The 144,179-nt window shown below is 40.7% G+C and overlaps 2 protein-coding genes across 3 annotated transcripts; both read left to right on the forward strand.

The window, feature by feature from the left end:
- Positions 1–1,344: 1,344 nt before the first annotated feature.
- DNAJC6 (DnaJ heat shock protein family (Hsp40) member C6) lies at positions 1,345–95,849 on the forward strand. Its single transcript, XM_060084356.1, has 19 exons — positions 1,345–1,540; positions 49,333–49,483; positions 50,469–50,518; positions 50,629–50,777; positions 59,909–60,031; positions 64,287–64,420; positions 64,931–65,125; positions 66,028–66,145; positions 70,302–70,381; positions 71,244–71,437; positions 71,538–71,618; positions 73,869–74,303; positions 77,966–78,100; positions 82,127–82,195; positions 83,214–83,333; positions 89,498–89,761; positions 91,894–92,036; positions 94,032–94,208; positions 95,727–95,849. The coding sequence occupies exons 1-19, from the start codon at positions 1,345–1,347 to the stop codon at positions 95,826–95,828; spliced, it is 2,916 nt and encodes a 971-aa protein (XP_059940339.1). The 3' UTR covers positions 95,829–95,849.
- Positions 95,850–107,208: 11,359 nt separating this feature from the next.
- On the forward strand, positions 107,209–119,513 carry LEPROT (leptin receptor overlapping transcript). 2 transcript variants are annotated; one of them, XM_060089920.1, is made up of 4 exons: positions 107,209–107,310; positions 110,379–110,454; positions 111,506–111,692; positions 115,250–119,513. In XM_060089920.1, the coding sequence occupies exons 1-4, from the start codon at positions 107,295–107,297 to the stop codon at positions 115,364–115,366; spliced, it is 396 nt and encodes a 131-aa protein (XP_059945903.1). In that variant the 5' UTR covers positions 107,209–107,294; the 3' UTR covers positions 115,367–119,513. The 2 variants fall into 2 exon arrangements, with proteins under 2 accessions (XP_059945903.1, XP_059945902.1); XM_060089919.1 differs by having other exon boundaries at positions 107,280–107,400.
- Positions 119,514–144,179: the final 24,666 nt, after the last annotated feature.

Consider the following 144,179-nt stretch of genomic DNA (forward strand, 5'->3'; position numbering starts at 1 on the left):
GGGCACTTGGTAATTGCATTTTGAAACTTAACAGTTAAATCCAGGTTTCATAAGGCTTGAAACATACAATGTTGAGGTCCTCTTTAAGAATACAAAATCACAGATATAAAATGAGGTGCACAGCCTTGAAAGGGACTTCTCCAGAAAAAGGGCGCTGACTCTTAAGGTTCATTAACTTCTCAAATTCTCCTCTGATTAATTAGTGTCGGCTCTCTGTGCCCAGAATTATGAAAAAGGGGGGGAGGGCCCTAGAAAGAAAATCCTCGTCTAGCTTGCTTCCCACGCATCCTCCCCAAGCCAGCTGAGTGGTATAGACCTTTCCCCAGGTCCCAAGGTAAATGATGTCAGAACTGAAATTGCACCTGATTCGACCCCCCTGGCCCCCCGCCCCCCGCCAATTTTGTCCTTCAACAGATGGTTACTAGTCACATCTACTCACTAGGTGGAATGGGCTCTAACTGCCTGCTAGCGTTAGGATAACCAGATCTTTGATATCTCACTTAGGGATTTTACCCATTCTGGGAGATGTGCGCAGTGCTGCTGTTTCTTTCTGTCCTGGCACACATATAGCCTGGCGTAACATGCGGTCTTGTTCTGTTCAGTTGAGTTACAAGTCAGTCCTCCAGGAGGGCAACTGTAGGGGTGGCTTTGACTCGCCGAATCTTCCAGCAAGTATAGGCTAAGTTATACAAAATGGGCGTGTCTGGAGCTTACCAAGAGACCCTCCCCCCTCGTCCCCAAAGCTTACCAGGCAGAGACACCATCCCCTTTCTTCTTTACCTCACGTGCGCAAACACCCTCTACCCTAGCGGTAGTAGTCCCCTCCCCCTCCCACCCCGCCCCATTTTCCGCCTTCAGCCCCCCCTCCCCGAGGGTCTCCCCTCCCTTACTCCCTCTTTCTTTCCCTCCCCGCGGGCCAGCCGCGCTTGGAGCTGCCCTGCCGCGCGGCGGGGCGACGCGGCGACACCTATAGGATTGCTTCCGGGCACTCCCCAGCCATAGGGGGGCTGGCCCGGGTCCGGAGCTCTGCAGGGCCGGCGGCTCCACGGCGGCTGCACCGGGGACGCGCGCACCCGCCCGCCCGCGTCCTCCCTCTCTCCCTCCCGCCCTCGCGCCCGGCGCCCAGAGACGCGCTGTGCCCAGGGCGGTGGCTTCGCCGCGCCCCGCAAAGCTCCTCTCCGGTGGCCGCTCCCTCTTTCCCTCCTCTTTGCGTCATGTGGGGCACTTGATGGTTTTTGTTTTTGTTTTTCCTTTATAAAAAATCCTCCTTTAGCCCTTTCCACCTTCCACCTCCCCCTTCATCTCCCCAGGTTGATATTTTTTTCCTCTTCTGTGAGCTTGCCCATGAGCCTGCTCGGAAGCTACCGGAAAAAGACCAGCAACGATGGTTATGAATCCTTGCAGCTGGTGGACAGTAACGGGGACCTAAGTGCGGGGAGCGGCGGGGGAGGCGGCAAGCTGAGAGTGAACGCCGGGGCGGCAGCGGCGCGGAGTCCCGCCCGGCAGCCTCAGGACCGCGCCAGCACCATGGACAGCTCAGGTAGCGCAGCGGGCGGGCAGCGCCCCGCTTAACTCTGCAGGGCCCTCCAGTTGCGGCCCAGTCCACTGGCTCCCAACCCAGTCCGGCTTCGGAGAGGACAGGATGAAGGCGAAGGCACCTAATACCACCAGGGTGTCGCGTCTCTAATTTCTGTAGTCCAGGGAGCTAGGAAACGTTAGATCAGTCCGGAGGCCCAGTGACCGTACCGAGCGCCTCTTAATCTCTCTAGGCTGCTAAATACACCAGCTGGGGGCGGGGAGAGGAGGGGAAAGGGGAGGGGAGGGGTGGACAGGATAGGGGAGGGGGTGGCGCGAGGAGCGGTTGGGAAGGGGGCGGGGAGAGGCAGCTGCTTTCACTACCCAGCTGGATGAGGGGAAGAGGTGAAGGACGAAGTGTGCTGATTATTTTTGCAGCCTGCTGACGGTATTTATTCCAATTATTATTCTCGTAATGCTGATGTTATTTGCAATTCGGTAAAGCTCTGCCTCTTCTCTACTCTGCTGTCTGCTAGGTTTAATGCTGTTACCTTTCTTGAGCAAATTTTACCTGGGATCTAGAGCCCTTTTACACAGCTTTTATGATTTGCACAATGAAATTTTATTTCATCTGTTATTGGCTTTGATCTTGCTTATCTTTATACTTTTGCACTGAGTGTATTAATATTTCATAAACCTCTATATGTAAGGAAAATGGAAATGCCTCTAAACTTTACATCTGGGCTTGCGACCGTCTTTTAGAAAGCGTTTTAGCAAGTTGGATTTTCTCTTGGAAATGCTCTTTTAGCGATTTCCATAGCATAACAGTTATTTTATATATCCGTGTTGGACCAGGAATGTCATTATAGCTGTTTGCTTACCTTTTCAAGGAACCAAGATAGGAGGATTGTTTACGTAAAGATAACTTATAATTGAGGTGCTCAATGGTTTGTTCTATATTGGTAACTTTAATACTGGACAACTGAGAACTCCAGAGGAAAGATTTGTGTTGAGTTGTTTGGGCAGTCATGAAACGAAACTGAATTTAATTCCTGCACTTTGCAAACAAATGCTTGTTTCTTTAAATCGTGTAACGGCTCTTCTTGGGCTACCATTTTCTATTTTCCTCATCCTATAAGTGGGATGAAATATTGTCCACAGATGTTCAAGTGTCCAGGCTGAAAACTAATTTTATCCATGTAAGCTCCTATTGAAGTTAAATAAGTTGGTGGTGTGTTTTCTCAGTACTATTTTAAATTAAAGCTAAAATTATCCCTAAGGGACTGATGGTTTCAAGGGCTTTGGTACTGGGGTTGTACATGGTTATTTGATTTATGTTTTTCCAAATCTTTGATATATCAAAGTACAAACCATCTTTTGACTGGATGTGATCTCCTTTAACTCTTACAAAAAAGATTCATGTACTCTAAATGATGCTACTATAATCCTTTTGGAACATAGTGTGCATATAAACAAATAACTGAAATAAAAATGAACATTTCCAGATGAGTATAGAGGAGCCTCGCTTCAGGGAAATGAAATATGAAATTCTGAACATTTCAATTTTTCATAGAGATTTTCATTTTAAAAATTGGATTTTTTTTAAAGTATGTTAACACTGTAGAATAAATTCTACATATATTTTCTGAGCCTGGTTATATGCCAGGCACTGTGCTAAGCACTGTAGGGAAGACAGTCGTAAATGAGACAATTCTGACCTCTACGGGGCCATCGTACGATAAGGGCGGTAACTTGAACGCAGAGCAGCTTATGCTAAGTTCTGGAGTTTTGGGTTTTTTTCCCTATCTTCACGAAATCAGACTTTTTCAATAGGTTTAGAGAAAAAGAATGAATTGCCTTGATAAATTGTTGTAATGAAAAAGCATTTTTATTAATAATACTGTTATCTCTAAAGTGCTTTTGCTAGGAGTTGATTCTTCAGCTTGATCAAACTAGCACTATATGAAGAGGTTGCAGGGATCACCATCCACCCCCTTTAGGCTAAGAGAATATTGTGGCTTTGTTTCAACACGCATTTCGGGAGAATGCTGTTTGGATGAGGGATTGGTTCTTGAGAGTGGGCTTTCTTGTAGTGGGTAGCAAGTTTCATTTACTAGAGCAACTATATCTGTCCTGTCTAATTATAGTTCCTTCTTCTAAGATTTTCAAAGAGTGGCCTTGTGCAGTGTAAATATATCCATTTGTTTAAGATATTTAATTAAACTCACGGATCACTTCTAAATGAGCAGTAATCTGCCCGTTTATTCAACTGATTGTACTGTGACATGCTGGATAGGACAGGTGGTTCACGGGGCTTTTGCTCTAACGAAAATGTTTAAGAATGAAAAAAATATGTCAAGATCCCTTAGAGAATTTAAAGCTTAGTCTTAACAATACCTTACATCTGTATAGCTATTTATAATAGATAGTACACTTATCTTATTTCATTTCCCCAGAATTCTATTACATAGGGTAAGCAGCATGTGTCTGTGCCTAGAGACTTGGGATCAAACCTCTGCACTATTGTTACTAGCTGGAAAGCCTAGAAATGTTTAAGCCAGTTCCCTTTTTATAAAACTAAGAACATCATAGTTGTTCTCACCATAGAGCTTAAGTTTGAGGCTTGAAACAACATGAGAATACATTTGCAGTTTTTCTTCTTTTTGCTGTCTGTGCCCTTCCAATTTACGAGATGAGGAAAGTTATTCTTACAGATGGCAGGAGACTTGTTCAAAGTAAAATAGCAAGTTAATGACAGCCAGATTCGAGTCTTCTGACTCTAAGGTCTAAGTTTTTCCCCATTGAACTAAGCTATCTTTCTGTGTAGGCATAATATCATTGTTGAAATGGGAACAATATTATCTACTTTGATTTTCCCTGAGATGTTCAGAGAAGTTAATGACTTTATAAGTCAACAGATTCCAGATAGATTCCAGAGCAGCCCCTTTGCTGGATTTCTCTTGCAGAGCTCTCTGCCTGTCTGTGGCTCACTTTCTCCTCATTTTAAAAAATAATCAATTAATTAATTTTTGGCTGCGTTTGGTCTTCATTGCTGTGTGCGGGCTTTCTCTAGTTGCGGTGAGCAGGGGCTACTCTTTGTTGCGGTGCGTGGGCTTCTCATTGTGGAGCACGGGCTCTAGGTGCGCAGGCTTCAGTGGTTGTGGCACATGGGCTCTGTAGTTGTGGCTCGCGGGCTCTAGAGCGCAGACTCAGTAGTTGTGGAGCACGGGCTTAGTTGCTCCGGGACATGTGGGATCTTCCCGGACCAGGGCTCGAATCCATGTCCCCTGCATTGGCAGGTGGATTCTTAACCACTGTGCTACCAGGGAAGTCCCACTTTCTCTTCATTTAAATTATTTTCTAGAAGAGTGTCATTCAAAGGTCATCCTCTCATATCCCACATGGCATTGCAGCTATACCAATTCATTAGCTCAGAAACTTCATACTTCTGTGTGCATTTCACCTTCCACGGAAAGTAGAATCCACAGAAGTAGAATGCCCAATCTTGAGTCACTAAAGTGTTCCAACATTAGGCTTTACTTACAAAGTTCATAATGACAAGTCATAAGACAGTAGACCAACTAAAATCCAGATTTTAATGGGATTTAAAGGTGTAAGGATGATGAAGAATGCTATAATGTTTTCTTGCCTTGTATGAATCTGACTGAAAACAAAAATTATCTTTAACAAATACTATTCCAGGTAGTGTTTAAACACAGCACCCACATTTTGAATCTGGCTTTAACTTTATGAAACATTTACTTGGATAACTTCATAATTCATTGAAATATCATCAGCATATACGTACTAATATTACTTACTTAGGAATACCTGCCCATTTAAGGGTCTTGAAGGTTGAAGGCAAAGTTGATTCATCCAACTTATTTAGTTGTGGCTAAAGTTTGAATGACTCTGGATAACCATTTAAGGATGCACCTGTGTCAAATTTCAAATGCTTGGAGACTGCCATGTTTCATAGACTTAGGAGAATCCATGTAGCCTATGATATACACCTTCTGTGAGGAAGCTTTCACTGCCTTCTGAGGCAGTACCTTTGGACTGCTCTCATTGGTACAGAGTCCTTTCTTTTATCTAGGCAAAATTCAGCCTTTCTGCCCTCTACGTTTCAAAATAAATCTAACCCCCTTCCAAAGGTTTTTCATCAACTTTTATTATAAAAGTTTGCCATGCTCTTGTCTAAAAAAGAATAAAAGATTTCATAAAGGAATAAAATGAAAAATGTAGAAATGTACCTTCTCCCTTCCCTGATTTTTTAGGTCCTTGCCCCAGAGATAACCCCTATTGAAAGTTTATGTAAACAAACATAGGGCTTCCCTGGTGGCACAGTGGTTAAGAATCCGCCTACCAATGCAGGGGACACGGGTTTGAGCCCTGGTCCGGGAAGATCCCACATGCTGTGGAGCAACTAAGCCCATGCGCCACAACTTCTTAGCCTGTGCTCTAGAGCCCGTGAGCCACAACTACTGAGCCCACGCACCACCACTGCTGAAGCACGCGCACTTAGCCCGTGCTCCTGCAACAAGAGAAGCCACCACAATGAGAAGCCCATGCACCGCAACGAAAAATAGTCCCCAATTGCCGCAACTAGAGAAAGCCCGTGTGTAGCAATGAAGACCCAACGCAGCCAAAAATAAATAAATTTATATAAAAAACCCCCACCAAAAATATATTGTGTATATATATGTGTGCTTATATAAGATTAAAACCATAATAAAATACAGATTCAAAGTTGTAACCATGTACCTTTATATACAGTTGTTCAATAATGTTTAATGAAAAAAACAGCTACAATTTAACTACTACAATCCAGACATTGTGCTAAGCATTGTACATATGGTATCTTATTTAACCCTCATAAGAATTCTTTAAGGTGGGTGATAGTTACTTTCCTCTTACAGTTGAATAAACTGAGGCACAGAGAGGTTCAGCAAGTTGCCTGAGGTTACACAGGCTCTACTCATTCTATATTGAGTAAAATTCCATAGAGAAATGCCTATAAGACTGCAAATGAAAAATTTAGTAGTAAATGTTTCTATCTGCTTCTTTGCCTGAGGTAAGAAGAAATAAGAGTGTCTGAGGGAGCTGAAATAAATGTAGTTGTTTTTCACGTTGAATCTCGTGAAACAGGTATCTCCTCTTGTATTAAATATAACATAAAGAATTTTAAAATGCTGGAAACTAAGGAAATAGAGCAAAAACAGTATTGGATAAGGCTTATTAAATCCTGATATAATGCTGAGAAAAGAGTATAATTGGTGCAGCTTCATAAATTTATGGAACAATATCTTGCCAATGAAAATGAGTCCCTGCTGCTCTGGGAATTAGGTCCAGAGTATTCTTAACTGGACGTCAGAAGTCCCCTGTAGTACCTCTGAAAGCCAGCCCAATAGAATTTCACGTTCTTTCTTTACTGGTAGGTCCCTTGCCTCCCACCTGTATCTCTATGCTTCTGCATACACTGTTCCCTCAGCTTAGGCCAGCTTATCCCATAGCCATCTAGATGTCCACTTTTCCAGGTTATCTCCTACTCATTCTTCAGGATGTGGTTTCCATAATCTTAAACCCTATAAGCTGCATGAGATGGAGCATTTTCCATGCTCCTTCAGTGGCTTGCACATCCCTGTCATAGCTCTCATCACATTGAGTTGTGATATGTTGCCTAGCATGTCTCTCCATCTAGACAGTACGTAAAGTTCAGAGCAAGCCTGTGTCTTATTTACCTTTGTATTCTTGTCACTGCTTGGCATTTATTAGGAGCCTGATAAATACTCTTCGAATGAATGAAAGCATGAACGGATTTGAATTTTTAAAAAGGGCATTTATAATGAAATATGCCCATCCAAACCTAAAAATAAGCATACCGCTAGATTTTCACAGAAATGAGGCCAGACTTGAAAGAAATGAAACTGTTGGCAAAAAGCTAGACCAGTTCAATAATGAGCATTTTTCATATGCAGGGATACCAGAGGGGAGAGAAGGATGATTAATACATAGTCCCAGACTCCCAAGAATTTTCTAATGTGTAAATAATTAGCTTAACGAAAGACTGCTTTCTTGATCAAAAAAATGCAATCTAGTTGCATCAAGGCAACTTTTTCAGCAGAAAAACAGAAACACTAAATATATACGACTAAAAAAATAGACTAACAATAGATGACTTTTCTCTGTAGACCTGTGTGTTTCATCAGTATCACAAGGTTTGAATCTTAGCCACTTTCAGGTTTAGTGTTAAACATTTTGTTTGTATCACCTTTGGCCATGTGTCGTTATATACAAGCTTTATGGTGACTTACTGCTTTTTATCACCTGTACTCATCTTGAACTCCTTTTGGAAAGGATCTATAATTTTGAGGTGGATTGAAGAATCCTGCAGTTTAGATTGTACATTTCCTTGTTGCCAAAACTTGTAACTCAGGAAAAAAAAATTACAGTTAGTATATATTAAACAGTTTCTCTTGAAATCTACTTGGAAGCTTTCTACAGAGCAGCTCAGTGTATGAGAATTAGTCCTTCACGGTCAGAGGAATTAGGAAATTTCATGACATGTGTTAAGAGATCTGGCGGTTTCTGTTACCTTTAATTGCTTTACCTGACATGTCACAGGCTATAGTCTAGATCCAAAATACCTTCTTATTTCAATAATGCATCAAAGCATAATTTTAACTGGGGATAGAAATTAAAATTCAGCTGTGTGTGGTGTTACCAATGCAAATAGCCTCACCACAGAAGCAATCAGATGACCCAGTAGCTTCTGTGCAGTGTTGGGTTTGCATGTGCAAAAAATTCCTGTTGGCACGTTGTAACTAGTACGCTACCTGGTGGCTGGCCAGTTTGTTTGGCATATGTTGTAAGCCATTTCCTGATTTTAGAAATATTATGCTGTGAAAGATGTGCACGCTGGAATTGGGCGTATAAGTGGTATATTAAGAGACAGAGAAAGTGTGAAGGGGGTGCAGAAGAAGAAGCCATAATTTGAACCAGGAGGACTAGGGAAGGCCACAGTGGAAAGTGATGTTTGAGCCAGATGTCAGTAGGTGGAGAAGGAAAGGAAAATTGTTTGGGGCTGAGGGCTAAGACACAGTGGCATCATCATGCACGGTGTGTTGAGAGACCTGCATTTAGACCTGGAAGCTGAAACCCTGATGGGTGGGAAGTGCTCTAGTGGATGGCACTGGAAGATAGGTCTGGGTGAGCTTGCTGAGGAGCTTGAACTTTATTCTGTAGGCTGGGGGAGGTCGCTGAAGGTTTGGGAGTGGGGCTGAGGCAAGCCCGACTTATCCGACAGGCATAGTGCCTAGGGACCACAATAATTTTAAGGTCCACCAAAATGTTTTAATTTCAATTTCTTTTAAAAACCGGAATAAATAAGTAACAGTAAGGAATTCGTCTTTATATCAATGCAGTAAAAAAATACGTAAACTTTTTTAAAAATGGGGGAATGGGCACAGGAAGGCAGAAGTGCCCAGGGCCCACAGAGTCTCTTGCAGCTCCAGAGAGAAGAATGTGATGTGTGGATCCTGAGGATAATTTGCATCTGTGTAAGGGATGGAGTCCATCTGTGGTTCCTACCTGTGTCCTGGCTGCATCATATTTTCTTGAAGTGCTGGTTGAAAACACTGATTCCTAGGCTCCAGGAATTTCTGATTTTCTAAAGAGGGAGGGGGTGTACTGAAAGAGAGAGTGTATATGCCTGGAGGACAGGGAGAACAGTTACGTGGCAGTTTAGTTGATGCCCTGAGAAGTAACTAAGGCCCAAGCCAGGGCAGTGCCAGTGAGACTGAAAGGAAGAGGCCACTCCTGAAAGCATTATGCAGAAGAGTGGACAGGCTGACAGCTGACCGGATGTGGGGTGGGAGGCCTAGAGAAAGCTAGAGATGATTAGCCTGGATGGCAGCAGGAGAGGAGGTAGTATTTCCAGTCTTTGCTAGAAGTGGAAAATGTGACCAACTGGTTTTCTCCACTGCGGATGCACCACGGGCACGCGTGTGGCAGGGCTGAATATGCTGTCAGCTTGGCACAAGATTTCACCAGGCTTTCGGCTCTTTGGTAAGCTGCCCATCAGGCTGTGCAGATCTCCAGGGCAGTGCTGTGGAGGGGCAGGAGGCAGGAGCAGAGCCTGTGTTTGCCCGGAGGGAGGAGTAAGGTAATCGGTGGAAATGCTGGAACCGAAGCTGTGGCACTGGGCTGAGTCCAGGACCGAGGCTGGAGGCCAGGACCGTGTAGGGTAGCCGGCCTGCCCGTACTCCCGTTCTCACTGGATGAGCCCTCGGCTCTGGTTCCTTGCCTGGTGATGGAGGCACAGGAAGAAAGCTCAAACACCAAAGAAACTTGGAAGATGATTGCTGCAGCAGGAATTCTTGGTCTCTATGGAAACAGACAAGTGCCTGAAAAAAACCCTGACCCTAGGAATTCTCCAGGTCTGCTTGTACCAGCATTGGACCACTTGAGCATTGCAGCACAAGTCCTAGCAGGACAGAAGCCCTCGTTTCTCCTTTCTCTCTCCTCCTCTGCAGCCCTTCTTCCCTCTTTGCTTCTTTCTTTCTCTTTCTCCTTCACGTCCGTCTTCAACTTCCTCGTCTGCCTCTTTCCTCCTTTGCCTCTGCTACTCTTCTGCTCGGTTGTTCTCTCTCTTTTCCCCTTTCCTGTCTGGATCTCCTCCCTTCTCCCCAGTCAGTGAGTCAGCATGTTTTGGGAGACTTGGAGCCCCATACCATAAGAAGTATGTGGATGACTGTAGTTTTGGGGTGTGTGTGTGTGTGTGTGTGTGTGTGTGTGTGTGTGTGTGTGTGTGTGTGAAACTTAGATCCCAGCCTGCTGCATGTGGTCCAATAGGTGTGAACAGTGGTGTCACTTTCCAGTTTGGGTAATTGCATCTGACCTACCTAAAATTTCACTTGCTGTTTCAATTAGCAAAGTATTCCATGCTGTGACTTGGTGATGAGAGGTTTCATAAGCCTCCATCCCAGAGGTAACTAACTGCATTTCATTCAGATGAAGGAAAGAATTTTTCTTCCTAATTTGCAACTAGGGAGTGCTGCAAGATCATAGCTCGCCATTTCCGCCTCCCTGTCTCTCCTACCTCACCCCTGCAGGAACGCAGATCTTTCTCTTCCCTTCTGCTACTGCTGAAGCCTAGATAAATTGCTGTGTTTTCAGCCTTTACAGTTCCGTTTGTTGGTGCTCTTGCGTGGTGGGGGTATTAGGGAATCATGAGTCGGAAACCCCAGATATAAACTCTGGCTCTGTCATTTGCAGGCTGTGACCTTGGGCAGGTAATTCAAGTGAGAACAATCATACTGACCCTGCCTGTTTCACAGGCAAGGTGAAATGTAGCTGATAGCACCGTGCAGTGAATAACCCTTCATGTATTCACTTCACAGTGTCTGTGGTCTGCCTACTATGTGCTGGTATTGTTCTAGGCACAGAGATACAATGCAGGATGAGACACAATCCAGTAAGCAAAGATAAAGGATTATATGGAGTGTTAAATGCCACGGAGGGGACCAGAGTGAGAAAGAATAACTCAGGGTGGTGGAGGCCTGTTTTATAGAGCATGATCAGGAATGCCTTTCTGAGGAGATAATATTTGAGGTGACACCTGAAGAAACAGAAGCAAACAGAAAGAAAAATAAGAAGAGCTGGATGTAGAACGTACAGCAAATGCAAAGACCTGGAAGAGGGAAAAAGCTTTGCAGAGAGGAGTAGTGGTGTAACTGGCACTTAGGGAGCCAGGAGGGAGTGACAAAAAAAGAAGTCTAAGTTGTGTTTTAAGAGACCATTTGATTGCTTATGTTGAGAAAGAATTTGAGGTGGCTTCATAGTTATTCTAGATTGTAGGCAGGACTTATACACCATGGGTGAGGTCAGCAACTATGCTGTTCAACATTAATGGCCACCTTTTTTTCTTTTCCAAGTTCAAATGACATTTTCACAGCATCCTAGTGTTGGCAACGTGTTTTTGGTTTTTTTTTTTAATACCCTGTCATATTTAGTTCTTACGATGATCCATTGGAGTAGGTGGCGTTTACAAAATGTTTTAGGGATAAGGAGTTCTGCTAAGTTCAGTGAGCTGATACACAACCAAGCCAGCAGCAGGGCCCAGGTCTTCTGACGTATCGGAGTGTGACAGAGATTGCAAAGGAGGAGGCCTGAGATCTTGGGCACCCAGTGACCAAGATGTATCAGCTACTTTAGGAGAAGACAAGCTGGAGGGATAGAAGAGGAAAAATTGGCTTTTAGCTGTTAGGGAAATTGGCTTATTAGGTGCCTCAAAAAAGTATAGCAGGATTTTGCTTTAATTATTCGTCTTAACACCGAGCCGTTAAACCCCCTCCCAGGGTAGGAGGCTGGCTTTGTTTCTCGATGTGCCAGGAGACAAGTGTCTCCATTATGCCTCTCACTGGTACACACAGCCTGGCAGTCTTTCATGCTGTCTTATTTTGTGAGCATTTGCAGTCCTAACAGAATACATTTCTATTTCATATGTTGCTTTGTTTTCAAGCCTTTGCGTGAGAGCCGGGCTTCTTGTCTCAAAAACCAAAACCAAACCAAAACAAAAGCCCGTTTTTGTTTATAGCAGTGGTACCTGTTTATGAAAAGAAAATTTAAAACGATTCAGAGAGTGGTATAAAAATGAAAATAAAAGTCCACTTCTTTCCTCTCAGCTTTTAGTCTTACTCTCCAGATAAAATTAATATTAATGATTTCTTGTATACACTTAGAGAATATGCAAGCATATGCAAGCTTATATACAACCGCATAGACACATGCAGATTCCTGCACACCCATATACACATACACGCATTCATATATAATGTATACTTGCATATTCTGGAATCTTATACATGCTGTTATATAACTTGATCTTTACTTAACACTATGTCTTGGATAACTTTCTACATTAGTACCTAGAGATGTAACTCATTTTCTCTAATGACTGCTTTGAATTACACTGTCCAAGTTCCTCTATTGATAGGCAGTAAGTATCTTTGAACATAAATTTTTGTATATTGCATATGTGGTATACCTCTGGAATAAATTCTTAGAAATGGCATTGCTAGGAGAAAGAACCTATTCATTTCACTTTATGATAGATCTTGCTGCATTGCTTTCTAAGAACCTTGTACCAACTTAGATTTCTACTAACAGTGTATGGGATTACTTTTTTCCCCCATATCCTTGTCAAGGCTGAGTATTATCAAACTTCTTAATTTTTGGCAGTCTCATAAGTGAGAAATAGTGATAATGCTTTGTTTAAAACTGGCATTACATGTTGATACTTCCATGAGTTATTTTTGTTTTTGGAAATGGGGTTTGATTACTTTTTATTACATAGGCAATATATATCTAGGGAAAAACAATTTAGAAAATGCAGAAAAGCACACACACACAGGCACACACAATAACTGATAAACTTGTTTTTCATGGATGACCATTATTAACATTTTGGAATTGATCCTTTTGTCTCTTATCTATGTGTAAAAATATGAATGAAAAGATTTTCTGTTACCTTATTGGCTCTCCATTAATTGTGGCTACTAATCTTCTTGTAGAATGCTGCAGTACATTAGTGGAGAGAGCACTGGAGTTGGAGCTAGTGATTGTTCTAGATTCAAGTTTTGAAATCACTGATTAGCTTTGTGACCTTGGGCAGTGCCTTTCTCATCAGATTGTTAGGAAAATCAAATGGGATAAGGCATAGAAAAGTGCCTAGTGCATTCCCTGCCCTAGAGTAGATGCTTGATAAGTGTTGGCTGTACCAAGTGGTTGAAGCTAAGTGAGCCCATGTTGGGAATATTTTATTATCCTGAGTTTTCTTCAAAGTGGATTATTTTACTTTTTCATTTTACAAGGTTCTGAGCATTTTCTTTGTTATATTCATTCTGGGATTGTTCATAAGCTTTAAGACAATGTGTGGTTACCATGTAGTCCTCATAAATGTGTAGGGTTGTTATCAGCAGAACTCTTGGACAAGGCGGTCAACAGGCTTGATACATTATAAGGTCCTCAGGACAGCCCAGTTGAAGGAGAATTTTCAGGGTGGAGGATGAAACCCAGGAACTTTCCAAGGATGAAAGGAATCTACTGTTTATGTGCTAAGCATGATTAGTCATTGCTTATATATATATTTTTTATTTTTTCCCAGTATTGCTACAGAAGCTAGTTCATGTAAAGCAGTGGCTCTCAAAAATGTCTGGAGACATTTTTGGTTGTCACAATGTGAGGGAAGGGTTGTTCCTGGCATCTAGTGGATAGAGGCCAGGGTACTGCTAAACATCCTACAGTGCACCAGACAGCTCCACACCGTAAAGAATTATCTGGCCCAAAATGTCAATAGTTTTAAGGTTAAGAAACTCTGAGGTTAATGGAATGAATATACTGATTATGAGTTAAAGATAGTGAACGTGGTGAAGTAGGCATTCATGGACCCATCAAACTAATGGTACTGGTCAGTGCTAGGCTACAAATTAAACCATACCTGAAAGGAATTTCTTCCTGGCTGCAAGAAGGTCCTTTGCTTTTCAGAAAGATGGTGTGGGAAAGGCCTAAGTTATAAAATGGTTCTGTTTGGCTAGGATTATTACCTGGAGGCAGCCGAAGTCCTAGAAAGTTCAAGTTTGTGTCTCAGTCTCTGTGGAATCCAAGATGACTTCCTTTGTTCATTCAAGCATTTATTCATTCAGCAAAGACTATTAAATGACTACCAGCCAAATAACTGTGCTGTGAAATCAAAAAGAGAAAGAAACAAAAGTCACAGTATCTGCCCTAGAGGAGCATAGCAGACAGTCTTGTGGTTAAGAACTCAGACCTGGATCTGGATTATATCCTGGGTTCAAATCCTGCCTCTGCCACTTGTAATTTATGTGATTCAGGTTGTCATTTTAGGATGAGGTTAAGAACATCTACCTCACATGATTGTTGTAATGATCAAAATATTGACAAACATAGGATGTTTAGAACAGTGTCTAATCTCAATAAAATTTTCTTGTTATTTTTAGTTCACTCCTGCTACTGGAATCTTGGAGCCCTATGGATTATCTAGTTTAGGGTTTTCATTTTGATTAACACTAGATTCCTTTTTCAATAAAGCCTTACCCAGACTCTTACTGTATGCAATACATGAAGACAGAGCAACTCTGGTTAAAATAAGGATGGGAGGCTGGGATACTGCTTTCTTGGGACCACTTGCCTCTTCTGCCCCAGCAGTGGTTTCTTGTGTGTAATTGCAGAACCTGGGGTTGAGTAGCATCCAGCTTGACAACCACTGAGCTCACCTGGTCTACTCATTTTGAGAGTGAGGGAACTGAGGCCTGGAGAGAGAAAGTGACTTAAAGGGGGATAAGGCAAGTACACAAATCACTCTGCTGTGCATGTGCCAAGCACAGCAACATGGTGCTGGGAGGGAGTTGAGAGAAGACAGAGACAGACTTCTCCATGCTTAGGTTTATTTAGGGCTGGTCTTGAAGGATGAGTAGAATTTGAACATTTCAGATAAAGTAGATAAGAATATTTTCAGAGGAAGAAAAAGGTGATAAAGGGGTGGAGGAAAACTCATTTAGAGTCTTTAGTGAAGGCTCCATGTCTTAGTAAATTATCTTTGGTTGCAAGTAATAAAAGCCATTTCAAAACATGTTAATGGAAAACCAAAGGAAAGGAGTTGTTATAAAGTCACAGGCTACCTTCTGAGTCTCAGGGTCAGAGAGTGGAGCCCTGCCTCATTTGTGCTGGAACTCCAGAGCTAAGAGCCTCCCAGCAGCCCCCCTCTCTAGTGCTTCATGGTTCTTGTTTTGCTTCTTCCCATGCATTTGCTTTATCCTTCATTCTCTCTCTGCAGACCAGCTTTCTGGTCTTCTCTTTGTAGATAGCTTCCCCAAAGTTCCCAGTTTACATGTCACTAATTCAAGCATTCAGTCTTCACTGATCATCTGTCTCTGAATCCCAAATTCTCAATTTCAGGAGACAATCCAATTGGCTTAATAGGTGTTACATGTGTACCTCTCATCCAATAGCTGCAGCCAGGGTAGGAGATGTGAGGAGCCTGTCTTGTCGTGTTAACATTGCTGGCAAAGCCCTACTCAAACTTGAAAATGAAACAGTATGACCTGCAAGTTGCTCCTTTACCATCAGTGGAGACAGGCATCTGTGTATCTATAACAAAGTATGAGGTAAAGAATCTGGGCAAGAAGTAATTTAGTGGGTTGATGAAGGCTTCTCTGAGGATGGACAGTAGTGCTGGCTCTGAAGTGTCGGCCAGAAGGAGCTGAGGGAGACGTTACACACAGGAGCTGACTGGAAAGGTGGAAGAACATGGAATGTTTGGGTTATAGTGAGCATTGAGTACCTATGAGTACCTATATGTGTCAGAAAGTTCAGTCATTCACTCAGACAACAAATATTTATTGAAGACTTCCTAGAAGGAGGGTATGTTAATGGATGAAGAAACAAAATTAAAATAGTTAAATTGCTTCTCCAGTGTCAAAGAGAATGAGAATATGAACCATATCTAGAACGTTTTAGTCTTAAAATTTTTTTCTCTATAGTTTCTTCATTTATGCTTTTTCTTTTTTTTAACATCTTTATTGGAGTATAATTGCTTTACAATGTTGTGTTAGTTTCTGCTGTATAGCAGAGTGAATCAACTATATGTATACATATATCCCCATATCCCCTCCCTCTTGTGTCTGCCTCCCACCCTCCCTCTCCCACCCCTCTAGGTGGTCACTAAGCCCCGAGCTGGTCTCCCTGTGTTATACAGCTGCTTCCCACTAGCTATCTAGTTTACATTTGGTCGTGTGTATATGTCAGTGCTCCTCTCTCACTTCGTCCCAGCTTACCCTTCCCCCTCCCCATGTCCTCAAGTCCATTCTCTACGTCTGCGTCTTTACTCCTGTCCTGCCCCTAGGTTTGTCAGAACCATTTTTTTTAGATTCCATATATGTGTGTTAGCATACGGTATTTGTTTTTCTCTTTCCGACTTACTTCACTCTGTATGACAGACTCTAGTCCATCCACCTCACTACAAATAACTCAATTTCATTTCTTTTTATGGCTGAGTAATATTCCATTGTATATATGTGCCACATCTTCTTCTTTTTTTCTTTTTTTTGCGGCACACAGGCCTCCCACTGTTGCGGCCTCCCCCGCCGTGGAGCACAGGCCCCAGACACGCAGGCCCAGCGGCCACGGCCCACGGGCCCATCCGCTCCGCAGCACGCGGGATCCTCCCAGACCGGGGCACGAACCCGGGCCCCCCGCATCGGCAGGCGGACTCCCAACCACCGTGCCGCCAGGGAAGCCCCTATGCCACATCTTCTTTATCCATTCATCTGTCAGTGGACACCACAGTGAGATATCACCTCACACCAGTCAGAATGGCCATCATCAAAAAATCTACAAACAGTAAATGCTGGAGAGGGTGTGGAGAAAAGGGAACACTCTTGCACTGTTGGTGGGAGTGTAAATTGATACAGCTACTATGGAGAAGAGTATGGAGCTTCCTTAAAAAGCTAAAAATAGAACTACCATATGACCCAGCAATCCCACTACTAGGCATATACACTGAGAAGACCATAATTCAAAAAGAGACACATACCAGAGTGTTCATTGCAGCACTATTTACAATAGCCAGGACATGGAAGCAACCTAGGTGTCCATCGACATTTCTCCTTTTTCTACTTGATTCTACAAGGTCAAAAATGACGTAGAGCAAGGGTGGTGGTTCATGCTTTTTATTTTTTTTAAATAGCTGTTGAAATTGTGCGTTGTCCTAACTTCCTAAAGTGGGAATACATACATAATTTCCATAACTATGAAATGATTTTTGTGTGGGTGTATGTTTGTTTTAGGGGGATTGTTTGGGCAGGTGATTTCTAAGATCTCTTCTAACATTTCAGTATTCAGGGACTTGGCTGTCTTTCATCTCAGTAATGTTAGCAACCGGTTAGGTTTAATTTATTGTATAATTGTTTATAATAGAAAAAAATTTAAAGCTACCTAAAATGTTCCAAAATAGGAGATTGGTTCAGATAATTATAATATGCCTACATGGTATTACTAAATAGCCATTAAAAAATAATTGTTCAGATGGATAAACAACAAGGTCCTACTGTATCGCACAGGGACCTATATTCAATATCCTATGATAAACCATAATGGAAAAGAATGTGTGTGTGTGTGTGTGTGTGTGTGTGTGTATACATATATATATCTGAATCACTTTGCTGTACAGCAGAAATTAACACATTGTGAATTAACTATACTTCAATAAAATTTTTAAAATTGTTCAAGGAATTTTTAATATGATGGGAAGAGCCTTAAAATATAAAATTCATGAAATAAGGTAAACTACATGCTAAATTAACCTATGTAAAGACACACACATATATTTATATATACACCCAAGAAAATCATTTTAAGGATGTGTAATAGTCTAAAAATGAGGGAACTAGATCAAAATATTATAAAAGGATATTTGGATCATAGGGTACCAGTAACTTTAACATGCTAGTTTTATGTGTTTTGCTACAGTTTCAACAATGAATTTACATTTCATAACTATAATTGTATATAACTGTATTCTTTTTCTGTATCTACTTTTGTACCTAAACTTTTTATTTAAATAGTTAAAGGTTCACATGCAGTTGTAAGAAACAATAGAGAGAGATCCTTGTAAAATTTGCCTGTTTTTCTCAGTGGTAATATTTTGCAAAACTATAGTGTATTATCACAGCTAACATATTGACATATCTCCCTGGTTTTATTTGTATTAGTGTGTGTGTGTGTGTGTGTATGTAAGTTCCATACTGTTTGCCACTTGTGTGGGTTCTGAATCAACCACCACCGTCAAGATACTGAACAGTCACAGCATACCACCAGGAGTCCTCATATTGCCCTTTTATAACCATATGTACACCCACCACTATTCTTTTAAAAATGCAGTCAACTCTAATGTGTAGTGCATTTAATTAATTTTGCTTTTTCATCCAAAGCATAATTGTAGAACCTTGGAGTTGGAACGGACTTAGCCGTCTGATTGGTCACTCAGAATACGGGAATTTTAGAGGGGTAGTGAAGAGGTTTACGATTCTCTGGTCTCCTTCAAACAGATTATCAGCTTGAGCTCTCTCCCTACCCTTCACTTTAAACACCTTTGCCTCAGTAATGCAGGTCTTAAGTTAACTATCATTTTCTCTGGAAACCCTCATCTGACCTTCTAACTCTGGGTCGGATGCTTCTCCTCTGTGCCCTGATTATACTCTGTATTTTCCTCATTGTGGTATTTTCTCATCTTATTGCTCATAGATAATCAATAAATGTTGTATGGGTGGATAATGTCTGGATAAGAGTTCTTCCTCAGTTTCTGATGAGACTCCAACTTCCAGCTCTTCTTCTTCTCCTACTCTTTGAGAGGCTTTTGATGCTGCCTGCACTTCACAGCATTTATACGGCAAGCCCTAAGTTTATTTTGGCTGTGCAACTACTTGCCCAGTCCACAAATTCCAGCCTTCTACCTGCCGATGCTGCCACCAGGATGAACAACTCGTCTTCTGAGCTCCTCACGTTTTTCTCTTTTCCTTCTCCGTTTCTAAAGTTAATATGATGTTGATGACCTTATAAGCAGCTGTGAGCCTAGCACTGTGCTACCTGCTTGATATGTATTATCCCCTTTCAACACAATGGACTTCAAATTATATTTTACTTCCCCCATTTTTTTTTTTTTTTTTTTTTTTTGCGGTACGCGGGCCTCTCACTGTTGTGGCCTCTCCCGTTGCGGAGCACAGGTTCCGGACGTGCAGGCTCAGTGGCCATGGCTCACGGGCCCAGCCGCTCCGTGGCATGTGGGATCTTCCCGGACCGGGGCACAAACCTATGTCCCCTGCATCGGCAGGAGGACTCTCAACCACTGTGCCACCAGGGAAACCCACTTCCCCCATTTTTAAAATGAGGAAACTGAGGCTGAAAAAAAGGTGAATCACTTGTTCAGGATCATGTAGCCAAGTAAGTGGCAGAACTGGATTGATATCCAGGACTGTCTACTATAAAGCCCACTTTTCTGAACAGTCTGTAGGAAGAAGCTGTTTTAATTCCATGCTCCTCCAAATCTCAGCACTTCCTCTAGGAGCCTGTCTAGCCCCTGACTGAACTCTTCCCATCAGATAATTACACACTGTGGAAGGCAGCTATTCTCCTGCTGGACAGGAATCATCACCTGGAATTTGTCTTTTGTCATTTTCAGTGGAAATCCATCCATCACTCTCTCAGTGCTATATCTAGGCGGGTTGTGGTTCTTTCCTTTTGTGCAACATAAATTCCTCTAAATCTATAGATTCCTCATGGTATAGCTAGAAGGATTTTAATAATTTTCTGGTCTTATCTGTTACAGATGAGGACACTGGAGTACAAAGAGGAGCCCTGTTCAACTTACTACCCTTGAGTTACTTGAAGCCTAATCCTGATGCTTTGGTTTACCTTTCTCCTTCTAGCTCTTATAGTCTTTCCTCACGAGATGGGTTTTTTCAAGCTTCCATTGTCCTAGTCATTCTGCTATGAACACTCCAGCTGGCCACTGTCCCTCTTGTTTTTGGAGCTGACCTCAATATTCCAAATTTGGTTTGATTGCCTGGAGTTCCAGAGAGGATGTTTAATTCTGCAAGTAAATATGAGAACCTACTATGTGTCAGGGACATGTTGTAACCCTCCATCACATTCTGCCTTTCTTCTGCTTTTCTCCACATCCTCTACAATATATGTGAGATTATAGCCTTGGCTGCAGGTAACAAAGGCCATGATATCTATGGCTTAAATAGATGGAAGCTTACTTCTTGCTCATATAAAAGCCTGATCTGCAATGGCAGCTTTACCCTATGAAATAACTAGGGTCCCAGGCTCCTTCTGTCTGGTTGCTTTATGCTCCTTAGGGTGTTACCCTCTTCCTCGTTGTCTGAGATGGCCAAGTAACACTTTTGTTTTCCAGCATACCTCATCTCTCTCAGAAACACTCTGGAAGTTGCACTCTGCCACTCACATCTCACTGGTCAGAACTTAATCACATGGTCACATATCACTGAAGGGAAGCCTGGGAAATGTAGTCTTTTATTCTGGGAGGCCATGTTACCAGATAAAAAATATTCCCAGAGAAAAAGAAAGGGATAATGGATATTAGTGTGACAAATAGCAGTATCTGCCACATCCCTCCTTGTGTTTCAACTCCAAGAAAATAGGCCCACGGTTGGTACTCTATAGCCATTGGCCTTCCAGGCTAATGAAATTCCATTTCTAGGAAAGATGGCAAAGCAGGACCCCCTAGAGTAGTCAAGAGAAATTCCAGAATTTCATGAAAGACTGAAATTCAGAATCTTTGATGAGGAAGTCACACTGGTAAAAAATAGCTGTCATTTGTTTAGGGCTTACTATTTATCTGCCATGCATGTGTTAAATATTTAACATTAATCATCTTATTTAATTCTGAGAAGATTCCTAGGAGGCAAGTGCTATTATTAATCCCCAAATTACAGATCAAATTTTCCAGAGAGATGAAGTAACTTCCCCAAGGTCACATAGCAAATAACATAATAAAACTGCCGCCTGTTTATCTTAGTGCGCTGGTGGCCTGTGGTCATTGTCGTCTTCACTCTGATGCCAGACAAATTAAGGATGCTCATTAACACTTCATAAAGCTGTATCATGCTCCTCATAATAGTCAGATACTCCTAATTATAACCTGAGCAGGAAGTGTTGTTTTAAGTAGGTTATGAGCCCCGAGTTGAAAGGACGGGTTTTACACCTTGTTGGCTGAGTGTGAGCTCAGGTCAGAAAGAAATATTTGGTCACCGCATTGGCAAAAGCCATTGTCCTTGTGTTCCATCTTGCCATCAGCAGTGTTCCTTGGGGTATTTTCGTTTGCCTGAGGAAACAGGTGCACAGAGATATCGTAGGGCTGGTGACATGTGGTGGAGTTGGGATGTGGCTCCGTGTGGATCTGATGCCAAGCTGGAGATCTTAACTCGCCCGCTGCCTCATTACTTTGATGGTCCTGAACCCTGCTTCCTCATGTTCTGGAGTCTCTCAGTGTACCCTAGCACCTGTGCCAAGCCTTAGGTTGCTAGCTTTGCTGTGCTTGGTTAGAGATTATAGGTCCTGATTTACCACAGACATTTCTAGGTCCTCATTTGTGGATAGCCATGCTTTTTATCATTTCCTTGTTTTTTTTCTCTTATGGGTATGGCAAATGAGTTATCCATACCAATATTAACAATGGGGCACTCTATGAGGAAATCAAGTCTCTTTTCCTACCCCAAATCAGCATATATAGACAACAAGAGGGGCACTTGAAACCTGGATATTTCGGAATAACAAATATTTGGTGAATTACGGGGTAGTGATGGGGGCTACTTTAGAGCTGGTGATAGAGGACACCTTTCGGAATGGGTAGCATTTATAGTAGGATCTCCTGGAGAATGAGAGGAATCAATCATGCAAAGATCCAGGAAGAGCTTCCTAGTGGAAGGAATAGCAAAGACAAACGCCTTGAGTGGGGAAATGGAAAAGAGGCAAGAAATAAACTAACACGTTTGAGCCTTATATATTTTAGAGTTTGTTGTAGGAGGGGAGTCGGAAGCTCATCGTCAGCATTGTCCATCCCACCCCATCATGGAGAATCAATGGCTATTTCTGGACAAGCTTCAGTGATGCTGGGGCAGATGCCTTCATGCTTCTCAAATCCTGTTTTGCCTAGGTATCTTTGGCAGAGTGATCAACAACTTCCTTGATGAAGTGTTGTCCTTTGGCTTCATTAAACTCACCTTTAGAAGCGGTTACATTGACAGCGTTCCTTCAGAAATCTTTTGAGATCTCCCAGGGGCTTTGAATATAAGAAAGGAGTGATGTTTTTGATATTAGCAATGATTTATAAAAATATTGAGATCACCCTTTTCTCTTAAAATCCATTCAAGCACTTAAACGGTTAGAAATCAGATGATTGCATTAGAATCTCAAACCTGGAATTTATAGAAAATTGGAGGGTACTCAGAGGGTGTTCTGTTGGCAGAGGGGGTGAGCTGCTCTGAAAACAGTGGCAGACTCTTTTTTTACCGTGACTAGAGCCTCACAGATGTGCATCCACTAGCAGCAGTCCATCCATCACTAGCAGATTTGCACATGGTTCCAGTTTGGGCACTTGGGTTCTTCATCTAATGCTAATTCAGCTATTCATATTAAGCTTTGTAACATACTAAGAGGTTATTTAAAAAAAGCAAAAAGAACACAAGCCTAGTAATTAATTGTGGGAACTTAATAGTACATTCTGGACTTGTTTGGTATCTGCCCAGGATCAGCAGAGATCCTTCTGATGTACTTCCAATAACAATAACAGCTTGGAGAAATAAGCAGACTTAGGTGGGGAACTGAGGTTCTGGGAATAGCTTTATCTTTCATCACATTGCTCTTTGGCATTGGCCATAAGTACACAACGTCAGTGCCTTGTTTTTAGTTTACAAAGCACTTCCACGGACATCATTTTACTCCATTTTACAACTGCCTTTGAGCTGAGTATAATTATCTTCATTTTATGGCTGAGGAGCCAGAGGCTCAAAAGGGGTAAGTGACTTGCCCAAGGTCACCACATAGCTGGCAGGTGACAGAATCAGGACTGCAACCCAGATGTTGCACTTATAGTCATAATTTCTGAAAAACGTTATAGCTTTAAAATCTTGAAAAGCATCAGTGCCATCATTAGGATAATGACTTAGGGATTTTTTTCCTCCGTGAATATTATTTTAAACATTTTAAGCAAATAACTGCAAATTCTGTTCTATACTAACCCTAATAATGCATTCTATAACATCCCTGAGTCCAGAATTCCTCAGGACTATTTGATTTTTCCCCAGCTTCAGTCTTTAATATCACCTTCTGTTTAATTATATCATGTTGAAAGCAGAGCCTGGAGAATCATGATTAAGGATTTGTAGGTTGTTTAAATGACCATTTTTTTTAAAAAAAAAGAAGCATAGATATGAATAGAAATAAAATTATTTTGCAACGTAACCAACACTCTAGTCATGTTCATATCTGATTCACTCATTATAAGAAATTCTTTTGAAGATATATTTTGAGTCCCTTGGACTAGATAGAAGAGAGAGAGAAAGGTAGCAATTTTGTTAGGTTAGTTTAACTATCCCTGCTTTGGGAGAGGGCAATAACAAAACTTAATAGCAAAAGAAAAAGAGGACTCCCAGATGAGATTATACTTGCAAAATTTTCTAGGCTGACAGGAAAGCTGCAAGTATAAGATGTAATCATGTTTGACACAAGAATTAGGAGGACATAGACTACAAAACCCTTAAGGCTTACAGCCTCTGGCAAGGTGGTAAATAAAATGAGGTTTTTAAGAGTAGCTTTTCTCGGGATAGAGCACAAAATGTAATACATATAACACATGCAGGATTGTTCCTGGAGAGGAGACAGCAAAAATACTCTCGAGACAGCAAAGGATACCTAGGAAAGCACGTACAAAGTTCCAGAAAGTGAGAGCATGGGCTGTTGGAAGAGCTGCAGGTGGTTCCCTGGGCCTGGAACAAAGAGCCGGAGGATCCGGGAGGAATTCGGGAGGTGAGACTGTAGAGGCAAGCAACTCCCCATCATTAGAGGCTTGTAAACCCTGTTACTTGGAGCACCTAAATGTTTCTTAGAAGAGAGTGATAAGATCAACTTTGCATTTTAACAATGTGCCTTTGGAGAGGATCGAAGAGGTCCAAGGCTGGTGGTAGGAAGATCAGCTAGCTGGACAATCAGGAGAGATTGTCCTGATTGAGATGAAAGTGGCCTGAACTAAGGTACTAGCTAGTAGTGGGTTCCTAGAAAGGAGGGATAGATTTGGTGCTTGCCTATGGGAACCGGAATGGGGGGAGAGGAGGAGACAAGTTATTCTCAGATTTCTTTGTATCCACCCATTCTTCCCCCATAACTTTCTATGCCATAAAATCATTGTGGGTATCAGTGCTTTTGCGGCCAATAAATAAGAGAGATTTGTTGATTCTTGAACGGATTCTTTCCTAATAACCACTCTCACCCCAAGTTGCTAATGTCCTTGGGGCTTTTTTATTCAGAGAATCTTACAGGCAAATGATTACCTTTTTTGTATATGCCCATATCTCTTTACTCAGGGACCTTTAATTTGAATTCAGGAGGAAACAATTGTTTTAAGTGGCTAACCAGAAGTATGGTGATTCAGCTTCTTTAGTTAGAAGCTGATAAACCTTGTAGTGTATATACCATGTAAACACCAAAACACATGTGTTTCCTTTAATATAATAATGACAGTGGTAAGAATGAGTGTAACTAAAAGTTGAAGGCCTGTTGTATATAGTTTGAGACTCCCTATCACCTACAAGATAAAATTCAGTGTCTTTAAGGGGCACACAGCCTTCCATACTGCGGTTCCTACCTACTCTACCACCCCTTGCTCAGCACTCCCTGTGCAGTATTGCTGGCTAGTTTATAGCTCAGAATTTAAGGTCAAAATCAACAGTATGTATTGAACCAGGCACTTTGGGAAATAACAGTGCCCAACACAAAAAATATGTATTCTTTTATAGAACTTCTTTTCTAGTAGGAAAAAAATCAAGATAAAAAGTACCATGAGGGGGCTTCCCTGGTGGCGCAGTGGTTGAGCATCTGCCTGCCAATGCAGGGGACACGGGTTCGAGCCCTGGTCTGGGAAGATCCCGCATGCCGCGGAGCGACTGGGCCCGTGAGCCACAATTACTGAGCCTGCGCATCTGGAGCCTGTGCTCCGCAACAAGAGAGGCCACGATAGTGGGAGGCCTGCACACCATGATGAAGAGTGGCCCCCGCTTGCCACAACTAGAGAAAGCCCATGCACAGAAACGAAGACCCAACACAGCCATAAATAAGTAAATAAATACATTTAAAAAAATTACATTTCCTTGTCAAGATCAAAACACAGTATGATTCTTAACTTAAAAAAAAAAAGTACCATGAAGAAAAACAAACTAAAATAAGAAGATTGGGGGTGCTACTTTATATAGGGTGATCTGGAAAACTCTGAAAAAGAAGCATTTAAGCAGAGACCTGTAGGAAGTGAAGAAGCAAGCCATGTGGATATCAGGGGAACAGTAGGATAGTAAATGCCAAGGCGGTGAAGCAGGTGTATGTTAAGTAGAGGAATAGTTTGGCTACAACAAAGAGACAGGGAAAGAGAGGTATGAAATAAGGCTGGAGAGGTATGCAGAGGTCAACTCCTATAGAGCCTTTAGGCCATAGTGAGGACTTTGCTTTTTACTCTAAGTGGGATGGGAACCCACTGGAAGATTTTAAGCAGAAGGGTAACATGACTTGCCTTATTTCTTGAAGGAACACTTTTGTTGCTCTTTATTTACCAGAGTGCAGGGAGGCAAGGGTGGAAGCAAAGACACCAGTTAAGAGGCTGTAGCGATAATTCAGGTGAGACATGATGATGACTTAGATCTGTGGTTGATAGCACTATAGGTAATGAGAAAAGGTGGATTATATCTATATGTGTGTATATAAAAATATATACATTATTATGGCATATAATGTGTATAATATATAAATATATGTACAATTTTCTAATTTCTTTTAAAAAATTATTTATTTTTATTATTTATTTTATTTTTGGCTGCCTTGGGTCTTCATTGCTGTGTGCGGGCTTTCTCTAGTTACGGCGAGTGGGGGCTACTCTTCGTTGCAATGCACGGGCTTATTGCAGAGCACAGGCTCTAGGCAGGCAGGCTTCAGTAGTTGTGGCACACAGGCTCAGTAGTTGTGGCTCGCGGGCTCTAAAGCGCAGGCTCAGTAGGTGTGGCGCACGGGCTTAGTTGCTCCGCTGCGTGTGGGATCTTCCCAGACCAGGGGGCTCAAACCCATGTCCCCTGCACTGGCAGGCGGATTCTTAACCACTGCGCCACCAGGGAAGCCCCATCTAATTTCAAATATATATAAAAGTAGGGACGGGAAACAACATAAGTAGAAAGTGGAAACCCATATCCCTATTACCTAGCGTCAACAATTATCTACCCGTGACCAATCTCATTTCTTCTATATCTGTACCTGCCCCTCTGGATTATTGTGAAGTAAATCTCAGCCATAATAATCAACTCATCCAATGTGTCTCTAAATAGAAGGGCGTCTTTTAAAACATTATCACAATACCTCATTTTATCTAGAATATTAATAGTAATTCCTTAATATCATCAAATATCCAGTCTGTTCAAAATTTCCCAGTTTTTAAAGTGAGAGTCTTATTTTTTCCTTTCTACAATTTGTTTGAACAAGTATCCAAATAATGTTCACGCATTGAGGTCGGTTGACATGTCTCATAATTCTCTTTATTTTCCAAAATTTTCTTTCCTTTTTTTTTTGTCCCCCTGCATATCTTTGTTGACATAAATCAGGTAATTTGCATTGTAGGTTTTCCCCAAAGTCTGGATTTTTCTGACTGCATCCCTGTAGTGGCACTTAGTCTATTCCTCTGTCCCCTGTGTTCCCTGGCAGTTAGCTCTAGAGGCTTGATAAGATTTAGATTCAGATTAGATTTTTGTAAAACTGTCTCATTGATTGTGTTTTGTATTTCCACTGGGAGTACATAATGCATGGTTGTTTCTGTTTTTGTGATCACTGCCTAGTTCCATTATTTTATCAGGAGTTGCAAATGCTGAATTTTATCGTTCTCTCTTTGTTAGCTGGAAGTTCTTCCATGAAGAAAAAAACTCCCTTATCAAATATTTAGTTACCCTGAAGTACAGTTCATATAACAAAGGCAGGAAAAGGCTTGATTCTTTCCTTTCATCTATTAGTTTTCAAAAATAAAAGATTGGTTCCCCAGCCTTCTCTCCAAAGGTGTCTAATGAAGTTTCTCTCTCTCTTTTCCTCATTATCTTATTATTATGAACTCATGTTTGTAAATATATATTTATGTTTCAATCCATTGCAGTTATTATTCTTACTGATGTTCAAATGGACCCATCTTTGGCTGGTGGAAGCCTTTTAATTTGGCATCTGAGTCCTTTTCACACACTGCAATAGTCATTTCCTTTTTCCTTGGTTTCTGGTATCACAAACCAGGCTCATCTTGTACATTTTCTGCCCCAATCTTAGAATCGGCCATTTTTCAAAGGGCCCTAGTTGTTTTTAGAGGGCAGTGTTGTTTCAAGACCATAATCTTGGTGTGACAGGTGCTTTCTGCTACTGGGTTGGTCTCTGTGTCTAGCCCTTTTCAGTGGGCAGAGCTAGAAACAATTTTTTAAAAATAAAATATATCATGGATTCATAATGATAATTTCAACTCAGATTCAGGAACATGGGGTTTTCACTTAACTTCATTAATTTTTTTATATCAATACCTCTTACATTTGTATCTCCTTTTCTCCCATGCCCAAAACCCTGGTTCTCAACTACACCAATATAATTTCTTATTTGCTTTATGCCATAATAAATAATCACAGAATAATAATGCCAACACTACCACCAAAACAGTATAAGGTTGTAAAATTGTTGGGTTTTTAAAACTTTGGGGAGTGGGGAAGGGTTTGGATAGATTTCACTTTAAGACAATTTGTGTTTTAAGGTCACTTGAGATAATTTCTCACTATATGTTTATATGATCAGTTTGGTGCTTAGTTGGGTTAATTTGCTTCATTTTGCTTTCACTTTTTATGGGTTACTTTTATGTTTCTAATTATGTAGAATATTTACATAGTTCCAAATTCAAATCTATAAAACAAGTTGTATTCAAAGAATTTCGGCTTCTATCCCTGTCCCCTATACCCTGTTTCCTGCCTCATAGGCAGTTTTGGGTTTATCTTTTCACTTTGTAAATATAAGTGTGTGAGTGGTGTGTATATAAAAATATATCCCCCCCCCCCACATCTCCTCCATTTTCTCTTAAAAAAAAAAGAAGTGGAAGCTCTACACACATTTTGGATTCTGGACAAAATTTGAAGGCAGCACAGACAGTGCTTTTCTGAGAGGTTGAATGTGAGGTATGAGAACAGGGTCATGGTCAGTACCCTGGGGTATCGCCTCATCGGCTGGGAATGGAATCATCTGTCCAAGTGGGCCTGGCTAGCCTCACTCATCCTCGCAGACTCTCTTCAGCTATCCTTGCCCTCGGGTGCTCTCCGCTGGGTTCCCATGATACCCAGTGCATAAATAACATTGTCCTTTCCTCATGGTATATAGTTTTTTGTGTATGTTTGCCTGAGCAGCTTGAGGGCAGGGACATGGTTTCTTCTGTTTTCCCACCACCTGCCACAGAACCTTTTACACAGTAGGAGCTTAGTAAATACATGAATAAAAGACTAGGCCGGGACCACACTAGGTTCTTTTACAGGCATTTATCTCTGATCTTCAGAATAACCCCATAAGGTAGATACTGTTATCCCATTTTACAGATGAAGAAACTGAGCTTCAGAAAGGTTTAGGTGGCTTTATCTAAAGAAATAGCTAGTAAATTGCTAAGCTAGAGTTTGGACCCAGGTCTCTCCAATGCCAAAAGAACACAGTCCCAACTGTTGTCTAGGTAATTTCATTCAACAAATGGTTGTGAGAGACCGTCCACATTTTGCCTTTATTAACTGTGTGACCTCAGCAAGGAAGATAGCCTCTCTATATCTGTTTCCACACCTACAAAATATAAGATAGCAGTAATACGTACCTCATAGAGTTGTAAAGCATTTAGAACAATGACTGGTACAGAGGAGGCTCTCAAACATGAGCCTGTTTTAGTTACTGTTTGTCATTTTTAGTAGCGGAATACTAGAGTACTCTTACTACCACTGTGTACACAGCTCTGTGCTCTGCACTGTGTGTGCAGTCTTGTCTAACCCACCCAGCTTGCCTTCTAGGAGCTTACAGTTATAAAGGTAAGATGCAGATGTTTAAAGGTTACAAAAAAGGGCAGCCAGGGAGAGATCAGCCCCTTTGAGATTAATGCCAAGTACAGAGAAAGAGGACAGAAGGAGCTTGCAGCTGGCCAGCCTATTACATAGCAGCCCTCACCAGGTCTTCCTGGACAGAAATAGAAAACACAAGCCATGATGGAGATTGGGATGCTTTTTGTTGGACCAATGCCACCCTTTAGTGGCAGTTAAAACTTCAGCTCCATGTCCAATGTGGTGGGGTTCCTACCAGTGCCTTGCCCTGTAGCACAAATCACAATTTAATAATCATGTTTTAGAGAGTCTGTGAATCATGGAGCCTCCAGTGTTATGGGACCTTAGGGAGCAGCTAATTCTACCTCCTCATTTTACAGAGGAAGAGGCTTTGCCCAGAGGGGGAAAGCCATCTGCTTCAGGGTACACTGGTATTTGGAACTGAACTCCTTTGGTTATTCTCGTGAGTCAGATAATACAGATTCCCAAATGCCTGGACTCATGCCTGGGAGGGAGTGGACTCAAGTGTGTAGGTGTGTGGGGAGAAGAGACGTTGGCTCTACTCATGTGCTGCCCCCCACCATCCGGGGCGAGTCCAGGCTTCTATACCTGTGAGAACCACAGTGACAGTGGCTGCTGAGGGAAGAATTGTGTGTCTTGGACGTAGGCATTTCTTTTTCTTTTTTTTTTGCTGTACGCGGGCCTCTCACTGTTGTGGCCTCTCCCGTTGCGGAGCACAGGCTCCGGACGCGCAGGCTCAGTGGCCATGGCTCACGGGCCCAGCCGCTCCGTGGCATGTGGGATCTTCCCGGACCGGGGCACGAACCCGTGTTCCCTGCATCGGCAGGCGGACTGTCAACCACTGTGCCACCAGGGAAGCCCTGTAGGCATTTCTTATGTCTCATTTATATTGGGCAAAGTCATCTTGGGGCTCTTTCAGAGGTACAGCCACCCATGCACCTTGGCAATTGCACTGAGACCTCTGCTCTTCTCTCTAACGGGGAAATGAAGAATAGGATGGTGGGAGGGCATGGGATTTAGGGCCAGGCAAACCTGCTTTGTGTCTCACCCCGCTGTTCGTTAGATACGTGACCTCTCCTGCCGCCGCTGGGATGCTTGTACACATGACTGGTGAACAGGAGGATCAAAATCTGAGCAGCTGCTGACCCTAAAGAGTGCCTGTGCCTGTTGGGTGGGTGGGACGGGGCAGCAAGAAGAGACAAATTTAGGAAAGACCATCTTTTATTTATTTTTTTACTGAAATATATTTGACATATAACATTATATAAATGTAAGGTGTACAACATGTTGATTAGATACATTTATATGTTGTAATATGATTACCCTTATAGCATTACTTAGCACCTCTAACACATCACATAATTATCATTTCTTTTTTGTGGTTGAAATAATGAAGATCTAGTCTCTTAGCGTGTTTGATGGTTATAATACAGTAATGTTGTCTGTGTTCACTATAACGTGCATTAGATCACTAGGACTTATTTACCACTCATTCCAAGTTCGTACCTTTAAACCTCAGTCCTATCCCCCCACCCTCCAGACCCTGGTAATCACTATTTCACTCTCTGTTTTTACAAGTTTGGCTTTTTTAGATTCCACATATAAAGAGCCTCTGAAGGCACTGCCCCCATCCCGGTGCATGACCATCTTGTCTGCACAAGGGACCATGAGCAGAACTGGGCCTCGGCTTTCCTCTCCTGACTGCTAAAGACTCAGCATGTAGTTTTCATTCACTTGTGCCTTCCCAGCAAGTGATGTTTAGAGGTTTCCTCTTCTTAGGACCTGGTCTTAAAAATATCCTTACATCATATACAGAGCAGACATCACAGGACCTGGCTTCTCTACTCCAGCAGTGCTTGCTGGTTTGATTGTTTCCCTTTATGTTTTAAGCTTTTAACTAATATGTAAAATGTCATGAGAAGATCACAGGCTTTGGAGGGAGACAGATCTGGGGAAGAGCCCTGGCTGTGTGACTGTATCTGTGTCTTGGGTCCTCAGTTTGCTCATCTGTAAATGGGGGATGATAGAGCTTACTTGGCAACATGATTGTGAGGATCAAATGAGACAATGGATTTAAAGCCTGGAGGCCCAGTTCCCAGCAATCAGAAGGTGAGTAATGAATGATAACCACTGCCATTATTACCAGGCAGCACTTCAAAGCAATTGCAGTTGGCTTAAGAGTGAAGTGGTGCTCTTGGTTTCTTGACAGATTTAATTCCATTTGATTCAGCCTCCTATTTTGGACTGTTTATACCTTGGTAGGCAACCTGCTGGGTGCTTGGTACAGACATAAATTAAGCACCGTCTCTGTTCTCATTAAGCTTTTCTTGCACATTAATTTGTCTATTTGAAGCTTCCAACAAAAGCGTTTCCACACCCCTCCCATTAATTCTAAATAACTCTGTTCTGTTGAAGGTTAGTTTGGCCCTCAAGCCTTTTGGGATTTGAGGACGACTCACCTTCCTAATTTTGTCTCCCACCCTCTCTAACACACTCTCTACATCCTCCCAATTCCTTGAGGAAACAGCATGATATCCTGGTTCCAGTATGTTCTATAATCAATGCCTTAGACACGTTGCACACCATCCTCCCTTCTCTACAGTGAAGAGTGTGATACCCATCTCAGTGTTGGGTGAGGATTCATGCCTGTAAATCTTGGTTCTGAGAGTGGGTAGCCTCACACGGACTAGACTGAAGGAAAGAGAAGAGACATACTGGAATCTGCATCTGTCAAATGGCAAGGAGAGGCAGAAGCTGCCTTGAACGCAGGGAGGCCCTGGGTGTACAGTGATTTGTCTGCGCCGTTTGTGGTGCCATTTCTGCAGCTTGCAGAAGAAAAGCCGCACAGCTCTTTCCTGTTCCCCTCCTCCCCTCCAAGTTCCTTATAGTAGTAGATGATGGCAAATATGGGATGATGATAATGGCTACTTCTTATTGAGCACTTGTGTATGTGTGTGTGTAAATATATATATATATTTTTTAGTTAACAGTAATCTCAAAACTGAGCCTCTAAGAGGTTACATGGCACCCTTGAGCATGTAGAGGACAGGAAGGTGGCTGAAATAGTGGTGGTGGCCCCTCCAAAGCATGACTGATGGTTGGGGAGCTAGTATGCCAGGGAAACAATCAATAATCTGTCTCCTCAGCAACACCCAGTGTTTGGCTTTGTTGTCATTGGTGCGTTCCAGTTATCTTCATGTGGGTGAAGAAACAGGTCTCAGAAAATTTAATCCAGCTGGCTGTTCTATGCCCAGAATTCAGTTAAGTCCATGATTTCCAATTAATGGGCCTTCATGCCGAGATTGAGGTCATATCATTAATCTTGCTTTTATTTTAGGATTTCCACTGTCATGATTTACAGTGCAGCCCAGCCAGTCTTGTCAGGATTATTGGAGCATAATTAAGCCAGAAAGACGGCCAGACCAGCAAGTTAACATGGAGCCAGGGAGGGACCCCCTTCCTTTGCTTGGTAAGCCTGCCTCAGGCAGCATGGGGCCGCATGTGAGGATTTTCATCTGAGGACCATTTCCTGCATGTCTGATCTCTGTGCAATTCAAATCCCCATACGATAAAAAAAAACTCCAGACAGGGAAAGGATTTCAGAGTCCCAGTTGGTGATCCACTGTGAACAATGTTCTGGTTAATTCAGTGCCACCACATACACCTCCACCTCAAGTTACCATTTACTAAGTGGTAAATGTAACAGTGTGCTTTTTACAGATGGTGGATTTAATCTTTGTGATGACTCTGTGAGGAAGGTATCATAGGCTTTCTCTATGCATGAGGTTATACAGATAGTAAGTGGCCTTTCCACTGAATGGATGGAAGAATTTGGCAGTTCCTAGATGCAGACCATTCCCAAGTGCCTGTTTCCTTTCCTTTCTTGTGGTGGTTCTGCTCAGGATGATCTCCTCCACTTTCCCATAGGAGAATAAGAATATAGGCATGTATAGGAAAATACTCTTTATGATTGCCTTCCAGGTGACAGATGTTTATCTGTCATTATCTTGTTTAAACCCTACCACATACATGGAAGGAAGATACGATCTGCCCCCATTTTACAGTTGAGGAAACTGAGGCTTAGATTAATTAGCCTGCCCATTGATATGCAGGTAGTAAGGAAGGAAGGTCAGTGTCATTAATCCATGTCTGCTTATTTGCAAAGCATAGGTCCTTTCAATTACATCATGCTGGTACCAAATGCTTCTTTTCTTTTCTCTGGTTTTCCAGCAGTGCTTATTGTTGAGTTGAGACTCTTTGAGACAAGTAACACGTGGAGGGGCATTGTTTGAGTGGAGGGGGTCTGAAGAGAGGCTAGAAACCAACCTACTACCCAGCAAGTAAAGGTGTGCCCTTGAGCATTAGCTCACATCTGCTATGTGCCTAGGCCAGACCCAGGTGTCTCCATCATTGCCTTTGATTAAATTTGCTCAGTGTTTGGTTTTTCCATGTGAGAGGGTACTGGTGAGGACTTTATGAGAATGTCTCCCAGACAAGTCCATGCCAGAAGCTTCGTCCTGAGACCAGTGAAATGAGGAGTTGAAGGTTCTTTTTGCACTTTGGTAGCAGGTTTTCCTCCCATTGCTTGCTGTGGGGTTTTGTTTTGTTGTTGTTTTTTGTCTCAGGATTCACTTTCAGAGTATTTCCACATTCCATGTTTAGTTAGCATTTAGATGTATCCTCACTCTGAGTTCACTGATCCTCACTGAGCATTTTTTTTTTTTTTTTTTCGGTACGCGGGCCTCTCACTGTTGTGGCCTCTCCCGTTGCGGAGCACAGGCTCCGGACGCGCAGGCTCAGCAGCCATGGCTCACGGGCCCAGCCGCTCTGCGGCATGTGGGATCTTCCCGGACCGGGGCACAAACCCGTGTCCCCTGCATCGGCAGATGGACTGTCAACCACTGCGCCACCAGGGAAGCCCCTCACTGAGCATTTTTATGCTCGGCACGACTTCCTCCAGAGACGGCGCATCAGAGATTCCTACTAATACATTTATCTGATGATTAGATGCTGAAGGTGCGGCCTTGAAATTTCCTTCAGGTGTCCTCGGATGGAATTCTGGCTTTTGAAATATGCCCTGAAGAGAGAGAGAGAGAGAGAGTGAGTGTGTGTGTGTGTGCGCGTGCGTGCGTGCGCACGCTATCCCTGGGGAATTCCACTTGTCTGAGGCAGCATTAATCTGCTCTGTGAAGGGCTTCTTAGAAATCTGCTGATCACTGTTTTTTGTCATTTGTTATGTCAGTGTGAGGACCAAATCCCACAAGCAGTTATACAGAGAGCAGGCAAGAGTTCTTACTCTTTTGCTTGACCTTCAGACCTTCTGGGATCCGAGGACTACTCAACTTCCCAGGCTCACTTCCCCCCTTTCTCTAACACTCCCTCTACATCCTCCCAGTTCCCTGAAGGAACAGCATGATATCCTGGTTGCAGTGTGCACTATAGTTGGTCTCTTAGACAGATTATTCACCATCTCAGTGTCCTCTCCTCCCTCTCCATTTAGTGGAGACTGTAAAACCCATCTCAGTTTTCTTAGCATGGTCCCCAGAACAGTTATAACTGGTGCTCAGGTATTCTTTTCCTTCTTATGTATGTCCTTGACTTGTTGGTCTCTTGGTCTGTGCTTTCTCTCGTCCCTCAGCCTGATATGTCCTTCAGCCTATTTCTACCCAAACTGCAATTCAAATGCCACCTCTTCCATAAAGCCTTCCTCTTTACTACTTCCAGCAACCTGCATCCCTCTCCTCAAGCTGGAAATAAGCTCCTCTGAACTCCTGTTCACTTTATATGTATATAATATATACATATAATATACATATTATGTACATAATATATACATATACGTGTGTGTATATATATATATATATATAATAATGCTTGGCAAGTCTGAGCAAGAGAAAAGCAGTTAACAGTTATGGTGCAGCTCTGTGAGAGATTTAGAGAAAAAATATTCATGACTTGGAAGACTGCTTTTCACTGTTAAGTGGGAAAAATGGCAGGTCCAAACTATATATAGTATGAACTTATTTTTTTGTACCTGTGCATAGAACACATAATATATATGTGTGCATGTCCAGAAAAACACAGAACTAAAAATGCGAGGGTGTACAGTTCTCCAAAATGTTAACAGTGGTCACCCTTGTTTGTTTCTTGTTTTATTTTCTTCTCTGTTTTAATTCCATTTTCTTTGGTTTTAGTGGACCTCAGGTGCAGAGAAGTGACTTAATCATACTGCTTTGCAGTCTTTATGTTGCAGAGGCCCCTCTCTGGTTTTATCCTAGATTTTCTTTTTTTCTCCTTTCATCCCCCATCCTTTCCTCTTTTCTATTTGCTTTCTTCCTAATGTTCTTGATGGGTGTCTTTAGGTGTGCCCAGATTTTCCATATTAAATATGAATGACCTCTGCAGTATATTTATTATTCTATAATAAAATACATATTATATAAGGTTATAGAATAAAATATGTTATAAAATATATATAACACATACACATATATAATATATATATATACTGTATTTTAATCTGAACGAAAACCTTTTTTACAGTAGAAACTGGAATGTATATTTGTTTAGTACTTCCTTTCCCCCTTTCCTTCCCTCTCTCAACTTCACAGTCACACACGCACACACACACACACACACACACACAAATGAAGATATCTTGACCAGTTGTACCCTCAGATCTAAAATTCTAGAATTCTTTATTATATCTATTGGTTGGTGCCTGTCTTGAGCTCTGTGATACATGGCTACATAGCGTTTTCTCTGAATTGTCTCAAGTAATTGAGCCAGGTTCCTAGTTCTTAGCACAACACAGAGCTTTAGGAGGCAATGGGGACAGCCTTATGGGAGCATGGATGGTAATTCATGGTGAATCTTGCATTTGTCTTATCTTCTCCCACTCTGGACTCTACTGGAGAGTATGGCAAGAGGGACTCAGGCTTTGGAGTTAATGCTTTGTGTGTGTGTGTGTGTGTATGTGTACACCCATACATATATATGTGAATACTTATTGAAGGTTTACATTTTAAATATGTGTAGTTTATTATATGTCAATTTTATGTATGTCAGTAGAGCTGTTTTTTAGAAAAGTTAATCATATTGATGCTTTGTGGAGAATAATTTGGTCTTCTTAGTGTATCCATGTGAGGCATGGGAATATGTTACTAATATCCTGTTGAGTTTTGAAGTGTTATGAGTCTGGGTTGCTTCCTCTCAAGATTCAAGCAGAACTTCCACCTCTGTGGTTGAAGGTACCCGACTGTGACTGACCAAATGAAGAAAGCACGGATCTTGGCATGATATAGACATTTGTATATCCTAACTAAGAAACCTTGTGTGAATGAATCTGCCTCTTTGAGGCCCACTTGCCTTATCTGAAAAATAAGAGCAAAAATATCTGTTAGTTTTACTGTGTGGGGTATTGTATGTTCCTAGCATGATGCTTAGCATGTAGTAAGGCTCTTCTGGCGTATGTGCAGCATATGTGTGTGTGTACATAGTATACAGACATCTACTCTGAGCTTGTAAACAACAAACAATATCCGTACATGACAGTTGCTGCTCCTTTGGAGAGCAACGGTGAGATCTTTCTCTCAGAAGTCTGCTTACAGCGGCAGCTCTAGAATTTCCATCTAGGAGTTGCTAAGAGGACAATCTTATTGGAAGCAGGGAGGGTGAGAGACTCCTCTTAGAACTTCATTTGCATAACAAACAGTGCGTTCCTAAGATTCTCGAGTATCTGGGAGTTGTTTGGGAGGACTATTAGAGTTCTCAGTCACCCTTTGAAGCCTCTGTTGCCTCCCCTCTCCCCATTAAATAGAATCAAAATGGTGAAAAGAAAATTTTTGCTTGATTTTTTCATGGTAGTATTCTTTCAGCAGGCCTTCAGCTCTTTGCTCTCTCTGTCCTCTGATGGACAGGGTCAGATAACACTGAGGGCATTTTCTCTGTTCCAGGCAACAAGACTAGTCATTAGAGGGAAATGTCATAGTCCGTTTAATGCCATTTAAGCCCTGACCTTTTGGTTAAAGAAAAGAGGGAAAAAATGTGATGGTCCCTCACTTCCTGGAGTTGAGAGGCCAAGTGGTAGGCAGAAACTTTTCTGTTTCTTCAGAATTCCACTGAGTTCTGATCTCATTAGATTTGATCATTATTACTTCATAATGGGGAACCTCTTTATTTGGCCCAAGTGTTGGAGAGTAAAGATCTCCTAGACAGATCTGTTTGCCTGGCACATCATGAGGACTTAAGATATTTGTTGAATCAAAGTAAGCAATATCCATGTATTGTTTTATATGAGAATTTACTGTGTAGAATTTGGATTGACAACTGTAGCCTGACTTCAGTGATCCATGAAGGAACAAAATGTGTTCCATCCATTTATCTGGAGCTTCCCTAGCACTACCAGCCTGTTCGCGACCACTGTGCCTTGCCTTTATTCTACCATAGTCAATTTTGGTCTCAGTTTGGTCTTCACTTTGACTCTATTTCTCATTCTTTCTACCCTTATCATTCTTTTTAAATATCTTGGATCCTTTTGGAAAAGAGGAGCTAGAGATGGTTACTTAATTAGCTCCTCTTATCTGTCTTAGTATAAAAACTGTAGGCAGCAAATATAACCAGCTCTTGTTGAGTTTCATGAAATCTCCATCTCTTAGGCAAGCATGCTCAGTGGGTGCTGAATGATACAGTGCTACAATCAGAAATTCAGAGAAATATGAAGAGACAGTGAAAGCATCTGGTTATATTTGCTGCCTACAGTTAGGCCCAGACCAAGTCTCTCCCAAGGTTGATCTGTTTGGTCTTCCTTGCTGCCTCTGTCATCTTCTCTCTGATTCTCTCTGATTCTTATATTCTGCAGCAGCCCAGTTTCATGTACATTTATTGAGCGTTTACTGTGTGCCAGGTATTGTGCTAAGGTATGGCACAGTACCTTTTAGGAAGGTATGAGGAAGCATGAAACATTGTTCCTGTTATAGAAGACTCAGAGGGATTAAGGTGGATGGGTCAGACCCATTCACAAATAATTCTGTGTCGGTCAGACTGCTCCACATCCTAGGATGGAGGGGCAAAGTGAGGTGAGAGAATGGGGACAGGAGAGACAAAGTTCTTATGAAAGACTTCAGGATGGGGAGGTGAGTAAGAGCAGAGGTTTTGGATCCACAGCCAAATGTAGATTCACTCATTCTGCCATGACTGTCACTAAACTTCACCAAAGCCTCCGTTTCCTCAGTGGGACACCCAAGGGCCACTGTGCTTAGTGTGTGGGTCTAATTTAGTAGCGTGTAGAAACTACTTAGCAGAGTGCCTAGTCTAGAGTATGTGCTTAACAGATGACCTTTTTACAATGATGATACAGTCTCAAAGAATTGCTTAACAGATGACCTTTTTTTTTTTTTTTTTTTCGGTACAAGGGCCTCTTACTGTTGTGGCCTCTCCCGTTGCGGAGCACAGGCTCCGGACGCGCAGGCTCAGAGGCCATGGCTCACGGGCCCAGCCGCTCCGCGGCATGTGGGATCTTCCTGGACCGGGGCATGAACCCGTGTCCCCTGCATTGGCAGGCGGACTCTCAACCACTGCACCACCAGGGAAGCCCCAGATGACCTTTTTACAATGATGATACAGTCTCAAAGAATTTTAGAACTGGAAGGGACTTAGGGAATCATCTAAACTCATTCCCCTGTTTCTATCTTCTTTGAGACCCTGAGTCTGTGATTCTGTTATTCTGTTATGTGATTCATTGCTCAGGAAGGAGCTGGGGTTGCTCCTCCCATCAAAGTCCTAAAAGTGGGTAAAGAAATACTGTACCTACTGATTTGATGGTATCAAGAGTGGTAATAAAATATTTAAAAACTGTCCTGATAATACAATTTAATGTATAAATATATATAAAATATAAAGTGTAGTCCCTTTTATTCTCTAAACAAGCAAATACACACATGCACATATAATTGTTTACTGTGTGGTAATATTTATAGCACACATTATCATGCTAATGTCCCTCTTTTTTTGTTGAGTTGGGACATTCTCTAGAGTATCCTTGTCGCTAGCTAAATGATCCCCATTTCCAAGTGATGGTTTGATGTAGGGAATGGCATCAGATCCTTCCAGCAACATCCCTGTTAAGTTGACTCTCTCAGAGGGCCCGTCACCTTATTCCAGCTCAAGAAGGACTGAGTGTGTTACTGACTTGTCAGGGCTGTGATACACTTTGAGGGTCCTTCGTGGTTTGGACCCTCAAAGCCAGAACCATTGGCACCACCTGCTTTGTGGCCTGCACCTGCCAGTGGTGCTGAGTTCCTTTGGAGCTGCTGGTGGATGCAGCACACACCCAGGCCTCTGCCCCCAGGGTCTGTTGAGCGGCTGCCAGACTGGTCCATGTCTTGGGCCACCGCTATGCAATGTCATCAAGTGACTTGTAGTTTTTGTAGCTCATACTATGTGCCAAATAGTACAGAACTATTTCAGTATTTCAGAAGCCAGTATCCATGAATCTGTGTGAACCTGAATATTAGTCGTGCAAAGAGCACATAATCGTTCCCCATATTAGGTACCAGCTCACTTCAAGATGGGAAGAGGAAACCCCAAAGCTATAAAGAGGTTCACCTCTGTTAAACACTCGTGATTCTGAACTATCAGAAGTGAAGAATTTACATGTGCTGCAACGGAAGCTCCAGAAAGAGATCCTGTCCTTGTCGCACACGTCCCTATTGTCTGTCTTCATCAACTCTGAAACTGAACAGCATGGCCTTTTTTTTTTTTTTTTTTTTTTTGCTGAGGCTGCCTAACTCTGCTGGAGACAGCATTTTCATGGCTTTATTCTTTTCATTCCCCAGAGCCACCTTGTAGCTATCATTTATTAAGTGTGCACAACACACCAGGCACTGTGCTAAGAGGTTATAAAACTTTGACTTATATAATCCTCACTGCAATCCTATGTGAGATTCTATTGAAGCTTCCAATTTAAAGATAAGGATATCAAGACCTTGATCAGTTACTTAACTTTGCTACGCTATATATCTAGCTGGTAGCAAAAGTTGAATCTGTACCCCATATTTTGACTTAAACCCCATAATTTGACTGTGGAGGCTTTGTCCCACACCTAGCCTCTTGTTTGGCATAGGGAGTGTCAATTTTTTCACTTAAAGTTTTTTTCTGTGAAATTGTTATCTTTAATATAACACAACGACTCATTTACATGAGAGCTGAATTTCTAAGAATTAAAATAAAAATTCCTGACTGTTTTAGAAAATCTTACTACTTAAAAATCACGTTGACATACATGATCTTGTTTGATCCTTTTAACACCTTTTGACATGTAGAAAAGTTTTTTTTTCTTAACTTGTTCCAATTTATAAAGGGGGAAGCAGCCTTAAAGGAGTTAAATATCATGCTTAGGTTCACACAGATTTTAAGTGAAAAAACGAAGTCTCCAGTCTAAGACCTGTCTCCTCAAAGTCCATCCTGTTTTCTCTAAGCTTCCCTGAAATGGGATGAATTGGGAATGAGGTATAAGAAGTCTTTGATTTTAGAAGCCAAGGTAGTGGGCTTTTCCATGATATATCTAGTTGTTATCCCCATGTTATCCATTTCTTGAATTGTGGGAAGCCAAGATCTGGAAAATCTGCTAGAAACAAGGATGATGAAGCCTTCAGTGGTGATGACACTGGTTCTTCGTCCCCTGCCAAGTGTTGTGGAGAAGAAATAGTATTTTCCTAATATAGGGGCGAATGGTACATCTCTGCAAAGTCCCTTTAGTTTTGGGAATTTCTATCCTGCAATTGCCAACTTGGTAGAATCCAGGAATGGACGTTTGTAGCTTTATGACACTTAAATAACTGCAGAGGAAAATGCCTTGCTGGTGAAAAAGAACATGAATATGAGGAGATCATGATGCCAAAATTCAGATTATCAGTTATCCCCCATACAGGCTGATCCTGAACACTATGGAATAATAACTCATAATTACTAGAACTGAATGACAGAGACTTCCCAGGAATGGGAAAGCTGATGCTCTGTGGACATGTTTTTGTGGAGACCCAGAGTACTCACTGAGGTGGGCTGATGTCCCAAGAACTTTAATTGTTGCCAAGAGTCCTTTGCCCCCTTTTCCCTGTTCTTAATGTACTGGATTATTTTACCAGAGCTGAGGCAGTTACTACCACGATGAAGCAGGGGTCTCAGGTCTTAGAAAAAGTCAAGTACTGAAAAGGTGTTCCTGGCAGGTTCCCAGCCTGCTTGGAGTTAAAGATCCACATAGAGCTACTCAAGGTCTTATGGGCAACATTTGCCTACATCTCAGGCTGGGCTGAGAAACTGTTGTGGCTGTGAACTATGATGACTTATGTACAGAGAAGGGAGGTCTCTACATCTATTGAGGGAGGACAGATTGAATTTTAATGGCATATCACTTGGCTGTTGTCTTTATTTTACATAACATATTTTTAATTATAAACCTAATGAATGTAAATTACAGAAAGCTTAGAAATGACAATCCAACAACAAAAAAGCACTTATCATTCTCCCACTTACATATTATTGCTGTAATTATTTTGAAAATGTACCAGCTAAGAGCCTGGACTCTGGAGCAGCCAGCCTGCCTGGGTACAAATCCTGGCTTAGTAACTGTGGGACCTGGGGCAAGTCACTGATGTGTCTTTGCTTCAGTTTCCGCATGTGGAAAATGGAGAGAGCAATGGTATCTCCTTCACAGGGTGGCTGTGAAGATTAAATACTACCTATAAAGAATTTAGATTGGTACCTGATACATGGTAGGCATTCAGTAAGTTTGAATTGCTGTTATTTTTATTTTATTTTTATTAAATCATCTGAATTCTTTCTCTAAACTCAAATATTTTTCTTTTGCAAAAATTAGATTGTACTGTGCATGTTTGTATGCTTTTTATCTTTCATTTAGCCTTTTGTTGTGAGCATCTGTATTCTTCTACAAAGTGATTTTAATAGCTAATTTAATAGCTAATAGCTAATTACACTGTTAGAGGTAATCAATTATACATCCTTTATCATCTCTTGCCGTTGTAAGCAGTACCTCAATGAACATCTTTTTGGATAAATATTTACATACCTTCTTTTTCTTTTGATGACAGTACTTTATGGGGGAGCATCCTTTCTTAGAGGTTACCAAGTGAAATTGTATGCAGCCTAGGGTGCCATGAGCATATATATTGTATAAGCAGTGGGAGCATATGTGGGGAACGACCACGGTGCATTATGGACTTTCCAAGGCAAGGCTTTTGTCAACATCTTCCTTCTTCTTTCACAATGCTTCTCATGGTGTTTTGTTCACAGCTAACAAATCAATAAGATGTTTATGAAAAGTAGCCACATGTACTTTTCTTATATTTCTATTTACATTAAGGCAGTTAAGACCATCCTTAACATTTTGCTGGTCTTCTTAAAAATATATATTTTTAATTTCAAACAACAATCGAATCATTTCAAATATTTTTTAGACTGAAGCTTAATATAAGTAAATGAGCAAACAGCTAACTAACAGTCCAGTGGGAAACAGATTCTCTCCCAGGAGATACAAATTTTATGTGACTCTGTGAGTGAGAACAGGTCAAGTCATATCCATGGTGAGTTCCCATGACTTGGGAGAGATAAGATGCTGTTTCTAGTTTCCTAAACATTAGGCATTCCAAGAAAAACTTGTTTATTACATGCTTAGAAATGACACAGGGGGCAGAGTGCAGTTCTCTGGTGCTTATTTTTGGTGGGCTTAGATTTTAAAATGACAAGAATCACAGAACAAGCTTCTACCTGGAGCCTTAGCGTCACAGACCTGGACGCTTTCTCCTTGGGTGGCATTCTCAGGCTGTCTCAACTCTGGCCTCCCCACTCCCACCTTCCTAGAGCTTCAAATCCCCAAAGACCCTTTATAAGTACAGGGTATGTTCTTAGCACTAGGTGCCATTTTAGCCAAAGCATTTAGGAAAGTGTCAGAGGTGGCAAGATTTGGATTCCTATGAATGCGAAATCTTTCAACCATCTAGTGCAAGGATTAGAAAACTTCTGTAAAGGGCCAGATAGTAAGTACTTTAGACTCTGTCTAAAGGTCTCTGTCACAACTATTCAACTTGGCCATTGTAACGTGAAAGAAGCCATAGACAATATGTACATGAATGAGTATAGTTGTATTCTAGTAAAACTTTACTTATAGACATTGAAATTTGACCTTCATGTAGTTTTCACTTTGTTAAACATGCTTCTTTTTGTTTGTTTGTTTGTTTTTTTGTGTGGTACGCGGGCCTCTCACTGTTGTGGCCTCTCCCATTGCGGAGCACAGGCTCCGGACACGCAGGCCCAGCGGCCATGGCTCACGGGCCCAGCCGCTCCGCGGCATGTGGGATCCTCCCAGACCAGGGCACGAACCCGTGTCCCCTGCATCGGCAGGAGGACTCTCAAACACTGTGCCACCAGGGAAGCCCCATTATTCTTCTTTTGACTTTTTTCAATCATTTAAAAACATGAAAGCCATTCTTATTTCACAGACTATATAAAAATAGGCAGCAGGCTGGATTTGGCCCATGGGCTGTAGTTTGTCGACCCCTGATCTACTAGTCATTGTTTTTCTTCTGCATATCACTCTCTGCACTGTTTCCCTCTTTGTTGTGTCATTTTTTGAAGTCTTTCTGCCGTTTCTCTCAGCAAGCTGAGGCTCTAGTATCCTTTTGAGAATCTGTGCTTCTGACATTATGTAGCTCATTAAGGTGAGTCAGAACACCCACCTAAAAGAACCGTTAGGGCAAAATCAGATAGTGCCCCTCTTCTCTTTTTTGTGTCCTGGCTAGTTTGACATATAAGTTGGGTCTATGGAGGTTGCAGACTTTGTAACCCTGGCAAATGGCTCTGGTTTCTGCAGGGTTCCAAGGCTCTAATGAATAGAGCATGCAGCCTGAGTGATGGTGAGAGTCTGATTTTTAGATAATCAAGGATATTTATATCTTTAAATAGGTTGGTGCCTTGCAGTGCTGTTCCAGCATGAAATTGAGAGTCAGAGAGAGGTCTGGATAATCAGTTTGGTGTCATCTCTTAGAACAATAATGTATCAGAAGGGTGTTCAGGCTCGGGATGGAAATGAGGAGTTATAAGCATATGTTGCTCTATCCTTGCTGTATTTAAAATGAAAACACAATACAGATTTTTATATGTGGATGTGTTTAAAGGGAAATAATATGCCCTATGTCATAGGGAAACAACACAAGTGAGAACATTCTCAAATCTGTAGCTGTAGCCCTGGTCTGTGGAGCTGCTCTTCAGACAAGCTCCTGGCAATTATTTAGGGCTGCTAAGCAGTGTGGGCGACAGAGGCTTGGCTGCCTGCATAATGAGATTGGCTTGGTTGGTCTGACAGATGCAGTGATTTATGAGAGTGCTTGTTGGGAGGACACCTGCTGCTGAGAGCAGCCAGATGAATGCAATACATGTGGGAGGTGGAGGAGAGCAAGGGATAGGAGAGGGGCAGTTGTGTGTAAGGCAGGCAAGGATTGTCCTGATTACAGCTGTGAGAATTGTGGGCTAATATGGAGCTGTGAAATAGCATGAATGGAGACGCAGTGTAGGCTTGGGAATTGTACAGACCTGAGTTTGAATTCCTGGCTCTACTGCTTGTTAGCTGAGATCTTAGGTGAGTTGCTTCCCTTCTTTGAGCCTCCATTTCTTCACCTATAAAATGGGGATAATAAACACCCTCCTTATTTCCCAGAACATGAAATTGTACTAACATAAAAGTCCAAGTGGGGTTTCTGGTGCATGGGAGAGCTCAGTAAGTGGTAGACATTATCAGTGTTTGTCCATGTGTCTATTCATTTGTTTATTCACGTGCATTGATTGTTCTTTGTAATTTCTAATAGAGCCTTGTTTTCAAGTAGATGCCTAAGGGTGACTTAGGCATCAAAAGCTCTTGTGATCAGGGTGTAAGTACATAACAGTCAACATGTATTTATAGGTATATGTATGAACATCTAAACGGCTCATAGAAGTTTAGTAGATATGTGAAGTATGATTTAAAGAACAGCTGCCTGCCCAGTAAGCACAATAAAAAATACTTCACCTTACTAAGTCAGAAAGAGAAAGACAAATACCGTATGCTAACACATATATATGGAATCTAAGAAAAAAAATTGTCATGAAGAACCTAGGGGTAAGATGGGAATAAAGACACAGACCTACTAGAGAATGGACTTGAGGATATGGGGAGGGGGAAGGGTAAGCTGTGACAAAGCGAGAGAGTGGCATGGACATATATATACTACCAAACGTAAGGTAGATAGCTAGTGGGAAGCAGCCGCATAGCACGGGGAGATCAGCTGGTGCTTTGTGACCACCTAGAGGGGTGGGATAGGGAGGGTGGGAGGGAGGGAGATGCAAGAGGGAAGAGATATGGGAACATATGTATATGTATAACTGATTCACTTTGCTATAAAGCAGAAACTAACACACCATTGTAAAGCAATTATACTCCCATAAAGATGTAAAAAAAAATACTTCACCTTACTAATAATTGGGGGAAACCACAAATAAGACCAAGAGGAGATATTGTCTCATTCACCAGATTGGTAAAAATGTTAAAGTCTGACAATACCAAGTGTTAAGGAGAATGTAGAGTGACGGAGCTCATATGTACTACTAGTGGGAGTTTAAGCTGATACAGCTACTTTGGAAAATGATGTGTTAATATCTAGAAATTTGAAGATGTGTGTATCCCATCTCCAAGCAGATTTCCACTCCTAGGCGTAACCTAGCGAGATCTCTCACATGTAATCAAGCCAATGTGTTCTTGTTTGTTATAGGAAATAATCTTAGTATCCATCTATGGGGTAATGGATGCATACTTTAAGTAAGCTAAAGGTACATGTGGTATCAGCATAGAAGAATTTTAAATAATGATGCGTGGAAAAAATAAAGTTGCAAACAGAAAGCCATTTATATATAGTTTGAAAGTGTGAAAAACAATATTAATGTATTGCCTATGGATACCTACATGTGAAATAAAAGTTTAAAGAAATTATTTGGAATGATAAATATTAAATTTAAAAATATTATATAAATATTAAATTCAAGATAGTATTAGGAGAAGAAAGAGAGATATGGTTGTAAAGGTTGCATAGGGCCCAGATCCCAACTCTGCCCTTGACTTACCAGCTGTATACCCTTAGACAAGTTACTTAACCTCTGTGCCTCAGTTTTTTGATGTATAAAATGGAAAAATAATATTATCTACCTCATAGGTATGCTGTGAGGGTGAAATGAGTGAGCATAGGTAAAATGTTTAGAATAATATCTAGCAAATAGTAAGTGCTATACAAGCGTTAGCAATTCAGTTTCTAATTACATGAGTATTTTTTATTATTCTGTTTATTTTTTTAAATGTTAAACATTGCAGTTTTTTAAAATGTATAAATGTTTCAGTATTCTAAAAGATAAAGACTATATGTAACATAACTACAGTATAATTAGTACACCTAAAATTAACAATAAATCCTTAACATCAAATACCCAGTTAATTGTTCAAATTCCAATTGCCCATAAATGTCATTAACTTCTTATACTTTCTTTAGATTAAGTTCCATGCATTATACTTTATTGATTTATCTTTTAAGACATTTTAATCTACAAATTCCTCCTCCAACTTTTCTTTTTCTGCAATTAATTTTTTAGCTTTATTGAGGTATAATTGGTATATAAAAATCACACACATTTAATGTATACATCTTGATGAGTTTAGACATATGCATATACTCATCATACTATCACCACAACGTCCAAAACGTTTTTTGTGTGGCTTGTTTTTTTTTTTTTTTTTTTCTGGTTTTGTTTTGTAAGAACACTTAACATGAGATCCATCTTCATTAGTTTGTTTTTAAATTTTCTCTCCAGACTTTCCACAAGCACATTTAACCATTGTCCACATGCATGCATGTACCTGTCACTTAAAATAACTGATCCGGTTGGAACATAGATACGCACCCCCCTTGTCCTGAGGAAAGCACGGAAGGAAGCTTATTCAGCAACAGAGTCAAAGTTACAGAGGTTTGCTCTTGTAAGCTAAATAAGTTCCTGTGTTCTACTGTACCTGAGATCCAGGGATCTATCCTCCTAACATATTTTGAAGTATAGAACAAATACTGCAGTTTTCTAAAAAGAAGAGATGTCATTCTTGCCCTTTGTCATCAAAGAGTTGATAAGTGAACAAAGATTAAAAAATATCATCAACATAGGAATTTCAGGGTGTGGCATAATAATAGTAGAGCTGCAATCTATTAACCCCTAAATGTAGTAGGTACTGTGCTTAAGATACACTCATTTTATGTTTCCCTATGAAGTAGGCACTATTTTTAAACCCTGTTTCACAGTCAGGACTCTTTCTTCCTGCCAGAACCCAGGTAAGAGTGACTCACGCTCTTGACTGCTAGTCTGTACAGCCTACCTGGCTGTTGTTTACATTAGCTTCCTCTACACAGATTCCTACTTCCTTCCTGTATCAATCTTTATAAGCTAAGTTATGTTATGGTAATGAACAGTCCTAAAATGGGAATGGGGTAGCTTCTAATAATAAAGGGTTATTTCTCATTCATGGTACATATTCATCAAGGGTCAGCTGAGAGCTCTGCCACAAGCTCTTTACTCTGGGAGCCAGGAGTCCTGGATAGAGTAGCCACAATCTCAGACCTTGCGGGTTGCTATGGAGAGAGAGAGAGAGAGAGAGAGAGAGAGAAAATATATGGGAATGAGAACTATGGATAATCTCACGCTAACAGTTAAATGCTCCAGACTGAGAGAGACACACAACATTTCCACTCACATATTATAAACGAGAGTGCTGGTTTTCAAACAGGTCTAATTTTGCCAACATCTAGGGACATTCTGGCTGTCATAGCCGGAGAAGGGGGGGGATGCTACCTAGTCACCAGAGGTCACGGATGCTGCTAAACGCCCTACAATGCACAGGACAATCCACCCCCTCCCCCCCACCAGCCACCACAACACACATATAGCAAAGAAGTATTCGGCCCCGAGGTCAATAGTTCCAAGGTTGAGAGACTCTGGACTAGAGCCAGTCACAAAGAGCCAGAAAGTACAATTTTATGAAACTGTCAGGGAGGAGAACCTGACACTTGACAAATAACACCAGGGACCACTATGCGTACTCAAGCTTAAAAGCTGTTATAAGGGCCCTTCAGAAAATACTTTCCCAGGATGGAAGTGAAGTATTACTTTTCGAAATAGCCATAGAAGGAGTCTTCTAACACAGTTAACTCCATCGAAGGCCAGAGGAGGCCCCTGGACTCACTTCTCAGCTGACCGCTGCTCTTCCTCAGCACTGCCTGAAAGAAGTATAATGCAGGCCACATATACAATTTAAATTTTTCTAGTCTCCACGTTAAAAAAGTAAAAAAGAATAGGTGAAATTAATTTAATAGCATAATCTATTTAATTCAGTATATCCAAAATATTATCATTTTAAATGTAATCATTGTAAAAAAAAGTGTATGAGATATTTTACATTTTTTGCACTTTGACACTTTGATACTCACAGCACCGTCTCAAGTTAGACTAGCCACATTTCCAGTGCTCAGTTGGCATGTGTGGTTACAGTATTGGATGTGTAGCTCTGGAGGTTTCTGTTCTGGAACTTGGTGAGGGGCTTTCCTTGGTCTCCTCTGAGGACCAGCAGCACTGCTGTCTGTAACCCAGAGTCAGTAAGTTCTGGAAGCATGACATAACTTGCAGGAATATCTGTCCCAGACTCCCAAAGACGGTCTGCCTATGTTTCAGGAACAAAGAGGGATTGGTTTCCTGTGTAGTCTGTGCTATTACCTCTTTTTCTGATTTTCACTGGCAGGTGCCTCGTCTCCAGACATGGAGCCCAGCTATGGGGGAGGTCTCTTTGACATGGTGAAAGGAGGTGCAGGGAGGCTGTTTAGTAACCTAAAGGACAACTTGAAAGACACCCTCAAAGACACGTCTTCCAGAGTTATACAATCTGTTACCAGGTATGTGCATCCTTCCCCATTAAGTTTATGGACTCCGTGCCCCGAAAGGATCTGCTTACCTGCCAACTGCTTGTTTGGCTCAAGCACTGTCAATTTTGTGATGCAACTGCATGGGATCTGATTGACTAGGAATGCCATTGAAGCCACAAAGTTGAGTCCTTCAGAAGCTACAGGCATAGGCTGGGAGGACTCGGCCTCTTGGTACGTTAGAGGATAGTGATTGACATCCCTGGCTTTTGAATCCAGCATCCTGAATTCTAATGCAGTATCTGCCCTTGTTAACCTAAGGCAAATTTTTTTTTTCTAAGGCAAATTAATTAACCTCTCTGAGCTTTACTTTGATACCCTGGTAAGATTTATGTCTTCAGGTGGTTTGAGAATTAAATGAGATAATAATGCACATGCAATCCAAATAAGCAATACTTATGGATTGTAATCAAAACAGAATTTTGTTTTCGTATCTTAATAGCCCTTTAAAATTTATTTACTGGGAGAAGTTTCTACCCTTCTACTGTGTGAAACTTTTACAAGCAGGCCATATGAATTCTTTTTTTATTCTTAGGAATTAGAAAGTTCTAGGGTCACTTTAAGTTAAAATATGTGGTTTTAAATCAGAAATTCAAACGTGAAGTCCAACATATTAATCAACATTTTAATTTTTTTCAACAGTAATTGTATCCTTTACCTTCAATCCCCAGCTAGCACCTGGTAGGCAAAAAAAAAAGGGTCCTTTGTTCTTTCTCCATCACTTCCTCCCCTACCCCCTAGCTGCATGCCCTGTTTGGAGTGGTAGGTGTGTGCTCCTGAGGGTGTGGGCTGTCTTCTATCAAAAGTGCTTACTTGTTAGGGGGAAGGCCTGAAGGGAAGTCAGAATATAGCTACTGGATGGAAATGTCCCAGGTCATGATGTGCAAGTGATTGAGAGAGAGAAATCTTGGGACATTTGGATCATTTTAATGAGTGCCCTTTTCTGTCTTGCTTTTAGCTACACGAAGGGAGATTTAGACTTCACTTATGTTACCTCCAGAATTATTGGTAAGTTTCTCGTGTGTATTAACTGCCCAATAGCTCAGCTTTCAGTGGCTGCCTATCGTGACAGCGGACCTGTTTAACCTATTTTTTTTTCTGTGTGACCCTTCCTCCAGTGATGTCCTTTCCTCTGGACAGTGTTGACATAGGATTCAGAAATCAGGTTGATGACATTCGAAGCTTTTTGGATTCCAGACATCTTGACCACTACACGGTGTACAATCTGTCGCCCAAGTCTTATCGAACTGCCAAGTTTCATAGCAGGGTAAGGAATTTTAGCCCTGATCACAAGGTTGAAGACATAAGAGGGTATTTTCCCCCTTAAGAGCTATCCTCAAAGCCTTTGCCTTTAGGCACATGGAGCTGAAAAACTATATACTATGGACACTTCTCTATCCACAAAATTTTTATTAGGCTGTTATGAGATATTCTGAAGCTTTTCTTTGGGTGAGGATATTTGTAGGAAAGTTTCTCTGTCAATAAGATACCATCTAATTGAGGGCTTCAAATCAGCTGTGGCTGGTTGCTCAGTTGTTAGGGCACGTTGCTATGCGGCTCAGTGGAGATTGACTGCTACGTAGGGCAGTTGGAGACTCTTATGCTGGAGCACTAATGATGCCTTTCACCCTTCCTTATTGCTGCTTTGGCATCACGATGAGGCAGTGTGGCTAAACCAGTAGAGACACACCAGTATATAGCTTTCTGACATTTGGTAAAGGTATGTGTTTCATAAGTGAGGTATAGCACATAAACAGTCCACACTGTAGGTTTGATGATACTATTGCTAATATTTATAGCAGTGAGAGCAGCAGCAACATTTTTAGAGCATTTACAGTGTGCCAGGAACTTTACATGCAATATCTCATTAATTCTCTCAACGGTCCTCTGAAGTAGATGGAGAAACTGAGGCACAGAGAGGTAAGGTAACTTGCCCAAGACCACAGGCATGTGTCTTAGCCATTACTTTGGGCTGACAGTGTTACCTGGAAACCTGGATTATCCTCTTAAGGAGCTTTTAGAACTAGGCAGAGAAATAGTTCTAGTTTCAGTCTAGTTAAGGAACTATGAGAGCTGGCTTTGGTTTGAATCTGATGTTAAGCTTGATATTTCTGGCCACTGAATTCTTGATTTACTCACTAAAATCAGGCTTTCTCTCTCTCAGGAACATTTTCAAAAATCTTGACTTAGCCTTTAGATATGATTGGTTCTTCAGCTACATCTGGATTTATTAATAAATAGAAAGGGGTTTTACACATTGGACCCTTTAAAAGTGAAACTTCATTTCAACTATGCAAAATGATAGCTGGTTGTGTGTACTGTGTATTAGGGATCTCAGATTTGATGCCAGAACACATTTTGCTCCAAATTTTAGTTGCCATTAATAATCTCTGGGCGTCAGTTTCCTGATCAGTAAAAACTAGAAGAGAGTCTGTATGCTCTCTTAGACCACTTCCTGCCCTAATGTTCAGTAAGATAAGGGAGAATTTTGTGAAGGATTCTCTTTTCCCAGAGTGTTTCCAAAATAGGCAAGAGGTAACCCAGTGGTTCTCAAGCTTTAGTGTACATCAGAATGTCCTAGAGGGCTTGTTAAACACCTGGGCCTAGCATTTCTGGTTCAGCAGAAGGGTGTGGTGAGAATCTGCATTGCTAACAACTTCCTGGGTGCTACTTCTACTGTTGCCCTGTGAGCCACTCTCTGAGAAGCACTGATAAAACCATTCTAAAGTGCTTTCGTCCAAATTTCCATTCTATAACGGAGATTTCAAATGCAGCTCTTTAATATTCCCTGTAGTTAACTGCCCTTCCACCTCTTATTCCATCTATCACATAATTCAGAGCAAGTGAATTAGCATCCAACAAAAATGTGGGTAGCTTTTTTTTTTTTCTGGCGGCCTCTCCCATTGCGGAGCACAGGCTCCGGACGCGCAGGCTCAGCGGCCATGGCTTATGGGCCCAACTGCTCCGCAGCATGTGGGATCTTCCCAGACCGGGGCACGAACCCGTGTCCCATGCATCGGCAGGCGGACTCTCAACCACTGTGCCACCAGGGAAGCCCTGGATAGCTATTTTATTTCTAATTCAGATGCAAATGTTTTGAATTGATTTTTTCTTGTTTGGAGACTCAGTGCCATCATTTTCTTTCTTTCTTTCTTTCTTCTGATTTGTTTTTTATTGAAGCGTAGTTGATTTACAGTGCTGTGCTGATCTCTGCTCTACAGCAAAGTGACTCAGTGATACACATAGTGCCATCATTTTTATAACTGAAGGACCATGGAACATCCTGTATAATATTTCATAGAAATTTTATTTAATCTTGAAATATTTGTGATAATCTGAAAAATTTTCCCTCTGGAAGTAAATAAAGATGTAATATCATTATAGAAGCATTCATGCATATTAAGGTATCTCTTATATGTATATATGATTTATAAAAGCAAGCTCTTTTATAAAGATATTTAAAGAAAGGCATCAATTAGTGTAACTACATATTTTGTGACCAGACTTAACAGTCTTACCAAAGAAACCAGGAATTGCATATGGAACATCTGCCCCAGACTACTCTCATTTGCCCTAGAAGAGCAGGGAACACATTTATTTTATTTGCTACTTGGAACGGTGCCTGGCATGGCTAAGAAATGTCTCTCAGAAGATTGAATGTGCCAAGAATTGTTGAACACATAGATATCAAATAAAAATTTGATTCTTGGGACTTCCTTGGTGGCGCAGTGGTTAAGAATCCACCTGCCAGTGGGGACACGGGTTCGATCGCTGGTCTGGGAAGATCCCACATGCCCTGGAACAACTAAGCCCGTGCATCGCAACTACTGAGGCTGCACTCTGTAGCCCGCAAGCCACAACTACTGATCACACGCACCACAGCTACTGAAGCCCACGTGCCCTAGAGCCCACGTGCCGCAACTGCTGAAGCCCACGTGCTGCATCTACTGAAGCCTGCACGCCTAGAGCCTATGCTCTGCAACAAGAGAAGCCACCGCAATGAGAAACCTGCGCACCGCAACAAAGAGTAGACCCTGCTCGCCACAGCTAGAGAAAGCCAGTGCACAGCAACAAAGACCCAACGCAGCCAAAAATAAAATAATTAATTAACTAAAAAACGCTTGATTCTTATTCTCAAGGCACTTAAGCCTAGTTGGAGAGAGAAGTCAGAACGTTCTAAAGACAATAATATTTACAGTACCTACTGAGGGAGTTCAGTAAAGGGAGACAGCAGTGAGAGCTGGACCTTGACGCATGAGTCTTGTCTAGGTGAAAGCGGTGGGGTTATTACTTCTCCATGCAAACCGTAGTCTTTGTCTTACCAGGCTCCGCATGATCTGGCTTCTGTGCCTCTCTAGCTCATCTTTCACTTTTCTCTGCTGCCTGAGAACCATGCTCCCACCAGGGGAGACGCACCGTCTCTTTGCATGAGCTGCTCCCACTCCCTGAAAGGCCACGCAGGCCACACCCCCACCCCTTCTTTGTTCGCCAAATTTTGCTAAGGCTAGGATTTCCACATACCACAAGGCTTTTCCAATTCTTTCCCCTAAAATGCAGGATTGCACTGCACCTTTAGCCCTTTATAGATAGTCCCAGAACTCTGCGGACTGGAAGAGGACCCTCTGACCTAGCTCCCTCAACCCACAGTTGCATCTTAGAAGGACAGTCCCACAGCCTTAGTATTTTTCATCTTAGCTCTGTTTTTGATGTGGCTACATCTCTTTTCAAGTTCCTAGTCCTTTCTCTTCCCAGCACTAACGCCGCAAATTGATTTGCATCCCACTGTTGCATGACTTAGAAAAGTGTTCTTGGTTCTCATCTTCCAGTCCTTGAGGCCCGAAATCATTTTCTTCTCCTTCCAGACCAGTGGAGTGCTAGGACTGCAGTTAAATCTTATTTTAATAAATGTAGATGGCCAAGGCTTCTATAAATACCACTGTTGGAAAAGACTAAACACAAGACTGGTTTTATTTATAGACTCACAGGAGTCCAGCTGTGTCTATATCTCTATGCCTTGAACCCTGAACTCAGTCATTTTACCTTTTTATTATGTGACATATGTTTGAAGATAAAGACGGTGGTGACAGAGATAGGCTATTTCCAGGAAGATTTTACTTTGCTGAGGGGCATCATTCTGTATTTTGATTCACTTTTAGGCTTAGAAACCACATGGGTTGACAGAAATCATATGAAATAATTAAGTAACAATTCCTTAGTATTTGCATATGTAACAGAATGTTAAAATAGGACTCTGTCTTTAGTTTCAATTTTAGCAGAGGATTTGACTCAAAACAAAACATGGCAGATAGCCCTTCATTCAGAGTGCTAGCATACCTATTCAGGACTGCAGAGGAGATATTGAATGTCAGTGTTTTGACTCTTCTTAGCCAGTATCTACCTTGAGGAAATAAACGTCCTGATGTTGACAGTGAAGTCCTGTAGACCAATGAGATGCATCATCTAAGCCAGATGTTCTGAATCTGAGTTTAAAAGACATGGTTCCACTGTATATTTTGATCCATGCATGGGCTTCAGAGAGTTTAACCATCTGTTTTCACTCCTATTTTTTCTTTATTGTGGTAAAATACACATAACATAAACATACCATTTTAAGCATTTGTAAGTGTACAATTTCAGCAGCATTAAATTCACTCACAATATTCTGTAACCATCACCAGTATCTATACCCAAACCTTGTTCATCATCCCCCAAGTAAACACTGTAGCCATTTACTCCGTGTGTATGTGTGTGTGCACTGGTTCCATTTCTGCACAGAAGGTTTTATAGCTCTGCCCTAGAATGTCAGGAACTACTGTCTTACACATTTCTTGGTGTTGCTGTTGGCAATAAATGGAAGAGCAGATGAATGGCCACCAAGTCTAGCCTGCCCTAAAGTTCTTACATTCTGATAATGCTATTCCAATGCCACTTTGAGCCTCCTTCCTCTGTCTAACCAGGAAGGGGTATGCTGAAGGAGCCCAGTTAGTAGCATTGAAAAGATAAACCCAGCTGGTTCTTTTAGAATCTTCTTTTATTTCGACTGTTTCTAAACTGCACAATCTTGTAGAATTTCTTCCTCTTTGCAAAGAACTTAATTTCAGGAAAATATATGATCAACTTGGGTTTCTTAAAGGATTGTTTGAAGGTCACATTTTTTTTTTTCATTTTTCCTTCCAGAATTCATCAAAGAGGTCACCATAGCTCCCAGTTGTTTCTGCTCTGGTTTGCTGGTTGGTGAAGGGAGTTGGCCATAGCAGAGTGACTTTCTAGATTATATTCATCTGTCCTCTGCCACTGTGCATCAGTGTAAGGACAGGAAATAATGGGGCAGAAAAATATCCCTGGCTAGGAGTCAGAGGACCAGGAAGCCCCACATTCTAGTTCTGCAGCCTTCAGTAAATTGAATGTCTTATTAACTTTGGTAAAAAAATAGCCATCACTTGATCCCATAACTGTCTCACAAATGTCAGATGGAATTGTAGTTAATAATCATCAGACAGTATACAAATTTTTATTATTATTTTTTATTGAGGTGAAATTCATATAATATGCACAAATTTTGAATTTTAAAAATTATCCTAGATTCGTATCTCAGCTGTTCCTCTTCTTGGGTAAGTTACTTCACCTCATCTAAAACTCAGTTTTCTCCCGTATAAAATGGAGATAACAATAAGGATTCCTATCTCACAAATAGAAATTTTTTGTTTAGGTTTGCTGTAAGGAATACATTTGATAGCAATGTCTGGCTTAGAGTAAACATTCAGTAAGTGGAAACTATAATTACCATTAATAATAATAAAATGCCAAATAAATTATTGCCTGAAGTACTCCTTCCTCCAAAACTGGTGTCAGATTCTTAAGGCACTGGATATGGCTCTTCAGTCTGATTCTCCATAGCCCCTTCTGCTCTTATGCTCAGCAAATGGGATGCTTCTGTCATCTCCTCTCATGCTCGGGGAGACAGAAAGATGAAAACCAAATGGCATCCAGCCCTGGTGCTGTTCTGGCCTCCTTTCCCACTGGGTGGTATCATGGCAGCCTGTAATCCATATGGCATTTTCTGATGCTCTACAGCTCCGGGAGGGGTTCAGAGAGACTGGAGGCAGCATCGTGAAGTGTCACCTGCCCAAGGATTGTGCTTATCGCATGAAGCTGTGAACCTCACAGAGCTACAAAAATCGCTTGCAGGGATTGAATTCGTTAAAAAAAATTTTTTGATTTTGTTTATGCCTTAAATGTTTTTCCCCTTTATACAGAGCACATGCTTTTAAAAAATTCTAATTGTATGTTTGCTTAATGGAGTATAATTATATATCAAGTAAATATGTAATTATGCAGTACTTTAAATTAATATTATTTACTTGATTGGTTTAATGATTCTGAACAATTAGCCTATTGTGCTAAGAACAATTTAGCCAGCTTTTAGCTGAGACTCATAGATATTGACATTTAGTGTTTGTAGAAGTGACATACAGTTTCTAAAAGGTTTAAAACTACTGCCTGAGAAAACAAATTTCCTACACTTTTACATGGTCGCAATCTAAAAAAACAACAAAATCGGTTCCTTCCTCAAGATATTTTACATGTAGACAAAGACAAATCTTATTATAAGAAGAGATTGCCAAATAGGGTTCATTCCTTCGTTCTTTCACTCATTGATTCACTCAAAAAATACCTACTGAGTGCCTGCCATTGGACTAGCACGCAGACTCTGGACTTGGGTTACAAAAATGAAAAATGGTCTTTCTTCTCATGGAGCTTAGTGTCTAGAGGGGGAGACAGACATAAACAGTTAATTTGAATACAATAAGCTGGCACTTACTGTGTTTACGTTGTGCTCCTTAATTCTTACCACCATTTTTATTTTACACACAAGAGAATTGAGGCTTGGAGAGATTAGCAACTTGTCTAAGGTGAATCAGGTAGTAAGTGGTAAAGCTAAGGTGAAAACCCAACTGTGGCTTCACCATTTTGCTCTACTGGTGAAAGCTATAACAGATGAAAATGGACAAAGATGACTAAGATGACTAAGCACTTCTGCCTGTGGGCGTTAGAGGAACTGTCAGAGACAAGAGAACACTTGAACTTCCGCTTTGGAGTATGAATAGAAATTTACCAAGGGAAGGAAAAACATCACAGGCAGGAAGCAGCTTGTATAAATGTACATTTTGCAATTCCTCTGATGGCAAAATTTTTCTTCCCAATTATTCTGTTTTTAATCAATATATTATTTCCATTCCTTGAGAACTTGTCAATGGGGAATCTATCTGAGGATAAAGAATGGGCCAGAAATACACCCAAATCATGTTGGGTGAAAGGGGCAAGCTGTTATGGAGTTTCAATCGACAGAGGCCCAATACTGGGTCACCCTGGATTGTTTGGTAGCTTTGTTAGGCATTTCATCTACTTTGTTTAATAAACTATACCTGTCATTCTCAAAGGTCTAGGAAAATTAATAACCTGGAAGGTCCCCTGACACTACCCACAATCATTTTGTAGGAAAAAAGTTACAAAGTAACCAAAAAGAATGGGGTTTTTGGCAGCCACAGAGAGAGAGAAACTCCATGTGTTTGCTTTCAGGTGTCAGCTCTAGAGACCACAGATAATTTCCCACTTATATTTTGACTAGTTATTATCTGTTTACTAGAAAAGCATGAACCAAACAGATTATTCCTGCCTCTCTCTCCCTACTCTTAAATGTAAAGAATCTGGGACGTTTGAGTTTTCTTAGACCAATGGTGTTAGTGTTGCAGAGCACTTTCTGATGACACCATCTGTATAAAACCTGTTGTTTTCTCCAGAATTCCCTGTATCAGCCAATGGCACCTGCCATCCTTTTATCCAGCCATTCAGGCTGGAAACCTAGCAGTCATTCTCGATTCCTCCCCCTCCACATACCCCTCCACACTCATGCCCTGCCACCCTGTGATCAATCCCTGAGTCTTGTACAGGCATTCCACTTCCTCTCTATTTTTTGAATCCCTCAAGTCTTTGTGTGTCCCACTGCTACTCATCCAGCCTAAGCCACCATCATTTCTTACTTAGATTCCTAATATAGCCACCTGACTGTACTCTCTGACTTTTGTCTTGTGTCATCTATATCTGTTCTCCATACTGGACCTTGAGAGGTCTTTGGAAAATGCGAGAGTCACTCTCCTTCTTAAATACTTCTCTCAGTTCTTAACAAGGCCTGGTATGATCTGACCCTTCAGTCTATGATTTTGCCATATAGGGTTTCATTCATTTTTTCCAAACAGCTAGCTCTATCTGACCTTAGGGCTTTGCACTGACAGTTACCTGATAAAATAATAATAATAATAATAATGATAGCCAGTATTAATTGATCACTTTGTGTATGTCAGATACTGAGCTAAGCCCTTGAAATACATTCTCATGTTGTAGCCACAACCCTATGAGGCAGGTAGGTAGGTATCATTCATGACATTTTATGGAGGAAGGCTTAGAGAGGTCATGAAGTTTGCCTAAGTTTTTCCTTACTGTTAAATTAATAAATACCTAATCGATTGAGGCTCATGCCTAGAATTTTGAGGCAAATGAAATCTCAACCAGTATACTGTTGTAGCAAAGTGACTTATACTCAGACGACCTGGGTTGCAATGCTGGTACTGACCAGCAGTGTGACATTAGACAAGACAACCTCTGAGAGTCAGTTTTCTTATCTGCAAAATAGAGATCATATTAGTAGCTGTCTTATATGACTGTTGTACAGATGAGAGCCAAGCAGAATTCTAGGAACATAGTGTTAAAATGAACATGTGTGTTAGATGAATGAAAATGTTAGAGGTTGCCCCCATGGAGTTGTGGGTTCCCTCATTAAAAGAGGAAGAAATAAGGCCCTTGAAAGAGCCTATCTTTGGCTTATTCAGCAGCACTTTTTTGTGTTTTCACTTTTATCATCTTGGATAAAATTAGGGATAGTGCAGGATTTATAATGTAATCCTATAATTAAGCATCTAGTAGGCAGGTCAAAACATTTTATACTAAATAGAAATTAAATTCAGTGGAACATTGAACCTTTGAAATCCAAATATTGGAACCTTTAAAAATCCAAATATGTATGTTAAATCATCTAGTTTAATTTAAAATGTTTTGGGTTGGCCAAAAAGTTCGTTCGGGTTTTTCCGTAAGAGCTTACAAAAACTCGAAGGAACTTTCTGGCCAACCCAATATTTCAAAATATGTTTACCAAAACAGAATTTTTAAATTAAAAAAATTGCAGGATTAAGCTCTTCTTTCTGTGTTTGGACCCTGTCCCTAACTCTTTCTGCTGTATTAAAAGAGAATGTAGTGTCACTTCCAGAAGTCGTTTGGTGTGCTACCTGCCCATGGAGAGGAAGTCGCTTGGCGAATTCATTTCCTTCTGCTGTTTTCCTTTAGGTCTCAGAATGCAGTTGGCCCATCAGGCAGGCCCCCAGTCTGCACAACCTCTTTGCTGTGTGTCGGAATATGTACAACTGGCTACTACAGAATCCCAAAAACGTCTGTGTTGTCCATTGCTTGGTGAGTAACCTTTTCTTGTTGCTGTTGTGGCTATCATTCATGCTGGTTTGGTTTGGTCAAATATAAATGACCTTACACAGACTGGTGAACCAGGTAATGCTTAAGTTGAATAAGCATCTCTTAAGAACCCACTTAGGAATTAGGTGATGTGAGGGATATAAAATGAGGGGAAAACTTATTATTCTTGCCCTAAAGCTCGAATACCAGTGGGAGAAGCAGATATGTATACAACCCACATAATACAGGGCCTCTGAAATGTGCTAACTATTATAAAAAAGATAGAAACAAGAGCTGTGTGTGCATAGGCAAAAATGCCATTGAGTTTTGGGTGAATAGAAGTGACATAAGCACACTGAAATATTCTTTTCTTACCTTTATGTTTGAATAAAAATGAAATAAAAAGACATCTATGCCCTTATAAGTAGTCACATAGACTGACTGTATTTTATAGCAATTCCCAGTGGGACTGATGATTTTTCTGACCACTGACTTCCTAGAATCCCTTTCCCCAACCCTTCCTCTGGAGGGCTCTTGCCTATTGTTTAAAACTCAACTTTAGGTAAAATCTTTTTTGACAATATGGACATTCGACCTATATATCTAAACATCTTTGGATTTAAGCATTTAATATACTGCATCATCATAATCTGGTGGCCCGCCTGTTTCCCCACTAGACTGTGAGCATCCTGTGGGCAAGAACTGTGCCTTTTTTACTTTGGAATCCCAGGTATGAAAGACTTTTTTTTTAACACTGTATTTTATTTTTACAAGAGATAAATAAACTGACACCAAGCATTGTAAATGGATGACCACAACAAAAGCAACAATGATTGCAATTACCAAACACGAAACACACTCATACTATGTCATAATATTGACATTCAGTCCAGTAATCCTCCACTGTAACAGCTCCTTTACTTTGCAGTGAAAATCGATTTGTATATTTTTTGCCTCTGAGTCCTTGTGGGATTTTTTTTTTTATTCTATTCAAACAGAAAGTCACAAGGTATGAAAGATTTGAATAAGTGATTGGATATATGAAGAAATGAACACACAAATGAAACCTGAGCATAAATACTAGAACTATTCACTGCTTCTATAAACTTCAAGGTGTATTTTTTCTATAATATTAGTTGATGATTTTCCCCCTCTTTCTTGAGAGCCAGTTGGCTAAAAGAGGGATGAAAGCTGAGATTATTTCTTCTTTCCATCTCACATCCCCAAATTCTTGGTAATAAAAGAAGAACACTTGGTGTTTTGTAGGAGTTTAATGTGAAAGGCCAAAGGGTTTTCCTTTCAGAGACAGAACAGATTGTATAAAGGACAGATTATTTTTAGAGACTAAGCAGGCTTTAGGTACTTTGGTGATTTTTTTCTTCACTCGAGAACTTTCTAAAAGTTCAGCGAGCCTAGGTCTGGCAGCTTTGTAAGAGAAGATGGCTCGAGAGAGACCAGAGGCTCCCAGTTCTAATGATACAATCATAACAAATAAAAACCCAATGAAGAAGAAAAAAGAAGAGACATACAAAGAGTGAAGACCCCATAGCCTGCTCTCTAGGCTTACTGAAAAAGGACATGCATGAGTTGGAAGTCTGCACCAAGTCTTTGGAAGTGGAATTGCAGCTGGAGGTGGGAGCATTTATTTTTATCCTATATATACTGCTGTTTTATTAAAAATAAGCATATATTCATCTTTTAATTAAAAAAACTAAGAAAACTTTAAAAAAGACCTGCATGGCTGATAAAAGGAGGGAACACATATCTAAGAGCCATGAACCTGTTAAAAGAGTGTCAGGAAGACTAAATTCTAAAAAGAATTAAGATTGAGAAAAATGTCTTTTTAAAAAAAACTGCCCTTGGAATAAGGACAACAACAAATGCTGGAGGCACACGGTATAATCTTAAGTCCTTTATTCTGCTCCTTCATCGGGGGAACAGATGTCAAGCTAGAAAGGGAGTAACACTGATAATTAAGACAAAGCTGAGAGGTAGGGAGATAGTAAAAGAGCGTCACAGTACTTAAAAATAATCCACTCTCTAGACTTAAATTATGTGACAGAATACTAAAAGCACTTGGAAAAGCAATTAGGGGTTCCTTATGCAATATGAGGAAACAGGAAGAAGAGTGCCAGTCAAGCAAGGAGAGGAGATTGTTTTCCAAAAGATGGAGGAGGTTGATCCTGGAAAGTTACAGGCTGGTGAGCCTGATGGCAATTCAAGGCGAAATTCTAACACAATTTGTGCACAGATGATTTTAAACTCTTAGAAAAAAGGAGTCCACATCGATTCATTATGAACACACATATCAAACCAACTGAACTTTCGGAACAAGACTAATAGATTAGCAGAGATAGTTTATTGGATTCCTGCGAGATATTTCCCCATTTCTTATATTCAAGATGGAGAAATTTGGGCTAAATTTTTATACATTTAGACAGATATTGGCTGAATATTGCTTCCAAAGATAGGTGACTAATGGATCAGCATCCTCCCAGGAAAAGGTTGCCCTTTTATTGACAGCTTTGAAAATGTGGAGGCAAGCTTATCAGTTTTCTCAGATTGGTCATTTAATAGAAACTACCAATGTGAAATTAAACACAGGATAAATATAAAGTCCTGAATTCTGGTTCTAAAAGATTAAGTGTATTTGTCTATTAACTTAACACATCATTTGAAAAAGAACTAACAGTTTTAGTGGATAGAAAGATCAATGAGAGCTTATGGTGTGATTTAGCTTGCATTTAAACTAGTTTAGCCTGGGGTTATGATCATAAAAGCATAGTGTTCTAAGGAAGATGATATTTCCTCTCTAGTTTGGTCAGAGCACATCTTATATCTTGCATTTCACATCTGGGCAGCACATTTAAGGCTGTTGTTTTAAAACTGGAGTCTGTTAAGAGGAAGTCCACTGAATGATGATGTCTCTTAAAATGGAACATCAGATGAGGAAGAACTGAAGGGATTGTGTAGTAGTCAGGGTTCTCCAGAGAAACAGAACTGACAGGATATGTGTAGAGATACATATGTAAGAGGAGATGTATTATAGGAATTGGCTCAAGTGATTCTGGAGGCCTAGAAGTCCCACAATCTGCCTCCTGCAAGATGGAGAACCAGGAAAGCCAGTGGTAACATTTAGTCCATGTTTGAAGCCCTGAGAACCAAGGGGGCCACTGGTGTAGGTCTAAAAGCCAAGAGCTCCGATGTCCAAGAACAGGGAGAAGATGGAGGTCCCAGCTCAAGAAGACAAAGAGAATTCTCCCTTCCTTTGCCTTTTTGTTCTATTTGGACCCTCAACAGGTTGGATGATGCCAGCCCACTTTGGTGAGGGTGAACCTCTACTAGGTCTACTGATTCAAATGCTGATCTCTTCCAGAAACACCCTCACAGACACATCCAGAAATAATGTTTTACCAGCTCTTTGGGCATCTCTTAGTCCAATCAAGTTGTGACATAAAATTATCACAGATTGGGTATGTTTTCAACCTGGAAAATAGAAAAGTTGATGGAAAGGGAGAGTATTTCAGATATGTGAAGGGTTGTCCCAGGGAGAAAGGAGTAGGTTTACACTTTGTCCTGAGAGAAGGAAGAATGAGGATCGTTGAGTGGAATAGACTGCAACTCAGCATATTCAGTATAAGGAAGAACTTTGTGAAGCTCGTCCAGAAGCAGGGTGCTCCTTGTCCCTTAAAGTATTCTAGAAGAAGCCGCTCACCATCTGTCAGGAATGTTACCGCTTGCATTCCTTTACTTAGTGCGGTTGAATCAGGTGAAGCTTCTTTATTTTATATCCACCTAGGAACATAACTTTGGGTAAAATACACCCATCGCATATTCCAAAAAGCAGTATTTGCCTAACCTGAGAACTCTTTACCTTCACCCTAAACTGAGAGACCTCAACTGTTAGTTCTGATCCTACAAGTCCAAAGTTACTTTGAAGACTAGATTATTTTTCAGTAAATATGTACAAATCTAATTTATATTGCTGGGTTTCTTAGGTTAGCAGAGAGTCAATTGCATCCTAAGAATCAGTCTTCCCTTGATGCTTTGTGATTTAAATAGCTGGGACAGATTTGGGTTTTTAGGTGAACAAGTTTTAACTGACAGGCACCTGTAGTTAAGATTTCTCTCCTCCACAGCCCACACCCAGACTCCCCACCCTTGACCTCTTTCTTTTAATTGCCAAGTACAGCCACTCTCAGTGTTGAGTGCCTGACCGATCCATGTTTATGACAAGTTTATACGTTTTCTTTGATAGGATGGACGGGCAGCATCATCAATTCTGGTTGGTGCTATGTTCATTTTCTGTAATCTCTACTCTACTCCTGGCCCAGCTGTTCGATTACTCTACGCAAAGCGACCAGGAATTGGACTTTCGCCATCCCATAGGAGGTAAAGTCAGCTAGATGCAGGGTTGGCGCAGACATGGTCTAATTTGTATCATGTCCCAAAAAAAGGGGAAAAACCTTTTTAGATAATCAATGTATTATCTTCTCTTTGGGCACAGTTTCTTCTTTCTCTTATTTAAACTGCATCTCCTTACTTCCTCTTGGATTAAAGCTACGTCTGATGATAAATTCTGATTTTTTTTCCAAAGCTAGCCCTTAACTGATAAATTTAATCTGCTAGATCAAATATTGAGCTAGTGTAAAATGCCCGTAAGCTTTTTCATTTAATAAATACCCCTTTATCAGCTCTTCGGGGGGAAGTACAGCAGTGTCACTAGATAAAAGCTTTCCTAAATTATGGCAGCATTCTCTTTTGCCATTTAATGTTTAAAGAATTAACACAGTAAATTTTTATTGTAGGTTAATAATTTATGAGAACAAACTTAATAGCAAATTGACTGCTTATTTCTTCTGCTGTGGTCGGCACCAATAGAATGTCTGTCTTGTGTTTTAGGTACCTGGGCTACATGTGTGACCTCCTAGCAGACAAACCCTACCGCCCTCACTTCAAGCCTCTCACTATTAAGTCGATCACTGTCAGTCCAGTTCCTTTTTTCAACAAACAGAGAAATGGATGTCGCCCTTACTGTGATGTACTGATTGGAGAAACCAAAATATATACAACTTGTGCAGATTTTGAACGAATGAAGTAAGTCATGATACTTTTCTTCATTTCTTCTTGTGAACTGCTCCATTCCTGTGTAAGTTGGATCCTATTCTTCCTTTGAGGACTACATTATGAAATGGCTGATATTTTTTAAAATGTTCAATATAGGTGGTAATCATAGAAAAGCACAATTAAATCAAGGGATGCCATAGCGCCCCTTCAAATGGTGATACAAACTAAGGGACTAACATGAGCTATAATGAGGGTTAAGACAGTGGTGTAGGGCAGAAGACCTGGATGTTTAAGAAGGAGATGACCTTGATAAGAATTGGTGATGATAATGGAAGAATCAGGAATGAATGAGGTTTCTAGGTGAGCAACTAGGTAGATGGTTATATAATTAAAAAGTTATAGAACCTATAGTAAAGAGCAAGTGCCAGTGGGAGGCGGTGGGAGATATGGAAGAAGGGACTAGATGATAACAGAAAATGAAATTAATTTGAAATAAATTGAATTTCAAAATTGGTATACGAGATACTCACAGAGCATCTCACTGCTGTTTCTATGTTGATCTCAGTTAGACTTCTTTGTTCTCTCTCTGTTTTTATCATAAATTTACAGTTAGGGCAAGGTAAATACATCAGGGCTACATGTATTTGGGGAAAACGATTTCTGCTAATGGGCAGTTGATTTATCTAGAAATCAGGATGGGTTGGAGAGAGAGGACCTGGCATAAGACCAGTGGTATCCTGTGGCGGAACCAATTTGCATCCAGTTGGCACTGGCTGTGCTCCTGACTTTGCTTAAGATAAGAAATGGCTCCTGGGTTCAGGCCTGGGCAAACAGGTGCCTTGGCCAGAGCCACAGAAGACAGTGCCTGTATACCTGTGTTATTGTGCCAGATTAGACTCTCTTTCAGTGTATGCTTTTGTCTCTGTTTAAAGAGAATACCGTGTCCAAGATGGAAAAATCTTCATTCCCTTGAGCATCACTGTGCAAGGAGATGTGGTTGTTTCCATGTATCACTTGAGGTCAACCATTGGAAGCCGGCTACAGGCTAAGGTATGGTTTCAGAAAGAATTATGATATAAGCTCAGCTGATCCTTTAATAGGAGTGTACATCACTTTGGGCTTGAGTGACTTCTGGTTTTAGAATCAGAAAAAACATTTAAAAATTACCTTTGGAAACAACCTAAATGTCCATCGACAGATGAGTGGATAAAGAAAATGTGGTATAGGGACTTCCCTGGTAGCACAGTGGTTACGACTTCCCCTACCAATGCAGGGGATATGGGCTCGATCCCTGGTCTGGGAAGATCCCACATGCTGCGGAGCAACTAAGCCTGTGCACCACAACTACTGAGCCTGCACTCTAGGGCCCACATGCCGCAACTGCTGAGCCCGCGTGCCACAGCTACTGAAGCCTGAGCACCTAGAGCCCGTGCTCCCCAACAAGAGAAGCCACCGCAAATGAGAAGCCCGCGCACCACAATGAAGAGTAGCCCCCACTCTTGCCGCAACTAGAGAAAGCCCACGCACAGCAACGAAGACCCAATGCAGAGAGAAAAAAAAGAAAATGTGGTATATATACGTATATATAAATATATATATAAAAATTTGATTTTATATATATATATAATGGAATACTACTCAGCCATAAAAAAGAATGAAATAATGCCATTTGCAGCAACATGGATGAACTTAGAGATGATCATACTAAATGAAGTAAACCAGGAAGAGAAAGACAAATACCATATGATATTACTTATGTATGGAGTCTAAAATATGACACAGATGAACTTATCTACAAGACAGAAATAGACTCACAGTCATAGCAAACAGACTTGTGGTTGCCAAGGGGGAAGGAGGTGGGGGAGGGATGGATTGGGAGTTTGGGACTAGCAGATGCAAACTATTATATATAGAATGGATAAACAAGGTCCTACTGTATAGCATGGGGAACTATATTCTATATCCTGTGATAAACCATAATGGAAAAGAATATAAAAAAGAATGTATAAATATATATAACTGAATCACTTTGCAGTGCAGCAGAAACTGACACAACATTGTTAAGTCAACTATACTTCAATAAAAAAAAGAAAACTAAAAAAAAAAAAAAAAAGATTACTTATGCCCATTGCCTTCATTTTACAGGGGAAGAAAGTAAGCCTCAGAGGTTTTGACTTGCCCAGATGGTTTTGCCAGAAGATGGAAGCCCAAGAACTAAAGAGCAAACCTTACTCTTTAGAAACTTGTGCCTTTTTTATAGTGCCCTATTTGGATCAGGGTGAGAGGAGATATTTCTATTGAGGATGTGGGATTAAGTAATCATACTTTTTCAATTTTTAAATTGAGATAAAATTTACATAACATAAAATTCACCCTTTTGAAGTGTACAGTACAGTTATTTTTAGTATTTTCAAAGAGTTGTGCAGCACTGCTAATTCCCAAACATTTTCAACACCCACAAAAGAAACTCTACACCTCTTAGCAGCCACTGTCCATTCCTCCTCCTCCATTCCCTAGGCAACCAGGAATCTACTTTCTGTTTCTATGGATTTGCCTATTTTGGACATTTCATATAAATGGAATCATACAGTGTGTGGTCTTTTGTGACTGGCTTCTTTCACTTAGTCTAATGTTTTCAAGGTTCATCCATGTTGTAACGTATATCAGTACTTCTTTATATACCCAGATAATATTCCATTGTATGGTTATATAGCTTTTATTAATCTCTTCATCATTTGATGAACATTTACGTTATTGCCACTGTTTGGATATCACAAATAATGCTACAAGTAATTGCATTTAAAAAACTTTTATTTATTGGAGTACAGTTGACTTAAAATGTTACATTAGTTTCAAGTGTACAACATAGTGCTTCATTATTTTTATAGATTACACACCATACAGAGTTATTATAAAATATTGACTATATTCCCTGTACTATACATTACATCCTCGTGACTTATGTATTTATTTTTTATTGGAGTATAATTGCTTTACAGTGTTGTGTTAGTTTCTGCTGTACAATGAAGTGAATCAGCTATATGTATACATATATCCCCTCCCCCTTGGACCTCCCTCCCACCCTCCACCATCCCACCCATCTAGGTCGTCACAGAACATCGAGATGATCTCCCTGTGCTATACAGCAGGTTCCCACTAGCTGTCTATTTTACACATGTAGTGTGTTTATGTTAAACCCAGTCTCCCAATTCATCTCACCCTCCTCTTCCCCCCGCATGTTCACATGTCCTTTCTCTACATCTATGTCTCTATTCCTGCCCTACAAATAGGTTCAAAAACAGAAATATAGATCAGTGGTACAGGATAGAAAGCCCAGGGATAAACCCACGGACATATAGTCACCTAATTTATGACAAAGGAGGCCAGAATATACAATGGAGAAAAGACAACCTCTTCAATAAGTGGTGCTGGGAAAACTGGACAGCTACATGTAAAAGAATGAAATTAGAACACTCCCTAACACCATACACAGAATAAACTTCAAATGGATTAAAGACCTAAATGTAAGACTGGACACTATAAAACTCTTAGAGGAAAACATAGGAAAAACACCCTTTGACATAAACCACAGCAAGATCTTTTTTGACCCACCTTCTAGAGTAATGAAAATAAAAACAAAAATAAACAAATGGGACCTAATGAAACTTAAAAGCTTTTGCACAGCAAAGGAAACCATAAACAAGATGAAAAGACAACCCTGAGAGTGGGAGAAAATATTTGCAAATGAAGCAATGGACAAAGGATAAATCTCCAAAATATACAAACAGCTCATGGAGCTTAATATCAAAAAAACAGACAACCCAATTTAAAAATGGGCAGGTGACTTATTTATTTTATAACTGGCAATTTGTGCCTCTTAATCCCCTTCACCTATTTCACCCTTCTCCCCTGTGAAAACCACTAGTTTGTTCCATGTGTCTGTGAGTCTCTTTCTGTTTTGTCATGTTTGTTCATTTGTTTTGTTTTCAGAGTCCACATATAAGTAAAGCATACAGTATTTACCTCTGCCTGACTTATTTCACTAGGTATAACACCCTCCAGGTCTATGTATTGTGTTGCAAGTGGCAAGATTTCGTTCTTTTTTATGGCTGAGTAATAAACCATATATTACATCTTTATCCATTCATCTGTCAGTGGGCCCTTAGGTTGCTTCCATATCTTGGCTGTTGTGAATAATGCTGCTATGAACTCAATGTTAAAAAAAAAAAAAAAAAAACCCACAATTTAAAAATGGGCAGAAGACCTAAATAGGCCTTTTTTCCCAAAGAAGCTATACAGATGGCCAACAGACACATGCAAAGATGCTCAACATCACTAATCATCAGGGAAATGCAAATCAAAACCACAATGAGTTATCACCTCACACCCATCAGAATGGCTATTGTCAAAAAGACAAGAAATAACAGGTGTTAGTATGGCAAAGGTGTGGAGAAAAGGGCACCCTAGTACACTGTTGCGGGGGATGTAAATTGCTACACCAACATGGAAAACAGTATGGAGTCCCCCCGCCTCCTCGCCCAAATTAAAAGTAGAACTACCACATGATCCTGCAATTTCACTCCTGTGTATCTATCTGAAGAAAATGAAAACACTAATTCGAAAAGGTATATGCACCCTAATGTTCATAACAAGTAATTGTATTTTAATTCATTAAATATTTGCTAAGCACATACTCTGTGCCAGTCATTGCCTAGGGGGATTGACAAGAGTAAAACTGTATCTCTGCCTTTAAGGAGCTCCTGGGAAATTCACACATGTACAAATATCCACTACCATTGTAGAGGTAAGATGAGATGTCATAATGGGAGCAGTTTGTTTTATCCAGTGGTGGTTCAGAAAGGCTTCAGAGGATGTGACCTATCAAGGTGGTCCTTGAAGGATGAGTTCATCAGGTTGGAGCAGGGGCATCCTGGACAGAAGGAATGGGATGAGTCAAAGTATTGCAAGGTATAAGAACATAGGGCATTAGCAGATAAAGGAATAGCTTGCCAAGGCAGAGTTCGTGGAGAGGAGAGGCTAGAAATGAACCTGGGTCAGCTCCAAATGAGGAGGTTGTTTAATATTCATAGAAAACAAAGATACAGATATAGAAAAAGTTGATGGTGTATGACTCCCCCAGACATAATCTTTTGATCTGATTCCCTTTTCACTGATTGACTGTCATGTGCGTCTCTCGTATTTTTAGGTGACCAACACTCAGATATTCCAGCTTCAGTTTCATACTGGATTCATTCCACTGGACACAACAGTTTTAAAGTTCACCAAGTGAGTGCTACTTGGGCCACAATCCCTTTTCAATCCAAGCAGCTGTGAAAAGCTAGGAGTCAAGTGCTAAAGGCTCATTTAGTGCCATGCTGCAGCTTCCCCCCAAATCCTGTGCTTCAGGGCTGTAGCATGTGGCTTAGCATCTTATAACTTTCAGTTGGGTGTGATTTGTCCTAAACACAAGTGGATCAGACTTCAAATTGAAAGGTCTAAAATACCATCTGAGGGAACAAGAGTGAACAAAAAAGGGAACAAAGTTTTAGTACTGTGATCCTTTGCATCTGTGTATCCCTTTGTGTTTTGTAACATGGAAGGCAGTGGAATCAGCAGTACGATATGAGCAATGACCAGTCAGAATGGATGCCAGGCCACAGCACTGAAGCAGGGTCCTGGGGGACCCCCCGCACCAAATATTATAGCACCCTTAGTTGCTATACTAAAGAGTGGCCTAGAGGACTCAAGGAAGTGACTGAAGGTGGGGTGATAGGTGGGAGTTGCTGGGGTCAGCTTAGGAGTAGACATTCAAGAGCTCAAGGTGGTAGCTCTGGGCTTATTTCACTATTTTAACAACTGATTTGGTCCTGCCAATGCTTACTGTCTGGATATATCCGCCCTGCTCTCTAGAATGCTTTCACATGCAGTAGTATTTAAATTCTATGGGTAGGCATTATTTTCCTCTTTTCTCTAGATAAGAAAACGGAGGCTCAGAAAAGTAAAGTCTCTTATCTGGTTAATGGTTGATTTTTCCCTAGAAATGCATCTCAGAGTGAAACTAAGAATCAATCTACAATGGTTTCTGTGCTGAACATCATACTGGTTCCATTGTTTTCCACTGATCTTATTCTTTTAAATCCCTATTTAGGCCTGAGTTGGATGCATGTGATGTACCAGAAAAATATCCTCAGCTATTTCAGGTGACTCTGGATGTAGAACTACAGCCGCATGACAAAGTGATAGACTTAACGCCCCCATGGGAACATTACTGCACGAAAGATGTCAACCCCAGCATCCTCTTCTCTTCTCACCAGGAGCATCAAGATACTCTGGTCTTAGGAGGTATGAGTCGCCTGGTGGTTTTGTTTTCAGGACGAAGCCTCTGTGTGATTTATCGCATTGACTTATTTCATGTGTTTCCTTGATGTCTTTTGTCTTATAGGACAGGCTCCAATAGACATCCCTCCAGACAACCCCAGACATTTTGGGCAAGGTGGCTTCTTTTCCACTCTCTGTTGGCAAGGTACTTCTAGGCATTTCTTCCAAGTTACATGGTTAGGTGGTTAAGTTACGTGGTTCTTGTATGTATAAAGAGGATTAGTCCTCGAAGCAGCCTAAAGTAAAGCAGCATTTAGAAGTCATCCATCTGGGGTCTTCTTTGTTTCACATTCTTCCTGCTCATTCCTTTTCCAAATCAGGAACTTCCCTACTTTGAACTCCATGGATGCTCTTAGATTGATGCAAAAGGCCATTTTAAGCTGAACTTTATCTTTTCTGTCTATGCAGTGTTTTGGATCACATCTTTCCTGGATTTATGAATAATCATGATATTTTCTAGGATCTCCCTTTACACTGCTGACACACAAAGAAATTAACAAAGGACTATCTCCTGCCCTTAAAAATATAAAATCTGGCACACTACTCCACCCACCCCGCCCAGGGGTCTAACCACTAGCAGGGCAGAGGTGAGCTTCCCCTGGTACAGGGAAGGCAGACACTTTGCCTACATATCTCTGCTACTTGCTTTAACAACCTTGGCAGAAATTGGGCTCGATCACAATATCCTTTTTTGCCAAACCTGGAGATGTGTTTAGAATCCTTCCCGATGTGACCCTTCAGACTGCTACCGTTAGCAGACTAGCATTGGCATTCTGATCGATACCCATTCGCCATCCTTGTCTTAGAGTTTGCTGAGGTTAACTGCAAAGTTCAATGTAGAATTCCATAGTAAGGACTTTCTTAAGAAAAGGGTAGGAAACCGGCTTTGGTGATAGTGTACTTAAAATCCTCTTGATTGACCTTCCTTTGCCATGTAAACATAAGACAGTATTCCCATTGCCTACACAGAGTTTTCCATGTTTGATAAAAAAAATTGTTCATAGCATTCCTTTGAATCGAAGGCTTGCTTTCAGAATTTTCTACCAAGAAATGGGACCAATAACATTTAAAAAATTGGAAAACCCAGTGAAATCTAGATAGCAGGTAGATTTCCCAACCCCGTCTTAGTTTCACCTATATCTTTCTTCCTCACATAAGGGCTTTTAAGAAAACTTTACTTTTACTCTCCACTGCTATTTTAGTAAGTAATTTAGAAATCATTCTTATCAGGCTATAAAATAGGTTAAGCACATATGCACAATCTTTTATCTGAACCCTGCAGAGCCAGATGGGTTTAGGAATGCAGAGTTCTTTGCAAGTTAGAAAGATGATACGGTACATAAACTGCATATTGCTTAGCACCCCCCGTGGCCTCTCAGACAATGTGTTATCAAACATGTTAAAATGTCTGTAGTGAAACATAACTCATAACCCTGGGTGAAATCAATGAAGACTATAAATAACTTTCATGTCAGTCCCAGTCAGATTTTTCCACCAATTTAGGGAAACCTTTCCTTTTTCATAGCTTTTTGCATTTCAGAATTGGGAATGAGGGATGTGGATCTGTACTTGATTTGGAACGTGGATCCATCTGACAGCAAGTAACAAAGTTCGAAAGAGGGATCTGTTTCAAGGAGGGCCTGGAAAGTCACTCACCAGCCTCTCCATTCCTTCCCCAGAAGAGGCCCAATTTTATGCTGAAAGTATCTCCTCCTAGGTTGGTGTAAGGACCATCCTAAGCAGAGCCGTTCCCTCTATTCACTTATTAGGTGTGGGCTTCACTTCTGCTCCAGGCTGTGGGAGAAAGACCTTGCTTTTGGTCCCAGACCACATGGAGAAGAAAAGACAGTGAGAGGAGGCAGCAGAGGACTAGGAGATAATGTTTTCTTCAAAGCACCTAGCATAGTGCTGGGAAAAAGAAGATGATGATGATAGTAGTAATTTTAAAAAATAATAAAAACCACTTAAGTACTACTTACTATTGATCTGAGCACTTTCCATATATCATCTCATGTAATTTTCACAGTAGTCAATGTGAGCTAGGTTCTATTTATTACTCCCATTTTGCTGAGGAGAAAACCAAGGCACAGAGAAGTAAAGTCACCTTCTCAGTGTCACAGAGCCAGTAAGTAGCAGAGATGAGATTCAGACTCAGGCTGATTCTAGAGTTCTTGCTCTTCACTCCTATGCTATACTGCCTCTCAGATGCTCAACAAGTAGTAATTGGATGTAATGTGAAATACATCCAAGTTTTCCATTGGTAAGGGTCTAAAAGCATTGTGTTTTTTCAGGCTGCTTTTTCTCTCTTTCTGAAGTTATGTACATAGACTCTAACAAAAAGTAATAATGCTGTGGCTGGTCACTAACTGTTTCCTGGCATAACGGCCTTCCTTAGATCAGAAATCGGAGAAATCATTCTGTGAGGAGGACCACGCTGCCCTAGTGAATCAGGAAAGTGAGCAGTCGGATGATGAACTTCTGACCCTTTCCAGCCCACATGGCAACGCCAATGGCGACAAACCTCATGGAGCCAGGAAGCCCAGCAAAAAGCAGCAGGAGCCAGCTGCCCCTCCACCCACTGAGGACGTGGACCTTCTGGGTCTAGAAGGGTCTGCAGTGAGTAAGAACTTCTCTTCACCGGCGGCTCCTCCTACCAATTCCGAACTTCTGAGTGACCTGTTTGGGGGTGGAGGTGCAGCCGGCCCTGCCCGGGCTGGACAGTCAGGGGTGGACGACGTGTTTCATCCGAGTGGACCTACATCTACCCAGTCAACACCGCGCCGGTCCACCGCCTCCACCTCTGCATCTCCAACACTGAGAGTAGGAGAAGGTAATTTTTTTTCATGTTGGGCTGTACCTCTCAGTGTTGAATTATAACTTTTGGGCCAAGCAGGTGGAATCGAACTTTCCTAATAATCTAGACTTCTCTGATCTCCCTAGTAGTCCCCAAAAGGTCTATATCTTCATCTCAGTGGGGACCACAAGAGGAAATAGAAATATTGTCCATTTTGGTAGGACAGTCTAAGAATGAATATTTGAGCTTGTCACCCTTACTTTAATTTTTTTTTTCAGGGCTTCAGTCCCTGAGCTGCTTTAGTTATTACTGCTCGGAGATGTAGATTGATGAATTGTTGTTAATAATAACAGGTACTATTTGTGGGCTACTTACTATTTGCCAAACATGGAGTTTGACACTAACCATAAATTCAATCTTTATAAAAACACAGTAAATAGGTGCTATTATCTCCATTTTATAGTTGAGGAAATAGAGGCTTAGGGTCAAATTAGTAGCGTACTTTTATACAGCTAGTCCTAGGGTCCAAAACCAGGCCATTTGACTCCAGAGCTTTCCCTCAGTTTTCCTGTAATGCCTTTCTGGAATTGCCGTTTTCTGAATACACTTTGGCTGTGCAGAGAAGTACTTGCTTACTTCAAGATATATTTAAGGGACTGCTGCCAGCAGCACAGCTGGTGGAGCGGAGCAGTTGGTGCCAGATACAGAGTTTGAGCCCCATGAGGCTCAGTCAGCTTCACTCTGCTCATTGCCACAGACTCAACCCTTTCTGTGACTGGTCATCCACAATTCTTTAACATTTGCAAGACAGTAGAGTTGGGTAAGCAGAGGTCCATTATAGATTCTAAAGCACTAGCTGCCCTTGTTATCATCACCCATTAACCAAGACAACATCACATTAGGAAGAGTAAAAAAGAATGTCTCAACTCTCCAGGCAGGTGGTTACCTTTAGGAACTTTCTTTCCCAGGATCATCCTTCACTTCTCAGAAGGCTTTGGGCTGGTCTTGATTTATGGTGGTTCAACTGGAGGCATTCTTTACATGAGTGAGTTTCAGAATCATGGACTGTAGATGCTGAGGCTCAAGTTCCTACATTAGTTATTGATGGAGCCACAATGTGAAGCCAGGTGCCCTGAATCCCAGGCTATTTCCTCTATCCTTCAGCAGTTCTTACTCACCAAAGTGAACAAAAGCTCTGTCAGGAAAAGAAGTCCCCAGGATCCAAGATAGCATAGTACTCAATGGTCATGTTTTTAAGACCATGTACCTTATGTGATTTTCAGTGATTTAATTCATCATAGTCCCAGGCAGATAGTTATGTTCCAGAGTCAGATCTAGAGGGGACCTTTCAGACATTAGTTAAATCTGTGCCTCAGGTTATAGACAGTGAAATTGAGGCCAGCTGTATTAATTGACTTGTCAAAGGATACACAGCTGATTAGTGCCAGTCCAGATCTGGAACTCAGGTATTCTGTCCTCCAAGAGGAAGTAGAAAGAACACTGAGTCCAGAGTTAAAGGCTTGGATTTGAATGTCAGGACTGACACTTACCTATTTGTGTAGGCTTATTAAAAAACCTTAATCGGGCCTCCCTGGTGGCGCAAGTGGTTGAGAGTCCGCCTGCCGATGCAGGGGATACGGGTTCGTGCCCCGGTCTGGGAGGATCCCATGTGCCGCGGAGCGGCTGGGCCCGTGAGCCATGGCCGCTGGGCCTGCGCATCCGGAGCCTGTGCTCTGCAACGGGAGAGGCCACAACAGTGAGGGGCCCACATACCGCAAAAAGAAAAAAAAAAAAAAAAAAAAAAAAAACCTTAATCTTCTTAGCTGTAAAATGGGGAAATACTTACCTATCAGCATTGTTGTAAAGACTAAATTTTAGCTCTTGTCTTGTGTTGGGAAGTTCACTTTTAGTTATTAGAGAATGTTGCTAATTTAACATAAGTTGATATTAAAAGTATACCAAGTAATAGTGAAAAGATTTTAGAATCCTCTACTGGTTGACTTCAAACTTAGGTGTAGAAGCATTAACCCAATGTCCTCTTACAGTTACTCTATAAATCTCAGTATTCTCATTTTATAGAAGGGATAAAGTTTTATAAGTATTAAATGAGGTAAGGGGGCTTCCCTGGTGGCGCAGCGGTTGAGAGTCCACCTGCCAGTGCAGGGGACACGGGTTCGTGCCCCGGTCTGGGAGGATCCCGCATGCCGCGGAGCAGCTGGGCCCGTGAGCCATGGCTGCTGAGCCTGCGCGTCCAGAGCCTGTGCTCCGCAACAGGAGGGGCCACAACAGTGAGAGGCCCACGTACTGCAAAAACAACAACAACAACAACAAAATTGAGGTAAGGGATATACATCATGTAACAGAGTGCCTGACATATCATTGATTCATTGCTGCTACACAAGGCTCATCTGCTGCCCAGCAGATATTAGGAGAGCATTATGCCAATGAAGTCATAGCTGAACACATATTAAATCATATATCCTACTTGGGTTTTGAGAGTGGAATTTATTCGTTAACTTGTTTGATTCTAGTTGTCTATTCCTAGAATAGGTCAGTCTCACTCCAGGAAACTGAGAGCCCATTAGCTTGATCCTTACAAATTAGGAAGTGACATCTTACTACAGGGAGCTAAACGGAATTTTGTCCCTTGACCAATAATGAGAAATTAAAGCCCAATTATATACATGCCACTCTGCATGGTTTTCATCACATTCACTTCACACCTGTAAGGAATGTGAGATGCCTTTGGGTAATTCCTGGAATTTGGAGTCAGAAAACTTGAACATGAGTCCAGCCTTATCATTTGCTTGACATTGGACAAGAAACTTGGCTCTCTGAACCTCAGTTTTGTTGTCTGTGGAATGAAGATAATATCGCTTCTGTCTGACAGGGAGATATTAAGGATTAGCTGAGGTATTCTTTATGAAAGACAACGGTAAACCCTGAAGAAATGATACAGTATTAATATTATTACATTTTTGCTAGAAACCTCAGCTGCCACTTTGTTCTAGCATCCTTGGTTCATTCACAAACTTTTTCTCATTTCACTACATCTGCATCTAGTTTCTGGCAAGTTGTTGACAGGCAATGTTTCAGAAATATTTTAGCTTCACAGGACAAGGTATGATAAGAGTTCAGTTTTTGTCATGCTCAGTTTCTTCCCTTTTTAACTTTCAGTGAGCCAAAGACCACTAAGAACACAAACAAAACTAAACAAAGCCTGGTCAATGAGGTTTTCTATTGTTCACCTTAATAACAGGGCCTGGTTTTGGTCCACGAATTCACTGAATATGAGCACAGTTCATTCATTGGGTATCTCCTATGGTCCAGGCATTGTTTCACCACTCATCTATTAGTCTGTAAGCTTGGCTGACTTATCTTATGTTATTAAGACGCCCGAAGGCCCAAGGGGCCCTTGCTTGTAGTGTTTATGGTTCATCCAACAGGTAAATCCAGAGTTCTCCTTTGTCCACAAAGAAGGGATTATTCATGTGTGGTCAGAAATCCTTGGGATCCTTTGTTAACCCTGGAGGAAGTTATAAGGATAGGATGGGTCTGTAGAACAGCCTGTGAGGCAGGCATCATCCTGATTTTTCAAGTATTTGGCTTACAGCCTTGTAAGAGTGACAGCTCTGCAGTAGTTGTTGAATGGGTGAACTCATAGGACAAAGAAATACCTTTCTCCTGTTGTTTTCTAGGCGCCACCTTTGACCCATTTGGAGCACCTTCTAAACCATCAGGTCAAGATTTGCTGGGTTCTTTTCTGAACACAGCCAGTGCTTCCAGTGACCCCTTTCTTCAGCCTACGAGAAGTCCTTCACCTACAGTGCACGGTAAGGAAGTATTTCATACTGTGTTCAGTGGAGCATGGTTTTCCACAGATAGCAGGAGGTGCTCAGATATAAAAGCACCCTGTAGGTGCGTTTTTTTTTTGGTTTTTGTTTTTTTGGAAAGCTACATAATGCATCTCTCTTTTGAAAATTAACAATTCACATTAACATATTAAAAGCTCTGAGATATTATACAATAAAGAAGTCTACTTAACTTTGTTTTACTCAGCTTTCCTAAAATTTAATTTGGAATTTTTTTTTTTTTACATTAGAGCTACATGCACATAATTATAGGGCACCATTAATTGTAGCACATATCTTTATTTTATGTACTATTAAAAAAAACACTGCCACTTTTAGTTGATTGGAAGATGCATACTAGTTGAAGTCTTTGAAATGTGAAAAAATGAGTCCTAGGTTAATAAAATGTGATATGATGAGCATTTCACAAAATTAATACTCCACAGAACAGTTTAGAATACAATATCCTGGTATATTAGACTAGTTCTAATATGAAGCCACTAACCACACGTGGCTGTTGAGCACTTGAGATGTGGCCAGTCTGATTTGAAATGCACTCTAAGTGTAAAGTTCATACCAGGTTTCAAAACTCAGTACAAAAAAAAGTAGAATATCTTATTAATATTTTTATATTGGTCACTTGATATAATTTTTTAAATATATTGGTTTAAATAAAATATTTTGTTAAAATTAATTTTACTAAAAGTGTCTTTTTGCCTTTCTTAATGTCACTACTAGAAAAGTTTTAAATTACACATGGCCCACATTATATTTCTGTATTAGAGACTTAGGTTGTGTAGAAAGAATCGTAATCACATCCATTTGTAAGAGCGAAAAGGTATCACTTAGGTAACACTGATTAAAACCAAAGCTCTTCAGTGAAGGACAGATGACTTTGAGCTGGAAAACGGAAGCTCATTCCTGATGTTGAAGGATATTGATCATCATTGGCCTCAACCTAGAGGATGATGTATTTGTTGTTGAAGGCACCCTGAGTCCCCTTGGAGAATGCAGTCCAGTCATCAGCTTGACTTCATGGAAGCCATGCAAATGCAAAAGGAAGATGAGTTGTGCAACACTAGTCAAACTGTAACGACCGAAAAACAGAAAGCAGTCCAAGAACAACCTTAATAGGTGATTTCCTGTTGGTCTTAAATCTCAAACTATTTGAAGTGGGTCCACAGGACAACATACAAGAAATTCACCTCTGACCTTTGAGTAGTGCCCACTTAAAAGAATCTCCTGATTGGAAGTTGTCTACCCTGAGAGGAAAGACGCAGGCAGATAGGTTATAGCTGTTGTTTTTGTTCACTTATTTAAAGTGTAGGTTACATCATTGCTCAAAATCTCAGTGCCTCAATCAGCATGGAAGCCAAAGTCCTTGAAATGGCCTATGTAGGCACTTTGTGCTCTAGCACCCAGGGCTGTGACCTCCTTTCCCATTCTCTCCCTCTTGCTCACTCCATTCCAGCCACAGTAGCCTCTCTGTTGTTGCACTGGGTGTCCCCTCTTCCCAAGACATAGGCATAGCTAATTCCTTCACCTCCTTGGTCTTTACTCAGCTGTTAGCTTCTCGATGGGGTTTACTCTGGCTGCCCCATTTCACATTAAAACCCATCCTCCTGCTCCTCTGCATTTTCCTTTCCATTGTACTTGCCAACTTTAATATACTCAATAATGTACTTATGTGTTGTTTATTTTTGTTGTCTTTCTCTCCTCACTAGAACATGAGCTCACAAAGGCAGGGATTTTTGTTTGTTTTGTTTATGAATGTTTCTGTAGTGCCTAGAAGAGTTATTGGCACACGGTAGGTTTTATCTATCTGTCTTTCCATATAATATATAAATATAAAATGAATTGTAACTTTTTCCTATCTAAGTCTCTGTGATGCATAATGATAATGTTAATAAGGTTATATATTTTCCTGACTTTAATACTTTGAATTTACTGTTTTCATATGAGTACTACCTTTTATGTCCCATGGGTATGGATGTCCATGCTTTGGCATGGCAGTAGTGGACTCAGTTCTCTCTTGTGAGCATGTTAGAAGATGTTTATAACTCAGTTTCAGACAGTTAGCACTCCTTCATTTTGTGGCTACACTTCTTATTTTGATCTGTGCCATGCTAGTGAGTGAAAGAATTTTCCACCATCCTTGATGAGAAGGGAATTACTCCACTGTTAGTGGGTCAGTTGCATCCTCTTCATATACAGGTGAGACTCAGGTGTCATATTGGGAGGTCAGATTGCCCACCTTGGATTTCTACAAGGCACCATCAATCTCTTCTGAAAATCAAGAAATATTGCCTTTGAGTTTTACAAATATTTATTGAATATCTACTCTGAAGAGAATAATCATTTGGGGCACAATTTGAGAAGAAAAACTAAACAAGTAACCATAATAAAAGGCAAAATAGAAGTTTAAAATATTGGGTAATTACTGTTTCATTTGTTTATTCCTTTCTCTCCAACAGATTTTAAGTTTCTTAAGGAGAGGTACTGTGTCCTTAAGCTCTCTGTTCTCTAGTGTGGTGCCTTATGTGTGGTAGGTGGTAAGGATTTGAAGGTTTGATTAGTAAAAAGGTTGAAGTACTAATTCCTACTTCTGTATCCTAGTTAGATGTAAGACTAAGGTCAGAGTTTACCGGAAATCAAAGAGCAAATGTTAGTAAAATTGTCTAATTTCCACCTCAGTTTTCATGGATTACTATGGAAAAAGGGAAGGGAGAACTAAAAGGGAAGAACTGTTATTTTTGATAATGGCATGTTCTACTTAACTCAATGATGGGAAGGTACACAATGTCTTGATTCGTACTAAGCAAACAAAACAGGTAAATGTAAGGCTTGGTAAAGCTAATCTTGGTCTTTTGATGATCCTTTTGGTGGTGGTGGAGGAGTGTGTGTTGTATCTTAAATCCTACTTGCAAAGTTATTTTAGTATTTGTGTTGTACTCACTGATTTAATGAACAGAACCTAGAAGAGTCTTAGAAAGAAATTCTGTCTTATGGCATCCTATTTCTTATTTGAATTTTATAGATGTAGAAAAAAACTTACTCTACCAGTGTGTACTCCTGTAATATATCCGATTCTCTTTAGCTGAACATTTCTTTTAAATTCTACATTTGGAACTTTGAGAGGGGTCAGAATGATCTGTTTTGAAGCTGCAATGAGTTTCTTTTGAGTGACGATATATACATACCTGACACCAGCATGGTGGATGGTATCTAGTCAGTCCCCAGTACATGTTCTGATTGACTCATCATTCTCCATTCATGTCACAGCAGAGGAGAAAACAAAATTTCAGTTCTAAGTTGCCCGTGCCTCTCGTACACTGGTTAATGCCAATTCAAGGCAAATTGAGTTTAAGTTTCATTTCACTATTTTTTTTTTCTTTTTTTTTTTTTTTTTTGCGGTATGCGGGCCTCTCACTGTTGTGGCCTCTCCCGTTGCGGAGCACAGGCTCCGGACGCGCAGGCCCAGCGGCCATGGCTCACGGGCCCAGCCGCTCCGCGGCATATGGGATCCTCCCAGACCGGGGCACGAACCCATATCCCCTGCATCGGCAGGCGGACTCTTAACCACTGCGCCACCAGGGAGGCCCCATTTCACTATTTTTAATTGCCAGCTGACTTTGTGTTAAGTGTAGAGATGGGACACACAAAGATGAATAAGATAATTTTCTGCCTTCAAGAAACTCACAGTTTATTGGAGACAGACATATGCACGGTTTTAATTCAAAGTGTAGTTATGAGGTAAAATAAAAGTGAGCCAAAGAAGGAACAGAGACAGTTTATGGCTTCTCCCGGTGCTCATGTAAGTAACCATAGATGAAGGCACAAAATAACAATGTTGCAGAATGTGGGGAGAGCTCAGAGGGGGAGTTGAATCACGTGGGACCTGGACAGGTCATGAGGCCTCATGAGAGGGAGAGCATTTTTCTGTGTGAATTCAGAAAAGTGGATTCTGAGCTATGTTGTCCTGATTCTTTTTCTTCTCCTCATTTGCAGCTTCTAGTACACCTGCTGTGAACATTCAGCCAGAGGTTTCAGGAGGTTGGGACTGGCATACTAAACCAGGTAATGGTCAGCAGATTAAGTTTGTGCACATTTTACCGGTTGCTGAAGCATAATCCTTTACCCAAGATGAAGTGAGTACTTACAGAGTGTTAAGGCCACCTATGAAAGTTCCTAAAGGCTCACAGCCTGGCGGAGCTTTTCACATTGCCCTTGATGGCATGGTTGTGCTGCATGTTATATGGTATTTAACTTGTCTAAGTCTCATTTGCTAAATGCCTTGACAATAAATTGAGTTAGACAAATCTTGGTTTATATCTAACTCAACCATTTAGAAGCTCTTGGATTTTTTACAAGTCTTAACTTCAGTTTTCTATCTGTAAAATGGGGTTCCTAATTCTTGTTCCACACAGTTAAGTGAAATAACTTATGTGAGATTTTCTGACATAGAGTAGGTGTTGCATAATCTGAATGGTTTTCTTTCTTCACAAAGGACTTGTTTTCGGGCTGGATTTGTCTGTAATAAATAAATTCTCTTTCTGATGGCTAGTATTGTATTTCTTGAGAGCCATCTTGTGTGATTGTGTTCCTGATGCTGTGCAAGTTACACATACACACACACACACACACACACACACACACACACACACACACACTATATGTTTATCACAGAACCTTATAAAGCAGTTGCTGTTTCTTTATCTAACCAATGAGAAAATATTGAAGTTAAGCAACATGCCAAAGGTCACTCAGCTAGGAAGTGGCAGAACCAGAATTCAGGCCTGACTCCAAATCCCATAGGAAAGAATGAAGTCAGCTGACATGTGAGATAAACGCTAGACATAATAGTTTGCAGGGATGGCCAGGGAATGACGTATGCTTTCTCTCTTCCCGGTTTCTGCTCCAGGCCGCTGCTACTCACTTAAGTCAGGGAAATAAGTCTAACGACTCCTAACACATTTGCAAACCCTGTCCTAATTTGCCTTTAGAGGCAAGGTGAGCAGTAGCTCTGGATTTCTGAATTTCAGAATTCAGCCTTGGACAACTGACTCATTTTCAATGACCTTATTATTTTTTTCAGGAGGTTTTGGAATGGGAAGCAAGTCAGCTGCCACCAGCCCAACAGGCTCGTTGCATGGTACTCCCACCCATCAAAACAAACCCCAGACTCTGGATCCTTTTGCCGACCTTGGGACATTAGGTATAAATGTAGCAGGTTAAGACATAAATAACATTTACTTATGGCTACCAAGCCTTAAATCTAAATCTTTGGTGTTAAAATAAGGTGGTATTGTTACCTAAGATCTAAAATCATGTGTATTTTTAAGCTATACTCTAAAACCCGAGATTGACTTTTAAGAAAAGGAAACAGGCTTCAGATATTGGGTTGGAACTAACCCCTATTAATCTGTTTCTCTAATGACTAATTTTGAAGTAGTAGCATAAATAAAGTTAGAACTTCCAGGAGCATCTGACAATAGAGTTTGGCTGCAGCAAAAGTAATGAATGTGTAGAAAAATACTGAGACATGAGGCAGGTCAGATAGATTTGTGCCATGTAGGGCCAGCTGTGCATAGGCCTTACTGTGAAGTTGCTAGTGAGATCCTCATACTGTACCCCTCTTCTCTCCATTGGCGACAGTGCTCTCGGGTCAGTTTCTAAAATTCCATACAGAAAATAGACTCTCTTTATAGTATATCCAAACTGTTTTTCATCGTATGTTAATTATTATTATAAAATAAATGTTTCATGAGGAAGGAAGTTTGGAAACACTGGGTTCGGTGGACTTGGGTTACTGCAAAAACTTCTGAGAATCAGTGCTCATGGTGATGCTTCCCACTAGGAGAATACAGTGTGCAGGGTTCTCAAACTATTTCACCAAGGAACCTTTCTTCAAGGAGTAGTTCATTGGACTAGTGTGTTCTGAAACCTTTTCTTCCTCCTTTTCCTTCCTTCTCTGGGCAGTACAGAGTTGTTAAATAAAGGTGAGGCAGCCCTCACACTAAGGATTAAATGAGACACGTTGATAGTTTAGTTTCTCTGAAAGCCCTCCTGAGGCATTTAGAGCCAAATTGTCTGCAGAGAATGAGAACGTGACTACCTTTTTATTTTTTGCCAGTAGTTATGTCAGAATCTTGACCTTTTCTTTTATACCCTTTAGACCTTTTTTCCTTTTAAAAACTCTCAAAATTATTTCTCTTTTTTATATCTTAAAATAAACTTCACATTTTAGAATAATAACATCATATATAACAGGCAAAGTTCTACTTCAAATAAAATCTTATTCACTGTTCATTTTTTACCCATTTATTCATCCCACAACTACTTACTAAGTGCCTTCTACGTGCTAACACTCTTTTAGTAAAAACCAACCAACCAAACTAACAAAACCAAAACAAAATTCCTGCCTTCGTAAGGCTTATATTCTAGAAGGGGAAACAAATACTAAATGAATAAATATATAATATAATGTCAAGTAATAAAAACAATTATTGTTTATTTGGAGGTTTTACTATGTGCCAGGCTCTATTTTAAGTGCTTTACATGTATCATTTCATTTAATCTTCCCAATAATCTTTTGAAGTAGGAACTGTTATAGTCCTCATTTTCAGATGAAGAAACCTGGACACAAAAGTTTAAGTAACTTGCCCAAATCACAAGGTTTCTACACCATGAAGTCTAGGTCTGGAGTTTGCACTATAACCCCCGTGCAGAGTGCTGTGAAAAAAGTAAGGTAGAAAGTGATGGCGAGTTGGGGATGGGCTGGGGTGTTATTTTAGATATCAAGTGGTTAGGGAAGGCCTCTCTGACGAGGTGACCTTTATAGGAAGTTCTTTTAAAAACTCCAGCATCGTGTCTTGCATCTAGTTGTCATGTCCTTTTAGACACCTTTAACCTGGAATCATTCCTCAGCCTTTCATGACATCAATACTTGAAGGGTACAGGCCAGTTGAGAACGTCTCGATTTGTTAACTTTGATCACTTGGTTAAGGTGATGTCTGCCAGGTTTCTTCACCATGAAGTTACCATTTTTCCCTGTAGTAATTAATGAGTAATCTGGGGAGATAATTTGAGACTGTTCTATTTGAGAATATCCTGTTCTCCATCTGACTTTTACCCAGTAGTTTCAGCATTCATTAGTGATCCTTGCCTAAAGCAGGCATTACCATGATATCTGCAGAATTGTGATTGTCTGATTCTGTCCTTCTTTCTATATATATTAGTTAGCATTTCACTCTAAGGCAGAATCTCCTCTCTCTCCATCCCCTCCCCCCTTCCTTTCTGATTCCCTCCCTCTCTCACATCATAACAGACTAGTGGATTCGTTTTGGATTCAGTTGGTTATCATCTATTATTGTCATTATTTAATGTTCACATTGTCCCACATTTAGTTTGCGAAAGCTCCTTTGTTCTGGCTTCTATATCTTTTTCACTTGATTCCATCATCTTTGAGAACTTTCTTTCTTTATGGCAGAACAAGATGTTCTAGGCTTGTCTTGAACTTTTTACACCCCAGTCCTGGAATCAGGCATTTCCAAGAATCCTCATTCCTTTTTGTGGGGAGTGGTATTTAGAAACCAGAATCTGTGTTCTAAGTATGTTTTTTGGTATGGGGGTGGGTGTCATTGCTCTGCCTTTCAGGAGATGGAGATAGGTGATGAGTGGATATAAATGCATATATCAGTATATAATTCCATCCACTACCACAGGGTTCTTCCTTACCTTCCCCTATTCCATATGTGTATCTTCCGTTTCCTTGGATCTCAACATTAATAGACAACAAAAATAGTTTCAGAATAGCTGCATCCATATCACTGCAACAGTATACCTACTAGGAGGAGTTCAAGAGTTCTTTATTGTTTTTAAAATGCAGTAATTCTTAAAAACTGCTGGGGAAACTAGTTTCGTAAATTACCCTATTTTTCAACTCACATAACTTAGGAAAGGTAAGTGACTTTCCTGAAGCTACACAGTGAACAGGTATATGAGCAAGTGCTACACATTAGAATTTTTGACTCCTAGGTAATTGCTTTAGAGTAAAAATTAAACTTCCAAATTATATAGCTTCAATTTTTTTTAAAAAGGTAGTATCCTTCTCCTTTAGGTATTTTCACATTGAACAGTTCTGATACAAACACTGTACTTCTTCCCATAGATATTCTGATTTAATTGGTTTGGCTGTGGCTTGGTTATAAACAGTTTTTAAAGCTCCCCAAGTGAGTCTAGTGCACAGCCAAGTTTGACGACCACTGCTTTTGCTTTTAATGAGGATTGCAGTGGCCTCTGGGTTTAGCTACTGCTTTGTATTTCTGTCAGTTCTCCACTTCAGTGGCGTTGAAAATTAGAATTGCTAAACATGGGTAGAAAATATTCTGGAAGGGTAGACATCAGAAAGTCCTGCAATGTTGATGAACAGCTTGAGATCAGAGTCAGCATGTGCCTTTTCACCACTGTGTCTGCAGCCTGGCATGGAGAAGATGCTCTATAGTGGTTTTTTTTTGTTTTTTTGTTTTTTTTTTTGTGGTACGCGGGCTTCTCACTGCTGTGGCCTCTCCCGTTGCGGAGCACAGGCTCCGGACGCGCAGGCTCAGCGGCCATGGCGCACGGACCCAGCCGCTCCGCGGCATGTGGGATCTTCCCAAACCGGGGCACGAACCCGTGTCCCCTGCATCGGCAGGCGGACTCTCAACCACTGCGCCACCAGGGAAGCCCTCTATAGTGTTTTATAAATGACATTGTGATGGGAATATGGAAGTATTTTTTAAGTTCTTCAGGTCTTTCTATGTTATTGAATTTTTAAATAATAAATGTATATATATTCAGAAAGAAGATAGTAAGCATCCTTAAAATATAAAATGTACTCCCAGTGCAGAATGCAAACCCAGCCTAAGGTATATGTTGATGCACTGTTGGCAGAAGGGCCCAGGGGCTCACAAAGAGGGGCTTCATGTTCTGAGTTAGACACTGACAGCAATGCCAACCTGCAGAATATAACCCTGTCATTACTTTTTCCTATTACCAAGTATTTATTGAGCCCTTATGGTGTCCTGGTGCATGCTGGGCATATGAAATTGCATTATTTTAAAATAACGTCTCTTATTCGCTTAACTCAGGGATTGTGAAGAACTTTCACATAACCATTGTGCCTTCATGATATACCTGTGACGTAGACATAGTTCTGATTTCACAGGTGACAAAATTGAGGTCAAGGGGATAAGTTTTTCACTGAACTGCAGAAGAGCAAGGATTCTCTGTAGATGTTTTCAGCTATATTCCCAGTGCACAGTATCTGGTACTTAGTAATGCTCAACAGATACTGATGAATAACTCTATGAATGAATGAATGAATAAGTGCATGCAAGAATGAATGCACAAGTGAGCAACAGAGCAGAGACTCAAAGTCAGATTGACTCTGGGTCCGATGGTCATAACACAACATTCCTAGTGGGAAAGGAAAGAGGAGCCCAGATCAGAGCAGAGGAACAGTATCTATATAAAGAAGACACAGTAAGTAAGGGATGAGTTGTAGTGAAAGACTCAGAGATTTAGGGAGGGATTAGGGATTATGGCTGCAGGAAATGAACATAACCTGTGGAGATAGGAAACCCATAGTCAAGTCCCAGCTCCATTAACTAGCTGTGTGATCATGAGCATATCAGTATACCTCCCTGAGCCTTGCTTCCCTCATCTTTAAAGTGGGGCCAGACTATGGAAAACAGTATGGACATTTCTCAAAAAACTGAAAATGGAACTACCATATGACCCAGCAATTCCACTCCTGGGTATATATCTGAGAAAAACAAAAACACTAATTTGAAAAGATACATGCACCCCAATGTTCATAGCAGCATTATTTACAATTGCCAAGATATGGGAGCAACCAAGTGTCCATCAACAGATGAATGGATAAAGAAGATGTGGCATATATATATCATGGAATACTACTCAGCCATAAAAAAGAACAAAATTTTGCCATTTGTAGCAACATGGATGGACTCGGAGGGCATTATGCTAAGCGAAATAAGTCAGACAGAGAAAGACAAATACTGTATGATATCACTTATATGTGGAACCCAAAAAATACAACGAACTAGTGAATATGACAGAAAAGAAGCAGATTCACAGATATAGAGAATAAACTAGGCATTGCCAGTGCTGGGGAGTGGGGGAAGGGCAATATAGGGGTGGGGAAGTGGGAGGTACAAACTACTGGGTGTAAGACAGGCTCAAGGATGTATTGTACAACACAGGGAATAGAGCCAATATTTTGTAATAACTAAATGGAAAGTAACCTTTAAAAATTGTATAAAAATTTTAAAAAAGTTTTTAAATGGTGATTTTGACAAAGAAAGAAAAATAAATAAATAAAGTGGGGCTAGTAATACTACCTACTTCTGAAGGGTGTTGTGTAGATTGAAGGCAGTAATATTTAGAAACATGTTTTATAATTTCTGAAGAGCTATATAAATGTTACTTTATTATCACTGTTGTTTTGGAATTGGTGCCTGAAAGGGTCCCTGTAGATCACCATGTTTCAGCTTCTCATTTTACCTCTTTAAACATGAGCTACAACTGGTCTTCGTATTTGAGAAAAAGCCCAGCATATATGCAGTGAGTACTTAAAAGTTAGGAGTTATAGAATCAGGATTCTACTTAAATTCCCAGCACAAAGTAATATTTCTTAAAGCTTGAATAAGATTCTTTGCCCTATTCAAGGCTGTCAGAGTGTTAGCTGTGTTTACTCTCCTGCACTGAAATGCAAGTAGTGTGAAATTGAAACCTATTTATGAAATTTCGAAACCTCTTGGTTTACTCATGGGCGCTAACCATGCTTGTATTTATAACAGACCATGAATAATCCTGCTTATTGAAGTTTAAGTAGCACCTTCATGAGTGAATGTATTTTGTTTTATTCCCTGTTCTGGTTGTTTGATAGTTTTTACTCCAGTGAAGAAGTAGAATCTGCTGAGAGGGTGGGAAGGAGGGCTGGGTTGGCATAGTGGAAGAGCCAGGGCTCTTCTGGCTTGGAGTTAAAGACTTGGACTGAAGTCCCAGTTCTGCCACTTTCTGGCTGTGTGACTTTGAGAAAGTCACTTAACTACTCTGAGCTATAGTTTGCTCATCCAAAGAAAAAATGGGGCTATTAATACATACCTAAACATGTTATTGTGGGGATTAAAGGAAATATATGACTGCAATTTATTTAACTATTAGGAAGGCTAATTGTGCCACCAGTCAAGGGAAGTTCCACTGAAGTCACTGTAAACAGCAACTTGAGACACAGGAGTTAGAGGCTACTCAAAATAGCATTACCTTCTTTCTCACTCTCTCCTTTTTTTGTTGGTTTTTTAATTTGTTCTGTAGGTGGTTCTTCATTTGCCAGCAAACCGTCCACACCAACTGGATTGGGTGGAGGATTTCCACCTCTTAGCTCGCCACAGAAAGCATCTCCCCAGCCTATGGGTGGAGGGTGGCAGCAGGGGAGTGGCTACAGCTGGCAGCAGACACAGTCTAAGCCACAGTCCAGCATGCCCCACTCCTCTCCCCAGAACCGACCCAACTACAACGTGAGCTTCTCCTCCGTGCCTGGGGGCCAGAACGAACGTGGGAAAGGAGCAGCTAACTTGGGTAAGGATGACGGTATGGAGCCTGGCTGTAGGGTACCCAAATGTATGTATGTCTGAAGAAGGAGATAGAAAGCAATTCCGGTAGTTTCTGACGCAATCTTTGAATTGTAGAGACAGAGCACGATCCCTACACCAGGGTGGTGCCTGGAGCTCCAGGTTTTACCAGGCTCCTGACACAGATCGCTTTGTGAGTGCTGGCTCACCTGTCTGTCTCTCTCCACACTGAGACCAATGCCTCATTGTCACTAGCACCTAGCAGAGTGCCTGGCATGTAGTAGGCACTGAATGGGTATTGAATGGATGTGTGTGGAGGCGTGGTTGCATCTTGAAGCTGTCATTCCTTTGGAAGAGAGGGTAGAAGAGGAAGGTTGGGAACCTTTCAAGCGCTGTGTTCACACTTGCTCTTGGACCCCATTTAGAGGAGTGGACGTATCTTGGACGTTTGGTATGATTATCCTCCGGTTGGGGGATGTTCCTGAGATCACTGGGTTTCCTGTGATGGTTTTTTCCTCTCTTCTGAGAAGAAAGTTACAAGAACACAAAATGGTCCAACAGCTAAGGCTGGAGGATACTCTGGATGGGAGTCTTCCTTTTTCAAATGGGATTCTTGATAGCGAGTGAAAAATAATATATTTTGGATAGCAGGGACGGTTAAACTTGAGTTTGCTAAAAGGCCTGTTATGATATATTTTACATTTCAGTTGATTTGATTATACCTAAGACTGAAACGTTTAGGGACATGGTAAGGAAACAGGCCTTCCTATGGAACATGGAGAATGAAATTCTTCTACTTTTTCTGGTAGCTGTAGCTGACATTTATTGAGTGCTTATTATATGTCAGGTGCTATTCTATGCAGTTTTCGCATACTATTTAATATAATCTTCCCAAACCAACCCCATGTTGTAGACAGAAGTCAATAATTTCCTAAGTCCATACAGCTCGTAAGTGACAGAGCCAAGATCTGCACCAGGACAGTGTGGCTCTAGAGCCCCTGCTCTTCACCGCCACACTCTATTGGATGTGACACAGGTGACTTCTCACAACACCGACATGACAGGGACTCTCTTATTGGGAATACAACGTCATGTTTGTTCTTTAGTTAGCAGTGGGTATTCCTGGATAATTCCATAGAGTCACCTGGCTTCCCCTCCGTTTTTATTTTGAGTAGATGTGGGGTGAATGTCTTCAATCAGCAAATATTTATGGAGCGTCTTCAGTGTAGAAAACATTGGGGATACGCAGCAAACAAGACAGACAGAATCCCTAGTCTCAGAGCACTCACATTTTAGTGTGTGCGTATGACAGCGTACGTTCAGAATGCCTTACAGTATAGAGCTGGCAAGTGGGTTTTAATTCCAACACCGGCTTTGGTTGAAGGGCATGGACTGCGTGTACTCCTGTGTTTTGGTTCTGTTTTGTTTTAACAACAAACATTTAAATAGCCAGGCACTGTTCTAAGCACACCATGCCTGGTTGACAGATGAGGAAATTGAGGCATGCAGATGGCAAGGAACTTGCCCCAAGGTCACATCACTAATAAGGGCAGAGCTGGAATTCAAACCTGGAGAGTTTGTCTCCAGGGTCTTTGCTCTTTGCTGCTATGCTAGGCTGCTTTTCCAAACAGACTGATAAAGGTTGTGAGGCTAAAACCAGACTTAGGAAAAAAGAGCACTGTGATGGACTAAAAGTGTCAGCTGAGTGCGGGCAGGAAAGCAGTGGCGTGCATGGATTTCAAGTACCAAAACCCAGGTCTTGGTCCCATCACTGATACTAACTAGTTGTGTGACTGGGGCCTGGGGGGCGTGGGGGAGGGAGCAGGTGGTAGAATCATGAATATCCTCATCTATAAAAAGATGGAACAGTGGATATGGAATTATGGAATTAGACTTAATCTAGCAATCCCGCCCCAAGTCCAAGCTTTGCCATGGACATAGTATATGATTCTTAACGATCTCTTAAGTTCTTCAGACTTTACTTTCCTCATCTGTAAAATGGACATGACAGGGTAATTGAGAGGATTAAGGGGCTTAGTGCATGTGAAAGCACCTGGAAGACCAAGTGTTGTGACATAACGATATGATATTATGTTTCAGAATAAAAACCATAATCATTTAAAAAATATTATGTTGCAGAAGGGAAACAAAAAGCAGCTGACTTTGAAGACCTACTCTCTGGTCAAGGTTTTAATGCTCACAAAGACAAAAAGGGCCCTCGAACAATAGCTGAGATGAGAAAGGAGGAAATGGCTAAGGATATGGATCCTGAGAAATTAAAGGTAAGTGAGCCTCTGACCCAGGGTGACGATTATGTGTGTGGAGCTGTCAGTGTGGGACTAACCTATAGAAGGTGCCGTGTTAGGTTTCTAACATCCACTTTATTTCATTTGGTTCCTATAGCTGTGATTTGAGTACAGCTGTGTCCTTTAATAGCAAAGTACTTCCGGGGAGTACTGTGTATGCTGTTTCGTTTCTTTAATAAAATGCACTTTATTCCATGGTATGGTAGTATAGATTTTCTTTGTTTACATTTTCAAATAAGCAGCGGCACTCTTTAGGAGGTGATCTTATTGTTCAGATGGCATTCCGATCTGTAGGTAAGTCATTATGATTTGGAGGTAAGAAGAATGCATTATTTATGTTCTCTATTTCTGCTTTGAGAGCTTTATAGTAGACTAGATCAACTGAAGCCCTCAGGATCTCTCCTTTGCTGACAGAGAGGGAAATACTGATGTACCTGGGAATTACTCACTCCTGTAATGTTAGATCTGGAGGTTTGGGAAGGTGGCAGGGAGGAAGGCTGAGGGAGGTGAGGTCCTTGGCTTCCCCACTGCTTCCCCCCACTTTTAACCAGAGCATTTCTGCTTTTATCTGTTTTTGATTCTTGGAAGTCTAGGTAAGATTTTATTTGGGGAAAGAGAATGTTTCCCTATTATTTTCTTTTCTTTTAAAGTTTGCAAACCAGTGATGCCCTTAATTCATAGATGAGAAAACGGAGACATTACTTTATAGCTGAGGATGTTATCGTGGATGATGGTTAATTTGGGAACAAAAGGGTGGTTATGTTGATGAACGGTGTGAGATAGTGAAAGAGTTTGTGAAGATCAAGACAAGTGGACTGCTCTTCACAGACAGAGGGGCTGCATTTCCACATGACGAAACATACTGACCCTGTAGCAGCCTGGAAGATGAGGGTCTAATCTGTTACTCCAAAATCAGGAGTGGTACAGCTAGTCAATGTCACACATTTTGAAAAAAGATACCACTGTTCTTCGCCATAATTTCCCTACAGATTCGAACGTTTGTTGAAGATGTGCAGATACTATTTGGAGTACAATATAGGATCCTTTGTTTGTATTTGCTTTGCACTTCATACAACATCCAAAAGGTTTTATATTCCTTCCAAAAACCTTGTGCCCCATCTCAAGAACCTTTGTTCATTAGGTAAACTCTGACAGTTTTCTATAAAAGAAAGTTATTTATGTCTTTTAAACCATGCTTGGTTATTTAGTTGGTATGGGGTATTAAATCGTTTGGGGGAGTAGCCATCATTTACCTTGACTGAGCTTCTGTTATGTGCTAAATGCTGATGCATTGTTACAGACCCTTCAATTTAGTCATCTCATTTGTTCGAACTATGAAGATTCAAACTATGAATGCTCATAGTTTGAATGAATGACTAAATGTATTCATTTAGCAAACCCTTTTGAGCTCTATTCCATGCCAGGCATACTATTTGATTTCTCAGTTACAGTGATATGTAAAAAACACTACCTTTCCTCACACAGATCTGCCTAGTGATGGGGAAAGACAAACACATGATTACAATAAAGTGTCACACATATTATGATAGAAGCATGTTTAAAAGTTAGCCCAGAGAAATTTGTTCTTTTTTCCAAGGGATTTTTTTTTTAGTGTCTCTGTGTCACTATACTAGATGGAGCAGATAGCAGGGACCCAGACAGACATGGCGTGTGCACTCATGGAGTTTATACTTTAGGTGTGAGTAATTAACTCGGGGGGTGCAGAGAAGAAGGAAAGTATTCAAACTCTCAGAGGCAGGGCAGTATGAAATTCCTGAGCGGGCTCTTGAAGGATGATGAAGAGTTAACCAGAAAGACGAGGTCGGGGGTGGAGGAAGAAAAGCGGGTAGAGGGAAGGTTGGAGTATGCAGGTACTCAACGTTGCTGGAGCAGGAGGGGTTTCCAGAGTCACAGTGGAGACCCTCTGGACTCGAAAGCATTTGGATCTCTTAATTGCCCCTGTGTTTACAGATTCTGGAATGGATTGAAGGCAAAGAGAGAAATATCAGAGCACTTCTGTCCACGATGCATACCATGCTGTGGGCTGGGGAGACTAAGTGGAAACCAGTTGGCATGGCAGACCTGGTCACACCAGAGCAGGTGAAGAAGGTGTACAGGAAGGCTGTGCTGGTGGTGCATCCAGATAAAGTGAGTACAACTTGCTCTCCCCCACAGCTTGTCTGGTCCTCCTGTCGTTAGTTCACAAGTATGCGTCAAAGCATCATACCTTCAACTTGTTGCTTAGAAAATTTATATAAAATAAACCCCATGGGCTCAAAAAAGGTATTTAAACAAATAGTTATGCTTTATGAAACAGAAGAAAAGGAATCAAATAATATATAACAAATAATGGAATGGGGGCTTTCCTTAGATGTAAGGTTCACCACTGACTAATTTTCAGGGAACAGATACAAACTGTGTCTTGACTTATGGGTGGGCTAAGAGCTGGACAGGAATATGTTCTCCTTTAGAGATACAGCAGGATATTTAGCCAGGATTATAAAGTGAAAAAGCTTTAGAACGTAGTTGGCAAACTTGGTGAGAATTAACGAAATATTCAAAATGGAACTAAACGCTTCACTATATTGATTATGCCAGTTTATGTTTTCATTGAAGTACATACACATATATGTGCTGCACACTGTCAGAAACTTCAACTACTGGATGGCACAGTTGAGATCACCATAATACACAGAAACCTCCCTGACAGAATTGGGTCCCTTGCTGTCTTATGGACTGACGATACCAGTCCTATGATGTGAGGCTGTGACTGAAGTCCTGCTTGGGAACACATACTTGAATTTGATGTATCTGATTTTCATCTCTCCACACTTTTTGTGACTAATCTGGTTAGTATTAAAGAAATAATGTGTTTCAGTGAATCAAAGAGAAAGGGAAACAGCCCAGAAAAATTCACAAACTGTATGCCTATGTTATGGGTCTCCAAGAACTTTTTTTAGAAATGGGAAAATGGAGACTTCCCTGGTGGCACAGTGGTAAAGAATCCACCTGCCAATGCAGGGGACACGGGTTCGATCCCTGGTCTGGGAAGATCCAACATGCCATGGAGCAGCTAGGCCCGTGAGCCACAACTACTGAAGCCCGTGCAACCAGAGCCCATGCTCCACAACCATAACAAGAGAAGCCACCACAATGAGAAGGCTGAGCACCGCAAGGAAGAGTAGCCCCCGTTCGCCGCAACTAGAGAAAGCCCGCGTGCAGCGACAAAGACCCAACGCAGCCATAAATAAATAAATAAATAAATAAATAAATAAATAAATAAATAAATAAATTTATTTTTTAAAAAAAGAAATGGGGAAATGGGATTTTCAAAATATAGCTAATCAATTGGAGATAGGCAATCATGAACCTTTGTCATTTGGTAGATAATTCTGGAAATGGAGACACATTTTGTGCTGCCCAGTAACTTCTCTATTACCTACTCAGTGACTGATCACTACTACCATATGTGAATCCCTAGAGGGAGGGCTTTCTGGGGAGGTCATAGTAATTAGGGGCATGTAGATGGGGCTGTAAAAAGAGAAATGACCTACCTAATAGAAAAACATTTCTTTAGAGCCCACATACTAGCAGTGAAAAATTTAATAGAAATAAAACTTCGGTCTGTGGTATCTAATGTGTGTTTTTGTTTTTGTTTTTCTGTAGGCTACTGGGCAACCTTATGAACAATATGCAAAGATGATTTTCATGGAGCTCAATGATGCCTGGTCTGAATTTGAAAATCAAGGCCAAAAGCCCTTGTATTAATTTATGAGCTTTTCCATCTCTGCTGCAGATCTGTGCTAATGCTTAATGTGTGTCACAGTTCTGAGGTTTTCACAGGTGAACCAAAAAACTCCAGCAATGTGTATCCAGTACTTAACTGTTACCTTACTCATAAATTAATTCCTCATTGATAAGGAATGTGGATGTTTGTTTTCTCAGATCCCCACCATAAAAGGTCCAAAGCAGGAGAGGAACTTTTAGTCAGATGAGCTTGCAGAGTTTTACAGCATTCCAGCCTGCCCTTTGGGGAGCCTACTCAGCGTTTTGTGGGGGAATGGAAAATAGAGGCCACCAAAGGCATAGCACCCATCTCAGTGTCTGAGGATAGGATGATGAGCAAAAGTTATAAGATTACATGGTGGACTTAAATGGTTTTCATATTTTCTTGGAAAGATATAATTTGAGCAATGGCTTTACCTAGACTCCAGGAACACAAGCACCAAGTATCTTTTTCAGTGGAAATTTACTATGGTCTCTAGCATAATACTGTATACTTCTTTTGGTCAAGAGGACTGACAGATGTAAAAGAACCTGAATTATGTGGGAAGTGATTATATTATAATCCAGTGATTACTACCAACGCTTCCTGGATAAGCCAAAATTTCATGAAAATGCTGGCTAAAGAAAAATAGGGACTCTGAGAGTGTAGAAATCTGTATTCCTGGTCAGAAAGTTGAGCTGCTACCTTCTTTTCCCTTTAGAAAACTGGATGCTTGAAGAAAAAGTCTTAATACCATAACAACAACCTGATTGGAAAGAAACTTCTAATTTTGCCATTAGGCTTAATGCTTTTCCTTTTGCTTAGCAGAGAAAATGCTCTTTGCTGGGAGCAGGTTGTGAAGCAGTTTGGTGCATTCACAGTCGATCAGGAAGGATGTGTAGTATGGACCCCCTTGTCCTCCGGGTTTGTGAGTAGCTGTGGGAAGAGAATAGACACAACACTAACCACTAGTAACCAGACAGGAGCAGTTGCAGAGAGAGAGCCAAGCTCCCTTCAGACTGAGTCTGACAGCTTGTCAGGACTGGCTTTTTGAGGAACCAGGTTCCTTTTCCCACCTGATGAAATTGGACCCCTTGGATTATTACAGTGGGGTTTATTGTTTGAAAAGTTGCTGGGGGTCCACAGGAACAACAGTCACACAGGGACATCTGTGAAAGTAAAGCAAGACTGAAACCTTTGCAGACTTCAGACTGGTTGGATTTCAGTTTAGTGTTTTGGCTGTTTCTCATTTTAAGGGGCAAGCAGTTGTTATTATCCTGTGACTTTAGTAGATCTCTTTGGGTGTGCACACACACAGTGTGCAGAGGATATATATGCAAAGCAGATGGCAAAAAAAGATCTCCATTCTAGTCTTAAAAGGTTCGTGCTCAGTATGGTAGAAAGCTTTCAAAACTTGTTTTTAAAAGACAATCATTTTTTTGTTTCTATTTTCATTTTCTTGTGGCAGACTGTACCAGAAAAGCAGCATGTCAAAAATACTTTATGTTCTATATACAACTCTCTCGTTCTTTCTCTTCTTTCTCCTTTCTTCCATCCTTCCTCCCTCCCTCCCTCCCTTCCTTCCTTTCTTTCTCTCTTCCTTTCCTTTCCTTTCTTTCTTTTTTTTGTTATAATGATTCATTATTTATTTTACCTTTTGCTGACAAGGTGAAACTCACATAAAATGTTCTCTTTTTAAATATACAGCTGTAAACTGTTCAAAGTAACCATAAAAAACTAGGTGTTATTTATTAACATATTATAAAATAATGTTTGATGCAGTATGTGCTTGTCTTATTTAAAACTGGAATGTGAGACATGTTGCTGTGACTCTTTTTTCTCATTCATATTTGTAGATATTGTGTGAACTACAGTATATAATGATAATAATTAAAAGGATATTATGTGAATGTCACATACATTTTGAAATGATAGAACTATATTAGCTTTGTATCATGTTTGGATAATTCATCAATGTTCACAGTTTAAAACATCATTAAACATTATGTAATTAGCAATGAGAAAAAAATCTTACCTAACTTAAATTTGGGATGTTCCCTATCTCTTTTCCGGATACATTATAATTCTGGACCCCTATTCATCTCAAAACTCTTAACATATGCAGACCAACAGGTTTTCTCATTCCTTTTAAATACCTGGTTGTGACAGAGCTCACTGTTGATCAGATTCACTGTTTCGTTCATATTTATTGTAATATATTTTTTGTTTTGTAAATATGTTACACCAACAAAATGTGATTGGTCTAAAATATTTGTAATGTATATTAAAAGGCTCAAAAATATTTGTAGAAATGTAAGTTATTTTTGCACTCATGGGAATATGATGACAAGCTTGAATTATACCTTCTGATTCACTTTTAAGAAAAGTTATGGAGAAAGAATATGAAAAGCATATAATACATTTGCACCAAAAGATGATCTGACAGGACTTCTCGGTTTATACTTTAACCGTTGCCACCCTTGCCCCCATACAAAGACACACTTTTGATCATGCTGCATGAATGCTATGTTTCAAAAAGAATCAGCATAGAAATCCTGGTGTTCTAGCTAGGATATTAATGCATTTGTGTGCTGAGGCAAAGGGATTGATCCTGGGAGTCTGAGACTTTGTCATAGAAAACAGATCGTCTAGGTGTTTAAGAAGAGAAGCAGCATGTTCATTTGGAAGCAGATGTTGCAAGTCAAAAGCATTTGAACTATCAGCGTTGTGTCTCTGTCTGGAAGAACGTTCAAGTTAGACCCTAATGATGCTGATGAAACACTTATTGTATAAGGAATAAACATGCAAGTTGAATTCCAGAACCAGCTATCGCAGCAACAGGACAGTTTCCCTGCTGGAAACACCTACTGGGGAATTTAGGTCAAGTAGACAGGTTTTGGTTGTTCTATACATAAACCATGGTGTTTCAGCATAATGGTACAGTGTTGGTTTGAGACCAAAAGGCTGGGTTTGAATCCTGGTTTTTCCACTTAAGGACTGTTATATTGGGCAAATTGCTTAAACTCGCTAAATCTTAATTTTATTGCTTGTAAAACAGGGACAATTCTAGCAACCCTGCAATGGAGGAATTAGGGATTGTGTATATAAACTGTCCCTAATCAAGTGGGTAGGTACTCACTAAGTAGTAGCTATTGTTATTGTTACCGATAGTCGATAAAACAAAGTATCACTGCAGGTCCGTACTGGGGCTGGAATTACACTGAAACCTCAGGTGGTAGGGAGTGGATAACATGCGTGGGAAAAGGCAACCAGAAGTAAAATGTGCCTTAGCCCTTTTTTCTATCTCCCTGGGCTGACAGAGATCTGTCTGCATAAAATGGCAGACTTACATTGTAGGTCCTGTAAAGGGAGTGGCTATGTGTAAAAAAGTGGTGGTTAAGATTGAGGAAGGAAAATTAACACTGACTGATTACAATAGTGCTGCATCGAACTTGCATTTAACTTAAGCACTGACTTGAGAGCCACCCCAGTGCAGATAGGATGCCACTGCCTCTATCTTGAATGCACTACCCTAGGTGCTGTTATATATATTCATTTTCTCATTTAATTTGCAAAAAGTTCTGAGAGGCATGTTTTGTAAATCCTAGCTCAGGAAATGGAAGCACAGAGAGGTTTACCCAGAGCTGAGGTTGAGGTTAGGTCTTTTCTGTAGGATAGGGAAAGATGATACTATATACGGTGAACTTTATTAATATTTGTGAATTCAACCAATATTTTGTGTATACTGTATGGGAAGATCAAACTAATAAATAAATTTGATTGCCCTGTTAAACATTAAGGGATGTTATTTCTAATTACTATGGCAGTTCCTGCCTTCTTAGTGCATAAGATCCACTATGGAGAACAGTTCAAGTGCTGACTGTCTGACTTCATATTTAAACTGTTTAGGGCTTGATCTCAACTAGTTACTATCTGAGCTTTAGTTTTCCCATCTGTAAAGTGGAGATAATAAAACCTAGTTCATAGTGTGAGAGAATTGAATGCAAGGAGAGAATATAAAGATTTATCCAAGAAGTCCTGTGTAGTCCTGGACAGTGTGACAGAGGACACGGATATACTTCTAAGTAACACAACTGATGGCAAGTTGGGGATAGGGTTCAGCTTCTAAAGTCTTACTTTCTGGGGTTTTTTTTGTGTGTGTATGTGAAAGTTGTTTCCTTTATTTTGTTTATTTTTTGAATTTTATTTATTTTTATACAGCAGGTTCTTTTTAGTTTTCTGTTTTATACATATTAATGTATATATATATCAATCCCAGTCTCCCAATTCTTCCCACCCCCCCACCCTGCTTTCCCCCTTTGTGTCCATACATTTGTTCTCTGTATCTGTGTCTCTTATTTCTGCCTTGAAAACCAGTTCATATGTACCATTTTTCTAGATTCCACATATATGTGTTAATATACGATATTTGTTTTCCTGTTTCTGACTTCACTCTGTATGACAGTCTCTAGGTCCATCCATTTCTCTACAAGTGACTCAATTTCGTTCCCTTTTATAGCTAAGTAATATTCCATTGTATATATGTGCCACATCTTTATCCATCCATCTGTCGATGGGCATTTAGGTTGCTTCCATGACCTGGCTATTGTAAATAGTGCCGTAATGAACACTGGGGTGCATGTGTCTTTTTGAATTATGTTTTTCTCAGGGTATTTGTCCAGTAGTGGGATTGCTGGGTCATATGGTAATTCTATTTTTAGTTTTTTAAGGTACCTCCATACTGTTCTCCATAGTGGCTGTATCAATTTACATTCCCACCAACAGTGCAAGAGGGTTCCCTTTTCTCCGCACCTTCTCCAGCATTGGTTGTTTGTAAATTTTCTGATGATGGCCATTCTGAGCAGTGTGAGGTGATACCTCATTGTAGTTTTGATTTTCATTTCTCTAATAATTAGTGATGTTGAGCAGCTTTTCATGTGCTTCTTCACCATCTGTATGTCTTCTTTGGAGAAATGTCTATTTAGGTCTGCCCATTTTTGGATTGGGTTGTTTGTTTTTTTAATATTGAGCTGCATGAGCTATTTATATATTTTGCAGATTAATCCTTTGTCCGTTGATTCATTTGCAAATATTTTCTCCCATTCTGAGGGTTGTCTTCTCATCGTGTTTATAGTTTCCTTTGCTGTGCAAAAGCTTTTAAGTTTCATTAGGTCCCATCTGCTTTATTTATGTTTTTATTTCCATTACTCTAGGAGGTGGGTCAAAAAAGATCTTGCTGTGATTATGTCAAAGAGTGTTCTTCCTATGTTTTCCTCTAAGAGTTTTATAGTGTCCGGTCTTACATTTAGGTCTTTAATCCATTTTGATTTTATTTTTGTGTATGGTGTTAGGGAGCGTTCTAATTTCATTCTTTTACATGTAGCTGTCCAGTTTTCCCAGCACCGCTTATTGAAGAGACTGTCTTTTCTCCATTGTATATCCTTGCCTCCTTTGTCACAGATTAGTTGACCATATGTGTGTGGGTTTATGTCTGGGCTCTCTGTCCTGTTCCATTGATCTGTATTTCTGTTTTTGTGCCAGTACCGTATTGTCTTGATTACTGTAGCTTTGTAGTATAGTCTAAGGTCAGGGAGCCTGATTCCCCCAGCTCCGTTTTTTTCCCTCAAGATTGCTTTGGCTATTCAGCATCTTTTGTGTCTCCATACAGATTTTAAGATTTTTTGTTCTAGTTCTGTAAAAAATGCCATTGGTAATTTGATAGGGATTGCATTGAATCTGTAGATTGCTTTGGGTAGTTTAGTCATTTTCACAGTATTGATTCTTCCAATCCAAGAACACGGTATATCTTTCCATCTGTTTGTGTCATCTTTGATTTCTTTCATCAGTGTCTTATAGTTTGCTGAGTACAGGTCGTTTACCTCCTTAGGTAGGTTTATTCCTAGGTATTTTATTCTTTTTGTTGCAATGGTGAATGGGATTGTTTTCTTAATTTCTCTTGCTGATCTTTTGTTGTTAGTGTATAGGAATGCAAGAGATTTTGTATCCTGCACCTTTAGAAAATTCACTGATTAGCTCTAGTAGTTTTCTGGTGGCATCTTTAGGATTCTCTATGTATAGTATCATGTCATCTGCAAACAGTGAGAGTTTTACTCCTTATTTTCCAATTTGTATTCCTTTTATTTCTTTTTCTTCTCTGATTGCCATGGCTAGGACTTCCCAAACTATATTGAATAACAGTGGTGAGAACGGACATCCTTGTCTTGTTCCTGATCTTAGAGGAAATGCTTTCAGTTCTTCCCCATTGAGAATGATGTTTGCTGTGGATTTTTCATATGTGGCCTTTATTATGTTGAGGTAGGTTCCCTCTATGCCCTCATTCCAGAGAGTTTTTATCACAAATGGGTGTTGAATTTTGTCAAAACTTTGTCTGCATCAATTGAGATGATCATATGGTTTTTATTCTTCAATTTGTTACTGTGGTGTATCATGTTGGTTGATTTGCATATATTGAAGAATCCTTGCATCCCTGGGCTAAATCCCACTTGGTCATGGTGTATGATCCTTTTTTTATTCTTTTTTTTTGGCAGTACGCAGGCCTCTCAGTGTTGTGGCCTCTCCCACTGCAGAACATGGGCTCTGGACACGCAGGCTCAGTGGCCATGGTTCACGGGCCTAGCCACTCCGCGGCATGTGGGATCTTCCCGGACTGGGTCACGAACCCGTGTCCCCTGCATTGGCAGGCAGATTCTTAACCACTGCACCACCAAGGAAGCCCTCCCTTGTTGCTTTTAATAATTTTTCTTTGTCTTTAATTTTTGCCAGTTTGATTACTATGTGTCTCGGAGTGTTTCTCCTTGGATTTATCCTGCCTGGCACTGTCTGTGCTTCCTGGAATTGGGTGGCTATTTCCTTTCCCATGTTAGGGAAGTTTTTGACTATAATCTTTTCAAATATTTTCTTGGGTCCTTTTTCTCTCTCTTCTCCTTTTGGGACCCCTATAATGTGAATGTCGGTGCATTTAATATTGTCCCAGAGGTCTCTTAGGCTATCTTCATTTCTTTATTCTGTTCTGCAGCAGTGATTTCCACCATTCTGTCTTCCAGGTCACTTATCCATTCTTCTGCCTCAGTTATTCTGCTATTGATTCCTTCTAGTGTATTTTTCATTTCAGTTATTGTATTGTTCATCTCTGTTTGTTCTTTAATTCTTCTAGGTGTTTGTTCTTTAATTATTCTAGGTCGTTGTTAAACATTTCTTGCATCTTCTCAATCTTTGCCTCCATTCTTTTTCCCACGTCCTGGATCATCTTCACTATCGTTATTCTGAATTCTTTTTTCTGGAATGTTGCCTAACTTCACTTCATTTAGTTGTTTTTCCGGGGTTTTATCTTGTTCCTTCATCTGGTACATAGTCCTCTGCCTTTTCATTTTGTCTGTCTTTCTGTGAATGTGGTTTTGGTTCCATAGGCTGCAGGATTGTAGTTGTTGCTGCTGCTATCTGCCCTCTGAGGCTATCTAAGAGGCTACTGCAAGCTTCCTGATGGGAAGGACTGGTGGTGGGTAGAGCTGGGTGTTGGTCTGGTAGGCAGAGCTCAGTAAAACTTTAATCAGCTTATCTGCTGATGGGTGGGGCTGAGTTCTCTCCCTTTTGTTTGGCTTGAGGCAAACCAGCACTGGAGACTACGGCTCTTTGATGGGGTTTTTGGCGGACTCCGGGAGGGCTCAACCAAGGAGTATGTCCCAGAACTTCTGCTGCCAGTATCTTTGTCCCCGCAGTGAGCCCACAGCAGCGCCCCACCTCTGCAGGAGACCCTCCAACACTAGCAGATGGGTCTGGTTCAGTCTCCTGTGGGATCACTGCTCCTTCCCTGAGTCCTGATGCGCACACTACTTTGTGTGTGCCCTCCAGGAGTGGAGTCTCTTTTTCTCTCAGTTCTGTCGAAGTCCTGCAATCAAATCCCACTGGCCTTCAAAGTCTGATTCTCTTGGAATTCCTCCTCCCGTTGCCAGACCCCCAGGTTAAGAAGCCTGACGTGGGACTCAGAACCTTCACTCCAGTGGGTGGACTTCTGTGGTATAATTGTTCTCCAGTTTGTGGGTCACCCACCCAGCGGTTATGGGACTTGATTTTATTGTGATTGTGCCCCTCCCTCCTACCATCTCATTGTGGCTTCTCTTTGTCTTTGGATGTGGGGTATCTTTTTTGGTGAGTTCCAGTGTCTTCCTGTCAATAACTGTTCAGCAGTTAGTTGTGATTCTGGTGCTCTCGCAAGAGGGAGGGAGCGTACATCCTTCTACTCCCCCATCTTGAACCAATTCCTCTCAATAAAGGCCCCTCTTGGGCTTCCCTGGTGGTGCAGTGGTTGAGAGTCCGCCTGCCGATGCAGTGGACAAGGGTTCGTGCCCCGGTCCGGGAAGATCCCACATGCCACGGAGCGTCTGGGCCCGTGAGCCATGGCCGCTGGGCCTGCGCGTCCGGAGCCTGTGCTCCGCAATGGGAGAGGCCACAACAGTGAGAGGCCCACGTACAGCAAAAACAAACAAACAAACAAACAAAATAAAAATAAAAAAAATAAAGCCCCCTCTTTTATTGTCGAGGAAACATAGAATGCGTAAGTAGAAGAACAGTTTTTCAGTGAACACTTGGCAAGAGGAAAGCAGGTTTTCTCAGGATGGTTAAAGCCTCTGGCAAGATGGCTTTCTCTTTTAAGTGCTTTGTAAACTGGAAGGGACATCTGGTATGGGCAGAAAAGTTGTTGGAGACAATGTCTCTGCATTTTTCTGATTCCAGACATTACCCTGGGACAAACTCCTTACCTTTTTGCTTCTCACTATCTTCAGGTTTCTTACTGCTAAGCCCAAGGCAGTACTCAAACCAAGCTGTGCCTCTGAAGTAATGTCACTTTTCTCCAAAATCATTTCCCTTCCATGGGACTGACCTCAGGCTGACATGGAAGGCTTTGGCAAACCCTTACATATGGTAACCTAGACACCTGCTGGGTGATTGGGAATGGAAGGGGAAATGGGAGATTTGACCCCATGGAAAATCATCAATTAAGGAGAGTCTTCCTCATGAGTGCAGTTTTGCAGTTCAGTACAGGAGCAAAAACCCAGGCTTCCAGGGTTTGGGTGGTAGGCACTTTCCCCTGAGTGCTTTAACTCAACATAGGGAAAGGGAAGTTCTCAATGACCCTGAATAGATTGCAGGCTACAAAGTAAAGAATGCAGTGTAATTCTGGATCTGCAAGCTCTGCAGTGAGCCAGGGATTAGCACCACAGTTTTGTTTGTTTGTTTTCTGGTATAGTCATTTAATGGAATGTTACACAGCACTTAAAATGAATTAACTAGAGTTTTCTGTATGACTATCAATATATCTCAAAAACAGTGTTGAGGGAAAAAACAAATTATAGAAGCATGTGTGATGCCATCTATACAAAATGTAATAATGTGCAAGACAATTTTTTATACATTTATATTATAAAAGAAGTACGTATGGGAATTATAAATAAATTAAGAATAGTTACCTCTTTAGAGGATAGGAGTGGAATAGAATTGACAGGATGACAGGAGTCTTCAACTATATATGTAATATTGTATTTCTAAGTCTTGGTGGTATATACATGGGTGTGTGACAGTTTTTTTTTAATTTTTAAAATTGAAGTATAATTGATTTACAATATTGTATTAATTTCAGGTGTACAACATAGTAATGATCACCATCAGTCTAGCTACCATCTGTCACTATACAAAGTACAGTGTGATTGATTATATTACCTATGCTGTATACTACATTCCCATGACAACTTATTTTCTAACTGGAAATTTGTACCTCTTAATCCCCTTCACCTGTTTTCCCCACTTCACACGCCCCTCTCCTCTGGCAACCCTCAGAGCAACACAGTTTTTAATAAGTGTACTTTCCATCTATGAGGAGAAATGGGAGGAGCTAGAAAAATAAACTCACAAGTAATTAAACGTTGTGTTGAGACAATAATATGCTCAGTGTACAGTTTTGAAAAAGGGAAGGGAACCGAGCAGGGATCCTGAAAGGCGGTGGTGGTGAGAATTTGTACTTATACAGTCAGGGGAACCTGGATTCCCACGAACCCCTTTATCTTTCAGTCCTGCTGAAAATTAAGAAAAAGCAATAGAAGAGGAGCAGCACCATAAGGTGGAGGGCTTCGCAGCTAGAATAAGAGATAAGTGGCCCATAATCCAACTTTCTCCAAAGAGCTGTGTGAAGCAGGGAAGTCCTATCTCTTCTGATCCTCTTTCCGTAAATGTAAAATGAAGCGCTTGGACCAGATGGTATTTAACGTCTCTTGCAGATTGTATCCACCAAGAGAACTCTCCGCTCCTGTGAGAAAAGTACGAAATGGCCCTGTGAAGTCTAAATTGGCCTTGGTTACCTACGGACCTTGAGGCCCCAAGGATAAAAATAATAGCTATTTATTTAAAGGTTCATGAAAGCCTCAGACTCAGAACAGCTTATTGGTTTTTGTCTCTATAGATAAACCAGGGTGTAACGAAGAAAACGCTAGTGCTCGAAAAGTGCTCAAGTTGGTATTAAGCAAGGGAAGGCCAGACAAACAACAGGATCTTTGGGGCCTCTTCTCTGCTGTCCCCATCCCTACCTCGGCCATAGCCACAGCTACGTAAACGCAGACAGGCACACAAACGCACACTAGGGTTCGAGAATGTAATGCCAGAGTAAGAGGGTATTCCTTCCTCCTCTACCGACTGTAATTTTCCGAGTCCCCTCTCCATCTTCTCCACCCTCACGCAGAGATTCCTTCCGCGCCGTGCTGGACGCGTCCCGAGTGGGCTGTGGGGGAGCGTCTAGCGGTTCGGCGGAGCCAGGGAAGGAAGAGAGGAGCGTGGGGCCAGTTCTGGGATTATGCAGATGCTTAGGACCTAGCAGGAGAGAGAGTGGAGCAAAGTCGCAGCTACGGAGAGAGAGCGGGTTTGCGTGGCAAGCCTATCAGCGTGATCGGGGTAGGGGCGGGGTTCTGCGGGGCGGGGTGAGTTCTGAGTGGCGGGGGCGGGCTCGGACCGGCAGGGGCGGGGCTCTGGGTGGCTGGGCAGGGGGGAGAATGGGACGGGCAGGGGTGGGGCTCTGTGTGGCGGGGGCGGGGACAGGCAGGGGCGGGGCTCTGAGTGACTGGGCCGGGGGGTGGGAGGCGGAGATCGGGACCCTCAGCAGCGAGGCTCTGAGTGGCTGGGCCTGGGGCACCGTCGATCAAGACCGGCAGGGGCGGGTTCTGAGTGGCGGGGGTGGAGACCAGCAGGGGCGGGGCTCTGAGTGGCTGAGCCTTGGGGACGATCTGTCGGAACCGGCAGGGGCGGGGTTCTGAGTGGCGGGGACGGGGGAGATCTGGCTCGGCAGGGGCGGAGCTCTGCGTGGCGGGGCGGGCTCGGCACCCTGGGTACGGCCATGGACCGGTCCTGGGCGGGGGCAGGGGCCGTGGCAAGAAGCCGGAAGCAGCCGCGGCCCCAGCTTGGGAGACATGGCGGGCGTTAAAGGTACAACCGAGGTCCCCGGCTCGCTGGTCCTGCCGTGGGATCGCCGCCTTGGCTCCGGGATGAGCCTGGAGCTGCGCCTTCAGCGCGTGGGTGGGGAACGGCCTCCCCCAGACCTGCCACCCTTCCCTCCTTTCCCGGTGGGAAGCAGCTCGCCTGCTCCCGTCGCCCCTTGGGGTACGGGTGGAGACGTGTTTTGGGGAACCTCAACCCTTTTTCTCCAAGGATACTGGCCTTCACGCTTTCGCCCGGAGTGTCCGGGTCGCTGCAGGCGGAGCCCTCGCCGGGAGCAGTCCCTTCCTGGGAGACCCCGGCTAGCCCCGGGGGGCATCACCTCCCCGGTTCCTTCCCAGTTCCTGGGAGCGTCCCCCCACCCCCTCCTCTGCCGAGTTTTAAACTGGGCTTTCACTTCCTGACGTGTCTACCCTAATGCCTCTCCTCCCTTTTCCTGCCGCTTCGCTGAGTTTCCCGTTTCTTCCAGAGGAGCCATTGTCTCGGCACTGGGGCACTTAAATCTGTTGTTCCCGATGATTTTTCCAACTAGGCAGAGTTGGCTGCAGGCGGGTGTCAGCGGAAAGCGCCCCGAAATGCTGTGTTTGTCTTAATTGTGGAGAGTAGATTAGGTGGAATTTTATCGCTGCTTTCATCAGCGTTTATTCATTTATGGGCAGACAAGAAGGTAGTGTTTGTGCAGGACTTTTTAAAAAATTCAAGTGTAGTTGATTTACAATATCGTGTTAGTTTCAGGTCTGCAGCACAGATATATATATATATATATATATATATATATATATATATATATATATGTATATTTTATATTCTTCGGATTCTCTTCCCTTATAGGTTATTACAAAATATTAAATATAGTTCCCTGTGCTATACAGTAGGTCTTTGTGCAGTACGTGTTTTTGAATGGGGCAGTTGATTTAAAAAGGGGTACCAAGAACACCAGTTCCCTCATCTATTTGCCTTCAGAGGAATGGGGAATGGCAGTTGTAGGAGAGGCTATTGGAAGGCTTCCTGTTGGTTTGGTAGGAAACCCTTAGATTTCTAATCTTTTGAATAGAGTAGCATAACTCTTTCCACGTGGGAATTCCTATCCTTGATATTTGTACCCAAAGATCTTCCCTCTCCAGTTAATCAACATGTGCTGTAAACATGCGTATGGGTGTCTTTGTACACATGTGTGTTCACTATGAAATTTAGCTGAGTGTGAAACTGTTAGTAGCAGACACATTTTAAAATGATTTCTGGCTGACTTTTATATTCGGCATTAATTTAGTAAACATGATTTACTTGGACAGTGTCCATTGTGAAATATATCCATTTGAAGCCAATGCAGAAAGCAGATGACAAGTATCAGCACTACACTGTGTTTAGTCATGCCCGGAAACTATCACATAATAATGTTTATGTGTGAATGTGTTAGAAATTGTGATACAGTAACAAGGAAGATAGGGTATGAAATGGAAAAGGACTAAGGAAAGGACGCTTTTTGCAGATTATTCAACTTTTAAAGAGGGACTACTGTATGCCTGAGGCTTGGAATAAAAAGATAAATGAGAAGTTATTGTTGTTTGACAGAGCTGGAAATAATTGTTACTGTTTAAATGTCTAAGGTGTGCTCAGATACAATGGGAGCACAAAGATGGCATTGTAGGTTGAATGTGTCCCCCAAATAAATATGTTCAAGTTCTAAGTCCCCAGTATCTATGAATTTGTCCTTATTTGGAAATAGGGTCTTTGCAGATGTAATCAAGTTAGGATGATACTGGATTAGTTGGACTCTAACCCAAGGACTAGTGTCCTTATAAGAAAAGGGAAATTTGGACATGGAGACATGTAGGAAGAATACCATGTGAAGACAGAGGCAGAAATTGGAACGATGCAACTGCAAGCCAGGGAGGACCAAAGATTGCAGGCAAATACCTGGAGTTAGGAAGAGGCAAGGAAGGAGTCTTCCTTTAGAGCCTTCAGAGGGAGCAGGTGTCAAGCCCCTAGAACTGTGAGAGAATAAATTTCTGTTCTTCTAAGCCAGCCAGTTTGTGGTACATTATTAATAGCAGTCCTAGGAAATTAATACAGTTGGGATTATTGAACCCTGCTCCAGGGAGGAAGGGGACCACTTTCGCAAAAGAGGCAATTCTTTTTTTTTTTTTTTGCGGTACGCGGGCCTCTCACTGCTGTGGCCTCTCCCGTTGCTGAGCACAGGCTCCGGACGCGCAGGCTCAGCGGCCATTGCTCACGGGCCCAGCCGCTCCGCGGCATGTGAGATCTCCCCGGATCGGGGCACGAACCCGTGTGCCCTGCATTGGCAGGCAGACTCTCTACCACTGCACCACCAGGGTAGCCTGCTCAAGATTTTTTAACAACTCACATTCCATGTCCCACTCAGCAGTGGACAAAACAAGCATGTTTCTGCCTCCTCAAAGATTAGTGTAACAGGCAGGGAATAAATATTCAGGGGACACTAATTGGAAGCACCAATCTTCAAATACTTGAAGCACTGTGGTTTGGAGGGCACAATGATCAAAGGGTATATATTGCTAGGAGGCAGTTTGGGGTTCAATTTAAGGAAAAAGGGTTTTCAGCATTTAAAGACTATCAGAATGAAATGACCTGCCTCAGTGGTAGTGAGTTTCCCTTCAGTGGAGTTGTGTGACTGGCTGGCTGGCTCTTGGGACAAATATAGAGGGAATTCATACATTAGATAGGAGTTGAGTACTGGAAAGTCTTGAGCTCTTTCGCCACCTGATGATTTAAAAGTGATGCACATAGGTGGTCATTTGCTAGTCAAATGTAACATTAACCAATGAAATAAGTAAATCACTGCATTCTTTTTTTATTAAAACATTTAAAATCGAGATATAATTCACGTGTCATAAAATTAACCTTTTTAAAGTGTAAAATTCTGTGGGTTTTATTATATTCACAAGGGTGTGCAACCATTACTACTTTCTAATTCCAGGACATTTCCTCAACCCCCAAAGAGTGCATCCCCATTCCCCTCCCCCCGCCCCCAGTCCCTGACAACCACTGGGACCTATAACTCTTGGTTTTATTTTTCACAGCTCTTGTGGCATTATCCTTCAGTGGGGCTATTGGGCTGACTTTTCTTATGCTGGGATGTGCCTTAGAGGATTATGGGTAAGTTATCATTTCCAAAAGAACTATTTTTTGTGTGTCTTTGTCACTGTTAGTATGGGCATTAGGGAGTTTGGTCAGTTTAGCACCAAGCTCTAACGGATGAGTTAATGAAGTCCAAATTATGAACCCAGTCCCTTCCTGGGTCAGTTGTATTTGTGCAGACAAAAGCTCTGTTTAAAATTGATGTATTCATTTAATGAGCATTTATTGAACACCTCCTCTGGACCAGCTGGTGACACAAGAATGAAGAGACACAGTCCTGTCCTCAAGGAGTTTACAGTTCTAGTTATGAGTGAGAGACAGGTAAACAGTCCAGTCAGTAAGCTGACAGCTCTAGTAGAGAGTGTACAAAGTACAGTGAGAGCTTTGAGAAAGTAAATCTGAGTTTCCCAGGGAGAGTCAGGGAGGGCCTCATAGAAGAGGTTGTCTTTAAGCTGAGACTTGGTGGATAAATAAGCTTATCAGGCTTGATGAGTCAGGGGAGGGCATTCAGGCAGAGGGAGTGTTTAAGGAACAGAAAGGCTGGTGTGACTACAGATTGAGCAAATGAAGGGAAGATGGCACAGAATGAATGGAAGAAATTGGCCAAATCATGTGAGGCTTTGTAGGCCAGGGCAAGGAATCTGGGTTTTATTCCAAGCAAGTGAAAATTTCCACCTGTGTGCATTCAAAAGCTCTCTATTGAATGAGCATGTGCAAGGCACTGTGCTATGTTCTATAGGGAAAGCAAAGATGACTAAGTTAAGATTCTGTCCCTAAAGAAATTACAGCTCAATAATACAGAAAACAATAAAGATTCTAGATTTTACATTATGTAGTTGTTTCTTAGCACAATATAAGTTATCTACAGATTAATGGACTAGTAATTTTTAATGATCGCTACTTCTTAGCTGTTCCTGGTAGAAATCATCTCATGTATTAATAGTGACAAATGAAAATAATTGTTGACCTAGACATTTAAAGCAATATTAACTTTGAAACAGTAATATATCTTTAATTATGATGTAACTGTAACTTTTCCTTTTGGGTTTCTTCTGGTTGCAACCAACAGTGTTTACTGGCCCTTGTTTGTCCTGATATTCCATGCCATCTCTCCCATCCCCTATTTCATTGCCAAACGAGCAACATATGACTCCGATGCAACAAGTAGTGCCTGTCGGGAACTGGCTTATTTTTTCACTACCGGAATTGTTGTTTCTGCCTTTGGATTTCCTGTTATTCTTGCTCGTGTGGCCGTGGTAAGTTTTGTTGTCTATTGTTTTGCCCAGTTATTGCTGAGTTTACTCCACAGCCCTGCGTCTGGAACCACAAATTTCATTTCCCCTGCTTTGACTTAATCCTCAAGGCCAGGCATATTTTTAGTTTCTCTATTCCCCCAATTTAGAGCTACCTGTCAGTATCTTGCCCATGTCTGCAGAATGGTTTCTTTGTTTCTCTTACAACTTTTAGCCAGACCACGTGATTTCTTGCTTTTCCTACTGTAAGCTATTTTCTAGAATTGCTCTGAAATCCTTACCTTTTATTGTAGGACCATCCAGAGACTACTATAGCAATACTCTTCTAGTTCCAAAGTCAACATCAAAAGGGGTCCTGATCACCTAATTCCAATGTGTGTGTGTGTGGGGGGGTGGTTTGGGGGGGTTGTTCCCCACACAACTGAGGAGCAATTCTTCCACACCAGCTGGGTGTCCTACAGTTGTGCTCAATTCTGACTCTGTCTACCTGGAGATAGCAGCAGATTCCACTGGTTCAGGGCTCAGTCCCGCAAGACTGCCTCCCTCTTCAGATGCCAGTCACAGGTCCAGCTTGTTACCTGTGCTTCTGACTGACTGGCTATAAATCAGGGGTTTCCATGGACCCCTCCTTGGGTTCGATTAATTTGTTAGAACTCAGGGAACCCATTTACTCACTGGATTCCCAGTTTGTTGTAAAAGGATATAACTGAGAAGCAGCCAGATGGTAGAGATGCATAAGGCAAGGTGTGGGGAAGGACCATGGAGCTCCCATGACCTTTCTGAGGGTACCACTTTCCCCAAAGCAGCAAATCATCAACCTGGAAGTTCTCCGAATCCTATCCTTTTGAGTTTTTATGAAGGCTTCATTACACAGGCATGATGGATCAAACCATTGGCCATTGGAGATCGAGTCAACCTCCAGCCCCCTAGCCCCCTCTCCCTGGAGGTTGGGGGGTGGGACTGAAAGTTCTAACTGTCTAGTCACATGGTTGTCTCCGCCTGCAACTGGCTTCCATCCTTAGGTGCTTTCCAAAGTTACCTCATTCACATAAAAAAAGTCACCTTTACCACTCTCATCACTTAGGAAATTCCAAGGGTTTTGGAAGCTCTGTGCAAGAAATGGGGACAAAGGCCAAATTCTTATTATAAATCACAACATATCAAATTCTTCTCCTGCAAATAGGATCATAGACACAATCCTCAACACAATAGGCATATATTGAGGGACAACTGTACAGCTACTAGAAGATACAGTGAATAAGATGACATCTTCATATTGTTGAAGAAAAAAAATTAATCAATCATCGACCTAAAAAAGAAATGGAGAGCTTCCCTGGTGGCGCAGTGGTTGAGAGTCCGCCTGCCGATGCAGGGGACACGGGTTTGTGCCCTGGTCTGGGAAGATTGCACATGCCGTGGAGCGGCTGGGCCCGTGAGCCATGGCCACTGAGCCTGCGCGTCCGGAGCCTGTGCTCCACAACGGGAGAGGCCACAACAGTGAGAGGCCTGCGTACCGCAAAAAAAAAAAAAAGAAACTGAAAATTTTATTTGAGCCGACCTGAGGATCATAACCCGGGAGACGACTGTTCCACATGTTAGAGATCAAACCACAGTTACATAAGTTTTAGAGACAAATGGTTATATGTCAAATGACATACTATTGACAGTTTACGCAATCCAGATTGGCATGTTTAAAGTAAGTAGTGGGTCATGGGTAATCGTGGCCCCTTACCGGATTGAGAAGGAAGGTTATCTCCTAAGTAGTTGTGACCCTTTATGAGATTAAAAAGGAAAGTTATCTCCGAAGGAAGTCTGGTTAATGCAGATGCACAGTACACACTGAAGGGGAGGGAGGAGGCCCAAACAGGCAGAGAAAAATTTTATGCTTAATTTTTTCTTGTCTTGACGTAAAATATGTACTTTATTTCATCGATATCCAATATAAAATTTTTCTTTTTGTCTCTGAAATACTCATTATGGGTATAATTTATTCAGTTCTTTGACATTCGCTGTCTTTCATACTATTTGCTTTTATTTCCCCCAATTACATACTGTTTCAACTTCATGAAACTCTTACTTGGGGCATTGAATATCAGATCTGCACAAGTGTTATTTATTCATGCAGTAAACATCTTTGGAGCATATGCTATTTGTAGGACACTAGGAATAAGAACCAGATACTGTCTCTGTCCTCAAAGAGCACAGAAACTAACCTGATGGGCAAATGTACTATAAATATACCAAGCGTGGTCATGAAAACATGATCAGAATGCCATAGGAGCACCGAGAAGAGAGAAATTACAACTGGCATTTGATGTGGCCTCTAAGGATAAATAATGTTTTGAGTAAAGTAGGGAAGGCTATTGTATGGAATGGCACCCAAGTGCAAAAATGCAGTATGTGGAATAAAGGGCAGTCCAATATGATGGAGCAAAAAGGGAGTGGTTGAGATTAAGGATAGAAAGGCTGGGGAAGCCTGACTGGGAAGGGTCTAGAATGCTAGGCCAGTTTGAACTCTGTCTAGATAACAGAAGTGTGGAAGTTTTTTGGTTTTTGGTTTTTTTTAATTTATTTTTGGCTGTGTTGGGTCTTTGCTGCACGTGGGCTTTTCTCTAGTTGCGGCGAGTGGGAGCCACTCTTCATTGCAGTGCGTGGGCTTCTCATTGCAGTGGCTTCTCTTGTTGCGGAGCACGGGCTCTAGGAGCGTGGGCTTCAGTAGTTGCAGCACGCGGGTTCAGTAGTTGCAGCGCATGGGCTTCAGTAGTTGTGGTGCGCAGGCTCAGTTGCTCCGTGGCATGTGGTATCTTCCTGGACCAGGGATCGAACCCGTCCCTGCGTTGGCAGGCAGATTCTTAATCACTGCGCCATCAGGGAAGTCCGCATGGAAGGTTTTAGATGCCATATTTTCATGATCTTATTCTTCTTGTGCCTTAGACTAGTACTTCTTAAATTTTGCCCTAAAGATTTCTATTTTTACCTTTCAAATACTGCATCACGATTTATGAGGAAACTTTCACTGATGTTTTTTCTATTTGTTAAATTAAAACAAAAAATGCCCACTAGAGGGTACTCTCATCCCCAACTGTGCCTCTGGAAAACTATCTGCCCTGCTGGAAAGCTCTTTTTATTTGCATGTAGAGTATTATTTAAAAGCTTTTCTTACCTAGAAAAGAAACACATCAATCCGTAACTCTCCAATTCCTATTTTCATGAAAGAAGGCAATACATACAGAACTTTCAGTACCCAATATTGTAATTGGACCCTTTGTAATCTTGCTTCATGTATTTTACTTAAGGCAGTCATTGTCTACTGAAAACAAGTAGAGAACTATGTCTAATGGGGAAAACATTAAGGATGATACCAGACTTAATTAATAAGCATCACGAAGTAATTAGACTAATTACTGAACAGTTCACTCTCTCCTGTCTATTAGATTATTAAGCCTTTTAGCAGTTTTATGTCATATTTCATTGGATGTTTCTAAAGCAGTAAATAATAGATTTGCAAAGAGTACAGTATAAAGAAAGTAAAGATTTAATCCTCTTTTTTTGTGTTTCAGATCAAGTGGGGAGCCTGTGGCCTGGTGCTGGCAGGCAATGCAGTGATTTTCCTTACAATTCAAGGTTTTTTCCTTGTATTTGGAAGAGGAGATGATTTTAGCTGGGAGCAGTGGTAGCATGTGCTTTATTCTGATAAAATGCATTTAATTTCTTAGAATTCATACTGTATGTATATGTGTGCACATGTGGCCTTTTACTATGAACTTTAATATACTGTTTCTTTATACCGTTGTAATCATGTTCACTTTAAGGAGGACTACATGGGAAAAGGTTAGTTTTATTCCCAGCCAGTAAACCTCTCCATTTACTCAAGTTGAATTATGTTATTTGTTTAGCTTTTCACAGAGTCATGGTGCTCTCAGAAAATATGTTAACTCAGTCTTACAGACAGTTGCTCACTCAGTGTGCTGCATCTCCACCTTTGGCCTGGGGATGTGCTTGAGCGGGCACATAGCGCTGGGGCTGTCTCAGCTCTGCCCAGGACTTCCAAGATATACCCGTGGCCCAGAGAGACAGAGGCGGCTCCCTCTTAATGTTGCGGACTCTTGCTTCTCCAAGTGTGGTCCATAGACCAAGAGCAACAGCATCTCGAAGCGTGGTGCATAGGAGCTTATTACAAATGCAGCATCTGGGGCCCCATCCTCAACCTAATACATTTTGATGAGACCCCAAGTGAATCGCAGGCACATTAAAGTCTGAGAAGTGCTGTCATGAAGGAAGAAGCCTTGCCTTCCCCTTGGCTGAACCCCTTAGCCTCTCTGGGCATTAGCTGCTTGTAAAAACTGTTTCCCCTGCCCCTCGTGTTGAGGCCTACTTCAGACTGTCCTTGGAATTTGTGAAATGTCCAGACCTATACTTTATAGGCTGTTCCTCACATTTGTGAAGTGTTCTCAGTAGGGAACAGCTATGGCTTCACATTGTCTGAAAGGCAGTGGCTGCCTTCACAGTGCTGGGGGGACAGATCCCTCACTGGGAGGCAGGGGAGGGAGGCTGGGCTGGAACCGACCCCTGCTTTAGCAGGATGGGGAAGAATGGATAAGTAATGCCATTTAATTTCCCTTCATAATCTGACATTCCTCCCCAGTTCCTTCCCTGTGCTGCTGCCCACCCACCTTCACCAGCACCCCCAGACACACACACTCCCAGCAGTTCTGATTTGCCCCATCTTCTTCATGGCTCGGCTTCTCCTTTCTATAGAGACGTGGAGCCAAGTAAGCAAGCAGAGGGTGAGCTGCTTAATTTTATTTACATGTGATGTACTTGTCTTTCATGTCCTGTAGGACTTTTAAAATATATATGTATATAACACTTTATGCCACTTTTAAATGAATCATTGAGAATTCATGTCATGCTGGGTCCTGTAATCACAGGTTTTCTAGCTCAACTTTTTGTCCAAGGCCTATCGAGAAAGGGAAATATGGGAACTAGAACCACGTGATTAGAATATAAGCAATGATTTTAAAGCATTGTTAATGTGTGATAACAGACATACATTCAAAACACTGAAACCTTGAAGTTTGTAACCCCTTCATATTCTGGAATGATGCTGGGATCAGGAGAAGACAAGAGTGATACCTAGAAGGATAATATGCAAAGTGATATTTTAGCCTTATGCATGATTTTATGTTTTCAGTGTACTATGTACGTATAGAACTGTTAAAGTTGTTATTTCCAATATTTATATTAGAAAAATTATATAGACACTTTATAATTTTAACCAGCATTTTTAATAACACTTACACCTACTGCATTGTAATAAATTTTACTTTTAACAGAAAAGAAAAGCTTAATTTTAAAAGTTTTTATTCTGATGTCACCTTGCTTAAAAGGTAACAAAAATATGAAAATGTCTTTGTGTTCTGAAATGTGCAGTTGTGAGCAATAATCTGTCCTGCAGTAGAATAATAGCAGGAATTTGTAAGATACCATTTTGGATGTGTAGTTGGCTTGTAATAGCTTTTCTTTTCCTAAGATGGAGATACTGTTTAATTTATACTACCTTTTGCAAAAGTGCCCTTGTTGCTTATACACATTTTAAATAACCAAGGTAGCCTTAATGTGTAGCCCTAAAGCATTGCCTCTTGATTGTATTTCCAGAATGATATAAAGCACTTGCATATAGAATATTTGTAGTTATTCCCTACTAATGGAATGGTTTGTCGAAGTGATAGATTATTGGATTTGCTATATGTATGAAACAGAGACATTTATTCTGCAGCACCTAGTATAATTTAAGTAATAAATGTCAGTAGGGAGTATTGCTGTATATGAATGTACGGTACAAAAGTTTCATCTCGGTAACACAAATGTTGGGCTTTTTTTTTTTTTTTTTGCGGTACGCGGGCCTCTCACTGTTGTGGCCTCTCCCGTTGCGGAGCACAGGCTCCGGACGTGCAGCCCCAGCGGCCATGGCTCACGGGCCCAGCTGCTCTGCAGCATGTGGGATCTTCCCGGACCGGGGCATGAACCCGTGTCCACTGCATTGGCAGGCGGACTCTCAACCACTGTGCCACCAGGGAAGCCCAATGTTGGGCATTTTTAAATTCCTTATAAAAGGTTCATTTGTTTTCTATACACCATAGAATATATTTTGGAGATTCAAAGCACATTGATTACATTCTAAAACAGAATGCACATAAAGAATTGCCCAGAAGTTAGTAATCTTATGAAGAGATTCTCTATCATGTTCCAAACAACTGGCTTACACTTTGAAACACTTTTCCCACAGAAACAATATCATGCTATCATGGGTTATGAGGCCAAGCCTTCTGAGGAAGGCTAAACCCTAACATAGCTGACCTTTAATACTCAAGGTACCTGCCTGAGTTTTGGATCTTGGCAACAGGGTAGTGTAAACAGTTTGAAGGAAGGAAAGTGTAAATTTCCTAAGAACAAGGTCTTTCTTGCTTCAATTTTTGCAGCCCTCTCTATCCCCTAATGCCCTTGGGGTCCATTAAACCTGTGATGTTTGCTGGCCTCCTCTCCTGACTCGGAGGCTTCCTCTTAGTCTGCCCCACCTCCCGGGGTTCTTCATATTCCCAAATCACCCGCCTTCCTACTGCTACGAATCAGTTTTCTTAGTAGAGCTGATTATCTTGTGATGTTTAAAGAGAAAGCAGTCGGTTCATACTCTTTCCCAGAAAGAATGAATGACTGTAATCATCTTCCCCACATCTGGAACGCATCCATACCTGCCTCAGTGCAGTTACCACGCAGGGCTGCAGCTGCATTTTTTTTTTTTTTTTTTTTTTTGGTACGCGGGCCACTCACTGTTGTGGCCTCTCCCGTTGTGGAGCACAGGCTCTGGACGCGCAGGCTCAGCGGCCATGGCTCACGGGCCTAGCCGCTCTGCGGCATGTGGGATCTTTGCGGACTGGGGTACGAACCCGTGTCCCCTGCATCAGCAGGCGGACTCAACCACTGCGCCACCAGGGAAGCCCTGCAGCTGCATTTTTACAAGAGCATGCCTTGGAACCCATTTGCAGAAATGGCAATGTTCCACAGTAAAGTGAAAAAAGCATTCCAGCAGTTTATAGAAGGATAGTAATATTTTCGGCCAGGAGCAAGCCTATCACACTTCATCCCTTCCTCACGGTGAGTTCTCAGCTGGTCCTACATTTCATAGTTGTTTCTTTTCCTCCACTTATGAACCCAGAGATTTTTCTTACAGTCCTCAGGAAGTCTTTACCTCTGAGGTATCTTCTTGATGAAGGCTCTTCTAGAGAGTGAAATGTTTCATGAAGTTAATAGCATTCCTTAGGCTCTCAGAGAAATGCTTAGGAGATGTCACAAAAATGTGCCTTTTTGAAGTTTGCAAAATTCAGGTTTTGCACCATAATTTGACCAAAGTATTTATGAGGATGCTAGCATTTTCCAAGCATAGTAATTAGTTCACAACTGGGAAATATTATTCCTGTAGATGAATATAAGTTCTGCATTTAAATGTCCTTTTTGCCATTCTGCCTCATGAAATACCTTATTTGCAAAAATCTCAGTGTATAATAACTCATGAGTTACAATCTGCTTTCATGTGGCCATGTTCCTGGAGTAGAGCAGTGACATGTGACCCCAAACACAGTGTGCAGGGTCCCCAAGATTGCTTTAGAATGCAATTACGTACATATGATGGGGATGATTTTCTTTCTTTTTTTTTCTTCCTCCAGCTGGGCCACCAGAGGGTGATTTCCTTTAAAATCAAGCTTGTCACTTATACTTGAACAAAGACTTTTATGTACATTATTAAACTAAAACTTTTATATTTTACTTTGGGATGCATTATATTTGGAAAGGAGACCAGCAGATTTCTTTCCCCAGTGTTTTTGTTTGGATAATCTTAATTAAACTTGGAGAATTTGTCTAGTTTTGGGCCCCTATTGATTGTGGTTGATAGAAGTAGTCCAAGAATGTGTGTAACTGGGAGGAATCGAGTCCCTAGTTACAGCTTTGCTAACATCCCAGGGTTGAAGGTGGTTGTGTGGGACATGGTTAATCAAGAATTTGGTTTTGGGGGGGCCTCCCTGGTGGCGCAAGTGGTTAAGAGTCCGCCTGCCGATGCAGGGGATACGGGTTCGTGCCCCGGTCTGGGAGGATCCCATATGCCGCGGAGCGGCTGGGCCCGTGAGCCATGGCCGCTGGGCCTGCGCATCCGGAGCCTGTGCTCCGCAACGGGAGAGGCCACAACAGTGAGAGGCCCACATACTGCAAAAAGAAAAAAAAAAAAAAAAGAATTTGGTTTTGGAAAAGAGAGAAAAAGTCAACACTTTTAAAAAGTGCTGTACATATTCTGAAGAGTCATTTTGTGCACTACAGTGAAGAATGCACACATGTAAAGTACTGCTTAAGGAGTAACGTGTCCCCCTTATACACAGAGCATTTGGGGAAGATCTGATGTTTCACAGGTGGATTGAGGCAGTTAGTTAGATTATAAAGAAACTGAGCTAGATGTTTCCTTGTATTGCCCAACGAAGTGTAAAGTTAAATTCTTAGTAGAAATTTGGTTATACCAACATCACTGTAAAATGCCCATAAGAAAAAATAGTCCCCAAGGAAGCTTCTCTGGTCCAAGGGCTTGTATATAAGAAGTTTCATTTAGAAAAAGCACGCTGGATGCATCGAGAGACCTTGTCTGGGGCTGAGAATGGATGTGTCTGGAGAAATCATGTACCTGTTATTTAAACATAGCATCTTCTGCCTTGAGATTTTTTTAAAAAATACTTGCCTATTTTTTGGTCAGCTAAATGTAAATAAAAAGGTATTATCTGTTATCCAGTAATCATAACTGGCAAGTTATTTTCTTCTTTTCTTCCTACAATGGCTCTTAAAAATTTCCATTTAGGTTATCAGTCAAGTTTCATCCTCCTTTGTTTTTGCTGAAGTAGGAAACAAATGTCTGTTTTTTTTTTTTTTTTTTTTTTGCTGTACGCGGGCCTCTCACTGCTGTGGCCTCTCCCGTTGCGGAGCACAGGCTCCGGACACACAGGCTCCGCGGCCATGGCTCGCGGGCCCAGCCGCTCCGCGGCATGTGGGATCCTCCGGGATCGGGGCACGAACCCGTGTCCCCTGCATCGGCAGGCGGACTCTCAACCACTGCGCCACCAGGGAGGCCCCAAATGTCTGTTTTTTAAAAAAGAAATAAAGGTGCAAAGAATTAAAATTTCCAGCCTTTCCCTGCATTTTTTAAAAGTGTAACTTTGTAGAAAATGAATTTCAGTTCATTCCACTGTAGTCACCAGGCATAGTGCAAAATTAATAGATGACCATTTTGAAACAAGGATTCATCTTCAATACTGGGCATATAGGCAAAGTGGTCTTAATCTTGAGATTACTCACTTGGGAAAGAACACAGCTGAAGACATGGCACATAGTAGCTTTTCACTGTTGACTTATCTCTTTATCAAAACTGGATAATTTTTTAAAATATTTATTTATTTATTTTATCTTGGCTGCGCCGGGCCTTAGTTGAAACACGCAGGATTTTTTAGTTGTGGCATGTGGACTTCTTAGTTGTGGCATGTGGACTCTTACTTGCAGCATGCATGTGGGATCTATTTCCCCGAGCTGGGATTGAACCCGAGCCCCCCTGCCTTGGGAGCGTGGGGTCTTATCCAGTGGACCACCAGGGAAGTCCCGAAATTGGATATTTATAGCTGTTTCTCACACTTCCAAATTAATTATTAAATCAAAAGTTGCTCATTCATTTTTTTGTCCTCAGAATAATTAAACAATAAAACCATCAATTCAACCTTAGCTAGATAATTATTTCATTTAATAATTTAAAGCATAAATGCACATCCATGCTTCTGCCTCAATACTTTCATGTCCTGTGCAGTTGAGAAACAAATTTTATCACCATATTCTGTAAAGTTTCATGATTCCTACAGCCCTGCCTCCCAAAACTGTATGCTTGTTCCTCTGACAAATCCAGGATTCTCCAGCGCTTCTAACCATCACTCCTGCAGCCTCACCATTTGCGGTTCCTTGGCGATGCTCTTGCTGAAATCCACTTTCTGCTGATGGAATTGAGTCAAATGAAATTTAAATGCAGGTTTTAAGTGGATGCTTGATTTACTCAAGGTACCACACTTAGTATTTGCCATGGGGTCTTACAGTGGTACCTAAGCTGATGCTCTATAGCCCACGTCCCCACAGTGTGCTATGGAGCACTTCTGTAATCTACCCACTTTGCCTGTGCATGTCTCTCGTCATGGAGGTTTCCTGTCACTCTGAGAGCACCTAGCTAAAGGCTCTGAAATAGAGGGTCCCCACCAAACACTGGCATCAACATTTATCTTCTCTTTTTCTGCAGCTTGTCAATAAGGGGAAGTTGAAGGTTGTGGGGCAGATACACAGGCTGTTTGAAGATGGGACTTTTTGGACCCATCTTTGAGGGATGAATGCGAGGTGTCACATAAAACATATTTATGAGCGCTAATTAGTGGCATAAGTCGCTACAGGATTAATACCCTTCCCAGAAACCTAAGTTGAAGTTTAGTTAATAGAAAATTATAACACACATATATGTAAAACATACATCAAAGAGTCAGCTTTTCATTTATTCAACAAAAACCTTTCCTATTCTGTATCTACACTCACTGACTTGCTTATCTCATGCTGCCTCATGGCTTTACCTTTTCTAGACAGCTGACTCACACAGGTTAATCTCCAGCCCGGACTTCTCTAAATCCCAGAATTGTATATCTGACTGCCAACATCATCTCTCCACTCGGATGCCTAATAGGTATCTCAAACTTAGCATGTCCAAAATCAAAACTCCTGACACTTCCTATTATTCCCGGTTCTCCAGAACAAAAGACCTGGAGTGTTTTAGAACATCTCATTACTGCACATCCCCCAGGCACTCTATCAGGAAATCGTGTTGCTTCTAGCTTCAAATGTATCTGGAATCAAAACACTTCTCATACCTTTGCTGCTACTAGTGGTTCAAGACAATATGGTCTTACTTGGGTTATTGCACTAACCTCCTAACTGGTTCCCTGCTTTTACCCTTTTCCCGCTTAAGCCTAGTTTCAACAGAGCAGCATGAGTGAGCCTGTAAAATGTAAATCAGATCATGTCACCCCTCTGCTCCACTGACGTCTCATCCCACTTCAATAGTAAAATGACAACCCAGTTGAAAAATAGACACAGGTTCTGAATAGGCATTTCTCCAAAGATGTGCAAATGGCCAATAAGCACATGAAAAGATGCTCAACATCATTAGACATCAGGGAAATGGAAATCCAAACCAGTATGAGCTTCATATCCACTAGGATAGCTAGAATCAAAAAGACAGACAATAAAAAGTGTTAACAAGGATAGGATAAAGTCAGAGCCCTTGTAAATTGCTGGTGGGGATATAAAATGGTGTAGCCACTATAGAAAGTTTTGGAAGTTCTTCAAGATGTTAAACATTGAGTTACCATACAACCCAGCAAATCCATTCCGAGGCACATACCCAAGAGAGATGACAACATATATCACACAAAAACTTGAATACAAATGTTCATAGCAGCATTATTCATAATAGCCCAAATTGGAAAGTAGAAACAATCCAAATGTCTATCAACTGATGAATGAATAATGTGGTCTATCCATACAATGGAATATTTTTCAGCCATAAAAAGAGATGAAGTGTCAATAAATGCTACAACATGTATGAACCTCGAAAACATCATGTTAAGTGGAAAAAAAAGTCACAAAACCCCATACATTATATAATTCTATTTATATGAAATGTCCAGAATAAACAGAAATAGAGTGTAGATATGTAGTTGCCAGGGACTGAGGGAAGGGGTAATGAAGAATGACTGCTCATGGGTATGGGTTTCTTTTTGTGGTGATGAAAATGATTTGGAATTAGCGGTGATGATTGCACAGCTTTTGAATATCCTACAAGTCATTGGGCTGTACACTTTAAAAAGGTGAATTGTGTAGTAGGTAAATTTCATCTCAATAAAAAAACAAAAAAACAAACAAAAAGAGGAAACAACTTGAATGACTATCAACTGAAAAGTGTGGTACAAACTTAGGTGATAAAAATGTTCTAGATTGATTGTGATAACGTTTGCACAACTTTTTGACTATGCTAAAAACTACTGAACTTCACACTTTAAATGGGTGAGTATTATGGTATGTGAATTGCATTTCAATAAATCTGCAAAACATAATGAATGAGTGAATGAACTCTTTGAACTACAAAAAGAGTAAAATTGTATCAGTTATTCCCAGGCTTACCTTTAGGAATACCTTTAGAAATCCAGCCAATACCAAAATAATTCAAATTTTGAGCTTTAATTTACCAGCACTGTCATTTTTCTAGATTTAATAATATTTATTTTATTTATCAGGTTTTTAAAATTTGAAAATTTGGGGGGAAAACACTTCTTTTTTAAGGAGAACCCCAAAATTGTGTGTCAGGATCCATAAAATGTAGGACTGTTCCTGGCCATAGCAGTGATCAAAATGAGAAAAATACTTGCCATACAGAACTCGTATTTCAGTGGGAAAAGAAAAATAAAAACTAGATAAGAAAATAAAATACATGATATGACAGGTGCCATGGGGGGAAATATAGAAGGGAAGGGGAATAAGTAGTACGTGGGTCCTTGCAATTTTAGATTGGGTGACATAGGCTTCACTGTGAAAAACAGCAGTTGAGTTCAGACCCAAAAGAGATGAGAAGACAGAGCTGTGTGGATGTGAGGCACAAGTCAATCTTTGTGCACATCCTTAATTAGCTCTTTAAGATGCTTTTCTAGAAGAGCAAAGTTTTATAGAAGAGTGAACACATTTTTCATGGTGCCAAATCATCTTCCTGCTCAACAGTTCTTGAGAATACTCTTTCCCCGCCAAAAAAAAAACATGTTTTCATATTTTAAAAGAATTGCTAATTTGTTCAGAAAAAAACCACTCTAACCTCATTGTTATTTTTAATTGAATGCATGTTTGAAAGCTGGTGATACTGAATTCTTTTTCATACCTTTTCCTAAAACCATTCGCTCTCTTTTATGAATTGCCTACATACCTTTTAGGACATTTACCTTTTTTATTGATTTGTAAGAGTCCTTTACATATTAAGATTAGAAACACTTCCTTTTATTTTACAAATATATATATTTTAATCAGATAATATCAGATAACAGACTAGCAAAAGGTAGTAATGTGATTTTCCTACCTGCAGAATTTTCTGAGTTTTGTGTAGCAAATATATGAATTTTTCCTAAACATCTGAATTTGTATGTATTCTTAGAAATGTCTTCTCTACTCTAAGAGAAGAAAAATATTTTCTCCTAGATCTGTTATGGATTTGTTGACGGAACATTTATCTTTCATTCACTTAGAATTTACTTTCGTAAATGATATCAGGCAAGAGTATTTCCCCTGGTGTTTTAAGCCAGGTAGCTCAGCTGGCTAGTAAGTTGGTTAAATAATTTAATTTCAAATATCGACTTTAACATATAGTAAAACATATACATATACATATAGTATATCCACCTAGTTTATTTCTAGTTTTTCTCTTCTTTTTGACTTATCTATTCCTGAACTGGTACTACATTTAAAAAATGTGTAGCTTTATAAAAAGAACACTTTTAAATTTGGTGGAATAAGTTCACACGAATTTTTCTTCCTTTTTTTTTTAAACATCTTTATTGGAGTATAATTGTTTTACAATGGTGTGTTAGTTTTTGCTTTATAACAAAGTGAATCAGCTATACATATACATATATCCCCATATGTCCTCCCTCTTGCGTCTCCCTCCCACCCTCCCTATCCCACCCCTCTAGTTGGTCACAAAGCACCAAGCTGATCTCCTTGTGCTATGTGGTTGCTTCCTACTAGCTATCTATTTTACATTTGGTAGTGTATATATGTCCATGCCACTCTCTCATTTCACCCCAGCTTACCCTTCCCCCTCCCCATGTCCTCAAGTCCATTCTCTACGTCTGTGTCTTTATTCCTGTCCTGCCCCTAGGTTCTTCAGAACTTTTTTTTTTCCTTTGGATTCCATATATATGTGTCAGCATATGGTATTTGTTTCTCTCTTTCTGACTTACTTCACTCTATATGGCAGACTCTAGGTCCATCCACCTCACTACAAATAACTCAATTTCATTTATTTTATGGCTGAGTAATATTCTGTTGTATATATGTGCCACATCTTCTTTATCCATTCATCTGTCGATGGACACTTAGGTTGCTTCCATGTCCTGGCTGTGGTAAATAGTGCTGCAATGAACATTGTGGTACATGACTCTTTTTGAATTAAGGTTTTCTTACGGTATATGCCAAGTAGTGGGATTGCTGTGTCGTATGGTAGTTCTATTTTTAGTTTTTTAAGGAAACGCCATACTGTTCTCCATAGTGGCTGTATCAATTTACATTCCCACCAACAGTGCAAAAGGGTTCCCTTTTCTCCACACCCTCTCCAGCATTTATTGTTTGTAGATTTTTTGATGATGGCCACTCTGACTGGTGTGAGGTGATACCTCATGGTAGTTTTGATTTGCATTTCTCTCATGATTAGTGATGCTGAGCATTCTTTCATGTGTTTTTTGGCAATCTGTATATCTTCTTTGGAGAAATGTCTATTTAGGTGCTCTGCCCATTTTTGGATTGGGTTGTTTGTTTTTTTGATATTGAGCTGCATGGGCTGCTTGTAAATTTTGGAGATTAATCATTTGTCAGTTGCTTCACTTGCAAATATTTTCTCCCATTCTGAGGGTTGTCTTTTTGTCTTGTTTATCGTTTCCTTTGCTGTACAAAAGCTTTTAAGTTTCATTAGGTCCCATTTGTTTATTTTTGTTTTTATTTCCATTTCTCTAGGAGGTGGGTCCAAAAGGATCTTGCTGTGATTTACGTCATAGAGTATTCTTCCTATGTTTTCCTCTAAAAGTTTGATAGTGTCTGGCCTTACATTTAGGTCTTTAATCAATTTTGAGTTTATTTTTGTGTACGGTGTTAGGGAGTGTTCTAATTTCATTCTTTTACATCTAGGCTCTCCAGGTTTCCCAGCACCACTGATTGAAGAAGCTGTCTTTTCTCTATTGTATATTCATGCCTCCTTTATCACAAATAATGTGACCATGTGTGTGTGGGTTTATCTCTGGGCTTTCTCTCCTGTTCCATCCATCTATATTTCTGTTTTTGTGCCAGTACCATACTGTCTTGATTACTGTAGCTTTGTAGTATAGTATGAAGTCAGGGAGCCTGATTCCTTCACCTCCGTTTTTCTTTCTCAAGATTGCTTTGGCTATTGGGCGTCTTTTGTGTTTCCATACAAATTGTGAAATTTTTTGTTCTAGTTCTGTGAAAAATGCCAGTGGTAGTTTGATAGGGATTGCATTGAATCTGTAGATTGCTTTGGGTAGTAGAGTCATTTTCACAATGTTGATTCTTCCAATCCAAGCACATGATATATCTCTCCATCTGTTGGTATCATCTTTAATTTCTTTCATCAGTGTCTTATAGTTTTCTGCATACAGGTCTTTGCCTCCTTAGGTAGGTTTATTCCTAGGTATGTTATTCTTTTTGTTGCAATGGTAAATGGGAGTGTTTCCTTAATTTCTCCTTCAGATTTTTCATCATTAGTGTATAGGAATGCAAGAGATTTCTGTGCATTAATTGTGTATCCTGCTACTTTACCAAATACGTTGATTAGCTCTAGTAGTTTTCTGGTAGCATCTTTAGGATTCTCTATGTATAGTATCATGTCATCTGCAAACAGTGAAAGCTTTCCTTCTTCCTTTCCAATTTGGATCCCGTTTATTTCTTTTTGTTCTCTGATTGCTGTGGCTAAAACTTCCAAAACTATGTTGAATAATAGTGGTGAGAGTGGGCAACCTTGTCTTGTTCCTTATCTTAGTGGAAATAGTTTCAGTTTTTCACCATTGAGAACGATGTTGGCTGTAGGTTTGTCATATATGACCTTTATTATGTTGAGGTAAGCTCCCTCTGTGCCTACTTTCTGGAGGATTTTTTTTTTAATTTTTATTTTTTTTTGCGGTACGCAGGCCTCTCACTGTTGTGGCCTCTCCCGTTGCAGAGCACAGGCTCTGGATGCGCAGGCCCAGCGGCCATGGCTCATGGGCCCAGACGCTCCACGGCATGTGGGATCTTCCCGGACCGGTGCACGAACTCATGTCCCCTGCATCGGCAGGCAGACTCTCAACCACTGTGCCACCAGGGAAGCCCTCTGGAGGATTTGTTTTATCATAAATGGGTGTTGAATTTTGTTGAAAGCTTTTTCTGCACCTATTGTGATGATCATATGGTTTTTCTCCTTCAATTTGTTAATATGGTTTATCACATTGATTGATTTGCCTATATTGAAGAATCCTTTCATTCCTGGGATAAACCCCACTTGATCATTGTGTATGATCCTTTTAATGTGCTGTTGGATTCTCTTTGCTAGATTTTGTTGAGGATTTGTGCATCTATGTTCATCAGTGATATTGGCCTGTAGTTTTCTTTCTTTGTGACATCCTTGTCTGGTTTTGGTATCAAAGTGAAGGTGGCCTTGTAGAATGAGTTTGGGAGTGTTCCTCCCTCTGCTATATTTTGGAAGAGTTTGAGAACGATAGGTGCTTAGCTCTTCTCTAAATGTTCGATAGAATTCACCTGGGAAGCCATCTGGTCATAGGGTTTTGTTTGTTGGAAGATTTTAAATCACAGTTTCAATTTCAGTGCTTGTGATTATTCTGATTATATTTTCTATTTCTTCCTGGTTCAGTCTCGGAAGGTTGTGCTTTTCTAAGAATTTGTCCATTTCTTCCAGGCTGTCCATTTTATTGGCATATAGTTGCTTGTGGTAATCTCTCATGATCTTTGAATTTCTGCAGTGTCAGTTGTTACTTCTCCTTTTTTATTTTTCTAATTCTATTGATTTGTGTCTTCTCCCTTTTTTTCTTGATGAGTCTGGCTAATGGGTTATCAATTTTGTTTATCTTCTCATAGAATCAACTTTTAATTTTGTTGATCTTTGCCATTGTTTCCTTCATTTCTTTTTCATTTATTTCTGATCTGATCTTTATGATTTCTTTCCTTCTGCTAACTTTGGGGGTCTTTTTGTTCTTCTTTCTCTAATTGGTTTAGGTGTAAGGCTAGGTTGTTTATTTGAGATGTTTCTTTTTTCTTAAGGTAGGATCGTATTGCTATAAACTTCCCTGTTAGAACTGCTTTTGCTGCATCCCATAGGTTTTGTGTTGTCGTGTTTTCATTGTCATTTGTTTCTAGGTATTTTCTGACTTCCTCTTTGATTTCTTCAGTGATCTCTTGGTTATTTAGTAGTGTAGAGTTTAGCCTCCATGTGTTTGTATTTTCTACAGATTTTTTCCTGTAATTGATATCTAGTCTTATAACATTGTTGTTGAAAAAGATACTTGATACAATTTCAATTTTCTTAAATTTACCAAGGCTTGATTTGTGACCCAGGGTATGATCTATCCTGGAGAATGTTCCATGAGCACTTGAGAAGAAACTGTATTCTGTTGTTTTTGGATGGAATGTCCTATAAATATTAATTATGTCCATCTTGTTTAATGTCTCATTTAAAGCTTGTGTTTCCTTATTTATTTTCATTTTGGATGATCTGTCCATTGGTGTAAGTGAGGTGTCAAAGTCCCTCACTATTATTGTGTTACTGTCAATTTCCCCTTTTATAGCTCTTAGAATGCCTTATGTATTGAGGTGCTCCTATGTTGGGTGCAGAAATATTTACAATTGTTATATCTTCTTCTTAGGTTGATCGCTTGATCATTATGTAGTGTCCTTCTTTGTCTCTTGTACTCATCTTTGTTTTAAAGTCTATTTTGTCTGATATGAGGATTGCTACTCCAGCTTTCTTTTGATTTCCATTTGCATGGAATATCTTTTTCTATCCCCTCACTTTCAGTCTGTATGTGTCCCTAGGTCTGAAGTGGGTCTCTTGTAGACGGCACATATACAGGTATTGTTTTTGTATCTATTCAGCCAGTCTATGGTTTTGCTTGGAGCATTTAATCTCTTTACTTTTAAGGTAGTTATCAATATGTATGTTCCTATTACCATTTTCTTAATTGTTTTGGGTTTGTTACTGTATGTCTTTTCCTTCTCTTGTGTTTCCTGCCTAGAGAAGTTCCTTTAGCATTTGTTGTAAAGCTGGTTTGGTTGTGCTGAGTTCTCTTAGCTTTTGCTTGCCTGTAAAGGTTTTAATTTCTCTGTCAAATCTGAATGAAATTGTTGCTGGGTAGAGTAATCTTGGTTGTAGGTTTTTCCCTTTCGTCACTTAAAATATGTCCTGCCACTCCCTTCTGGCTTGCAGAGTTTCTGCTGAAAGATCAGCTCTTCACCTTATGGGGATCCCTTGTATATTATTTGTTGTTTTTCCCTTGCTGCTTTTAATAGTTTTTCTTTGTATTTAATTTTTGATAGTTTGATTAAAGTGTGTCTTGCCCTATTTCTCCTTGGTTTTATCCTGTATGGGACTCTCTGTGCTTCCTGGAATTGATTGACTATTTCCTTTCCCATATTAGGGAAGTTTTCAACTATAATCTCTTCAAATATTTTCTCAGTCCCTTTCTTTCTCTCTTCTTCTTCTGGAACCCCTATAATTCGAATATTGGTGCGTTTAATGTTGTCCCAGAATTCTCTGAGACTGTCCTCAATTCTTTTCTTTCTTTTTTCCTTATTCTGCTCTGCAGTAGTTATTTCCACTATTTTATCTTCCAGGTCAGTTATCTGTTCTTCTGCCTCAGTTATTCTGCTATTGATTCCTTCTAGAGAATTTTTAATTTCATTTATTGTGTTTTTCATCACTGTTTGTTTGCTCTTTAGTTCTTCTAGGTCCTTGTTAAATGTTTCTTGTATTTTCTCCATTCTGTTTCCAAGATTTTGGATCACCTGTACTATCATTATTGTGAATTCTTTTTCAGGTAGACTGACTATTTCCTCTTCATTTGTTAGGTCTGGTGTGTTTTTACCTTGCTCCTTCATCTGCTGTGTGTTTCTCTGTCTTCTTATTTTGCTTAACTTACTGTGTTTGGGGTCTCCTTTTCACAGGCCACAGGTTCGGAGTTCCCATTGTTTTTGGTGTCTGCCCCCAGTGGCTGATGTTGGTTCAGTGGGTTGTGTAGGCTTCCTGGTGGAGGGGACTGGTGCCTGTATTCTGGTGGATGAGGCTGGATCTTGTCTTTCTGGTAGGCAGGTCCACGTCTGGTGGTGTGTTTTGGGGTGTCTGTGGCCTTATTATGATTTTAGGCAGCCTCTCTGCTAATGGATGGGGTTGTGTTCCTGTGTTGCTAATTGTGTGGTATAGGGTATCCAGCACTGTAGCTTGCTGGTCCTTGAGTGAAGCTGGGTCTTGGCGTTGAGCTGGAGATCTCTGGGAGATTTTCCCCATTTGATATTACATGGAGCTGGGAGGTCTCCTGCGGACCAGTGTCCTGAAGTCAGCTCTCCCACCTCAGAGGCACAGGCCTGATGCCTGGCTGGAGCATGAAGACCCTGTCATCCACACGGTTCAGAATAAAAGGGAGAAAGAAAGAAAGAAAGAAAGAAAAAGTAAAATAAAATAAAGTTATTAAAATAAAATATAATTATCAATAAAAAATTAAAAGTAATAAGAAAGAAAGAAGAGAGCAACCAAACCAAGAAGCAAATCCACCAATGGTAACAAGCGCTAAAAACTACACTAGAAAACAAACAAACAAAAACGGACAGACAAAACCCTAGGACAAATGGTAAAAGCAAAGCTATACAGACAAAATCATACACAGAATCGTACACATACACACTCACAAAGAGAGAAAAAGGAAAAAAAATACGTTGCTCCCAAAGTCCACCTCCTCAATTTGGGATGATTCTTTGTCTATTCAGGTATTCCAGAGATACAGGTACATCATGTTGACTGTGGAGATTTAATCCGCTGCTCCTGAGGCTGCTGGGAGAGATTTCCCTTTCTCTTCTTTGTTCGCACAGCTCCCGGGGTTCAGCTTTGGATTTGGCCCCGCCTCTGCATGTAGGTCACCTGAGGGTGTCTGTTCTTCGCTCAGACAGGACGGGGTTAAAGGAGCAGCTGATTCAGGGGCTCCGGCTCACTCAGGCCGTGGGGAGGAGGGGTACGTAGTGCGGGGCGAGCCTGCGGCGGCAGAGGCCGGTGGAACATTGCACCAGCCTGAGGCGTGCCGTGTGTTCTCCCGGGGAAGTTGTCCCTGGATCACGGGACCCTGGCAGTGGCGGGCTGCACAGGCTCCCGGGAGGGGAGGTGGGGATAGTGACCTGTGCTTGCACACAGGCTTCTTGGTGGTGGCAGCAGCAGCCTTAGTGTCCCATGCCCATCTCTGGGGTCCGTGCTATTAGCCGCGGCTCGCGCCCGTCTCTGGAGCTCCTTTAAGCAGCGCTGTTAATCCCCTCTCCTTGCGCACCATGAAACAAAGAGGCAAAAAAAGGTCTCTTGTCTCTTCGGCAGCTCCAGACTTTTTCCGGACTCCCTGCCGGCTAGCTGTGGCGCACTAACCCCTTCAGGCTGTGTTCACGCAGCCGACCCCAGTCCTCTCCCTGGGATCCAACCGAAGCCCAAGCCTCAGCTCCCAGACCCCACCAGCCCTGGCCGGTGAGCAGACAAACCTCTCGGGCTGGTGAGTGCCGGTCGGCACCAATCCTCTGTGAGGGAATCTCTCCGCTTTGCCCTCCACACCCCTGTTGCTGCGCTCTCCTCTGTGGCTCTGAAGCTTCCCCCACCGGGGAGTTTCTTGCCTTTTGGGAAGTCTGAGGTCTTCTGCCAGCGTTCAGTAGGTGTTCTATAGGAGTTGTTCCACATGTAGATGTATTTCTGATGTATTTGTGGGGAGGAAGGTGATCTCCATGTCTTACTCTTCCACCATCTTGAAGCTCTACCTTCATTTTTGATAAATGGTGAAAAAACTTATGCAATTTCTTTCCTTCTTCTCTCCACTTTTCTATTCAGGTTAGCCAATGGATCTATGTCTTAAACAGTAAGTCAGAAAAGTGATTCTAATGCCACAAATATGAATTTCAATCCAGAAATTAGGGTACAACAATGATCTCACGTGATGGTTAATTATGTGTCAACTTGACTGGGCCCAAGATGCCCAGATATTTGGTTAAACATTATTCTTGGTGTGCTCATGAGGGTGTTTTTAGATGAGATTAACAGTAGAGCCAGTAGACCCAGTAAGGCAGATTGCACTGCCCAGTGTGGGTGAGCCTCATTCAATTCAATAGAGGCCTGAAAAGAACAAAAAGGGCCGAGTAAAGGAAAAATCACTCTCTGTCTTTGAGCTGGGACATTAGTCTTCTGCACTGAGACTTGGACTTGGATTGAAACTCCATCAGTTTTCCTGATTCTTAGACTTTTGGCTCTTCCTGCATCTCTAGGTTGCCAGCTACAAATTTTGGGACTTTCCAGCCTCTATATTCATGTGAGCCAATTCCTTATAATAAATCATATATATTTATATATGTATATGTGTATGTATATTTATCCTATTGGTTCTGTTTCTTTGGAGAATCTAGATTAATACATCTAATTTTCTCATTTTCCTTATATTGCCTTAACTTTAACTCTGTGCTTCCCATCAAATTGGACTGATGGGAAATTCAACTCCAGTTTTCTTGGAGTTGAAACCTAGGGCAGCATATAGAGCCCAGACCTTAAGACGAGGAGCAAGTTTTCTACCTCCCTGATCATTTATCCATCATGAATCACTGCTGAGATACTCATCGCTTCTGATTACTTGATCTCTTTAGGGCCAGTCGTTTCTGCACCTTTGGGGCCACCATTGGTACAAGGTTATCTCTGATGAAGCTTAAAACCATCAACTCCTTTCCTTTTGGGTGTTGCCACTTTCCTAGAGTTCTTTCAAGGAATAGGGCATGAGTCATTTCTGCTTATAGGATCCTCAAACATATATCCCTGAATGGATTGGATTCAAATTGTTAAGATGTCAATTTTCTCCAAAATGATATATAAATTCAGTACAATCCCAGCAAGATTTTGGGGAGAAATTAATGTACTACCTGATTTCCAGACTTACTATAAAATTATACATTAGTTACAACAATGTGAAATTAGAGAGAGGACACACATATAGATTAATGAAACAGTATCAAGGTTTCAGAAATAGACCCACACATATATGGTCAAAGATCTTTGATTAAAAAAAGTTCTAAGCTGAGGAGATACAGCAGTGAACAGGACACTTTTTTTTTTTTTGCCCTCATGGAGTTTACATTCAACTGGGCAAGACAAATAATTTATTTATTCAAAGTAAACAAATATTTGAGTAATTAAATTTGGCAGTGGTGAATGCTATGAAGAAGTAAATCAGGATAAAGACATAGAGAATGACTTTTAGGAAAGGCAGAAGTAGCGTGGATAGAGAAGATTATTGAGCAGAGATGTGAATAATGAGAAGGAACAAGCGTGGTGGAACTATTTTTATCATGCAATTCTGTTTTTTTTTTGTCTGTTTGTTTTGTTTAGTCATCCTTTCAATACATTTTTGTTGTGCTCCTACTATGTGCCAGATATTATTCTAGGTGTTGGAAATAGAGCAGTGAATAAAATATATTTTAAAAGCCTACACCCAGGCAGCTTACTTTTTTGTAGAGAAACAAGGAATAAACTACATAAATAAGTAAAAGGCATGGGATGTTAGTGGAAATGCTAAGGCAAAAAAAGAAAGGAAGGGGATAGAGAGAGTGAGTGTGCACATAGGTATGGGAGAGTGATGATGGTTTTCACTTAAGATGCAGTGGCCAGGAAAAGCTTACTTAGAAGTTGATATTTGGAGGAAGTGAAGGAAGACTTATGCAGTTATGGGGGTGGCAGTGGGGAAAGATGATCCAAGAAGAGAAACCAGCAGGTGCAAAGTCCTGACATAGAGCATGCCTGTTGGCTAGCAAGGAGCACTCAGGGGGAGAGTGGAAAGAGATAAGATAGTGTGTACAGGGGCTAGACAGACCCTATGGTTTTTTTTGGGTCATCGTTAGCATTTGACTTTTGCTTAGAGATGAGAAGCCACTAGAGGAATTTGAGCAGAAGTTAACATGTATGACTTAGCTCTTAATGGGATTGCTTTAACTGTGTTTTAATTAAAACTGTTTTTTAAAGAAAGAGAGGAATAAGCAACTTTGCTTTTCTAAATCTGAAAGAAGGAAAAAAGAGGTAAACAAACCACGGAAAGCATAAATAAATGCATTTTATTCAGGGACAGAGGGCTGAAGCAATGAGGGTGAATCACAGTCACAGAATCGGTTATGTCCAAAGTACTCAGGAAATGGTTTGGTCCCTAATTAATCACTCCATGTTGTTAAACTCCGTGGAGATAAATTTAGCCAGCAGTAGGTGGAATGAGATAGGTTCTCATGAAAACATGTTTTCAATAAAGTTGGCAAAGAATACTGTATAAAACCCAAATAACCCAAACCACGTCCTAATAATGTTGCATTTGGTGGTCCACATCCCCAGCAGTGACCACTTCAGTTGTCTGTGCCTGAGGATGTTAACACTTGTTTAGCAGAAGGGGCAGGGATACTGTGGTGGGTGAGGGTAGGAGATAGTCTTGAAATATACAAATGCTTTGGTGTTACCGCCCCCTGGTGGTGATTCTATTGACAAAAGTTAACTTCCGTGTGATTTGGGCATATTTACTGTTAGGGCTCACACTTGGTTAAATTCCAACTGTCAGTAAAAGAAAAGTGAATTCTTAGTATTAGCCCTTGGATTGCATTTATTTAATTCACTTAATGTGTAAATGGAAAGTTTCTATTTTGACTGGCATCACAATTTTTCTGAGGAGAAAATGTTTTTTTGTTTATTTAAACTTAGAGGAGCCATTTGAGTGTCAAGGGCTGCGACCCAGAACAGAGGAAGGGTCTTGCATAATAAAGCGAGAGAAAATTGGGCTTCGCGGAATAAAGATGAGAGAGGTGTGGCTAAGGGGAGGGGAATACACCAGAGGACAAGGAGGCCGGGGAAGAAGAGAGAAATCGTGGCTGGAAGACTGGGGCTTGAGGCTAACACAGTGCCAGTGAGACATTCCTTTGAAGATGACAGCTCAAGGATTTTGAGGACAAAGATATCTAATAACATTTCAGTCGTTTGCCCAGCAGAGGTGAAACCCTCTGGCTTCCCCACTGCCTCTCCCTCCCTTGGCCAGACTCTCATGCAAACCCATGATACACGCTGGCACGTTGACTCTGGTGTTCTGGTACATCTAGGGAGTGGGGGATTGAAGAAGAGGAGAATGATTGCCCGCTGGGGTTCATGTGGGCTGAGAGAGAGAGAGAGAGAGAGAGAGAGCTGCTGTGAGTCACGGGGTGAAGATAAAGAATTCAGAGTAAAATGGACAATGAGGCCAGTGGAAGAAACTCTGCTATATGTGGTTTTGAAATAGAATTCATATTTTGCGGCAAGACAAGAAACTTTTAAACATAACAAATGTTCTCTGGCCTCCGCTCTCCTGCCTATTGTGCATTGTGTACCTGCATTATGCATCGACCAGACCTCCCCATCGGCAGAAATACCTGCTCAGCCATAAAGAGCAATATTGTTCTAGCATCAATAAGACACCTCCTTAAAGATAACATTCCTTCTTGATAAGGGGTCAAAAGGAGCTTAATCTGGATTATGTAAACTGTCAATAATATGTCATCGAATGTACAGCACTCTGTCTCAAAAACTTTATGTAACTGTGTCTTGACTTCTAACAGGCAGAACAGTTTTCAGCGCTTTCTGAGATGCTCTTCCCGGGTTATAATCCTTAAATGTGACTCGAATAAAATTTTCCATTTCTATCTTAGATTGACTGATTAATTTTTGGTTGATGTGGTTGAGGCTCAAGCTAGTTTTGTTCTGTAACTATAAGATGAAAACATAATTCCCCAAATAATGGGGGACTTGGGAACACAGAGGTAGTTATCCTTTGGTTATATGGGTGTGTGCTACCTTCAAGGGTTTAGGACTCTGACTTGAAAGAAATTATGTGAAAAATATGGCTTCAAATTTAATGGTATTCTTATCAGCACTATTTATAAGAGCTCAAACTTGGAAATAATCCCCCTATTCATCAACAGTAGAATTGATAAGTAAATTGCAGAATTTTTATATGATAGAATGCTACACAGCAATAAGAATAAATGATCTATAACCACAACAAATATCTGAATGAATCTCACAAATATAATGTGGAGTGAAAAAAAACAGATCCAAATGGGTACGTATCAAATTAAAGATAGCACAAAACCAGGCAAAACTAACACATGCTGTTGTCAAATATTTCGGTTCTGGCAACATGGCTGCTTATGTTACCACTTGCTCACTGTCGGAGTAGAGATATAAGTGGTAGAAAGACCAAAAAGGAATAAACAAGTCATTATTTGCAGTCTATGTCATTATTTACTTAGAAAATCCAAGCGAATCTATAAATTATTAGAAAAAAACATATTTATCAAGCTTACTGGATGAAATATCAATGTGAAAAGCAACTGCTTTCCTATATACCAGTAACAACTAATTAGAAATACAATTTTCCAAATTTTTCAATTTTCAAATTTTCAATAGAATCTATATATATATGTGTGTATATATATATAGACTATATTTAGGAAAATAAATCTTACAAAAAATGTGTAATTCATACTTGGGGAAAAACTTCAAAGTTTCATTGCTGGACATATAATCTCTAAATGAGTAAAAAGATATACTATGTTTGAGTATTAGGGATAGAATAGGAAGTTTTCAATGAATATTGAATAAATGATTGAATGGGTTAATTAATGTGGGAAAGGGCTGCATCATAGTCTTTTGTTTTGGTATCCTTTCTTCATATAGCACCTAGAATAGTATCTGGCACATAGTAGGGACTCAAAAATATTGAAGAAAGAAAACAAAGGAAGGAGGGGAGAGGAGGAAAGGATGAACCACTTTAAGTGAGAGGTGTGGCATTGGGTCAAGAAATTATTAAACATTTTAAATTCTTGTATTCCATTATAGTTTTCACTTTTGCTACCACCCACTTGCTTCATTGTTGTAATACTGTATTTGTTTAGTCCTTTATGGTTTACAAAGCTGTTGCATTTCCATGCTTTCATGTAGTACATATAACATGGTGAAAAAGCAGCAACATCCTTGGAAAACCTCTGGGCTCTCCAGCCTTAGATAAGAAATAACCTAGCTATTACTTGGACCCAAGTTTTCTAACTTCAAGGGTAGTGATTTTGCACTCTACAAATGCCAACCTATATGGACAGCAAGCTAGAAGTGTGGGTTATAGATTGCCATCCTAACTGGGACACTTTTGATAGTGGAAATAGGTACCATTCATTATGCTTGGAAACAGGTGTAAACTGAGACTGTCTGCGGTATATCTGAGATACAGTAACTCTAACTATGGACAAAAACTTAAGTATAAATTAACCCTCTTTATAGGCAGCACAGGTCAGAAGCCCTTTATCAAGCTACAGAGATTCTAAATGCTGCCCCTGGCTATGTTTACTGCGTTTTTGAGCAAAGCCAATAATAAATAATTTAATAAAGGTTAACTAAGAATTGAAATTTGCTTTTTTGTAGAAGAAATGCCACTTGCTTAGAGAGGTTTATATGCTGCATGTAGGGCCAAGTTGCTGCTGAGTATCATTCTTTCCGTTGTCCTCCTAACCCCAAATGGCATTAAAAACGGAATTAAAAAGAAGAATTTCATCTTCTTTCTTGAAGTCTTTTATGATGTGAAGATAATGAGTAGATCTGTGGGTAAACTCATTACCAGGAACAGTCAATACTTGTTTTCCTGTGGTGCTTTTAGTGATTATATTAACCTAATAGAGAATTTTCTTTAACTGCCAATTTTTCACTATATTAGCAATTTTAAGGTTAGTGGACTCTAACCTGTAAAGATGTTGAACTTATTTTTTAAAAAACATGTTCCGTTTCTACAAATAAACAAGAAAATGTCAACTTAAAATAGAAGACTAAATCAACTGCTTAATGACATGTTTTATATATATATATATATATATATATATATATATATATTTTTTTTTTTTTTTTTTTTTTTTTTTTGCTGTACGCGGGCCTCTCACTGCTGTGGCCTCTTCCGTTGCGGAGCACAGGCTCCGGACACACAGGCCCCGCGGCCATGGCTCGCGGGCCCAGCCGCTCCGCGGCATGTGGGATCCTCCGGGATCGGGGCACGAACCCGTGTCCCCTGCATCGGCAGGCGGACTCTCAACCACTGCGCCACCAGGGAGGCCCTTTATATTAACCTCCTAACTCTAACAAGTGAAACTCAACACTATAAGTACATAAAATACCCAACATGAAGACTTAATATAAAAACGTTAATGTTATGGAGCTGATTCTCTTCAACATTTCAATGCTTAATTTAAAAATCTGAGGATAAAGTTGTTTTCCAACTAAGAAAAAATTTATGTTACCTCAAGTAATTTGGGGAGATAATATTTAGCCAAATGAGATTGCATAATGACCAGAGATGTTAGCTGAGCTGCTGGCTGTATTCTTGTCTGAGACACCACTGAGTCTTTTTACTTGGTTAAATACTTAAGAGGGCATTTTCTGCATTGAATAGTGTGTGTTTAATTTTGTAATAAACTGCCATTTTGTTTTCCAAAGTGGATGTACCATTTTGCATCCTCATCAGCAATGTATGTTATGAGTCCCAGTTCTGCATCTTTACCAGTACAATGAATTGTCAATAAATAAAAATATATAAAATGGATGATAGGCAACTAAATCTTGTTTTCTAATGCCATTCTCCAATAAAAAGAATTAGGTCTTCTAGGACAAATGGTCAATTTTAGCATCATGGAAGGAAATAAAAGATAAGCCTGCTATACCTGAAGATGTGCCTGAAGTGTCAGAAAGTAAGGAAGTGCTCAAAAAAAGAAAACTCCCACAGTAATGGGGACATGTTAAAGTGAAGCAGGAGCTAAGGGAAAGAGTTCCCAATGACGAATTTTGAGTGATAAAGTAGCATTGGACTATAATCCAAAGGATAAAATAAATATCCTTGAGTCCATACTGATATAAATGATTGAATAGACAAACAAACAAACAAATAAAGAAAAGGAGAATAGACAAATCTCCCATACAGAATTCCAGATTATTTATGTAGGTCCTCTGTCTTCAAGGAAGTGGAGTGTAACTCCCCACTCCTGATGCATGGGCTGTACATAGAGACTTTCTTCCAAAAAGTACAGTATGGAAAGGGGAAAAAAGAGAAATTTCACAGTGCAGAAATCTGACAAATACAACCTCAGCCTGGTGATCAAGGTTTATATTCATCAATAGTTTATATTCTGGATATGACGTGATGATAATGGCATTTTATATCGGTGGTCTTCCTTACTGAAACCCACAACCTCAGTCTAATCATGATGAAAAATCTCCGTCACCTCCTAAGTCAGGGACATTCTATAATGTACCTGACCAGTACTTCTCAAATCTGTCAAAGTCATAGAAAACAAGGAAAGTCTGAGAAATTCTCAGAGCCAAGAGGAGATTAAGAAGACATGATGACTAAATGTCATGTGGATAGAATCTTGAGAACAGAAAAAGGGCATTAGGTTAATTAAAAACTAGGGAAATCTGAACCAAGTATGGACTTGAGCTAATAATTATGTATTAATTTTTGTTTACAGTTGTCACAAACAAACCATACTAATGTAAGATGTTAGTAACAGAGAAAACTTGGTCTGGGGTAGTATAAGGAAACAACCTGTATTATGGTAGCAAATTTTCTTTGAATCTAAAACTGTTCTAAAATAGAAAGCTTACTATAATAATGGATGGCAGAGCAGGAGGGATAGTTTTGTCTCACAACCTTGGAAAAAAGAGAGTTGGAACACAATTCACAGCAGACTAGGACATATATTCCTCTCTGGTGTGGGAGGGAGATGACATTTGTTGGGAGAAGGACTGAACCAAATTAGGGTGTCCAGCTTGTTTTGCTTTGCTGTCTCGTGGCTCTTCCTGGGAAAGGCTACAGCTCTATAGAACCATGTGTTCTGGAGGATAAAATTTGACAATTCCTTGGTGCAAGGGGTGGTGATGTACAAACTCAAATACCCACAGCATCCAGTTAGGTGGAATAAATGAGTAAAGCAAGTTGGTTATAAGAAATGTGGGAGCACTGGGAACTGTAGCAAATAAAAGAGAAGAGCCTCAAATGAAAGGACAGCTCCTACTCAGTCAGTGCTGGCTGATTTTTGCTATTCAGGAAGGTAAACTCAGATGCATATTTCCTGATACTTCGAAAGAAGCTGGAAATCCAGCTTAAAAAAATAATGTGGAATGGTCTACTTTTTAAACATTGGCAACTAATTCAGAAAGTTTTTGTTAAATGTCATGCATACTCCAATTGTGCCAAAGGAAATACTTCTGTAAACATGGTCGTCACACTGCCAGTTTGCAACTACTCTCTATAAAACTGAGCCAGGTGGGCCAATCTGGGGGAGCCAGAGCTTTGTCTGTGTACAAAGCGTGGAGTTAGTCTGTGTCCTGGGCTGTGACAAGATCAATCTGTGGGAATCAATGCCTAATCTTCTTGAAAGTTTTGGACAATATAGAGAACAGCTGGAAGGCATTGAAGGCAAGTAGCATGAGCCAACGTCAAGAGTTACAGCATCATAGTGTGTGTTTAGGGGATTGGATGATTGGAGAAGATTCATCAAAAGAAGATACTGGGCTAGAAAGTTAGGTTGGAGCTAGATTATGCTGGGTCTGGGCATTTGGACTTTAAGCTGTTGGCAACCAATGACTATCTCTAGGTCGTCTCGATAAAGCAGAGGGCAGAAATCAGGCACTGTACTGGGAAATTTGACATTAACACCTGGAATTTCTAGACAGAAAGAGAAAGAGTAAATTAATATACTGAGTCCAGTTAGAGTAATTGGGTTCAGGTGAGAGTGCCCATTAATAACAATTAGCCAAAGTGTGTGTGTGTGAGTGTGTGTGTGTGTGTGTGTGTCCTTCTGTAGTTACTTGACACATACATAACCTTTCTAACTGGGTTAGGCTGGCCTACGTGGGCCCAGTCAGATCAGCTTCCGCGGGCACTCCAGCTTTATAACGATAAGCCAACCATAAATTCATTCTCATTCTCATTCCTCTCTTGGTGCCTTTTGAACCCCTTCAAGGATTATTGCACTGACCCAGAGCTGTCAAAAAGGCAGAAACCCATGCCTGACCTGTGCACACAGCACACAGCAGTGATATTTGATGTGAGATTAGGGCAGACTCAGCCAGGGAGCCTTCTTAAGTACAGTATACAGCCAACAAAATGAAAAAAGTTTATCTGCGGGGGAAACGTTTCCCTCTCCGCCTGGCTGTCCCTTCTCACCCTCCCTCAGGCATCTCTTCCCCTAAATTCTAGTCCATAATTTTTATCTGAAACTCTTTAAATTCTACAGGGACATTAGATAAGCACATTCCTCCCTAAACAATAGGATTATATTTCAAACTCTTATTGTTCTAATGCTGGCCTTTTACTCGCCCACAAGAGGCTGAAATAACTATCCTTACCTCACCACCATCATCGAGGAGATCAAATATCATTTCTAGGATTTATGATAAGCTCCTTCCATTGTGATGAAAGCACAAAACCAGAGGCCAAGAAACTGGCAGCTACATATTTTAAGTAGAATTTTGCTAATGGTGGGCTGGTCCTTTCTAACAATGAATTAAAGTAGGTGTTTTGTTACTTCCACTCATTGGTTCTAGTTCTGTCCAGTGAAACAAATCAGAGCAGCTCTAAGTTCATTTCCCTCTTATGAAAGAACATGAATTAATAACAGCAACTATTAGCAACCTTCATAAAGTTCTGAAGAAATAGTGTAAATTATGGGCTCTGCCTAATCCCTTGCTTCCTTACCAAACAGGCAAACAGAGAAAAATTTCTGATTTTATAGTACAGATGAACCGGTCTGCAGGGCAGAAGTTGAGACACAGATGTAGAGAACAAACATATGGGGGGAAAACCGCAATGGGGTGGTGGTGGTGGTGTGCTGAATTGAGCGATTGGGATTGACATGTATACACTGATGTGTATAAAATTGATGACTAATAAGAACCTGCAGCATAAGACAAACAAACAAACAAAAAAACAACTAATACTAAACTTTCTTTGGGTTATTTGTATGGAAATATGTTAATATGAATGTTACAGACATTACATGAAATTTCTAAAAATCTTATATGTTCTGGTATAATGTTATAAGTCATAATTCTAGTTATTACTTTAAAATGTATATCTCAGAAATAACTAAATTTCCTTGTCAATTGCATTATTATGAACTTTCATCAAATCTTTAACAGTGGTCATTTTTAAGTCTTTTGTCATTTACAGAGAGTTCTGGGTGTACTCTGATGCTTTTGCAAAAATGTTCCTAAAAAAGGGTTTCATCTTCAAGGAATTCATGGAAAAGACTCTGACAAGTACAGGTTTCTGGTAACTGACTATACTGCTGAACTGAATGAATAAGCATTTTCAGAACTCTGATGGAAAACTGATGAATTCATAAAAGTGCTAACAAAAGATCAAGATGAAAAAAATTAATTACATGGGACTGAGTGAACTGATGAGGATGATTATAATTTTTGTGACTTTCTGTTTGAAAAAAAAATCCCACAAAGACTCAGAGGCAAAAAAATATACAAATCAATTTTCACTGCAAAGTGAAGGAGCTGTGACAGTGGAGGATTCCTGGACTGAATGTCAATATTATGACATAGTGTGAGTGTGTTTCGTGTTTGGTAATTGCAATCATTGTTGCTTTTGTTGTGGTCATCCATTTACAATGCTTGGTGTCAGTTTATTTATCTCTTGTAAAAATAAAATACAGTGTGTGTGTGTGAAAAAAATTTTTTTTTCTGATTTTAGTCATGATGATTTACCACTGATAACCCAAAGTTGCTTTTGACTTTGCCATTAAGATTTATAATGAAAACTCTTTTATGTATACGTAATAGGAATTAAACTTCATGTGAAACCTTAAATGATGAACATTCTTGACACTGAAATGAGTGTTTTCTATATCCAAGTGATAGCATGAGGGAGGGTCCTACCCATTTCAAAAATGTCCAAAATATTTTGTAATACTTAAATAATTGTGTTTTTTTTGTTTTGTTTTAACACGAAGTCTTTTATTACAGAAAGTAAAGAGAAATTTATTTTCAATTTATAGATAATTTTTTGTTGATGAAAAATACAATAGAGTGTCAATAAAAGATTTTCAAACATAAAATGTATTACATTAAAAAAAACTGTGTGGGAAGAATCACCTTTCCTGATGTTAATGCTTAGTATACAGCTTTATTAATCAAGATAGTGTGGTACTGACAGAGAGGTAGACAAGGATCAATGGAATAGAATAGGAAACCTAGAAATAAGGAACACTTATCAAGGACTATTTGAA

The sequence above is a fragment of the Mesoplodon densirostris genome, chromosome 2 (assembly GCF_025265405.1).
Source record: "Mesoplodon densirostris isolate mMesDen1 chromosome 2, mMesDen1 primary haplotype, whole genome shotgun sequence".
In the NCBI taxonomy this organism is placed as follows: domain Eukaryota; kingdom Metazoa; phylum Chordata; class Mammalia; order Artiodactyla; family Ziphiidae; genus Mesoplodon; species Mesoplodon densirostris.

Bases quoted from the DNA above. Each gene is read 5' to 3' on its own strand.
- DNAJC6 (XM_060084356.1), top strand. From the start codon at position 1,345: ATGAGCCTGCTCGGAAGCTACCGGAAAAAGACCAGCAACGATGGTTAT. The intron at 50,778-59,908 runs GTAAGGAATTTT...GTTTTCCTTTAG, and splicing joins CTGCCAAGTTTCATAGCAGG to GTCTCAGAATGCAGTTGGCC. The intron at 89,762-91,893 runs GTAAGGATGACG...ATTATGTTGCAG, and splicing joins GAAAGGAGCAGCTAACTTGG to AAGGGAAACAAAAAGCAGCT.
- LEPROT (XM_060089919.1), top strand. From the start codon at position 107,295: ATGGCGGGCGTTAAAGGTACAACCGAGGTCCCCGGCTCGCTGGTCCTG. The intron at 107,401-110,378 runs GTGGGGAACGGC...TATTTTTCACAG, and splicing joins GCTGCGCCTTCAGCGCGTGG to CTCTTGTGGCATTATCCTTC. The intron at 111,693-115,249 runs GTAAGTTTTGTT...TTTGTGTTTCAG, and splicing joins TTCTTGCTCGTGTGGCCGTG to ATCAAGTGGGGAGCCTGTGG.